Source organism: Rhynchophorus ferrugineus, unplaced genomic scaffold, assembly GCF_030347505.1.
Source record: "Rhynchophorus ferrugineus isolate W39M unplaced genomic scaffold, kcgeb_rfMv2 rfM3, whole genome shotgun sequence".
NCBI lineage: Eukaryota > Metazoa > Arthropoda > Insecta > Coleoptera > Curculionidae > Rhynchophorus > Rhynchophorus ferrugineus.
This window is the reverse complement of record NW_027472582.1, coordinates 37,204,294-37,348,472: the sequence shown is the minus strand read 5'-3', so window position 1 is coordinate 37,348,472 and position 144,179 is coordinate 37,204,294. Positions and strand designations below refer to the sequence as shown.

The following is a 144,179-nucleotide window of genomic DNA, read 5'->3' as shown; positions in this document are numbered from 1 at the left end:
GATTATAACGGATTGAGAATACCTGTGATTATATCTCATTATAATCAAGACTGCAGACGCAAGACTAGAGACAGACTATTTCCTACAAAATATTGGAAAAGGAAAACAAAACACCACGGATAATAATAGCAGATAGAGCAACAGTATTTACATCTGTAATGATACACATCTGTAAATTTACATCTGTAAATAACGAAGGAAAGAAATCCTTTGAATTCGATTATCTATCGGCTGTCGTCTTTGTTTGCTTCAATTTGGTTTGGATGAGGCTCGATCATCGGCAACATTGTGTACCTCGCAAGGACGCTTGCATTCGAACTTAAGAGTCGGCTGAGGCCCCAAAAAGATTTAACTTGATACGTTTCCCACATATTATTATATTGACCATACCAAATAAAAACTATGTTATCAAATGAACGATATGTGCTTAAAAAAATTATATAAAGGTTTCAGCTCTCGAGCATCATCTCTGTTGGCTTAAATGTTTACATTAATAACGAATGAAGCTTATTAAAACTTATTTTGTTTCTCTGTAGAATTCATTTATATTTAATAATTTAAATTTATTATGATGTTTTAATTGTTTCTATTTTAATTTGTTAGATATCTGATTAGTCTTGTAGCCCACATTTCCATATATTAGCAGGATGGCGGAAAGGATCATAAGAATATTAGCAAATTAATTTCGTAAAAATAAATTTGAATCGAAAATTAAGATTTGATAACTTAAATACAGATCTATGTTATTTAGAATACAGTAACGTGAAAAGTATATTCTGCACCGTCGTGCTAAATACTGACAAGCCCCTTTATTGAGCATAAAATATGATTATGTAAAATTTTAACGTCCGTTAAAATTTAACCCTCGTTATGTCTGTGTTGTTTTTTTTTACTTAATATTTTTAAAGTACTTATTTTGCCAAAAGGCTTCTTTATTATTGTCCAGCATGCTTGGACTTTCCTTCCGACACATTTGAGATGCTATCACTAAAGAACTAAAAAGTCTAATAAAGTTGTTTAATAAAATTCTTCTTATACTCCTGCTTAAAATGTTGCTCAAAGTATAAGTGAGGTGAAATTGATAAGTGATTTTCGTGTTGTAGCAGGTCATATAACTAAATTATTAATTAATTTCAAATTTACAGTAAAAGCAAAACAATTATTCTAGGAGTAGTGAAGAGGATTATATAGAATTAAAATTAGTTTTAAACTTTACTGTTATGGTGGCGAATGCCGGGTAGAATTAAATTAGTAAATAATTTTGTCTTATATTTTAACTAAGTTTTATCTTTGTAATCTCAAAATCTATTATATTCAATATAAATATATATTTGCTGCACAGTTGTCAAAGAAAACCGCTGTACATTTTGTCGGGTTTGTATTTTTTAGTTTAATATTTATAAGTATTTGACTTGACAAAAGGTTCCTATACTATTTTATTGCCCTCTGATTGCCCCGCCCAGAATTTATTTATAACATGTTTACAACATGATTACAACATATCTAAAAACTCTATAGTTCAGTTTCTCCACTTCTGCCTAAACAACAGTGTCAGGGTTTTGTGCAATTATTCTAACCAAGAATAATCATGAATTATAAAATTCAATTCAGAAGAATTCAGCAAAGTCATAGGGAAGTAAAATATATCCAGAGAATCAAAATTATAGTTCGTAGAAGATTGCAACCAACAGCGCATTCTACATTTGGTAACCAACAAAACAGTAGATTTGAAAAAAGATATAAAGTTAAGGCATCAATAATGTTGAATACCGACCAACATAAAGAAGGCGACATTACAGATACGGAACTAGAACTGGAACAATATTGTCAGGAATACCATGCTTTTAAAGTCCCGAAGGAATCATACCCAACATGTTCGGATGTTCTTTGTAACAAATTTGAATCACTTGACGATATGCACTTTAGTAATGAGCAAAAGCACGCGTGTAGAGGAAGCGAAGGCGATGTTAGTGTTGTTGGAAATGAATATATTATATGGAATGAGGTTTCCAGATTATGTAATGACCCTATTTGCACCCAATTTTTGAGTGTTGATGATGAAAGTGATGAAATATTATCATTATTAAAAAACTAAATATACTAATATAATGTCACAAATTGCACGAATATAATCAACATAATTTAAAATCATTCTTTCTATATTCCTGCTTAAAATATTGCTCTAAATATAAGTGAGATTAAAATCACAAGTGACCTACGGGTTATGTAGCATGTCAGCTAACAGAATTATTAATTAATTTCAAATATACAATAGAGCAAAAATTTTATGTTAGTATTAGTGAAGCTGAATATATAGAATTAAAATTAGATTTATTCTTTAGTGTTATGGTGGCGAAAGCCGGGTGGATTTAAGTGAGAAATTGATTTCAGCTTATATTTCAACTAAATTTCATCTTCGTAATCTCCAATTATATTATTTTTTCAATTCAAATATATAATTGCCGCACAGTAGTCATAAAATACGATTATACACAAAGTCGGTGTCGGTTTTTTTAAATTTAATATCTATAAAATATTTGTCTGATAGCCCCGCCCAGAATTTCTCTAATAATAGAGTATCTAATATTCTTTTTATACTCCTGCTTAAACCTTCCTCTAAATATAAGTGAGATGAAATTGACAAGTGACTTGCAGGTTGTAGTTCGTCCTCTATATAAATTATTAACTGAATTTAAATTTACATTAAGAACAAAATAATTATTTTACTATAAGTGAAGAGGAATATATAATTAGAATTACTTTTAGTCTTTACTGTTATGGTGGCGAAAGCTGGGTGGAATTAAATTAGAAACTAATTTCAGCTTAAATATTAACTAAATTTCATATTCGCTATCTCCAATTATATTATTTTTTCAATATAAATATATAATTGCCGCACAGTAGTCATAAAATACGATTATACACAAAGTCGGTGTCAGTATTTTTAATTTAATATCTATAAAGTATTTGTCGTGACAAGAGGCTCCTTTATTATTTTATTGCCTTCTGATAGCCCCGCCCAGAATTTCTCTATTAACACAGTATCTAATATTCTTTTTATACTCTTGCTTAAATGTTCCTCTAAATATAAGTGAGATAAAATTGACAAGTGAATTGCAGGTTGTACTTCGTCCTCTATATAAATTATTAACTGAATTTAATTTTGCAGTAAAAACAAAATAATTATTTTACTATAAGTGAAGAGGAATATATATAATTAAAATTAGTTTTAGTCTTTAGTGTTATGGTGGCGAAAGCCGGGTGGATTTAAGTGAGAAATTGATTTTATCTTATATTTCAACTAAATATCATCTTCGTAATCTCCAATTATATTATTTTTTCAATTCAAGTATATAATTGCCGCACAGTAGTCATAAAATACGATTATACACAAAGTCGGTGTCGGTTTTTTTAAATTTATATCTATAAAGAATTTGTCGTGACAAAAGGCTCCTTTATTATTTTATTGCCTTCTGATAGCCCCGCCCAGAATTTCTCTATTAATAGCATATCTGAAAATTTTGTAATTCAGTTTCCTCACTTCTGCATTAACAACAGTGTCAGAGTTCTGTGCAATTGTTCTAGCAAAGAATTATCATGAATTATAAAATTCAATTTAAACAAGAAGAAGAATTACTGAATAACAATTCTCCAATTCAGCAAAGTCATAGAGAAAAAGAATATATCCAGAGGAACAAAATTATAGCTCGTAGAAGATTGCAACCAACAGCACATAGTACATTTGGTTACCAACAAAATAGCCGACGTGAAAAAAGATACACCGTTAAGGCTTTAAGAAGGTTGCATACAGACAAACATCAGGAAGGAGCCATTACAGACATGGAAATGGAACTGGAACAATATTCGCAGAAATATCATAATATTAATGCCCCGAATCAAACATCTCCAGCATGCTTAGATGTTCTTTGCAACAAATTTGAAGCGCTATTACTTAACGATATGCAATCTAATAATGAGAAAAAATACGCGCCTGGAGAAAACAAACACGAAGTTAGTGTTGTTGGAGAGGAAGATATTATATGGAATGAAGTTTTCGGATTATGTGATGACCATATTAGCACAGAATTTCTGAGTGTTGATGACGAAGCTGATGCAATATTATCATTGTTAAATAACTAAAAATTCTAATGTTATATCACAAAATTAACGAATATAATCAACAATGCTGTTTAAAAATAATTCTTATTATTCTACTGCTTAAAATGTTCCTCTAAATATAAGTAAGATAAAATTGACAAGTGACTTACGGGTTGTAGTATGTCCTCTAAATAAATTATTAATTAAATTTAAAAGTGCAATAAAAACTAAATAATTATTCTACTATAAGTGAAGAGGAATATGTATATAATTAAAATTACTTTTAGTCTTTACTGTTATGGTGGCGAAAGCTGGGTGGAATTAAATTAGAAACTAATTTCAGCTTAAATATTAACTAAATTTCATATTCGAAATCTCCAATTATATTATTTTTTCAATTCAAATATATAATTGCCGCACAGTAGTCATAAAATACGATTATACACAAAGTCGGTGTCAGTTTTTTTAATTTAATGTCTATAAAGTATTTGTCGTGACAAGAGGCTCTTTTATTATTTTATTGCCTTCTGATAGCCCCGCCCAGAATTTCTCTATTAACACAGTATCTAATATACTTTTTATACTCTTGCTTAAATGTTGCTCTAAGTATAAGTGAGATAAAATTGACAAGTGACTTGCCGGTTGTAGTACGTCCTCTATATAAATTATTAACTCAATTTATATTTGCAATAAAAACAAAATAATCATTTTAGTGTAAGTGAAGAGGAATATATATAATTAAAATTAGTTTTATTCTTTACTGTTACGGTGGCGAAAGCCGGGCGGATTTAAGTGAGAAATTGATTTCAGCTTATATTTCAACTAAATTTCATCTTCGTAATCTCCAATTATATTATTTTTTCAATTCAAATATATAATTGCCGCAGATTAGTCATAAAATACGATTATACACAAAGTCGGTGTCGGTTTTTTTAAATTTATATCTATAAAGAATTTGTCGTGACAAAAGGCTCCTTTATTATTTTATTGCCTTCTGATAGCCCCGCCCAGAATTTCTCTATTAACACAGTATCTAATATTCTTTTTATACTCTTGCTTAAATGTTCCTCTAAATATAAGTGAGATGAAATTGACAAGTGAATTGCAGGTTGTAGTACGTCCTCTATATAAATTATTAACTGAATTTAAATTTGCAATAAAAACAAAATAATTATTTTACTATAAGTGAAGAGGAATATATATAATTAAAATTAGTTTTATTCTTTACTGTTATGGTGGCGAAAGCCGGGTGGATTTAAGTGAGAAATTGATTTCAGCTTATATTTCAACTAAATTTCATCTTCGTAATCTCCAATTATATTATTTTTTCAATTCAAATATATAATTGCCGCAGAGTAGTCATAAAATACGATTATACACAAAGTCGGTGTCGGTTTTTTTAAATTTATATCTATAAAGAATTTGTCGTGACAAAAGGCTCCTTTATTATTTTATTGCCTTCTGATAGCCCCGCCCAGAATTTCTCTATTAACACAGTATCTAATATTCTTTTTATACTCTTGCTTAAATGTTGCTCTAAATATAAGTGATATAAAATTGACAACTGGCTTGCAGGTTGTAGTACGTCCTCTATATAAATTACAAACTGAATTTAAATTTGCAATAAAAACAAAATAATTATTTTACTGTAAGTGAAGAGGAATAAATATAATTAAAATTAGTTTTAGTCTTTACTGTTATGGTAGCGAAAGCCGGGTGGATTTAAGTGAGAAATTGATTTCAGCTTATATTTCAACTAAATTTCATCTTCGTAATCTCCAATTATATTATTTTTTCAATTCAAATATATAATTGCCGCACAGTAGTCATAAAATACGATTATACACAAAGTCGGTGTCAGTTTTTTTAATTTAATGTCTATAAAGTAATTTGTCGTGACAAGAGGCTGCTTTATTATTTTATTGCCTTCTGATAGCCCCTCCCAGAATTTCCCTATTAATACAGTATCTAATATTCTTTTTATACTCTTGCTTAAATGTTGCTCTAAGTATAAGTGAGATAAAATTGACAAGTGACTTGCCGGTTGTAGTACGTCCTCTATATAAATTATTAACTCAATTTAAATTTGCAATAAAAACAAAATAATTATTTTACTATAAGTGAAGAGGAGTATATATAATTAAAATTAGTTTTATTCTTTACTGTTACGGCGGCGAAAGCCAGGGTGGATTTAAGTGAGAAATTGATTTCAGCTTATATTTCAACTAAATTTCATCTTCGTAATCTCCAATTATATTATTTTTTCAATTCAAATATATAATTGCCGCAGAGTAGTCATAAAATACGATTATACACAAAGTCGGTGTCGGTTTTTTTAAATTTATATCTATAAAGAATTTGTCGTGACAAAAGGCTCCTTTATTATTTTATTGCCTTCTAATAGCCCCACCCATAATTTCTCTATAAATAGCATATCTGAAAACTTTGTAATTCAGTTTCCCCACTTCTGCATTAACAACAGTGTCAGAGTTCTGTGCAATTGTTCTAGCAAAGAATTATCATGAATTATAAAATTCAATTTAAACAAGAAGAAGAATTACTGAATAACCATTATCCAATTCAGCAAAGTCATAGAGAAGAAGTATATATCCAGAGAAACAAAATTATAGCTCATAGAAGATTGCAACCAACAGCACAAAGTACATTTGGTTACCAACAAAATAGCCGACGTGAAAAAAGATACACAGTTAAGGCTTTAAGAAGGTTGCATACAGACAAACATCAGGACGGAGCCATTACAGACATGGAAATGGAACTGGAACACTATTCTCAGGATTATCATAATTTTAATGCCCCGAATCAATCATCCCCAGCATGCTTGGATGTTCTTTGCAACAAATTTGAAGCGCTATTAATTAACGATATGCACTCTAATAATGAGAAAAAATACGCGCGTGGAGAAAACAAACACGAAGTTAGTGTTGTTGGAGAGGAAGATATATGGAATGAAGTTTTCGGATTATATGATGACCATATTAGCACAGAATTTCTGAGTGTTGATGACGAAGCTGATGCAATATTATCATTGTTAAATAACTAAAAATTCTAATGTTATATCACAAAATTAATGAATATAATCAACAATGCTGTTTAAAAATAATTCTTATTATTCTTCTGCTTAAAATGTTCCTCTAAATATAAGTAAGATAAAATTGACAAGTGACTTACGGGTTGTAGTACGCCCTCTAAATAAATTATTAATTAAATTTAAAAGTGCAATAAAAACTAAAAAATTATTCTACTATAAGTGAAGAGGAATATGTATATAATTAAAAATACTTTTAGTCTTTACTGTTATGGTGGCGAAAGCTGGGTGGAATTAAATTAGAAACTAATTTCAGCTTAAATATTAACTAAATTTCATATTCGCAATCTCCAATTATATTATTTTTTCAATATAAATATATAATTGCCGCACAGTAGTCATAAAATACGATTATACACAAAGTCGGTGTCAGTTTTTTTTAATTTAATGTCTATAAAGTATTTGTCGTGACAAGAGGCTCCTTTATTATTTTATTGCCTTCTGATAGCCCAGCCCAGAATTTCTCTATTAACACAGTATCTAATATTTTTTTTATACTCTTGCTTAAATGTTGCTCTAAGTATAAGTGAGATAAAATTGACAAGTGACTTGCCGGTTGTAGTACGTCCTCTATATAAATTATTAACTCAATTTAAATTTGCAATAAAAACAAAATAATTATTTTACTATAAGTGAAGAGGAGTATATATAATTAAAATTAGTTTTATTCTTTACTGTTACGGCGGCGAAAGCCAGGGTGGATTTAAGTGAGAAATTGATTTCAGCTTATATTTCAACTAAATTTCATCTTCGTAATCTCCAATTATATTATTTTTTCAATTCAAATATATAATTGCCGCAGAGTAGTCATAAAATACGATTATACACAAAGTCGGTGTCGGTTTTTTTAAATTTATATCTATAAAGAATTTGTCGTGACAAAAGGCTCCTTTATTATTTTATTGCCTTCTAATAGCCCCACCCATAATTTCTCTATTAATAGCATATCTGAAAACTTTGTAATTCAGTTTCCCCACTTCTGCATTAACAACAGTGTCAGAGTTCTGTGCAATTGTTCTAGCAAAGAATTATCATGAATTATAAAATTCAATTTAAACAAGAAGAAGAATTACTGAATAACCATTATCCAATTCAGCAAAGTCATAGAGAAGAAGTATATATCCAGAGAAACAAAATTATAGCTCGTAGAAGATTGCAACCAACAGCACAAAGTACATTTGGTTACCAACAAAATAGCCGACGTGAAAAAAGATACACAGTTAAGGCTTTAAGAAGGTTGCATACAGACAAACATCAGGACGGAGCCATTACAGACATGGAAATGGAACTGGAACACTATTCTCAGGATTATCATAATTTTAATGCCCCGAATCAATCATCCCCAGCATGCTTGGATGTTCTTTGCAACAAATTTGAAGCGCTATTAATTAACGATATGCACTCTAATAATGAGAAAAAATACGCGCCTGGAGAAAACAAACACGAAGTTAGTGTTGTTGGAGAGGAAGATATATGGAATGAAGTTTTCGGATTATATGATGACCATATTAGCACAGAATTTCTGAGTGTTGATGACGAAGCTGATGCAATATTATCATTGTTAAATAACTAAAAATTCTAATGTTATATCACAAAATTAATGAATATAATCAACAATGCTGTTTAAAAATAATTCTTATTATTCTTCTGCTTAAAATGTTCCTCTAAATATAAGTAAGATAAAATTGACAAGTGACTTACGGGTTGTAGTACGCCCTCTAAATAAATTATTAATTAAATTTAAAAGTGCAATAAAAACTAAAAAATTATTCTACTATAAGTGAAGAGGAATATGTATATAATTAAAAATACTTTTAGTCTTTACTGTTATGGTGGCGAAAGCTGGGTGGAATTAAATTAGAAACTAATTTCAGCTTTAATATTAACTAAATTTCATATTCGCAATCTCCAATTATATTATTTTTTCAATATAAATATATAATTGCCGCACAGTAGTCATAGAATACGATTATACACAAAGTCGGTGTCAGTTTTTTTTAATTTAATGTCTATAAAGTAATTTGTCGTGACAAGAGGCTGCTTTATTATTTTATTGCCTTCTGATAGCCCCGTCCAGAATTTCTCTATTAACACAGTATCTAATATACTTTTTATACTCTTGCTTAAATGTTGCTCTAAGTATAAGTGAGATAACATTGACAAGTGACTTGCCGGTTGTAGTACGTCCTCTATATAAATTATTAACTCAACTTAAATTTGCAATAAAAACAAAATAATTATTTTACTATAAGTGAAGAGGAGTATATATAATTAAAATTAGTTTTAGTCTTTACTGTTATGGTAGCGAAAGCCGGGTGGATTTAAGTGAGAAATTGATTTCAGCTTATATTTCAACTAAATTTCATCTTCGTAATCTCCAATTATATTATTTTTTCAATTCAAATATATAATTGCCGCAGAGTAGTCATAAAATACGATTATACACAAAGTCGGTGTCGGTTTTTTTAAATTTGTATCTATAAAGTATTTGTCGTGACAAGAGGCTCCTTTATTATTTTATTGCCTTCTGATAGCCCCGTCCAGAATTTCTCTATTAACACAGTATCTAATATTCTTTTTATACTCTTGCTTAAATGTTGCTCTAAGTATAAGTGAGATAAAATTGACAAGTGACTTGCCGGTTGTAGTACGTCCTCTATATAAATTATTAACTCAATTTAAATTTGCAATAAAAACAAAATTATTATTTTACTATAAGTGAAGAGGAGTATATATAATTAAAATTAGTTTTATTCTTTACTGTTACGGCGGCGAAAGCCGGGTGGATTTAAGTGAGAAATTGATTTCAGCTTATATTTCAACTAAATTTCATCTTCGTAATCTCCAATTATATTATTTTTTCAATATAAATATATAATTGCCGCACAGTAGTCATAAAATACGATTATACACAAAGTCGGTGTCAGTTTTTTTAATTTAATGTCTATAAAGTAATTTGTCGTGACAAGAGGCTGCTTTATTATTTTATTGCCTTCTGATAGCCCCTCCCAGAATTTCCCTATTAATACAGTATCTAATATTCTTTTTATACTCTTGCTTAAATGTTGCTCTAAGTATAAGTGAGATAAAATTGACAAGTGACTTGCCGGTTGTAGTACGTCCTCTATATAAATTATTAACTCAATTTAAATTTGCAATAAAAACAAAATTATTATTTTACTATAAGTGAAGAGGAGTATATATAATTAAAATTAGTTTTATTCTTTACTGTTACGGCGGCGAAAGCCAGGGCGGATTTAAGTGAGAAATTGATTTCAGCTTATATTTCAACTAAATTTCATCTTCGTAATCTCCAATTATATCATTTTTTCAATTCAAATATATAATTGCCGCAGAGTAGTCATAAAATACGATTATACACAAAGTCGGTGTCGGTTTTTTTAAATTTATATCTATAAAGAATTTGTCGTGACAAAAGGCTCCTTTATTATTTTATTGCCTTCTGATAGCCCCGCCCAGAATTTCTCTATTAATAGCTTATCTGAAATCTTTATAGTTCAGTTTCCCCACTTCTGCATAAACAGCAGCGTCAGAGTTTTGTGCAATTGTTCTAGCAAAGAATTATCATGAATTATAAAATTCAATTTAAACAATAAGAAGAATTACTGAATGACAAAACTCCAATTCAGCAAAGTCATAGAGAAGAAGAATATATCCAGAGAAACAAAATTATAGCTCGTAGAAGATTGCAACCAACAGCACATAGTACATTTGGTTACCAACAAAATAGCCGACGTGAAAAAAGATACACAGTTAAGGCTTTAAGAAGGTTGCATACAGACAAACATCAGGAAGGAGCCATTACAGACATGGAAATGGAACTGGAACAATATTCTCAGGAATATCATAATTTTAATGCCCCGAATCAATCATCCCCAGCATGCTTGGATGTTCTTTGCAACAAATTTGAAGCGCTATTAATTAACGGTATGCACTCTAATAATGAGAAAAAATACGCGCGTAGAGAAAACAAACACGAAGTTACTGTTGTTGGAGAGGAAGATATATGGAATGAAGTTTTCGGATTATGTGATGACCATATTAGCACAGAATTTCTGAGTGTTGATGACGAAGCTGATGCAATATTATCATTGTTAAATAACTAAAAATTCGAGTTTTATATCACAAAATTAACGAATATAATCAACAATGCTGTTTAAAAATAATTCTTATTATTCTTCTGCTTAAAATGTTCCTCTAAATATAAGTAAGATAAAATTGACAAGTGACTTACGGGTTGTAGTACGTCCTCTTAATAAATTATTAATTAAACTTAAAAGTGCAATAAAAACTAAATAATTATTCTACTATAAGTGAAGAGGAATATGTATATAATTAAAATTAGTTTTAGTTTATACTCTTATGGTGGCGAAAGCTGGATGGAATTAAATTAGAAACTAAGTTCAGCTTAAATATTAACTTAATTTCATATTCGTAATCTCCAATCCTATTATTTTTTCAATATAACTATATAATTTCCGCACAGTAGTCATAAAATACCATTGTACACTATGTCGTTATAAACTTCTTTAATTGAATATCTATAAAGTATTTGTGTTGAAAAAAGGCTCCTTTATTATTTTATTGCCTTCTGATAGCCCCGCCCAGAATTTCTCTATTAACACAGTATCTAATATTCTTTTTATTATCTTACTTAAATGTTGCTCTGGGTATAAGTGAGATGAAATTGACAAGTGATTTGCAGGTGGTAGTACGTCCTCTATATAAATTATTAACTGAATTTAAATTTGCAATAAAAACAAAATAATTATTTTACTATAAGTGAAGAGGAATATATATAATTAAAATTAGTTTTATTCTTTACTGTTATGGTGGCGAGAGCCGGGTGGATTTAAGTGAGAAATTGATTTCAGCTTATATTTCAACTAAATTTCATTTTCGTAATCTCCAATTATATTATTTTTTCAATTCAAATATATAATTGCCGCACAGTAGTCATAAAATACGATTATACACAAAGTCGGTGTCGGTTTTTTTAAATTTATATCTATAAAGAATTTGTCGTGACAAAAGGCTCCTTTATTATTTTATTGCCTTCTGATAGCCCCACCCATAATTTCTCTATAAATAGCATATCTGAAAACTTTGTAATTCAGTTTCCCCACTTCTGCATTAACAAGAGTGTCAGAGTTCTGTGCAATTGTTCTAGCAAAGAATTATCATGAATTATAAAATTCAATTTAAACAAGAAGAAGAATTACTGAATAACCATTATCCAATTCAGCAAAGTCATAGAGAAGAAGTATATATCCAGAGAAACAAAATTATAGCTCGTAGAAGATTGCAACCAACAGCACAAAGTACATTTGGTTACCAACAAAATGGCCGACGTGAAAAAAGATACACAGTTAAGGCTTTAAGAAGGTTGCATACAGACCAACATCAAGAAGGGGCCATTACAGACATGGAAATTGAACTGGAACAATATTCTCAGGAATATCATAATTTTAATGACCGGAAGCAATCATCCCCAGTATGCTTGGATGTTTTTTGCAACAAATTTGAAGCACTATCACTTAACGATATGCACTCTAATAATGAGAAAAAATACGCATGCAGAGGAAACAAACGCGAAGTTAGTGTTGTTGGAGAGGAAGATATTATATGGAATGAAGTTTTCGGATTATGTGATGACCATATTAGCACAGAATTTCTGAGTATTGGTGATGAAGCTGATGCAATATTATCATTGTTAAATAACTAAAAATTCTAATGTTATATCACAGAATTAACGAATATAATCAACAATGCTGTTTAAAAATAATTCTTATTATTCTCCTGCTTAAAATGTTCCTCTAAATTAAGTAAGATAAAATTGACAAGTGACTTGCAGTTTGTAGTACGTCCTCTAAATTTATTATTAATTAATTTTAAAAGTGCAATAAAAACTAAATAATTATTTTACTATAAGTGAAGAGGAATATTGATAATTAAATTTAGTTTTAGTGTTTGCTGTTATGGTGGCGAAAGCCGGGTAGATTTAAGTTAAAAATTGATTTCAGCTTATATTTCAACTAAATTTCATCTTCGTAATCTCCAATTATATTATTTTTTCAATACAAATATATAATTGCCGCACGGTAGTCATAAAATACGATTAAAGACAAAGAAGAATTCACCAATTCAACAAAGTCAAAGAGGAAAAAACGTATCCAGGGATTCAAAATTATAACTCGCAGAAGACTACAACTAACAGCCCATACTACATTTGGTTACCAATAAAACAGCAGAGGTGAGAAAGATACAAAGTTAAGGATTTAAGAAGGTTGCATACAGACCAAGATCAGGAAAAATCCATTACAGACATGGAAGTGGAACTGGAACAACATTTTCAGGTATATCATACTTTTAAAGTTCCGAAGCAATCATCCCCAGCATGCTTGTACTTTCTTTGCAACGAATTTGACGCGCTATCACTTAGCGGTATGCTCTGTAGTAAGAAGCAAAAATAGGCGTGTAGAGAGAACGAACGGGAAGGTAATGTTGTTGGAGGTGAAGATCTTATTTGGAATGAGGTTTTCGGATTATGTGATGACTCTCTTCGCACCGAATTTCTGAGTGTTGGTGATGAAGCTGATGAAATAATATCGTTATTAATGAACTAAAAATTCTAATATCATATCACATATTGCAGGAATATATCCAACAAAATTGTATAAAAAGATTCTTTTTACACTACTGCTAAAAATGTATATATATATATATATATATATATATATATATATATATATATATATATATATATATATCTGCCGCACAGTGATCATAAAATACCATTATGCACTATGTCGGTGTCGGCATTTATAATTTAATATCTATAATGTATTTGTATTTACAAACGGCCCTTTTATATTTTATTGCCCACTGATTGCGTCGCCCAGAATTTTTCTATTAATAGCATATCTGAAAAGATTGATTGGCTGAAAATATTGCATGGCTACTTATCCGGAGAGTGCTATTACAGATATGAAACTGAAATTACTACAATTTTCTCTTAAATTACAGACTTTTAAAACCCCGAAGCAATCATCCCCGGTTTGCCTGAAATTTCTTTGCAACAAATTTGAGGCTCTATTTCTTGACAATATGCCCTGTTATAATGAGCAAGTATTCGCACATAGAGAAAACGAATACGAAGGTTGGAGCTTGAAGTTGTGCTGTTGGAGATGAAGATATTATATGGAATAAGGTTTTAGAATTATGTGATGACCCTATATGCATTGAATTTCTGAGTATTGATGATGAAGCTGATGAAATATTATCATTATTAAAGAACTAAAAATTCTAATATCGTATCTCTAATTTTACGAATTTTGTAAATTTTAATTAAAATTAGTTTGAAGCTTTACTGATAGTGATGAATATAGGGTGCAATTAAATTGGTAATTAATGTTAGCTTAGTTTTTTAACTAAATTACTACTTTGCAATCACTAATTCTATTATTTTCTGTTTAAATGTATATGTGTCGCACAGTTATTATAAGTAGCCGCTTTTCATTATGTTTGTGGCGGCTTTATTAATATAATATCTTTAAAACACTTGTTATGACATAAATTTTCTTTTCTTTTTTAATTTCTCTATTATTAGCAGAATTGAAATCGTTATTCTTCAGTTTGCCAGCTTCTGTTTATGCTACTGTATCAGTGCTTTGAGGAACTGTTTCAACAAAGAACTATCATTAATTACCAAAATCAGTTCAAACATGAGAAAGAATTTTTGAATGGCAACTCAGCTCAATAACAAAGAAGAAAAATGTTTCCATAGGACCAAAGTTATAGCTCGCAGGAGATTGGAAACAGTACTGCATTCTATATTTCGCTACCAATAATATAGCATAAATAAAAAAAGATAAGTTGTTAAGACTTTACGAAGATTGCATAGAGTTCAATATCATTGAGAAGCCATTAGAATATTCTCACGAATTTCAGAGTTTTAAGGCCCCGAGGCAATCATCGTCAGGCATGTATGAACTTTCTTTGCAACAAATTTGAAGCTCTATCAGTTAGAAACTCTATGCCCTGTATTAATGAGAAAGAATTTGCGGATGAAAAAATCGAACCAGAAGATAGTGTTGACGGAGAATATGACATTATATGGAATGAGCTTTTCGGATTATATGATGATCCAATTCCCGTTTTGAGTTTTGATGACGAAGCTGATGAATTGGTATCATTATTAAGGAACTGCATATTCCATTAAAATATCATTAATTAAGTGAATATAATTAATGAAACTGTTTAAAATTAATATTTTTGTTTTTTGTACACCAGCTTAAAATATTGCTTTAAATATAAATAAGAAGATTAAACTGTAACTAAATTATTATTTATTCTTAAATTTATTAGATAAACAAAAAATATGTTACTTGTGGTGAAGAAGATTGATTTGAATTAAATTTAACTTAAAGCTTTACTTATATGGTGAACTCAGGTGCAATTAAATTGATAATTATTTAATTAAGCTTAATTATTCTTAAACAAATTGCCTCTCTTTAATGTTCATTTTATGTTAAATTTAAATATATTTCTCCCACACTGTTGTTACATAAAACCACTGTTCACTGTATCACTTGACAATATGTATTATAATATTGAACAGTAATGCGCGGAGATGATGATAAATGTGATGTTTCTGTTTATGTGATAATCTGATTCCCACCGAACATTTCTACTTTAACTTATTTAACTGCTTGTTCTAATAAGATATCGATTGTAAAAACCTATGTAGGCACTAGATTGTAAAATTGTAATATATATAATCGCTTAAACTAAAATCGACAAAAAAATCAAATAATGGATTTTCGGGGTGGCGTATATTATCTACCTTTATGATGCATTAGTTTTAAATTTATAAAGAGGTAAATTAGCATTAGCAAAGAATAATATCTTAAATTATTTAATATTTAGCTATATATAATTTCGCTTTATGTAATCCAGATAAGTGTCTAACTTCCTATAAAATCAGTTTTTCTTTTTGCATCAATAGCCCGCCTGGTTTGTTTAAAGTTTCTGATTCTTATGTTTTACATTTACTTTTATATATGTAATGTAATTTATATCGTGTATGCACCTCTATTTCATAAATTCTAAAAAGGCAATTCTAACAATATTATCCATTTTAAAACAAGCAGAAGTGCCTACAGAGAATATGAGTTAAAATTAATGCTTATAAACACCAGCAGGAACATATGGTCAGAATATAATAAATTTTATCGCATAGAAGCAATTATCTTACTGAATCAAATCTTTACTGTATATAAACATAGTCCTTACTGTATCAAACCATGACATTGCATACGCATGGCTACATATATTGCTATTCTTGTTTCAGGAAATAAAAAAATTACCTGATTCTGGTTTTAAAGAATCAATTCCAGTACGATGCAAAAGCAAAACTTTTCATCCGGAAGTATCATTATTGTAAAGCCCTCAGCTTTTTATATAATTATATAATTAATGATCACCCTCTTACCTAAATCCGGCAACATTTAGTTACAATTTTTTTACACTTTACAATTTACGATTAAATTAGTAAAGTTGAGTAAAGAAAATAACTTAAAATTGATATGTTGCTATTATTTGTTTTCACAATACATTCAATCTAATATCAGAAATTTACTTGATATATAAGATCTATTATAATAATAAATGTATGTATATTAAAACATATTAAAATGACCATCTAAAGAACTAACACTCACTATCCCTTTCTAATTTCATTTAATGAAATGTAAGTTCCAAAAGGTTCTGGTGACAAAATCATTTCTAGAACGATGCAAAAGAAAAAAATATTCAACCGGACCATTGTACATCATTGTAAAGGTACGTCCTCGACTTTTTATATAATTTATATATCTAATGATCACTCTGTTGCCTAGATTCGGCAACAATTAGTAAATTTTAGTTAATATAATTAATTGATGATTAAATTAGTAAAGTTGAGTAAAGAAAATAACTTAAAACTGATATCTTACTATTATTTGTTTTCACAGTACATTTAATATAATACCAGAAATTTACTTGATATTATAAACATATTAAAATAACCATCTAAAGAACACTCACTATCCCTTTCTAATTTCATTTTATTAAATGTAAGTTCCAAAATGTTCTGGTGACAAAATCATTTCCAGAACGATGCAAAAGCAAAATCTATTCAACCGGACCATTGTACATCCTTGTAAAGGTACGTCCTCGACTTTTTATATAATTTATATATGTAATGATCACTCTGTTGCCTAGATTCGGCAACAATTAGTAAATTTTAGTTAATATAATTAATTGATGATTAAATTAGTAAAGTTGAGTAAAGAAAATAACTTAAAACTGATATCTTACTATTATTTGTTTTCACAGTACATTTAATATAATACCAGAAATTTACTTGATATTATAAACATATTAAAATAACCATCTAAAGAACACTCACTATCCCTTTCTAATTTCATTTTATTAAATGTAAGTTCCAAAAGGTTCTGGTGACAAAATCACTTCCAGAACAATGCAAAAGCAAAAACTATTCAACCGGACCATTGTACATCATTGTAAAGGTACGTCCTCGACTTTCTATATAATTTATATATGTAATGATCACTCTGTTGCCTAGATTCGGCAACAATTAGTAAATTTTAGTTAATATAATTAATTGATGATTAAATTAGTAAAGTTGAGTAAAGAAAATAACTTAAAACTGATATCTTACTATTATTTGTTTTCACAGTACATTTAATATAATACCAGAAATTTACTTGATATTATAAACATATTAAAATAACCATCTAAAGAACACTCACTATCCCTTTCTAATTTCATTTAATGAAATGTAAGTTCCAAAAGGTTCTGGTGACAAAATCATTTCCAGAACGATGCAAAAGAAAAAACTATTCAACCGGACCATTGTACATCATTGTAAAGGTACGTCCTCGACTTTTTATATAATTTATATATCTAATGATCACTCTGTTGCCTAAATTCGGCAACAATTAGTAAATTGTAGTTAAGATAATTAGTTGATGATTAAATTAGTAAAGTTGAGTAAAGGAAATAACTTAAAACTGATATCTTACTAATATTTGTTTTCACAGTACATTCAATATAATATCAGAAATTTATTTGATATATAAGATTTATTAAAATAATAAGTGTATGTATATCAAAACATATTAAATTAACTATCTGAAGAACTAACACTCACTATGGCTTTCTAAGTTCCAAAAAGATTCAATAAACAACAAAGTATCGAGAAGTTTACATTATTACACCACTGGACATTATAACAAAGTGTCATGATTAAGATATAAGTCGGTGCCGGGCCAAAACAATACAAAAATAATAATATAATTTTGTGACAAATACCCAAAATTAAATTATGAGCAAAACAAATCTAATTTGTTGCTCGTACCGACTTCAAAGTTATCAGTTGGTAGTAATTAAAATGATATTGTAAATAGATAATTAAGTTTAGGTAGGTGTCAAGCTAAGTAGTGCTTATATAGTAGAATATAAAATACGCGTACTAAATAGGTTGAATAAGGTTTATGTTTATTTTTATTTACTTATGACTATTATTATGTACATATTTCATTTTAAAAGTGTGTTTTGTATTAAAAGTTTAAGTTTGATTATTTTTTACCTTTTAATGAGTTCCTTATTTATTTTTTGATGTTGGTTCAATTTTTGTGTTTTCTTTTTATTTTATTCATCTATAAGTATGCGGTTCCTATCACCTTTTTAGACATATTCCTAGCTGTTCTTACAAATTTAGGAGGATTTATATAATCCGAAAGAAATAATAAATTACAAACATTATAAAATCCTATGTTATCACCACTTCCTATTCACCATTCACCTATTTATCACCACTTTCTATCAATTACATGTTATATTTACACTATCATCAAATTTCATGACACTTCATTTAAACATTTAGCTTTATTCATCTTTTGAAATATCTGTTAAATCAGGAAGAGATGAGTATGAGATCATCTATAATAATAAATAAACAAAATATGTATAGAAATCTGACCATTTTTTATCCTTATCTTTATTATAATCTTCAAATAATTTCTGTTTCCTATTATTTTCAAGAATATACCCTTTGTTCCATGGCAACGTACAAAATTAGTGTTATAAAATGGTAATATTTTACTAATAATTCATACCTTATATACTTGTTTTCACATTATCTGCAGCTAATTTTCTCTAAAATAACAAATAATTATATTAGCTTAACAAAATGTAAATATAAAATTAACCTAAAAATGACTTCTAACCACGGCTCTCGTAAATAACAAGGCGTATATAGAAAAGGATGCGTAGCTGTGAAATCTCTCAGGCTAGATTAGAACATATGTGCAGTTCTAGCTGATCAACACTGTTTGTGGAGTCTTTTTACTGTCGTCTATTTTCGAGCCCGAAAAGCGAGACAGACAGATAAAAAATGGCTATGTAGCTGCTGTAAAATATATCTGCGAGGCGCCTTCTTCTTGGTACGAGTCTCAAAAAGTAAATTCTCAAAATTTCAATCTACAAAAAACATAATGAGCATGATATTTTTTTTGTTAAATGAGGCAATGGTATCTAATATGTATCCGTATCTAAACAACAATATCTATAACCATAAATGTGTTTTTAACTCAATTGTTAGGTCGATACCGCTAGATTGATCTAATTTTAAAAGCATAATTTTACTATAATTATATCATATTAACTCCATTTTTGGATAGATCTTTCTTCCCACATTTCCTTACACACACTTACTAAAACGTCGCGTTCGTGTTTTATAGATACAGATAATTCGGTGGACTAAGTACAAGTACAATTGTTGTGATGATGGTAAAACTGATTGTATAATAAATATAATAGATGTTTTATTTACATTTAGTTTAGACAAGAAAAGATAGTAGTATAATATGCCCAAAATATGTAAAATATTTATTGCTTGCTCGGATATGTTTTACGTTTATATATTTTCTCCTTGCTACTTCCAAGGAGAATCTTAATTATTCATTGTTTTCAGTGAATCACAAAGATACCAACAACTTTATTTGCAATACAGATAACGTGTACTTATATGGAGAAAATGGGGGATTATTTATGATAATAGCAATGAGTTTGAGTACTAACAACGCATGATAGACTATTATTAATAAAATTATTTAGAAATGTCTTTGGTCTAGACAATAAACGTTTGTGGATCTCAAATTCTATTTATTGTTACTATTGAGACGGTCTGATAGAACAGCATTGCGATAAGGCTTATAAAAAGCTCAATACGAGATTTAGTAATAAACTTTATAAAATGCTATATAACTATGGAATTATACATCACTACATAGTATAAAACAAAGTCGCCTTTTCTGTCCCTATATCCCTATGTGCGCTTAAATCATTAAAACTACCCAACGGATTTTGATGCGGTTTTTTTCAATAGATAGAGGAAGGTTTATATGTATAATACATGCATAATATATTAAGGCAACATTGCTAATTTTAGAGGTTTCTAACGTGATGTCGTAAATTAACCTATTTTTTTAGGCTTATTTAGCAATTAGCAAAAACGCTGCCTAACCCAACGAGTTAGATCAAATTAATGTACTACAGTATTGTACACCATAAAAAGGTCTACAAAAAAGTCCGCGATGGTATATGTTTATCTTTTAGGGATAACTCACATTAACCATTTTTATTGTTTACTTTTTACGTGAGAAAATGGCTTATTTACGAAGCTATTTTAAGCAATACGGCATTAATCCTTATCGAATTAAGTACCTTAAATACAGTGTGCAATTAATATAGATCAATATGGTTCCTTACAGCATGTAAATTAAACAAATATTTTCGGAGATATTACAAATTTAAAATTTGCGTTTAAAAATGTGTAATGTAATAAAAATTGTATGAATTTAGATATTCCAAAGATAGCAGGAAATCTTCATAGTAAGTATAGGGGAAGAGGAATTGTTTTACTCCAAATTTAATGCGTGCAGGCCAAGGGCAGTAATGAATGAACCAAAAATACTGGATCGATTTTAATCATGTTTTCATTGAGTGACATAGGCATATATATTTTATGCCCGTGCAAAGTCGGAGCGGGCCGCTATGTTTTTATATACAACGTTCATATTTTTTCTGTAGTGTATTTAATTTAGTATCAGCATTGCACCCGTGCGAAGCCGGGGCGGGTCGCTAGTATTGAATAATTAAGTATAAAACTAAGATATTCTATTTTTCACTCCCGACATTCTACATGCTTCATTTGTTGTGAAAAGTTATTCGTTTTTGGGAAAAGTTCAGTAGAAATGAAAAAAAAAATGGAAAAGAAATAAATAATGCTTTATAAATATTCCAAGGGAATGAGAATGATATTCTTTCTTATATAAGGTATTTCTCCATATTTCACCAATTATTGGTAAAAAAATTGAAAAATTCATCTAATTTTAAAAGCACAACTTTACTACAACGATATCATATTAACTCCATTTTTGGATGAATGTCGACTAAGTAACAATTGTTGAGATGATGGTAAAACTGATTGTATAATAAATGTAATAGATGTTTTATTTACATTTAATTAAGCCAAGAGAAGAGAGTAGTATAATATGCACAAAATATGTAAAATACCCATTGCTTTCTTGGATATATTTTACGTCTATATATTTTCTCCTTCATACTTCCAAGGAGAAACTTAATTTTTCATTGTTTTCATTCAATCACAAAGATACCAACAACTTTATTGGAAATACAGATAACGTGTATTTATATGGAGAAAATGAGGGATTATTTATGATAATAGCAATTAGTTTGAATACCAACATCGCATAATAGAGTGTTATTAATAAAATTATTTATAAATGTCTTTTGGTCGTCTTTTGACCTTTATGGGTCTCTAATTGTATTTATTGTTACTATTGAGACGGTATGACAGAACAGGATTGCCATAAGGCTTACAAAACGTTCAATATGAGATTTAGTAATAAAGTTTATAATAAAATAGGTTTGTATTTTTGAAATTATACATAATAAATAATTAATTATAAAACTAGGATATTTTATTTTTCACTTCCGACATTCTACATGCTTCGTTTGTAAAAAAAAGGAAATGTTCAGTAGAAATGAAAGAAATTGGAGAAGAAATAAATAATGCTTAATAAATATTCCAAGGTAATGAGAATTATATGATTTCTTATATGAAGTATTTCTGCACATTTCACCAATTATTGGTAAAAAAATTGAAAAACTGATCTAATTTTAAAAGTATGACTTTACTACAACCATATCATATTAGCTCCATTTCTTGATGGATCTTCCTTCGTTTTCTTTGTGATGTAACATTCACCCACACATCGATTGAAATGTTATTTATGGTTGGAAGACGAGATCAAAACAGTGTTATGTATGATGAAGTGTTGCAATAATCTGAAACCATCTCGGGCTTTTATAATGAATGGTCTGCATTCGTCACGGATAGATTTTTAAACGAGATTTAAGAGATAAGAAAACTTCGAAATGAAATAATGGTTTAACGGAACACAACAAGCTGACGAACTATTATGCATAAAGATTACTTAAATTAACAAACTTTTGTAGAAAGTAGGATTATTATTCTACACGTTAAAATTTGGTTAGAATGTGGATGAGAGAAAAGGTGATAATTTATTTTATTAGTTTAGTGATTGTATGTACTTGAATGTTAATTTTTTGTAAAGAAGACGAAAATTATTATATCACAATAAATAGCAATTATATCTTGCAGAAACTGTTCAATAGGAATTAAACAAGAATCGAAATTAAATAAAAAAGTATACATTTTATTTTTTATTTATTGATACATACTGCTTAATAAAAATACACCAACATATTTTTTTATCACCTACTGTTTCCTATAGTCTATCGAAAGTAGCAGTGAACTCAAGTCATCTCAATTTAGGACATCAAAACGTCAAAGTTTTGGCAGGTTTAACTATGACTTGAATGAATAAAATTAAATATTAAATTGCGGCAATTTTATTGGAAACATTTTTAACGTATTCTAGCTCCACTTAATAATAATATAAGCACTGAGAGCGAGTGTTTGACGAAAACAATACTGTTATTTAGAGCATATAATAAATTAAGGAAGACTTATTATTTGAATTTCGTTTCTAGACGATGCATGCATGAATCGAGCACTCTATCAGGTTATATTAGTCGTAATATCTCTTAATAATGAGTCGAAACATTTTTTCATTGCAGATATATTATTGTTTATGGTGGAAACAGATATGGCTTTATACTTGATGCTGAGTTAGTGCTTAGTCACTCGGTAAATATATGTTAAATGATTGTGCTTTTCATAATTTATTTCTTTTTAGAAGCAAGCCTGAAAAAAGATTCAGTGTGGAAAGAAGCATTGTCTACAATAATACATTCGGTTTGTATAAACTCCATCAGACGGACAGAAGAAGAAATTAAAAAATGGTGGAATTATGAACAACTGTTCGGCAGATTAGAATTTTAGTTCTTTAAGTCCTTAGATAATATATGCATTATATAGTTATATACGTTAATACAGTGCTATAATGTTAAAACAAATTATATTCGATAACATTTTTGTTTCATTATTTTAATTTAATTACAATTTTGTTATAGGTCAAAGACATAATAAACTAAAATTCAGAGTTGATGCGGCAACATTGCAACGGTTTGACATCACAAATTGAGACGGCATATGACCACAGCATCTTTGGATAGACTATAGATGTTTTAATTGCCTTTAAATTATTCAAAAGAAGAGTGTAGTATAATATGCCCAAAATATGGAAAATACCCATTATTTTCGGGGACATATTATTTGTTTATACGTTTTTTTTTTCTTGACATTTCCAAGGAGAGACTTGATTTTTCATTATTTTCAGCTAATCACGATACATTATGAGCTTTAGTTATACATTTTATAAAATAGGTTAGTATTGGGAACTATGGACTGAAATCAACTATCGACTGTTTAGTAATAGACTACTTTTTACTATCGACTGTTTTACAGTCAGTTTTACTTACGACAGTCGCTATTTTTGGTTCGACTGATTTTACTGCTTTTTGCCAGTGACTGTTTCAGTCGCTATTTTCGGTCCGACTGATTTTTTTATTATTTACTATCGACTGTTTCAGTCGTGTACTTTTAGTTGCTATTTTTGGTTCTACTAGTTTCTTTTGATTGATTTTTAGCTTTCTGGCTCTGTTGTCCTAGCCGCAATCTTGACAAAAATGTAAACAATTTATGCTTACATAGATTTATATGTAATAAATATTTATATGTATATAGTTTTATGATCTTTTTGGTAGTTTCCTTTTAAATAACAATATATTGTATATTAATATAGCAGCATTTAGGAACGATATCTTTTAAGATTGTCAATGTAATAGGGTAAAAAGTTTAAAATTGTGAACGATAAATAGTAAAATACTTTTAACTGATTTTATGGCACTAATATTTTTATTGAAAAAATATTTCCATTCAATAATAAATTACGCATTTACTTTATTTAAAAAGGCTCCAGTAGTTATTGTGTGATCATTTTAAATTATGTTATGGATTAGTTTTTTTCTATGATTAGGTATATGTTTAATTTTTATTTAGTATTTATGGTTATTCTATGTAAGTTCTATTGTATTGTCTATGTTTATTAGAGTATATTTTTTAAAAATAGCAATTAACATATTAAAATACGATAAAACATTTATGGGGTATTTCCATTCGGTAGAAAAATTCCATTCCTTTTTACATATCCACAGAACATTAAAATATAAAAGTAATTCTACTTCGTTTAAAATTAAATTATTAGTTGCATTTTAATAGTTTTCAGTAATTATTTTTTTCCTTTTCTTTTTTAAAATTATTACGTGAAGAAATATATACATCTCGGCCTCGTTTATACTAAATATATGCACATATAAAATTAGCTGCTCCAAGCAATCATCTCCGTCCTTTCCTCCCTCACAATTTATACAGAGTTCGTACATCTTCGTCTGACATCACAAATTGAAAAAAAACAGTCGAATCGTGCATTTGACTGACAATAATAATTACTATTTTCAGTCGCTTGTTTTTTGACTATCGACTATTTCGACTGTTTTTCCACTATCGACTGTTTCGACAATTTTCAGTCACTCCCGACACTCTATTAACATTATTCGGATTTGGTAATGAATTACCATACTCTTGTACGACGCGATATGAAATTAATTTACGTTAGGGGCACAAAGAGCGTTTCGCCTTTTCATTACATATGCTAATAGCAGAAATCATTTGTTTAGAACCTGCCATCATTATATTTGTGAACTAAATACAAAGTGATATTTTTTTTTGTTTATTAGATTTTTGATGGTCATTTACAAGCCTACCTATGTGAGTAAAAATAACAGGTTTTGAGCCTAATAAGCGAAGTCTTTTTTTTCATTGTAAAAAAAATGCACCGAAAGGTACTGGAGTGTATTAACGACAGAGCATGCCGGAAATGGCTCCTGAGCTTTAGATCTGGTGATTTCCGTATGTAAGAAAAGTAATCTACCCGAACAGTAAAGAAGTTTAGCGAAGAATGTTACTGGAGACGAGTGAAGTAGATTAATTATGACCACGTTTATACAACCACGGTGAAATTCATGGCGCAAAGGATATGTTGTGTATATTTTAGAACCATTTTAGCGTGGTATACTAAGAAGTCACTAAAACCGATCAAAACAATTTTTGAATCACATTATCGAACTCAAATTATGAATCATAATTTCGTTAAAGCTGGATATTAAAAATTAGTCGTTTATTACAACAGGAGAGTAGACTTTTTACATGACAATACTCCATATATGACTCAAGAGAGAATTAGTCTTGTGACGTTAAAATAGGACACCCAATCTCACCGCCGTATTCTTTAGATATTGCTCCTTGAGGTATCTATTTCTGAAAATGTGAAGCATTAATATAATCAGCTGTCAAAAAAATCTAATTTCTACGTTTATTACATTAATTTTAACACATTTATATATACATTGAGAGTTCTATTCTCTCTATTTAGTATTATTAAGTTATTAGTATATACGGACGTTAATCATGTAACTTTGAAAATTGTATTTCTGAAATCTATATTTTTTGTTGTTTGATTTGAAGAAATCTGCTGCCGAATCCATTCAAACACCTCTAGAAAATTATGGTTATGCTTCACCGTTGAATCCCAAATGTGGATTTTGGTTTCAATGATTTCAAATTGGCGATATGGATGCCAATGACAAATAATCACAAAGCATTAAAGCCTCAAAATGACTTTCAGTTATCAGTTTAGTTTATCAGTTAATCGGTCAGTTATTTCCAAATGTTATTATATGATGGCAAAAATTCCAAAGAAGAAGAATTAACGCAAAATAATTTTTCGAATAATTTCAATATTTCCGATTTCATTGCTCGCCAGGAAAATGTATGTGAGGATTTGTTCGTGACATATTGTGACTGGCGATTAAAATTGTATCCACTACAATCTGAAGTCCAAAAAGTCATGGTTTAGTTCAGAACGATTTATTCATTACAACAGTCAGCTTCTTGCACGGCTTCTTTTTCGGTCACATGTTGTACAATACAAAATTATAAAGCCCTGTTACACCCAGCGTACTTACCAGATACACTTCCTTTCAAGTATCGCTTATCCATATCGATGGGGTATCCTTTCTAAAAGCTGTATAAGTGCGAAAATGGATCAATGGTTTTATCTTTGTCAAACCAACTTCAACAACAAAACAAGAAAAAATTTTCGACAAATTATCGCACGTGGATTATCTATTGTAACAATTTTACTTCATAAAGGTTTTTTAATGTGAAAACGTTAATTTTAGCTAATAGTTTTAATCGACCTTTGTTCAAAAACATGGTGAAGCATGCGTTACAATTAGAAGTAATTCATTGATATTGGCGATGAAAAAATGAAGGTCACTAAAACAATACGAAATAATTTACATTAAAAATATTCGTGGCTTATCCGACTGCTTGGTGTGCGAAATTATGCTTAAATGAATATAACATTGATAGTAAGAAGCATCATTTAACAGTCGTCCCCATTACATTGGAAAGTAAATTATTTCGGTTACATAATATGGATCCGATAGATGAAATATCGACAGGTTTATTTAATCCTATGATCTCTATAATACCATTATGGTATCTATATTAATTTATATGGCGAGAGTTATCTAAGAATTTAATTTACTATTTTATTGCTATATATTAGTTCTTTAATTACTGGGTACTATAACTATTATTAATGTGTATATGAAAAATGAATGATCGGTTTAATATATATTTCATTATTTCCTTATTTCATTTAATAAAAAAGAAGTAAATGCTATCAACAATATGATTAATTCAATTACAGACATGAAGTCCTTGTGCTTGTTGAAAACCAATAAAAAACTTTTTTGAAAGTACCATGGTTAACTAATTGTTTTTCTTATCTGCCTTGTACATTTTTCGATACTTGAAATTCTTAATACAATGGAAATGCTGTTCAGCAAAGGTATCTAAAATAGTTTGAAAATATTAGCTGATCCTACAAAATTTAGGAGAGAAGTCTGGAAAAATACTATATAGGAATTATAATATCTGAAATCTGTATATAGGTTAGAAAATATGAGGGGGTGTCAAACATTAAGTGTCTAATTTACTTTAAAATTTTTTTTTATTTTATGGGAAGAAAAGGCGATCCCTTGAACAGAGATACAAGGAGACTCTGAGGGTGAAAATTGTATTCTATGATGTATTTAACTCCATTCAGTATTGCCCACATTAGTGCTAACTATGATACTATTTAAAACTATTTTTCTACTCTGCGGTGAAAAAATATTTTCAGGTGTAAGTCTAGGACTACGGGTGTATAAATAAGTTTTCAGTTTTTATTGTAACGTTGAAGCTCTATTCAGATAAATTGGTAGGATGTATTTCATTTAAAATGTTGTCAGCTATTTTTAACCATACATATCAGTTATATTGTACTCAATTTAAATTTATAGCGATATCTCATGATTTCGTACTGTTTAAAGTTTCAAAACTCCAAGTTTTTGTAAGGAGTGCAACAAATTTTCTCCAACATTAACTAAAAACTCTAATAGAATTGATGAAAATAATGAAATATTTGGTGCTATTACACAATCTGTAACACTTCAGTGTTACGTTGTATTGTTTTGTTGTGTATTTTTTGTGATATGATTTTTTAATCAACTTATAATATTTTATTTCGCTGAATGTAAGAGGCTTGTTTGCTCACCTAATATATAATTGTGTTTAAAATATGACATTCTAGCTAATTAATTTTGACCATTAATAAGTTAAGAATATTAGCTTATTGGAAATACATTAACAATAAAAAAATATAAGTAAAGAAAACGAGGACAAAATATATAGTTCTAAATAATTAATCCATATGGATTAATCATATGTAATCAAATGATTGCTTCTGCATGAATATATTCTATATCGTGAATTTATTTTTAACATTCTCTCATAATAATTTATGTTTTTTTAAGATCCGCTATATTTTATTAGAGTAGACACTTGCTGTGACGCACAGCGTTCATTTCCACTGCTTGATTTCCACACCAATGGTTCCATTTTAATTTGAACGCAGCACGTTAACACTGTTGGTAAATGTCCCCTACCTTCTACAATTTGGTGGTGCTATGATAGTTAATACCTAGAGCCATTGCAACAGTCTAGATTTTGCTATTTGACTTATCAACTTCATCGCACTATTTGTTGATTTTTTTCCCAATTCCAGATAGTTTCTGAAAAGAGCTTTGAATTGCTTTGGCAGTGCTACGCAGTATCTACTATATCATTATAACACATAGTCAATCAGGTATAAGTTATCGGAAATCCAAATTTAAAAATTTAAAGTATTATCGATGGTAATCTGAAGCCTTGTTTAATTTGATTTTCTTTATAGCATTATATATTTTATTCTGTGTAAAAGTCGCGCTGATGGTGGGTGTGATTTTAATATTTTCCAATGCTTTTGAAATTTTGTATCTGTTGCTCGTTAATGTTCTTTTTCTAAAATTACTTTTCCCAAAATTGTTAAATAATACAAGAAATACCCAAATAGCATATTGTTTTGTATTAACATAAACTCATGTTTCTTGTTTCGGGTAGAGTTTTCAAGTTTTTCCTGAGGAATGTAAGAGTTCTCTATAATTTTCATCCCAACCTGGTAATCCTGGCATGAACTTTTGCTACTAATTTAACGGCTCCCTCTCCCATACACTGGTATTCGTGGTAATGGCAGCATACACAAAACATACTAAAACATCATCGGCCAAGAGGAATAATGGGTGAAAGTTAACTGACAGAGATCGAGGAACATTAAAGCTGAATATTGTCAGACAATATAAAACTACCACGCCAAACGCAAGAGCAAGACTCAGCTTTTAATTGAGTAATACTTTTTCGACAGAAATAGTACGACGCGAGCCCAAAGTCAACATTTACGGAGGGACTGCAATTTCAAGGCCCTTTATGACAGAAGCCAACGCTATTATGCGAAAGAAGTGGTGCAACGATTATAGCACTTAAACGCTTGACTGGAATAATGTCGTATGACCTGGTGAATTTTCGTTTGATAGTTAATAACTTTTATTGATTAATTGATTGTTAAAAAAATTTACGAAAAATGAGTGTCAAATTACTTCAGTTTTGGGGATCCAGATGGCCATACATTTTTTTTAAGGAGATGTTAATATATTTTACCTACGGATTGAAATGGATCCCCGGGTGCCCGGTCATTGTGCGGACGGTTAAAGAGAAAATGATGGCTCAACCACTTAATAAATAAATATTTTGCATATTTAAGGTGTTAGTATTATTTTGTCAATCACATATATTTTTGCTTTTTTTATCTTTATCTGTTTTTCATCTTAGATCTACGATGTATAATAACATACAAACTACATTCTTGGCAGATTCGATCAATATAGCTATTTTCTGGTTCCACTTTGGTTGTTACATCGACTAATGTTGGGTATAAGAGAAGTCGTCGAGAACACGTCGTGACATTATCCTTCTATTTTTATGTAAAATATCGATATTATACTCAAGTGAAGGGTATAGTCCTGAAAATTTTACTAACCTAAAATTCTGTTCCTTTTGTAAAAATATTTTTACAATTAATTTTATATTATAATATATTTTTAAATTGATATATAATTTTTTAATAGTTTCTTGTTTATAGAATGCCAGTTTCTGGTTTATTGTGACTAGATACTGATTTAACTCATAAACTATAAAATTTAATAATTTCTGCTTTTAATAGTTCACATCATAGTCCTATGTTATAATGAATTAAAAGTGTTCATTGAGATTATTCTCTCATGCTGGTGCATTATACATTTTTGGTAATGTTTTGTTTCGTAATAATATTCCTGTATTGTGTGCCAGTTAATAAACTCATTCCTTCACTAGACGTTGTCGAACATGAGATCCATGTTAAATATGCACTTACTTCAGAGCTGATATATTATAATTGGCGGCGAGGTTTCCGGCTCTTTTGTACATCATTGAACACTGCGGACCATAGAATATATGAAATAGGAATGCTATGAGTCCGCCGCATTCATTCGATTATAAAGACTTTAGTTTGAAGAAATAGAACGCAAAAACACCAGCCTAGTTTTAGACTAATAGCAGAAAACTAGAGGGTAATTTTTAGCTTAATTAAAGAGAAAAAGTTAGTCAAGGCTTATATTAAATTAATTATTTATATTAAATCATGTCAAAACAACAATACGTTTTCATTTGTAGCATAATGCTGGTTATTGTATTTATTTATTTATTATCGAGTTACAATATATTTTTATAAAGTATATATAAATGACATTCAAAAATAATATACTATACAAATTACAATAGGGAAGAATTACAAAAGCTGTATCAATCTAGCGGCCGTTAAATAGTTTAAAAGCATATCCAAATGCTTAGGTAGCACCTTGGTTGTTTTAATGGCCTTGGCATTCCGAGCTGCTGTCTCAGTACCTCAAACTTTTCACACTCCAGACAGATGTTCTTGACGCTTTGTTGTGGTTGGCATTCGTCACATTGTGGAGGGTCTCTTCCTTTTAATAGATGTTCATGCGTTAGTCTCCTATGCCCTATTTGCAGCCGAGCAAGGACGTTCAGTTAGACACTGTTGAGATTATTAATATTCGGAGATTGGTGGAAAACCCCCGTGATTTTCCACAACTTATTATTTTCCATATGGATATCCCAATTTAGTTGATCCAATTTTTTGTATAGAGTTTTTATATGTATTTTATGGTCTTCCTTACTGAATAGAACGCTCAGTTTGATTGACTATAACAATCCAAGAAATGTATGTTCCGGTTTATTTATTAAACTCTTACCATCCATCGTCAATGCACCCATCCGTGGGCAATTCCTTCGTCTGCAAAAATGAACCTTTACAAACTTTTCGACAGAGAATTTTAGTCTGTTTTGATTGGATCAATTTGGTATTTTATTGAGGCAATTCTGTAGAAGATGTTGGCTATATTTGTGATCCGAGTGCTTATGATAAATAATCACATCGTCTACATAAATCCGAGCATTGATGTGTGGTGAGATAACCTGATTAATCGAGTTAATAGCGATAATGAACAATAGTGACGATAAGATGATGATGTCACCCCACTCACTCTAACCCGATAATATCTGTCGGCCAAGAAGGATGTAATTAATTTATATATATTTCCTCCTATTTTCCATTTCAAAAGTTGTTTTTGGATACTGGAGATTTTTGTGGTGTCAAAAACTTTTTCTAAATCGAGAAAGACGGCGGTCACATGTTGTCCCGAATTGAATGCTTCACATAGATCATCCTGGAATTCGACCAGATGGTCAAGTGTGGAGTATCCTCCTAGGAATTACAATTAACGATCATTCAGTAATTTCTGATTTTTAATTTCTTCTGTCCTTTATAACTCTGAAGTTCATGTTCCACCATGGTACTGGTAATCCATTTGTTCCTGTAGTAATGGCGAGAGTGGGCTCCTTGGCCGCTTTTATGATAGAGGGTGTAAATTCCTCCACACGAGTATCCACGTCCTCGGAAATATTTTCGATTTTCAATTGCGATCTAAATTTATCCCAGTTTATGCCTCTAATGCTTAGCCTTGTTGTTGTAGGTGATGTTTTTATTAAATCTGTAAGTTCTATCAAAACAGGAAATGATCGCTCGAAAGAGGTCGATACAAATGTGGGTGACCCATCATTCATTATTTGTAGATTATTTTTCTCAATTTCCTCCATCAGCCATCGGCCTCTTTGATTGTAAAATAACGATCACCACTCAGGTGAATGTGCATTGAGGTCTCCCATTATGATTTTGGGGTTTGGTAATTGAGTTATAATATCATCAAAATTCGTTATGTCGACATTCGCTGATGGAGACAGATATAGGTTGCATAGTGTCATGTTTCTTCCTGCTAGATGTGTTATGATTGCCATCGCTTCAAGTTCCGTTACTATTTACCGTTACTCAGTTCTTCTGCATATATGTCGTTATGGATTAAGATTGAAACAACTCCAGAAGAACGTGCACAATTGTTTCTGTCTCTTCTTATCATTTTATAGCCACGCACCTGAATGGGATCAGTAGGGGATAAGTTCGTCTCTTGGAGAAAGACTATCGTTGGTTTGTATAGGGCCAAGATTAGTCGAAGCTCTTCCTGCTTCCTTTTTAATCCGTTAATGTTCCACTGAATAATGATGGACATTTTGGAGGTTGTTATAATTTTTCTATGTCCATATCACTCCATCTATTTTTTGTGCTTAATTTTGAGTAATCATTTTTGTGGTATGTGCTTTTCTTGCTTGGTGGCGGGAAGCCACGCGAGGATCCAAGCGTGGGGTTCTGACTGTTTTCGGAGGGAGTCTGTATTTCTTTACCCTTGTTTGGTTGCTAAGAATGGATGTCCCCTCTCCGTTGGAATGAAGATCGGGACGAATGAGAGTGGGGGATGGTAGTAGGATGAGAAAGGGATCGATCCCCCCCACCCGAATTTACCCGGGCCGGGGAACACCTTCGGTGTCTTGGAAGAGGGGCTCCCTGATGTGTTGCCAATGTGCTTTCAATAGGGGTTTTATCCTTAGTTGTGAGAGCCTCATGAGTGGAGGTGGATGATATCAATGTAGGTGTTACCTTAAGATCTTTTTTGTCCATATCACATTGGGTGGCTATGGTAACATAAGTCTTTTTGACAGCATTGGCAAAGTTTATCTGTGTTTTTCCTTGTTGCTGCTTAGCTAAATTTCTGGCCATAAAATATGAGATTTTTCCTGTATCTTAATTCTATGAATAAAAATATATTTTTATAACCCGGGTATCCCCCGTATCTTGGAGAGTGCTCCTGTCTATCTATAATTTACACAATGAGGCAGTGGGGAACATTTATTTTCACCATGCGCATTTTTCCCACAGGATGGACAAGTAGGTGCGTACGTGCAGCTAATAGATACATGTCCAAATCTCTGATACTGATAACATCTCATTGGATTCGGAATATATACTAAGATATCCCACTTTGATCCCATCGGGGATACGATCTTTTCTGAAGGTAAGGATAAAACTGTTGCTTTCTATGTTATCTCCATTCATTCTCGAAACAATCTGCTTAACCCAAGTTACTCCCTGCGATGTTAGGGCCCTGCAAAATTTCTTCATCCGTACACACAGACAAGTCCCTACTTGATATCACGCCTTTACAGAAGTTCTGTGTGGTATGTGGGGCAACAGTTACTTCTATATTATGCAGCTTTTTAAGTTTTAAAACTTACTCTGATTGCCTAGAATTAACTACCATTATTATTATAGTTCAATTTCTTAACTTTATCACAGACTTCAATACGCCCACTGCAGATAATAATTCTCTACGTATAATAAACGGAGATAGACCTTTCAATAGATCACTTTCTGAAATTATTACAAAGTATCTATCATAGTCTTCCTGTGAATATCTAACGGTTCCGGCTAACGGTCGAGCGGGGCCTGCTCAACCACCCACGGTCTCGACCGGTACTGGGGTTCCGAATCCCTGCACCGTAATTTCATGTTCTATTTTACGTTCTTCCACAATTTATAGAAAAGAACATAGAACATGCAGGGGACGTCACAAAATCACCACACAAGTGAAATATTTTTTGGAAGTGTTTTTAAAATTTTAAGAATCATGGAAATAGTGTATGAGATCAAATTGAAGCTCAACACTTTAGTTCAATTGATCGTGTCAAAAATAAAATATATAACTCTTTATTTGATTAAAAATGCAATATATTGACTTTACAATATTACGCCGCATTTACAAAATCCGTAAATACCTATATGTCTACCCTAACAAATTATAAATATATTATATAATTATAAATATCACATTTAACTAGATTTAACATATTGATAATTTGATTCTTACTTATTTCAATCGATGACGTTTAAGCAATGCTTCACGTGATATAAAGCTATCAAAAATTGAGTGGCTTAACAAAGCATCCCCGAAAGATAATGCGAACTAATTTCTATTACCCTTGAACATTAATTCGTTTGTAGTTATTAAGGAAATTTAGGGGGAAATTTTATACAAGTATGTTAAAGAAATGCAACGTGTTTTTATCGATACAAATGTCTGTTGTATGGCGACGATATGCCTCCACCAAGTTATTTCAACAGGAGAAAGTAATTTCAAGTGGAAACATTAAGTACTCACACAGAGCGTCAGTGTACTGTATGCTATTAATAACGATATAATTAAATATCTTTTAAATATAATATTATTAGTAAAAAAAATTAATTCTCTTATATAATATATATGATATTTTCTTAACAATATGTATTTTTTTTAATTGAAATAGAAATTAACTATAAAATGCAATTAACACCATATCTAAATGAATTAATGAGTTTAGTTTTTTTAATTAAAACAATCTTTATTGTGTGATTCTTTAATTGCCTCTTACCGAGAATATGAAACATAAAGAATGTCCTGTTACTAAAACTTCTCTAGTGACCTTTCTATATTTTTTTATATTTTAAGCGAGATCGTAATTTATGACAGAAGAATATAGGTTAAATTTAATTATTTCATATTTACCTTGATATAATCGATGTGTATAGCTTTAAGCAATAGCAGACATAGATTCTCTGAAGGGATCTTGTAAAAAATAATTGCAAACAGGATATTTTTTAGCAAATTTATGATTTCCTTTCATGCAATAAAATTAATATTCAAATGCCTTCAATTCAAATTATAATTCTGACAAATTAATCACTGTACGTTACATGTGTTATGTAAGATAAATTATTAATCGTTACTAACAAAAAGTATATTGTGACAAAGGATAAAGATCAGTTCTGTCTAAATAGTTGGCAATATATGTCAGATTAATTTAATGAGATTATTTAATAACAATTAATGATACACAATAGGAAATAACACAAAAGATGTTTTTATTTAATGTAATATTTGTTGTATAGTTGCTAATTAATTTTGCTTTTAAAACCGTATCGATCGTAATAAACGTATACTAGGGGATTTATTATTGAAGTTCCTTCGTTAGTTAAAACCGATTTAAGAGTACACGGCAGCCTTTCCTTCTCAATATTTTTACTTATAATTCTATGATATTCCTCCAATTTCATTAATATAAGCTTAAAAGTGAAATAAACGTATTTAAATCAAAATTTTTTTATCAATTATTGTTTCATTAGGAGATCGTTGAAACATTATTACTATTGTAAGCAATACTTTTTATTATGTATGGAAATTATATTTAGGTTAATCAGAAAATGTATTGTATATGGTGAAAATACATACATTTGCTGAGACAATTTCGAATATTAATGAGAAAAAATTGTCACTGATATCGCAATTAAAACAAAACATCAAGTCATAATGGTTGCAGTTGCATTTGCCAAGATCAATATGGAGAGGTGTATTATAAGCAAATTAAATGAAGTTATCACTGTCGAGGATTTTCAACCAATTGCTCCATCAAATATTCCAAGATCTGTGAAGTATATACTACTTTAGGTATTTTGTAAATCGTTCGTCCGATGTAGCTAATTAATCAAAATAATAAAGATATTATGAGAAACTTGAGGAAAAGGTGTAGAGAATTATGAAAAATATTTTGCATTCAACCATTTCTTATATTCTATTTCTTTATAAAAGTATTTTAATAATCAATTTCCTGACTAGTAGATTGAGCGTCTGATTAAGCGAATTGAGCGATTGAGCATATATGTTGTGTAATGAGCACTAATTAAGAACTCTGCGTGGCGGAACACCTAAATATATAGTATGAATTAATCTTCGTCAGCCTATTTCACCGTAAAATATTAATCTTTAGTAGCTGGAAGTGCAGAAGGGGAGAAGCTCATTCAATTTTAATTCCAATGTGCTACAACTTATTAAACGCTTGAGATATATCGAGAAATGCAGCTGAGCAATATTTTTTTATCGTTTAAGTTTCGATTGATTTGGTTGACTAGTCTGTCAACTTGCTCTATTGTCCCTTTATTCTTGCGGTATTATCTCGTTGAATTTGATGAAAATTAATTTGAACGGAAAAATATTAGCATTATTAGATATCAGTTCGTGACAGAAATTTACCGATAAGATTAGCTTGTTGGAATAACAAGTGTTCGTCAATCAAGTTCGATTATTCAGCAATTAAAAAAAACCCTTGGTTACAGCGTAATGTTAACTAAAATAATATTATATCTTCAACATTTTGTGTATACAAGATGCTATAAAAATAAAAAGGTTACATATATATCAATTGGATCTTAAAACAATTACCAAGTCACGTAATATTTCTTTTTATTGTCATCCTCTGGTTGGTTTTTTAATTAATTGTATTTGCAATCGAACATAATATTACACCAGGATTATTTTTATATCCGTAAAACCTTGTCCCGTATTTATTTGAAATGTTTCAGCATTTTAAGCACGATTTCAATTTCTACGCATATTGCTGTGACCAAATGTACGAATGCCATTTAACCAGCAAATAATTTTAAAATAGAGGTTATTATACTCCTTTTAGGGAATACATATAACATTTTATATGTTCATTATCCCTACACTCAACAAAATAAGTGGTTCCGTATAATTTTTAAATTTCTCTAATAGAAATCAAGTCAAGCATCAAAAAAATTTTCGCGTAGGCACTCAAATAATCCTTATTTACATAAATGGTTAACAAAATATAAAAACGGCAATTAGGTTACGTTGCATCAGAAATTAATGAAATTGGTCAACAACAATCAAAAGAGAAAGATGAAATTTAATGCTACCGTTACAGCGTTTAAAATTGAAGCGTATATGGAGAAAGATGAAAACGGGTGATTTGAAGGCTGTTAACCAATATATGAGTCAATGCCATTCAAATCAGTTAAAAGAATGTTAAACGACAAATTTGCAAAATTTCAACATGCATATCTAGCTCTATTCGCGAAAATATTCAATTATCATATGTTATGATGACAATGGGGTTGCAAAATACTGTCGTGTGTTGGTTATTATGTGTCGATCGTCAATCAATTGAAGGTTCTTTCGAATCATCAATACCAACAACAGATACACCATCAGAAAATGTATTTTTTTCTTCTCTTTTAATACATCAAGACAGATGTCCGACAGGTTGTTTGGTTATTGTTATTTATAGCGTTTGTATTCTAAAAACATGGGATACTTCTTCTGTACAACACAATAAAATAAAGTTCAAGGAACTTAGAGGCTGTTCTGAATATTGTTATTAGACTTCTAGTAATATTTTAGAATATGTTTTGAGAAAAATGAAATTATATATTGTTTATTTATATAATAATTATATATTATTCTAACCAGCACTTTGAATATATACATAAATAATGTTAAGCTAATAACATGATAACAAGTAATATTATTTTTGCTAGAAAAAGAAACATTGTGAGGAGTAAGGAGATCTTGCTTCATTATATCACAGTGGATGAAGTATGGATTGATATAAAACATTGAAATTAAAATGACGTTTGCTCCCAAATCTTTCAGTAGAATATAGATTAACTGAAAAGATAATAACTTTTGTATTTTGGGATTCACAATAATGTACTATTAATAGGATATTTTTTTTATTATACAATTACTGAGTTAGAAACAAAACCCTAGAAAAAATCGGCAGCATAAAGCGATATATATTCAGGACTAAGAAAACTGGTAGTTGCTTTTGAGAAGATGAATTATGTTGGGAACTTTTATGTATTTGGATTATGAATATCTATTGGTAAATATGTGAACTATCATTGGAAAAAACTGTTAAATGTGCTGCGCCATTTTTCTGTATAAAATAAAACTTTTCCATTAAGTACGTTATTACGGTGTTGTTGCTCTGTCATATCTTAATTTTTGCGATTGGTTTCAGTGATTTAAGTAGTGATTTTAATGCCGATGACAAAGAACGACTGAAAGGAATTGTAAGATTCTTTGGGCGAAAACACAGCATAAACTTTTGAAAAATGTCCAAATAACTTAGCAGTTAATGAATATAAAATTCATATCTTCCGTGATTTGTCAGTGGGCTTAGTCAATGTAAATTATAGTTGGGAAAAATAATAAAACAAAATTAAAAAGGAACATAACCTAAATAACTCGAACTATGAAATATTTAATGGCATTTTAAAAATCTTCATAACAAAAGTATCATACTACATTATATAGAATATGAGAGAAACAACAGGATTTATTTTTAAATCTTATAATCAGAATAAAACATAATTCGTCTTACGTAATAGTCATTAAAATTCTAATGTAAAACTTGAAAAGTAAATCGATTCCATATATAGGCAAATCATCAAAAATATTAGTGCTGGGCTGTTTCAGCTGGTGTTAAGACAAACGCCGGTAAGGCTGTCATTGTTATTTATAACTTTTATGTAAAAAAAAACTTGAGAAATCTGTTTAGTGACAAAAATAAAGTTCAAAGAACTTATATTAGAATATTTTACCTATTTTAATTGCTGGATTTTAGAAGTTTTTTTTAATTCACATATTATTTTAAACATATACTTATTTCGTTATGACAATCCTATAGGAATTCTTTCTTGATGACAATTTTTCTTTCTATTATAAAATGTGTAGAAACTGTCAATAATATGAGATATTTGTTTCTATATACTTCTTTCTTTAGCTTAATTTATTTTAATATTTATACAAAATATATTTCCTGATGTAAACTGAAATATTATTTTAATGAATTATGTCTTCATAAGCATAATACCCGTTCAATATTTCAACAACTTAATATCGAGAAAATGAGACTAATATTTTTATGTTTAATGTCTCAGATAAAAAATTACTCGTTACATTTTTTTCATCGAGATGTATATGATTACTACATTAGATTCATCAGATACTGCAGATTCCAATATTGACGCTCAACTTCATTATATTTGATAAGATTCAAACTGTTTTCAAGCTCAGATTAACATTGCCTGTAAGTGTTTCAGTTTTTTGAGACCCCAAATTAATCTTAAAATATAAAGTCGTAGAAAGCTCCAGACTAAAAAAATCTTGGATATGACATTAGGGATTAATTTGGACCTAAAAAATACCATAAATGGTATACTCAACTGTTATCATACTCTTAGAGTAGTTAGGCTCCTTTACTAACTTATGTAAAAAAAGGTAATTTTTAAATGATTGTATTTCGAATTTAAAATTGTTTTAAAAATGGTCTCTGTAATTTCTATGAAGTTTTTATTGACACATTTAAAAAAAGTCTCGCTCCATAGAAGTTTGGAATTCAAGAATTCTTTTTTAAGTAAATTTTTTAAAATGATGCTACACTATAACGCGTCTTGAGAGGTAGTAGTCCATTATTCGTTTATTCACTGAAACTTCATTTCGCTTTGAAGCTAGATTTTCGACATATTTTGCTTCTTTACTTAAAAATTGTAGAGAAAAATTCCATTTAGGCTCTTTTATAAATAGTGTGGTGTTTATAGTAATGTGTTATTAAATGAACATTTCTCTTTAAGTATAAACCTTGACTGGTCAGAAAATGGTTGAAAGGTCGATAAAATTCTTAAAGATATCTCTCATCTCTCCACAGAACCAAACCTCGACCATAAAATAGTATTGATAGATTTACATACCGGATACAAAAAAGATAAAATTAATCGACGAAAGTTTTCATTTTTGAATTGTTGTTGAAACGAAACAAAATCGGTACACATTTGAAACGAATTGAAATATTTGAATTTGAAAATATTGTATATTATATATTATATATTATATATTATATATTATATATTATATATTATATATTATATATTATATATTATATATTATATATTATATATTATATATTATATATTATATATTATATATTATATATTATATATTATATATTATATATTATATATTATATATTATATATTATATATTATATATTATATATTATATATTATATATTATATATTATATATTATATATTATATATTATATATTATATATTATATATTATATATTATATATTATATATTATATATTATAGTTAGTATTAGTTATATATTATATAACTGTCATTTAATAATTCGGCATCTAATGATAGTATATTCTGGCTACTGAATTATCCTATAGAATACATCAAAGTAATAAAATCATTTACTGAACTGATTGTATGACTTATATCATTACTAGTAATTATAACGTAATATGGTTTGGAATGATACAATTCTACAATACGTGCCGAATTGCTAGTCATTTAAATGAGTAAGCCATCTAATCATCTGCCTGAAACAGACGCTTTGATTGAAATGCCATAAAGCAAAGGTCGTGAACATATTGATTGTGTAACCTGGCTTATCGGAAAGCTATACTCGCCCCAAGGTTGAAACCTTTTTTATTGTTATAATGAATTAAATGCGATCATATTTGATCCCAAGTGATTAATTTCAAACATATTTAGAATTATAACGAAAAGAAATAAAACGAACATGTAAAGTATTTTATTGAATATATTTTAACTTATATGAGTTTTATTGAAAAAAAAACATATTTTAACATTTTAAAAAACATGCTTAGAGAGTGTTAATAACCAGTAATATCTTCGATTTAAATATTGCGAAGGATAAAAAAAGCAAAGGGAAGGGATTTTTGATAAAAGAACAAAAAGACAGAAAAAATAGAGGCACAAATAACAGATATAAAATTTTTCTGCTTTATCGCTTCTAATATATACATGATTATTGATGTGAGAAATAATCTGGCTCTCCATCAATAACACAGAATTAGGAAAATTGGTTATATGTTTGAAGAGAGTAGAGTCTCCAACACTAGTTGTATTAATGACGCGTTCAGCTGCACCTTCTAAATGAACGTATTTCTCAAATTGGAGCTTGGTTTTATTGAAAAATATAACTGGTCAAAAATTTGTCTATGAGTTAGGACTTCGGTAGACCTTTGGTTAATATGAGTAACCATTTTGCATTGTATGTTTATTTAGGTTAGATCCTCTATAATGCAAATTCTGTTAAAAATGTGGTATACATTTTGGAAAAATCGATGAAGAAATTAGGGATTTTTTTACAAATTGACATCCATATTTCAATTATTACAAATAATAACATATTTTAATAGTAACTTATTTATAAGTTATATAAAGTTTTGATATATATCTCAGTGAAATTCCCATGAAAAAAACACTCTCAACAAAATTTAACAAATAATAATGAGCGAAATTGAGCATAAAAGGCTGCTCTTTATGATTTGGGAACTTACTACTTACTTTGCTTACTTACTTACTGTTGGATCTTCCTGAAAATTTGGCATATTATAGCCAATGAGACAAACTCTACTCATGTTACCTTTACTTTGCCTAGAAGAGCATGGCCAACTGTGATCATTAATATCTGCTAACGCTCCTAGGCGCAGGATACTAAATATCTTGGCATATATTTAGATTGACGGCTTGTAAGAAGTATATACTTGCTAAAATAAAACAACTTAAATTGAATTGAAGCATCTCAGCGAAATTACATGCATTTTATTTCTTCGTTGGAATCTTAATTATACACTGGATATATGAAGATATAAATAGATCGAACCACGAAATGAATTTGAATAAGGTAGGTTCATGTATAAAACTATTTGTAGTTGTTCTAGAGATGTGTACGTGAATATATTGAATGTTATTCGCGTTAACTAGTCTAAACTTGGAGTAGTTCCTAATATAATAAGAGTATGGCTAATGAACCTGGAGAGAAAATTTAACCTCAAAATGTCTATTAAGACTATTGAAAGAATATAGATTGGGGAAAGGGTTGACGCTCAGTGTCCCAGTCTCACTTAAAGCTATATATAACTTGGTCTTCTCTTCATTTATTCCCGATTCAGATGGTCCTGCAAAGTTAATTATATCGTAAAGGAATTTAGAAGTTTCATTATATATACCGGCGCATATAACAAGTTTATCAGCAAAGAATCTTTCTCTATTTAAATATTTTCTCCATTATTACTTTTATGGCATATTGTGTCCAAAGCTATTATTAGATTGAAACAAGAAGGTTTGACTTCTGATATAAGAGATTATCCATTCTGACAAAAAAAAAACTAAAAAAATTTAATATTAACATCTAATCCTTTGTTCTGTTATTTAATTATAAGGCAAAATTTTCAGTTAGTCCTACGTTTGCGACAGTTGTTGGTTCGAATTCCGTGGAACGTGGATGTACTTTATGTTTATGATTATAAATATAAATATCCCTAGGCGACAACCCGACAAGCAATAAATATTCCAGTCACGTCAGTGACTAGGCTAGGTAAGATCGGATGTCTTCTGGGACTGTTTCTAAGTTGACCACTGGCCACTCGGTATGATTATTCTGGAGGAGCGTGATTCTGAGCCCTCATTAAGCAGTAGAACCAGTTGGTATAAAGAATACTAAATTATAATTCAAATAAATATTTTCATAGCTGCATTAACTACGCCAATAAATGTTTATTAGAATTTTATAATTAATTTTTGCAAAACTAATTCTTATTAATTATTGTTTTTATGTAATAATCTTATAATACAATATTTTGTGGCTTTAAAGATACGATTAACGTAACACCATAAAATAATGTAACAAAATAAATTGTTATTATATTTTTTCATGTCATAAAATATTACTCAATTACAACATTAAAAAAGCAAAAGTAGTGAAATATTTTCAAGTAAATCATTTAGGTATTATATAATTACATCTTCTTTAAAGTCTATTTCGTTTGGCAAGATCTTGATCCTCATAACACGAAAACATATATCTTAAAATTATCGAGATGCCATGTCGAACAATGCGCAGAAGGTGATTTGCTCATTATATAATAACGTTTACGATTTACAGTTGCTAATTATAGAGAAACGTTCAACATAAAATATTGTTTTTTTAAATGTATTTCAATAGATATAATTGAATTTAAAATTAATATGCTGCAATATAATATACTGAAATATATATTAATAATTTGCCTATAAGTTTTGATGTTTAATAGAAGATAGGTAGTACAGAATTCTTTGTTATGTAATACGTAACTAATAACTTAATTTGACTTTTCGATTAGCTAACAAGGGTTTGAGTCCGTGATGTAGGGTCATCAGAGAGCCGGAGGTGTGAAAGCAAGAACAAATGACAATTTTTTTAACGCTTTGGTCTTAAATTTTTTAGAACATCTTAGGATTTATTTGTTTGATTCTATTTCTATTTTACGGCAAAAATAATCTATTTAAATTTAAAAACAAAACGATGACGCGAAGGTTCAAATAGAGAACACTGTTCTTCAGAAGGTCTTAGTCTGTGCCAGAATAAGTTTAAAACAAGTAAACAATGAAAAAATTAAGGGAAGGCTTATAGCTCCTGTACAAGTACAAAAAGGTGTGTTCGTTGTATTTCAAAGCAAATAATTAATTTACATGGAAGATGCAATTCCTTATTGCAATTTAAATATTTTTTATTCTTTTTAATACCTAACAAGTCAATTGAAAAGTCTCCGGCATGTCACATAGATGGCGCTAGTACTATTAAATGCATATGTTAGTTAGCCCTAACCCTCAAAAGATGCGTGTATAAATTTGACAGCTGTCGGATAATTAGTTTAGGAATTATAACATTTTGAGTAAAGCTACTTTTGTTATTGTAAAAAAATGGATAAAAAGGAATCTCGTTTGTTGATACAATATTGTTTTTTGAAGGTAATAATTACAGTTGAAGCAAACACTTGCCTAGATACCGAGTTTCCGGGCACTGCCCCTGTAATATTAACCCTCAAGGATTGGTATGCTAAGTTTAGACGTGGTGAAATGAGCACCGAAGATGGTGAACGCAGTGGACACCCAAAAGAGACACTAAAAACACACCCCGACGAAGACATTAAAAAAATCCATAAAAGGATTTTGAATGACCGTAAATTGAAATTGAATGAATTAACAGACAGTCTAGAGATATCGACTGAACGTGAACATCATATCATTCACGAATAATAGTTCAATTGAAAAATCCCCGGCCTATCATAGTAAAACACATTTTTTGGCAAAATTAGATTTTTTTATTCAACATAATTCCCTACAAGGGTGATACACCGATTATAGCGACCGTCCAACTTTTCAGTTTAAGTGATCACCTCTTCATTCGACGAAAATTTCTTCCCAGCGAGCATTCTGTTGAGAGCTTAGAAGAGGAAATAGCCGCTGGTGGCCAGATTTGGAGAATACGGTGGATAAGGAAGCAATTCGAAGCACAATTCATGGATTTTTGCCATCGTTTTCACTCACTTGTGACACAGTATATTGTCTTGGTGAAGCAGCACTTTCGTTTTCCTCAAATGTGGCCGTTTTTCGGCGATTTCGTCCTTCAAACGGTCCAATAACGCTATGTAATAGTCGTTGTTGGTGGTCCTTCCATTTTTAAGGTAGCCAAAGAAAATTATTCCGCGCGAATCCCAAAATACAGACGCCATAACTTTACCAGCCGGCTTTTGCGTTTTCCCACGCTTTGGGGCGGATTCATCGTGTGCAGTTCTTTGATGACTGCCGAGTGGATTTCGGAGTGAAATGATGGAGCCATGCATACGTTGTCACATATCGATGAAAAACTCGGGTTTATTACGCTTGATCATGTTCTAAAACTGCTCCGAATCATCAACTCGTCGTTGTTTTTGGTCAACAGTGAGCTCGCGTGGCACTCACTTTACACATAGCTTTCTCATATGCAACTAACATAAAAAATTCAATTAAAACTGAAAAAGATTACATAAAATTAAACGTATATCCCGATTTGTTAAGTTGGAGGGTTGAGAGAATTAATAGCTAACAATAATTAATCAATACACAAATAAATAGCCTGTAATGTTTAATACTTGATAGATTAATTTCATTATGCATTCTGGTATTTCTGAGGGCGTCATACATATTTGTCATAAACTGCCGATATCTTGATGGTATTAGAAACTGTGTCGAATATTTAACACACACTAAGGAATTCCCAATACGATGAAGAAATGCATTTATCACAGAAATTAATATCAGTCAAGGCTATTGCGACGGCAGATCATAATTTCTTTTTGGGCGCCTCGTTTTGTGAATAAGCGGTGGTGCCGCACAGTTTCCAATGTGACGTAATATCTCCATTAAAAGAATTTTTAGTATTTTAGATCGTCATCTAAAATAATACGAGAGACATCCTAAAGTATTCTATCCGCACTAACTACAGGAAATTATTAAAATTGAAAAGTGAGAATTATTTTATCAAATTTTTTTTAATGTTTCTACCGAGATTTAGATACATTTTTGCAAAATGTTGATAAAATGAGAGAAGGATGGCAAGAATCAAACTCAATGAAATTAAGTTAGATTTTCAGATTAATTCGGATTTACTACTTTGTTTTATTAATTAATATAGTTGCGTGTTTTTATTAATGTCATTAGAAATGACAATGAATAGCATCGAAGACCTAAAAAGGTCGAAAGGAATTAATTGTAAGACTCTTTGGACCTATTGGACAAGAATGCATCTCAAACTCTAAAAGAACTTTCATCCAGTTCAAGAGTTGCTGAATTAACTGGATCCAGATACTTACATGCGATGGTAAAGAATCAAAATATATAAGCATAACAAAACAAAGATTACAGATCTCAAAGGAGAGAATATATTATATACCTTAGGAATTGTCTGAGAATTCTAACCATTGTGTCCCTTCATGTGAATGTGAATTATTTCTGTTTCGCTTGTTCATTGATTTCCATACCAAAAAACAATAGTTCGCTGTCAATCTGTAACGATAATCCTAAATATTATAAAATTATAGATTAGTTCAGAAGAGCCGTACACATAACAAGTCAATTGAAAAGTCCCCGGCCTGACATATAGATGACGCTACTAGAATTAAATCCATATGTTTTTTAGTTGTACCTACCCCTGAATAGAACCTTTGTTATTGTGAACAAAATGGATAAAAATAAATTTCGGGTCTTGATAAAATATTGCTTTTTGAATCGAAAATACAGTTGAAGCAAATGGCTTGATGCTGAGTTTCCGGACACTGCCCCAGGAAAATCAAACATCAAGGATTGGCATGCTAAGTATAGATGTGTTGAAATGAGCACCGAATATGGTGAACGCAGTGAATGCCCAAAGGAGGTTGTTACCGACGAAAACATTTAAAAAATCCACAAAATTATTTTGAATTACCGTAAATTAAAACACTCTAAACACGTTCAAAATTAATGTTTTTTATTCAACATAATTCCCTTCAAAGGTGAAACACTCATTATAGCGACCCTGCAACTTGTCGATACAATTTTTGTAGTACAATTTATCCTTTGCTTCAAAATAGGGCTCAGTTTCGGCGATCACCTTTTCACTTGACGAAATTTCTTCCCGGCGAGCATTCTTTTGAGATCTGAGAATATGAAATAGTTGCTAGGAGCTAGATCTGGAGAATACGATGAATGAGGAAGCAATTCGAAGCCCATTTTATGGATTTTTTCCATCTTGTGACACGATGCAATTTCTTGGTGAAGCAGCACTTCCTTTTTCTTCATATGCGGCCGTTTTTTGTCGATTTCGTCCTTCAAACAGTCCAATAACGCTATATAATAGTGGCTGTTAATGGTCCTTCCTTTTCAAGGTACAAAATGAAAATGATTCCATGTTCATCCCAAAATGCATACGCTATAGTCTTGCCAGTTGCGTTTTCCCACGCTTTGGAGCGGGTTCATCGTGTGCAGTCCACTCGGATGAATGGTCAAAAGTGAGCTCGCGCGGCACCAACATTGCACAGAGCATACCCAAATACATACCATATCTCATACCCAAATATTCGTCAATGATATGATGTATACGTTCAGTTGAAATCTTTAGAATGTCTGCTATTTCATTAAATTACGGTCATTCAAAATTATTTTGTGGATTTTTTAAATGTTTTTGTCGGTAACAATCTCTTTTGGGCGTCCACTGCGTTCACCATCTTCGGTGCTCATTTCACCACATCTAAACTTAGCATACCATTCCTTGAGGGTTAATATTACAGGGGCAGTGCCCGGAAACTCGGTATCTAGGCAAGTATTTGCTTCAACTGTAATTATTACCTTCAAAAAACAAAATTGTATCAACAAACGAAATTACTTTTTATCCATTTTTTTACAATAACAAAAGTAGCTTTACTCAAAATGTTATAATTCCTAAACTAATAGCTGTCAAATTTATACACGCATCTTTTGAGAGTTAGGACTAACTAAAAAACCTATGGAATTTATTCTACTAGCGCCATCTATGTGTCTGGCCGGGAACTTTTCAATTGACCTTTTAATCAGCGTATCACCCTTGAAGGGAATTATTTTGTATAAAAAAACTAATTTTGCCAAAAAAATGCGTTTTACCATAGTGGATCGGAGACTTATCAAATGACTAGTTAATATTATGCTCCAAAGATATATTTTTCTAATTTACGTAATTGATGCCAACAAAGTAAGTATTTGAGATAAAGCATCAATATATTTGAGAGAATAAGTTACTGTCAAGCCAGTCATGATGATTATTGAGTTCAAATATTTTCTAAAAAGTATTACAAGATTTACTTTATTGAAGCAACACTTACATACAATATTCGGAACAGAGACAACAGTAATAAAAATAATATGGTCTGCCCTATATATAAAATAAGGCAACAGCTTCAAACTGGAACTCAAATCGTTAATAATACAACGAACCAAAATTGAATATTAGCTTTCAATAACCGATTTGTGACTAAGCAATAATTGGTATTTCGACGCAGCTCTGTAATATAATGTTTTAAAAATTTTCCTTACGTTGTATAATTTATATTGTAACAACTAGTATCAGGTGTCTTCATATTATTATTTCGAATATTTTTGACCTTCCTGTATGGAAAGCGAATCATCAATAGGCGCGCCATTACCGTCTGGTTCTTCTACTTTCGTGATTACGCGTTCTTGACCTTTTTCAACGATTTTGCCTCATTTGAATAACTAATTAAAATACGAAATGTGTATAATTTAAAATTCATTAGAACATATCCACATGCCTGATTTATAGTAGCAGTCCTATAAAGATTTTTAGAAATATCAAAGTATTTTCTAAAAAAATAATATTCTTATTCAACGGTTAAAAAGAACGTTATGTATGTTGGTTCTGGTCCACTCTAGCGCAGCCGGACTGTTTATTGCTAGCTGACCTGGTATTAAGCGTATAGCAGGCCGACAGAGGTCAAGTTAAGCAACACTTCGATTTTGTGAATCGTCTTCTCTTGTAGGTTCTTTACTTTTATATATTGGCGACCTAGTGACTTTAGAATCAGTCATCTTCTTCAGAAGGAAGTCTTTTGTTAGCTTATTGGAATCTATTTAGAAATATATAGCTTTCTTTTACACACGCAATGTTTTGTTCGATTTAGAAGAAGATTATTCACGAAACTATTAGATAAACTATAACAGTTTTATAGTTTATGATAATTTAATGTTGCTTTCAAATTTATTTAATATTTATAATAACTAAAATCTATTTTTAAAAGTTTTTTTTATAATAATATGGTTTTTGAGAAAAATTTAATTAAATTTCAGCTTCGCGATGCCAAAAAAATATCCGTTAATTGATGTATCCATATTTTTCGCCGATATTTTTAGAAAACTATCGACAGTTGTAAATGAGGGCATCGAACTTTGAGTTATGAATTATAATATCGACATTAAAAAGCTAGGGTATTTTGAGAGTATATAACATTTTTGTTTTAAGATCTCTTTCGGTCATCAAGTGAATTTTCTGTGGATGTAGATTTGTGGTAGAGATATACCTATAAATAGATATCGTTAAAATTAAGTATCGATATTATTTGTTCGTCGATATATTGATATTTCTTTAAAAATATTAAAGTCAATATATTAATATTTTTCAATATATTGTAGCGATATTAAATACAGATAGGGATCGGATATTAAAAAAACCTAGCAGTATGTCGATATTTTACATCGCGGCCGATATCCCTACTTTTTTTAATTTACAGTTTACAATATACTACATTTTAAGAGATGGAGTATATCTGTTACAGGTTTTAACAGCAACCAGTGGCTTTCAGCGATCATTTTCCTTAAAATAACACACAAATGAAATACTCTACTAAATTTGATTTGTTGTGTTTGTAACTTCTCGTCAGCGAAGCTGAACAAATATAGGTTTATTATGTATATAGAGATAAATACACTAATAAAGTCAATATAGAGAGAGAGACATCTTTCAAAATTAAATTAAATCTCCAGCATTAGTATTAAAATATGAGTAGAGGGAATGAAAATTAGTAATATTACACACAACAGTAATGTTACTTTTCTGATACTAAATATTTTTAATTATTCGGTCAGCCTAATCAGATGATCACTAACCACTAAATAGCACTAACCACAGAATAGTTGGTTCAATATAATATAATAAAATCTCTAAGATTTGTTTGTGTTTGTGAAGCTGAATAACGTTAGATATCTGATGTACCAATACGAACTTATGAATCAATAGAAGTTCCCAAGTGACAAACAATAGTAATTAAACTACTTATAAATTACAAATTATATCAACGTAAACAACTGTTAAGTTGATACCTAGTCATATACTAGTTGCCGTTATCGGTTTCAAAGACTTAAAAATGGCGGTTCTGGTGTCAATGATAGAGGGGCAGTTCTGGAGTGCCAAAAAAGCTCACAGACATTGAACTACTGAATGAAACCACAGCTCAAGTACTTAGTAAACTTACAGACAGCTTAATATTTCAAATATTTTTATACATATATATGTTACAGGAAACGGCCAAAATTAATTTTCACCTGTTATAACGTCGCGGTTTCATAACTTTTATACAAAATAGAAAAGAAAAGTGGAACAATACGACACTGCTAAGCGCAAAAAGTATGGAGATAGTAGCGGAGGCCCATCCATATCGACACAGAAGCGAAAACTAATTAGCAAACTATAGTTATCTGGCGATTTTAACTCAATGACTTTTCTACCAAACTAGCATAACTCTTTAGACTATCACTATTTGGTCAGGAAATTAGGTAAAATATGTAGAACGTTATGAAGTATTCTCTACTTGCATTTGCACTCTAAATATTTTTTTGTATGTCCTAATGCTAATATAGCATGAGGCCTTATAGAGCTCCAAAGTAGACGATTTTTTTACTTATGTTACTTCAAAGGTTAGAGACAATTTCTTCCAGGATGATGAGTTCACAATCAAAATCAACGTTGTAATTTTCTTGTCTCTTCTATATAACGTAGATAGACTACTTCATAATTCAGTAGACTAGATGATTATTTTTGAAAAACTATTTCATAATAATTCTGAATATTTACTTTACATGGAAGAAAAGGTACCTCTGTAAAAAATATGGGTATGAAAGAAAAATTGACGTTTGAAATAATGTAAAGACGCGCTAAAACTCTCCAAATCTGACGTAGTTACACGTAGCACGTGACGTAGTGGTTTTGGTCGCACTGAACAGTTTTCTATGGGTACAAACATTATTTATAAATTATTTTAATAATTTTGTATTATAATTAGACATTTTAATGTGTATAACTTTAAGCAAGTTGTGTAATTTCTTTCCAAGGCATAAAAATTGTTGGCGAAATAACCACATTTCTTTTTCTAATCTAGCCTGAAGGCCTGAACCAGCCAGTATAGGTTGAACCTCGATAATCTATTAACAGCAATGGGACCATTCTAGTGTATTTACTATTTTATGTACATTTAGTTGTGTTTAAAATGTAATTAACGTAATATCGAGGTAAATCACACTTTTGATAACATATAAGGTTAGGCTTGTACATATATTATTTTTATTTTTTTAACTAACAATTTTATTCATTATTCAGTTATCAAATGTTTTCAATACCAAATCAAATACCATCATTATAAAATAAAAATTGTGGTTGGATTACAAAAAAAAATATCTGGTTTTTTGTACATCAAAAAGTTTTATGCAATATATTTTATTATATCAGATTAAGGGCAACTAATACATATTTGATTGAACAATGTGATTTTATAAAAATTGTACAGCATGGTATGTGTGTGTTATGAAGAACAGAAGTTTCAAATATTTCCAACAATACTTTCTTACAGACGATGTTGAGATTTAAGTCAAGTAAAGTAAAATAAACTAAGCAGAGACCTAGTTTAAGTATTTGATACATGTTAAAGTTTAATACAATCAAACATCCATCACTGAAAGCATGCCATTTAAAACTTTTTCGTGTTTTAGTTACTATCAACTATGTGAAATGAATATTTGGTAGCCCTGTCAAATACATTTGCATATACATCTTCGAATTATCGTCTTAACATTTTTCAGTAGGTTTGCCGTCAATAAAATTAGGATACATCTAAACAAATATAGGGCACGTAATTTCAATAATACTATTCTCATAGTTCCCAACTGGCGATTATACTATTCTTTGGTAATCATTAGAGTTATTACTTTTATTTATTAATTTTCATGCCAATTACTATATTGAGTGTATTTTTTCCTAATCTTAATGTTCTTCATTATTCTGTTATATTTCATGATTACTGTGTTTGAAATACGCACTCACTACGAACCACCAGAAAGGTACCCCAGCTTTTCGAAAATATTAATTAAATATAAATTTGGGAAGGGAGATTTGAATAAACAGGAGAACAAGGATATATCAAAATTTTATAAAAATTATTAGGTTTAATTTTTAAAAACAAATCAAAATCACTGAGCAAACGACTCTGATTCAACTGAATATATATAAAAATAGTTCTGAATTTATAGAAAGGAGGCTAAAATCTAAATACATTATACCTTTCATATCCTAGAATATATTGAAGCAAATCATTTAGGTCAGTGGAGCATATTTACATGATATTAATAATATAAAATTGCCGGCTTGGTGACGCAGTAGTAAAGGCGATGGGACGGTCCTCCTACTGTGATAGCCGCGGCTTCGAATCCTGCTGGGGGCATTGTCGTAAATTTATGTTTGTGATTGTTTAAAATTTGTGAATGTTCTAGGTAAGACTGTAAAAGCCGACAAGGAAAATGATCCCAGTTACGCCAATAACCAGGCTGGGTAAGACCGGATGTCTTCTAAAGTTGGTCACAGGCCAATCGGTAAGCTTAATGCTGAGAACCGTGGTTCGGAACCCACGTTAAACTTTAGGCCCAGTCCAGATAAACCCATTGTTGGTAAAAGGAGACTTTAAAATATATATTAAAAAAAATATATAATTTCCTACTAAAATTAACTTTTTGATGTTTACTGTTATTGTATATGTATATATATATATATATATATATATATATATATATATATATATATATATATATATATATATATATATATATAGTAGTATATATATATATATATTATTATTATTATTATTATTATTAATTCCATTTATGGAAATATATTTTCGGATTTCTTACGATTGTGACAGTTGATTATATAACCCAAGAAATTTTTAAAAAATCGTTTTATTTTTTTTATTATAATCCTAAATTATGCGTTGTTCGGCCCACTTAAAATTTTTATTTGCCAAAACACCTACAACTAATTAATATTCAACAAAACTTTGGACTGTGATGTTCCTCAAATGAGTAACACACGTTTTTATTGACGGGATATGTGATTTTGATTATTTTCAGCAATATTACTACATAAGCTTAAAAGGAAATATAAAACCACCTCTATCACTTGTAGACCCATTATATTTATTATTAGCTTTAGATTTATTTAGTCAGCCAAATATTATTAACTTATTTACGTACTTTAAAAACTAGACTTAAAAATTAATATTTACTTTATTAAAATACAGTGGTAAAAAATAAGTAAGTTAATATATTAGTTATCAGCAAATTTATCAATAGCATCGTCATTTTAACGCTGATGTACAAATATTGAAATTATATTCATGTGCTCCTGTCAGTTAGTTAGTTCTCAGTTATAAATAACCTGTAAAATGAACCGGCTTATTTTTACTAAAATTATCATCAATTCCTCAAGATGTATGAATATAAAATAAAGAGAAATAGAACCATAACCATATTAGAACCATGAAGAATTCTTACACTTTGGCCTTGTGTTTCAAAATGACAGGGTATTCGCATATTTTGTCAATACAAGTACGATTTATTTCCAGAATTGTGAGCGAAATACGTTTGACATTTCTGAGCACTAGCACGTGCCTAAATCCATAGCCTACTTAGCGTGATATATCTTTAGGAAGTCTATGACTACAACAGGCATTTGATATAAGATACATATGAATTTAAATTTAACTAGAGTGAATCTAACGCTGAATAAAGTATTCGAAGATGTAATATCGGATTAGACCGATTACAATTATTAAACTGAACGAAACCATCATCGAAGTTCACTGTCTATTGCAGTTCATGCATTTAAGTTGTAAAGTGAAATAAATATTCAATTTCCATACATAGTAATTTTACAATATGATAACAACATACATTGAAACGTTTAAATGGTAGTCCAGTATTCTCTATTCACCGAGCAATATCCCCTCTGATTATAAGTGCGCTAAAAAGTATTTTCTTTCACACTAAAATCTCAATTTTTGATGAAATTGGACCGAACAAATATGCAATACCAATATTTGCTGTTATTTAAGAAAATTTCAAAATAAGTATTTGAGAAAAGCTCTCGAACTTTAACTCGACCTACCTTATATATATATCTAAGCATATTAAAATTCATAACACATTATAAAAAACCAATAAGGAACACATGTTAGCTCTATGTTATATAATTTAACACGGGAATTTTTAACATAATTTTTGTTAAGTTATTAAAATGTTTACTAGAGAACAGTTATAACTTATAAATAAAATTATATTTAAATAACTGATCAAACTATTTCTATATTAAATAATTGTATAATATACCTGTCATCGAAATAAATACTACGGTATAATATCTTAAGTTGATTCACTCTGTTCTAGCAGGATTATGAGTTTCTAGCCGATCTGGTACTAAGTCTGTAGTTGTCGATAGAGGTCAAGTGAAGTAACACTTTCGATTTTTAATACTCCTTCAATAGCAAAATCTTACTTTTCTGTATTTGCAACCCAGTAACATTAAAATCAGTTACATTCGAACTATATTGTCGAATTTGTAGGAAGCAATCGGTTTAACTTTCTTTTACATAGACAAGAATGTTTAATTCATGTCTAATTTCGGCTTAATGATGTAAATATTTATCTTTCTATTTAATTCCTATCAAAACAATGTTATAAACTACTTTCAAAATGTATGTTGTTTCACGACAATGCATTTACATAACTTTATTATTAGCAATTCTAAACTAAATGATATTTTAATTAAGCTGTACATTGTCGTATGATCTGATATCTATCTGATTTTACTATTATCTTTAATTTTTATAGTATTTTTTTCGACTTGAATATTTCTGGACTTATAGCTTAAACTAGGCTCTGTCTTACGCCTCTCGTCACCGATTCTACCGACTGGCAAATGCCTATTGCGGACATCCGGTCTAACACGTTTTGATTACTGTTATGAGTAGAACTGTGAAATTTTATATATTTTTACAGCCATAAAATTAAAACACACACTGAATGGGGCCTAACCATGCCGTCCTTTTGATCTCACGTTTTATTACGTTTTTTCTTAGCCTATTATTCTTAACTTATGTTAACACAAAAAAATGTTAAGTTCAGTTATTTGTTATTTGAACAAACAGTGAAATTTTGTTAAAAATATTCGCAATGCCTTAGAGTTAAATTTTGTATGTATCAATTATGTGTGTATTTGTATTTTGTATGTATTGTCTATAGTATTATGTTTGTGATTGTAATTTTAAATGTCTCTAAAACAACAAATTCCATAAGGAATAATGCTAGGGTCTCAGAAGCATTGTCATCGGTATTAAGCCTATCGACTGCTTAGTGACCCATTTGGAGATCATTGACGAAAAGAGTTTCTACAGTTATCCTCTATTAACTATTTACTCAGTTTAAATTACTTGGTATTCTACTACTCAATATTGGATTATGATATCACATTCTGAAGAATTAATTTGGTACCTGTCACTTTCGCCGAGTCACAATTGATTTCAATAATTAACTGTTAATTTTCAATCTATCTAACATTTATTCATGATTCTGTCATTTATTAGCTTATTTCTTTATGCGTCTAATGGACCCCATTACCATCCAGATTGAAGGCTCTATTGTAGACAATGATTTTTCCACATATCCAAACAAATCGTATCAATTTTAACTAAACCCTATATACATTTTATTGGATTAAATATGCTTTAACGAATATATCTTCAAAACCTAATAAGTCTTGCAAGCCAAAATTCCATCCTGATGTTCTAACAATAGCGAAAACAGTTATGGGTTTTTTCTCCATGGTAGACGTGTTTGTACCTGGAAAACACTAATTCTGCTCCAGTATTAAGACCACTCCTGTTTCGAAGATAAAGATGTTATCTGCAACGAATTGTTAAAACTATTAGGACCAACCACACCTAATCAGTTGTTATTCTAACTTCCTTTATCCATCAAATGTTGTTGTCTTTGAACTCCTTTAATACCGTCTTACCAAGAGTGGACCAATGTTACAATTTGAAATATCCATACCTCGTCTAGATAAACAAACGGAAATAAAAAATGTTCCTTAATTAATTAACAGAAATTGAAATTTATATTCTTTTTCAGCTGCATGTTCCGATCGATCAAACAACATTATATCTCTTTTTAATTGAGGGACTGTAACATATAAAATAAGAAGAAATCTCTGCGAACTTAAAACTAATTTTACATTTTTACAAACTGCCTGTAGAGGTATATTCGACGTCATCTAACACATGAGACCCTAAAATATAACAAAAAATAATGAGTTTTTATAGTGTGTAAGTGGTATGTGACCTATAGTGATGATAATACGCGAATAATAATTACTTATACGTCTTTAACATACAAGTCCAATAACAACACAATTTTAAAAACTTACAAACTATTAAACATTTAATCGACTATTCAATGTACTTCATATAACTTTTCATAAATATTTCGGGAAAATTTAATCTTTCACTGTGATATTTTCTTCAGGTTTAAGCTGAAGGTAACTTACAATGTCATCGCCAGATGATGGCTTAGGACCTAAAATCAAAAAATTAATGTGTAAGAAATGGTTTAAGTTAATAAAAACAATGTAACCTCTAATAGAGCAAGGATTCTCTCTAATAAAAATTAATAATTAAGTAAATTTGTAAAACCAATAAGGAGCTTCAAGAAAAATGAAGGATAGAAAAGGTTTAAGCTTTAATTATCAAAATATTAATTTATTTAAGTTAATCATAATAATGAAATTAATTAAAATGTTTAGAATATTTATAATCAAAATTGCTAATTGTAATTCAAGGAATATTAAAAATATATTTGGGTATAAAAATTTAATTTTTTGAGTTACATAACTTGAAAAATACATTTTTAATTTTCGAGGATTGTATATTACGTGGAAAATTTTAAAATAACATTAAAATTAATACGAAATCTGAAATTTAAGAAATACCTTATTATTGTAGTACAGTATTACACAAAACCGTGTTGTAACAATAAATAGATCTCTGGGTGTATCTTGTGGCCCTCCATTGCATAATAAGCATAAAATTAATTTTATTCAGCATAAATTGTTTACAAAATTAAAATATACAATAAATTTACAAATATTTTTAAAATATTTCTTCATCAAAGCAATATTAATGTTGAAAGCAATAATGTCTCTTCGTATTTCCCTCCCTCCCTTTCTCTCAGATTCAACATATACTTACCACACTTACACAATTACAAACATACTTACAAAAACTTCAAGATAAATCAAGATTGATTTTTATTTTAATAGTAAAAATGTAATGAATATTATACATTATATCGGACTGAACACAGGAAAAGTATAGAAGAAATTATAAAAAAACACTTTATCTATTGTATGCTATGTGAACTTCATTTAAATATCGCAAGTACTATATAACCAAAATAAAAAAAAAACTTTTTAATTTAAATATTAATTAAAGGCCCGGTAAAGTAGAATAACAAAAGTGAACTTGCATAAGGAATGTTATGTTACATGGCTTATTTTCCGGTGGACGTTGTTTTGACAACATCTAATTAAAATTTAAGTGTTTTAAAATATTGCACAAATTATTGCATAAAAAATATTATATAAATGTTAAGGTTAATGTATAAATTATATAGGAGTTCGATTATAAGAATGTTAAAATTTTAATATACTTTAAATGGAAATAATGTTAATGATTTTGTAATATTAATATAAAACAATGAATTTTTTAAAAGTAAATGAGGTTCAATATTCTATACAATATTAAGTCTGATCAATGGTTTATTATGATTTAAAATAATACATGAATGATGCAAATTTTAATAGTTTGTTTCCTATTTTTTCTGAAATAAATCAATCGATGCCCTGTCAAATTGTGCTGTATCTGTCTGAATAGAAGTTAGAAGGTGCCAGAATATTGGGATATAATATAGTTGCGAAAAACAACTCCTTGGAGATTTTCAAATTATATATTAAGAATCTGATAATGATGTATACTCAGATGTACATCACGAGCATGAATTAGAACGATAAAAAATTGCCTTAAACCAAAAATATATCATGCATCATTTTAATATAATATCTGTATAATTTTATTCTGAAAACCATTATGTGTTAAACTTATAAGTGAACTGAATTAATGAATTTGAAATGTACGCTTATTGTTAAAACGTTACGTTACTGACACTGCAGAATCTAAGAATGAAATAACTAATATCGGTTAAAGTCCTGCACAAGGGCTAAAAAGTACCGGGCGTAATGAGGTTTTTTCTTGTTTATAATTTTCTTTATTCATCAATGTAATCTCCTTCAAGAGCCACATAATCACTTTTGTAGAATGATTTACCTCTTGCCTCAAAATGGACCTCAGTTTCAGTGATTACCTCTTCATTTGAGCGAAATTTCTTACGGGTGAACATATTTTGAGGTCTGCGAACAGCCAGTAGTTGCTAATACTGTGGATGTGGGAGCAATTCGAAGTTCATTTCATGTAGTTTTGCCATAGTTTTGATTGACTTGCGACACGGTGCATTGTCTTGATGAAACAAAAATTATTTCTTTGTCCAATGTGGTTTTTTCTTCGCAATTTCGACCTTCAAAAGCCCCAATAACGCAATATAGTGTTCAGTGTTGATGACATTTCCCTTCTAAAAATAGTGGACTAATACTACACCACACCCATCTCAAAATACCGAGGCCATACATTTTCCAGCCAATAATTGTGTTTTGGACGAGGTTCACCAGTTGCTGTCCACTCAGATGACGATCGTTTTGATTTCGGAGCTAAGTGATGGATTCATATTTCATTCATTGTCATATATCGATACAACCATTCTGGTTTGTTACGTTTAAACATGGCCAAATACTACTCAGAATGACGTGCTTGTTTTTGGTCAGCAGTGAGCAAACTCTGCACCCACTTTGAACAGCATCTTCTTATAGTCAATATGCTCATCAATATAAAATCAACACGTTCTTTTAATATCTTTGCGATTTAAATTAATTCACTCAACATCACTTTTCGATAATTCAAAACGATTTTATGGATTTTTTAAAATATTTCCTGGTGTTACTACTACTCGCTCTACAAGCTCGTTTGACGTCAGCAAACTAAGATTTTATTGTTGTTTCTAATAGACCGAAGTCCTTACGTTAGTTTTGAAGCCACTGCTTCGATTTAACGGTATTTTTCCATCAAAAAGCAGTGTAACATTAAAATACGAAATTGTTTTTGATTCATTGATTTGAAAATAAAAAAAGCAGTGTTATCCTTAGCAAAATAACTTACAAACTTATGAATAGAATATCATGACATTTTAACAGCTTTCTTTTTAGGATTAGTGCTAACTAAAAAAGTGGTGAAATCAATAAAACTAGCGCCATCTATGTATTAGGGCCGGGACTTTTCAGTCCATATGTAAAAACAGTCTGGACGGAGTTGCGGAGTGGGGCATAATGTACTCCCATATCTCTATAAATTTAATCTTATCTTGATGGTCTGCGGAGTTAGCGTGAAGTGGTTGTAAACAAAAATTTTATTTAATTACCTTTTTCATAACATTGAGAGATTTATCTTTTTAAATCCATGCTAATAGAATCTCCAATAAATTTAAAAATTAATTTGTTAAGTAGCTTTAAGCCATAACATGTTGATCTCGAGCCTTGGATATACCAGTTAAGATAAGATGCCAAAATATATTCCTTTAAATAAACTAACACCTTAAAAAAGTTACGCTATTTCTAGAACCATCTTTTTAAATGTAAATGTTGTTTAAATGTTATTTATTCAAATGTTAATTGACTTTGGGATAAAAGAGTCCTTTTAGTGTAGTCCACACATTGTTCCTTTTGAACATATTTTGGCGTGTAGTCTGACCAACACTTTTCCAACCATAACCCACTTGTTTCTAACAAGCTGAAAAGTACGTTAACTTTCTCAAAAAAAAGATATATATGCTATATATATAACGCTCTATGAATATAATTGTATACATACCAGGTAAAGACATTGCTGTGTTACAGCTGAACATGATCTAGCTATATTTTAAATAAAATCGAATATTTTTTGTGTGAAAAACGGCGTGCCATCTTTACTTTCTGTACACTCAGTTATACAATAACTCTTAGAACGAATATGCATAATAATGAACTAATTTTTATTATTAATTTAATCATAAAAACGTAGAAAGGCGTTAAACACACACTTCTTATGTCCCGCACAAAATAAACAACAAAGGAGCAATATAAACGAAATGAATTTCCGACGAATTTATTGTAGCATTTAGATAGTGGGACTTTGCTGAACATTTTTCAAAGTTAAATAATAATAAGAACCTACAAAGTTTAAACTTGCAAATTTAAATCTCCATTTACTCTGTGGTGTTGACGTAGAGCTCTTGATTTATGTCCATGACATTGACAAACTGGCATGGTATACAACTTTGGTTGTTGTGGAATTATATTTTGTGTCAAGTCTCTCTTAGTAGCCTTATATAAAAATGAAGTATATAGGGTTTGAAATAAGTACTTTGAATCTGCTTAAAAACTATTTTATTTCAACGAATATAAGTGACGACTTGTTAGAAAGACTGTACAACTCTAATAACGTAAACATTTGCCATATCAGATCTCATCATTTTGTTTCGAACAATCACGGCCTCTTCAGTCGCACTATATAACACCTTCCCCTTGAATAAACGACAAAAGAAAAGCAGGTGGTTTTGGATAACTACGAAATGATTGCCGTTTTGTTGAAAAGTAAGTTGATTCTGGTAAATTGGGGGTATTTGAAAATTATAATCTCCACATAATCATATCAATTGCGCCCGTTATGAACAATGTAGGGTTTAATACACAATTATAAATTTTATTTTAAAACCGTTTTATTTTCACAAAAAAACATAACGATTTTTTGAAGTGGCTTTACAGACCAATCGGCCGATTCAATCCTATTTTAATATAATGGAAATTTTTTAACCCAAATACTTCATTCATTGAATTCTGAAGATACGACTATTTGTTATTGAATTCAAAAAGGTGCCGATAAAAATCCTAAAGTCGGATAGTTGTCATATGAGCCGAAGAGCACTTTCATGTAGATTATATTCACTTATACCTCAAAATAAGTTATGCCAACAAGCTATAACAAAGATGGTAATAAGTGATGGCTAACAAATAACGAAAAAAATAATGTCTAGTAATTTGTAATAATGTCAAGAGTTTTATTTTGTATTGTAAAATAATCGTTTTTATTTTATTGATACAATACATTGCCTTGCTAAAAGTATAATTTCGTACAATCATCTTCACAGTTTGGTTCAGTAATATTTGGGACGGTGAAAGCCTTTTGTTTATTGGTTCCAAATGTATATACACACACAGACACACACACATACACACACACACACATATATATATATATATATATATATATATATATATATATATATATATATATATATATATATATATATATATATTTGAAACTAATAAACGAAAAGCATGAACGAATGTTATAAATATGTTTACCATTAATTTTAAAAAATGCCAAGGAGATTTGATTTTTTTTCAATGGGATTCACATTCTAACCAGCAGGAGTAACGAGTAATGCACATACAATTTTGACATTTAAGGCACTAATTATCTTCAAATTTAATTAGTTCCTTATTTGCTGTAGAAAGGATGACTAAGTATCCTTGGAACTTTCAAGGTACTCGTACCAATTTTGTCAGGATTACTTATGAATGGTAACACAATAGAGAACCGTTATATCATCATATATCAAATGTGTGTTCAAGCTTGACATCATCATGAATTAAACTCTTAGAGAGACCAAATCAATACATATGGTTCAATATATATTCAAAGTTGGGGGAATGGCAATGTTGCCGCATCAACTCCGCATGCCGCAAAAATTTTATCAAATAAAATTTATTTTAGCATTATAGTACATCTAATACATATATTATCGAAGGCTTTAAAACTACAATTATGAACACAGGTATAATAGTTTGTAGGTTAGATTTGTTTTGTTTATATTGAACTCTTTTCCACACCATCCATGCAGTAAAGTTTCTAGACGCGTTTTTTATGTAGTGGTATCTCCCTGGAGGCCTAATCCATCTAATGAACAATTGTATATTTGAGAAACGTATTTTACTTTCATTCGAGAGCATATTTACCTTTTTACGTTTAGTTCTGGTTTCCTTCGATGGCGTGTTTACTTGTCAAGTCATCTTGGTGTCACTGTATATTTTATTTTTTCTTCTACTATCTGTATACACCATTCTTCATAAAATTAGTCAGTTAAATCCGTCTAATGCATTTACCATATCTAGAAAACAGTTAGTATTCATTCTCTCCTCATACGTTCTAACCTAACGCATATGTTTAATTTTGAACAGTTACAAACATATCTGTGCACACAAATCTTTCACGCCCTACAAGAGATTTTCTGCAGTTATATTCAATTAATTATGTGCATATATTTAGTTGTTTCCACTCTCATCGCTCTGTCTCAGGAATATCTAGCATTGCACAGCATTATCACATATTCTGAAAGTTTGTTTCAGTCATTTTCATTTTCCGACCCATTGTCCAATTCCATCACTAAACTGTTAATTTCTAATCTATCTAAAACATGTTCACGATTCCACCATTTATCAATTACTTCCTATGTATGCCTTATCGAGTTCATCTAAACCGAAGGTGTTATGGTTGACAATGCTTCCTTCCACATATCCAAACAGTTTTTGATGGAATATTCCTCTCGACTAGCAATATATCTGCAATTAATTATTATTAAATATAGTGATCAACAAAACCTAATTGAATGTTATGGTAACCTTTACCTTTTTCCATAAATGTTTGTTGTCTTTGCACTTTCTCTGTTACTAACTTGCCAAGAGTGCCACAATGAATCATTTTGAAATATTCAAATTTCATCATGATAAGCAGATCCAAATGGTTTATCTTCCTTGGTCCTATTTTATGCCTTTAAAAATGGAATTATTTTCAAGATAATGTCTGGAAGTTCCGTTTAATCCGTCTCTGAGGGTTATATCCCTAATTCTTGTATGTACACTTTCCAGCCAGACAATTTTCTCTGTTTCGGCATTTTCAAACAAATTAATATGATATATTACGGAGCGACTTAAAATTTATTAAAATAATCAAAGGGCTAAAACAATGTTTGTCGGTTTATATCCTGTAGTAATTGTAGCTAATATTCTGAGTAATTTAGGATACATATGACAACCCGACGGCGACCAGCTGTGAGATGTTTGCAAAATTCTTGTAAGCAATAGTTATAAGAAGTTTTAACTCTTACCTATACGTTATAGTGACTGTATAATTAACTGTAGTTTTTATATATACTATAATGTTAAAATAAATTATATTTGATAACATTTTTGTTCAATTATTTTATTTAGATTGGATTTTTTGTCGAAGCTAAACTGAACTAAAACTCAGAATTAATGCGGCAACACTGCAATGTTTCGACGTCACAAATATCCGTGACGCCTTACTAAAAAAACTTTGAATAGACTATACATATTTATCTATCGGTATATATAAAAGCATTGTTTATAAGTTGTGCTTATTACTGAACTTTGCATTTCATAGTATTTTTGTTTTTAATGGATGTCTAAAATCTTGTTTTTGAGTGTTTCAAAGAGTAAACTTTTACAACAAAATTCGAAAATAACTTTATCATTTCAAGGAATGACGTCAGCAAATTGGTTAAATTTGTGATAGAATAACGTTTTAAAAATAATATTCAATCCGCTATTTGACCTGTTTCATATACAGAGAATTTATCAGTTCCTACTTCATTCTAGATGTATGAGTTGGAAGTAGATAATGGAGACATTGTGAAATATGTCTTCTTCTGATTTAATAGATCACTAGATATATTGGATTAATTAAAGTTGAATGATTTCAACAACTTATAAACCAAGTATTAGTATGTATAATTTATATTTATCCATTCCTTAATGAAAAACTTTAATCTTTTAAACTTTCGTCATATTCAATCTCCTTAATACAAAACTAAAATCGACTGATGAACTGTAAGAAATTTTGGTTGAATTTTTTACTAGGCTGCATATTTCATTCGGCTGTCTGCAAAACTTCTGGTGTAGGTCTGGCTTCAAAGGAGGGTTGTAAAAATCGTTTTTATCAGTTATGTATCTACAGTATTACCGTAATAGTGGGAAAAGGTCACATATATCATTGATTAGTCTTATTTCTCATTGTTAAAATTTTATGTATACTTCAATTTTTTTCAGTAATTTTGGGCCGATCGAATATCACTAAGATATGAGTGTTACGGGTTAATTTAGAAGAAAACTTGTAAAGACATATTATAGATTACCAACAATTAATGAGGCATTTTGCATAAACCGTTCCCAATAGGAAATTTAAATAATCGATATTTTCTCATTTTTAAAGCTTAAAACTTTAAGAACAACATCTTACGTGCACGTATACGTAAGCCGTGCATCTAAATTTATTTAGCCGGAATGGAAAATTTAAAGGCGTTTTACTCCAAATTGTTATTTTAGAGATGGTTGACATGGTATTAAGTTCTACTGAACCGATTTACTTGAAATTTGGTGTTAGCATTCTCTGCTAACTGCTATGGTGTACAGTTAAGCTATCATAATTTCACGGCAACAGGACGGTCCTCCTATTGTTGCCGCAGTGACGGCTTCGAATCCTGCTGATGCATTGGTTATAAATTTAAGTTTATATTTATAATTATGATTTCCCATAAGGCCGAAGTGAAAAATCCTACGAGAAGAATGATCGGAGCTACGCCAGTAACCAAGCTGGGTAAGACCGGTCTTCTGGGATGATGTCTAAGTTAGTCACTCGCCAGTCGGTAGGCTTGGTACCGAGGATCGTGGGTTAACGTTGGCTTTGTTAAACAATAGCTCCAGTCGAGATAAACCCTAGTCGGTAAAAATTAGACTCCAATTTATTATAAGAAAAACAATAACCATTAATTTTTAAATTTTAAAAATTCCGAAATGCAAAAAGATGGTTAAAAATTCTCGTTTTTCCGACAGAACAGAATTTAAAAAGATATGTGTTTGAGATGTATAGATTCAGAATTTTTTTCTTCTTGGTTTTTTGGTTTCAAATTATAAAAAGGTTGTAATAATGTCAACTTGTCTTTATCAGCATCTAACGTAATTTTTAATCATTTTATACATTATTCAAATAAAAACTTATTTCTTCTTTCAATAATGCCTTTCTTCGTAATATTTACCTTTCTATATATTCCGATAAATATTCCGATTATATGATATACACTAATTGAATTTATATAATATGTGGAATAAATTATTTAACATTTCTACATTATGCGAAGTGCAGTAATTTTATAGATATGTATAGATAATACAGTTAAAACCAACTATTTGCTAATGTGCAGGCTTTCCATCTACTTAGGATTAGCATGCGTCCAGGATGCTGTATATCTATTATTAATACGTATATTTTGGTTTTGCATTGTGTATTTTAAATAGCTTAACCTCGCATCATCTAACCTCCCAGAAAAAGGCCATTTAAGGTTACATAATTGGTATTTTCGTATATTTAAGCTATTGTTTTATGCTTCACCTTTACTGTGGACTTAAAAGGGATATATTTTATAATATGATGTTGCGTTCCGTCTTTTAAAAATAATGTAAAAGGTCTGTCTGCCTTTCACAAATTAGTTATAAATTATTTAAATTGTATTTTTGTTGTTTTTATACGTATAGTTTTACATATTTGTTAGGACATATAAAGATGATTTAGTGTTATAGTTTTTAAACAGTGGTTATTTGGTAACTATATATTAAATAAAAAATTAAATAAACAATTCGACGGCGTGTGGATATTTTGTGAAATTTATATTATTCTTTTATGTTAGTATTCAGTCTTGTACGATAATACATTGTTAAAGCTTATGTATGATACAAAAGGGGCAAGTAGATGTTCGCAACACCCGTAGAGGCAATATTTATTCCACTTTTATATTAAAGGGTTTCGATACTAAATTCTTATGGGAAGTTAGACGATATCTACATAAAGAACTTGAGAGCATGTTTACCAAATATCGGGGGATTTGACCCTGCTAGACTTCTTCTTGTGCAGTTTTCGCAAGTCAATAAACCGCAGTCAACTTATCAGTTAAGGTTAACTTATAATTAGGCTATTGCTCTAATTAAGTCAGAGTTATGCGGTATCGTAATTAAATATTGATTCACTAATATCCGTGACATCGTGAGAGGTACCTATGAAAAATTTCGTTAATACCTCAATCACAGCACATTTCACTCCATTTCACATTAATCCGCTGTTGTTAAAAGTTTGTATTTATATTATTGTTTTGTTTGGTTTCATTCGACAAAATCAGATACTAACTACATTCTGTTTGTTACTATTCTATAAAATATAAGTTTTTGGTTCAATTTTAATTTAATTATATTTTGGCACTGTTTTCTGTTGTATAATAAATTCGATATATTATAGAGCTGAATAAACTTTGAAGGATTTACACTAGCAGATAACTTATCTCTTATGTATGGTTTACACTAGTTAAAATTGCAATTTTAATCATTAAAATCATAATTTGTATATTTTGCTGAACATTCACTTACATCCGAAATAATTTTTTTAAAATTAATCTAGTTTTTATCAATTAATCACAAGCAAATAATAAATAATTACTGAAGGAGATTTAAATACACAAAGTTTGGCCGCAGTGGAGTCAACTGCATATATTTTAGTTGTTTAGGCTTTTTTAATAGGCAAATATTTTCGTATTAAACGTGAAAAGTTGGTAAAACATATATTAACAAAATTATTTTTGTAATTTTCTACAAATTTCTCCACTATTTCTGACAACATGATAAAACCCTGTCGAAACAGCGATATTGATTTGGCAGTGATCAAATCATAGATTCAGTTTCGCATGTTTTCAACATTTCTGAACTATGTCAAACAATGCTATGTTTGGGCGGAATGCTGATTACAGCGAAACTGCCCGTTCCAGTTGCAACATATCTTTTGCAGCAATCTTTCACATCCCTTGCAAAGCTCGGCTACGTTCATCGTCATGCAAGAATGTTCGACCTTCCGTCGGTTACTCTATATTGATAGTTTTTCTTGCAACAATACGCCGCTCAATTTGTTTAACTGACATCGGTAGACATTTTCGGTAAAAGTTTCATTCGGTTTTAGTACCTAATAATACATTGTACCTTGGTGATCTGGCCATATGTACAGCATATATGGACTTTATGGACATAAAAATTCCTCTTGCTTGTCCATAAGCATAGCTCTCCCGAACTAACCCATGACTAGTGAATCACTTTTTGCTTTTATAAGTCATGCCACGACGATATTGAAATACTTCAAAATATTATTTATTGACCGTTCTTGCGGTGGCCATTTTCTCTCCTTTTCCATTTCCCATTCGTTTGTATAAGAATATAGTTGATTAATCAACTTATAATTTGTCTGAAAGTTCGATTCATTGATTTCGAACCTTGGCACTGGAGGTTTTTCTTTGCCAATAACACGAAAATCACTAGTATTAAATCGATAAAACCACAACTGACATTTGGAATAAAATGCAGCAGCTTCTAAATGTGTTTGGTGGGCTTCGGCGGCAGATTTTTTAAATCAAACAACAAATATAATGAAAATCAAAAATGCAATTTTGAGCATTCCATGAGTACCATGTCTATAGGCTGGACAACTCGATAGCACTAAATAAAAAATCATGTATGTACAAAAACGTTAAAGCCATCGATTTAACAATTAGGTTAGGTTGGCTAACAGTTGTTTACATCGATAATTCGTGTTTTCATCATTATTTATTAACAGAATTCAAATTGTTACCATAATAAAGTTAAAGTAGCTAATATATTATTTTATATATCTTACTTTTATTACAATTTATCGGCACATGTTTTATTAAAATTTCTACATTTTATATTTATTGCACATAAGTTGTAAATACTTTTTGTTATACTGAATTATTTATCACTGTTAGTAATATTTACTTGAAGATTAGTTATTTATTGGTTATATTGTTATATATACATATATATATATATATATATATATATATATATATATATATATATATATTATATATTCTACCAAATCTATGTTCATTCTAGGACAAGACTGGATACTATAAATAATGTTAAATACATTATGTTGAATAACTTTCGATTAAAAAATTAAGCGTGCTTACTTTGATAGCTGACAGTGTACTAGATAATACTTTTTTTTCTAAATATAAATTAATAATAATAAGGAAACAAGAAGTAATATTGGCTATAAACTATAGAGATTCATATAGCATATAACACGACTCTTTAATAATGTCAAACAAGTTAGTGTATATTTTAACAAGACAAAAAATCATTTACTCCGTAATCAAATACAACAATACACATGCTTCCTACAAAATAACAAGATGGTGATTCGAACAGGTGATAATAAATAAATTAAACCCGACAAGCTTTACACTATTATATTTAAATCCAATTCAACCTTGATTGTCCTTTCAGATAAAAGTAACGAATTTCCCTCGCATATTGATTAACATTGAGGTGCTACCGTAATAAATTTTCCCTTGCAATTCAGGTTTCTATTTAAAGGATTTAAATATTATTACTGTTTATAAGAGGGCCATGATACTCGGTATTCTACGACTGTTGCAATCTGCATACGTCATTCTTGGTCATTTAATGATATATCATGGCTATACATAAATCCGTGATGGTAAAATTTCCAACAATTATTGTAGAAAGGGATCTTATCCCGGATTTGGTAATATAAATGTATCTTCACGATATAACATAGTGTATGGGTGATATAGTCTCCGAATATTCATATTATATTATATAATATGATGGTTGCCTGAGAAGTACATTGTATTGATGTGCAATAAAGGTTTTATGCGAACTTATTTATAAAATGTATTTTATATTTAAGGTTTTTATATTATTAGGGTTTCGATTCACAAAAAAATACAAATCGCAAGGATGACAGTAACAATTTAGACAATGATTTTGCGGAACTATTTTTTCTATATCCGAAATAAAGATTTCAGGAGCAAATTGTTTACATATATATGGTAAGTATTTTCAATAATGTACGCAACACGAACTTGAATAATAAAAACATTTTTTAAAATACATATTGTCGTTTGTAACTGAATTTGCAGTTGGTTATTCAATATTTTATTATATAAAGCCTTGATATACTATATTTTAATATTTCTGTCTTTTTGCATATTCTTTCTAATATCACAAAATTTACTTTTACACGTGGCAATGACTTACAAAATAACACACGCACATACTTGGGAGTATTTTTGTAGACAGCCATTTTTTCAATATGACTCTCTTGAAAGTGGATTTATCAGTAAATTTTCTCGCCATTTCATAATTAAATTGCATTTCAGAGCAACAAATTTCCTGAGCTAGATCATGTATTACCGCTCGGTACTATATGCGATTTATATTTGATAGAAGAACTATATTCCGACCACTTTTTCTCTCTTATCACAAAAATATGACTATCCATTTGACGGCTGCTACCTTTATACTTACTGCCTTCGACACAAAATATATGTCCATAAGTTTACTTAAGTTCTCATAATCTGAAAATAATTGATGGGTTGCAACTTTTCTAGTTCTAAGTAATAATTTGGAAAACTTTAGGTATGAATTAATTATTGATCAAATGTCCTTTTTCAACTTCCAATATTCAACAATCGTTTTTGGAAATATTCAGTGAATATATCATTCTGTATTTATATTCACATGACGGTTTTATCTGTTTTTAAAGCCGATTTCTGTACATTAAATGTAATTGCATTTGCTCTACGTTCTTTGAGTTTGATTTTTTAATAGTTGACATTATAAATGATGCATACTTGGTTCAAAATTGTAATGGAGAAAGGGAAGGAAGATGTGGTGCTGGAAATTATACCTTACATATCGGGTGGTTTCTACTTTTATTGATTGCAAAAATAAATATTTTGCATAGTTAATAATAGAAATTGGTTGGACATAGTTTTTCCAATCTTTATAATTTTTAATTTTTATTATACAATCTACTAAAATTTCTAATATGGTTTTAAATAAATACTACAGATAAGGTATTTGTTATAACTATATTAAAATACTAGGTTGCTTATACATGAATAAGTATAGATTTTTAAAATAATATTTGCTGAAATTAGAAAAAGTATAAGAATAGTTTCTGTTTTTTTAATATTAGTATTTTTAATCTTGTTTTGGAAAATTAGATTACTATAATATTTAATTGGTTTGTTCGGCAGCCATACAGGCTTCCTTCTACTCGCGGTACTGGCTCTAAATATCTATTTACAAATATAGATATATATATATATATATATATATATATATATATAATTAATTAATAATATGTAATAAGTGTTATTATAATTAACCAAAGGAATCTGAAATGAATATTTCTTTAAATAATTTTGTCAATGTTAGTGTCAACAATTAAAAAATCAATCTCAAAGAACGTAGAAGAAATGCAATTAAATTGAATGTACAGAAATCGGCTTTAAAAATAGATAAAACCTTCATGTGTATAGAAATACATAATGATATATTCACTGAATGTTTCCAAAACAAATGTTGAATATTGGAACTTAGAAAAGGACATTTGATAAATAATTAATTGATATCTAAAGTTTTCCACATTATTACCTAGATCCAGAAAATTTGCGAGTGGACGTGTTATAGCAGTAACTGAATATATTGATACTAATGCTATCAATTGCACCATAAAACATAATATAATACGAGAAAATAACCTACGTGCATAAGGTTATCAATACTGTAATGAATCAAGACAAAGTTGAAAATTCAAATTCTTAAAGTTACTGGGTTTGACAGGCAGGTTCAATTCACCATAACTTTGCAACTGTATCCGACTTTCACTGAATCGGAGGTACAATTTTAGAAAGAAAATTTTAAGATGCTCTATTGTTACGAATCCCAATGATACCTACAGATATGCGAGTCAAGGTCAAACACTTACATTTTCCGATGTGACTCGCCTTAGTAATGACCAACTAACAAGTCCCAGAAATAAAAATTACTAATATACGATAACCTATTAGGAAAATACGTACTTATTTATATGGTGAACCATATGATGTCGTTTAATCACACTTCGGGAAACCATCTGACTTATTCGTATACTCACCAAATGTAAAACTCAAAAATATTGTTTGCAAAAGGACACAGGTCTGTAAAAGGATTCTAAGCGCTGTTTAAGTTTTCCTACATAATCCTTATATTGTTGGGTTTTCAGAATTCCAAAATCACTTAATTTTTGTGACATGACATGTTTCTTGGTAATTTGAATAACTATTAATCTACCAAACCACACATAATTATTGCATCTAATATATACGTTCACTAGCAGAAACTAAAATGTTCTTTTTCGCGATGAGACTCGTCTTTGTACATTTTAGCTTGTGGGGAATATCCGCAAGGTCTCTCTAAACAGTAGTCTGACAGCACTAAGACGTACCATTTTCCTCGGTATTTCTTCCTTCATATGTTGTTGAAATCGTTCATCTTGTTCTTCATTCATATTTCCCAAAATTTCTAGAATAATCAAGATGGGAATGAAGAAAATATACTTTTAGACTCATTGGGTAAGCCTTTAAGCCTGAAGTTTTAGCTGTAGAAGCCGTAGCTTGTAGTCTGTGCCGTTTCGCTGAAGTGTAAACCGAAATTTTTGTTAGTGCATTGAAAATATTGAGTTTTGCACCGAGTAAATGACATTTGTGAGAAGTTTTACTTTTTCACTTCAATTCGAAGAATGAGGCGGAAAAGTTGTTGAAAGAATTTAAGAATTGAAGTTTATATTTACCATGCTCTATCGATTTTAGTATGTAAATACTGGTTTAGATGTGGTTAAAACACGTGGATTTGAAGGCACTACTCAATAATACCATTTATTGGGTTTACTATCGACTTCAGTTGATATGTTTAACCCGAGCAGTGCGCGAAAAATGGCCGTAATATAAGTAAAGACACAACAATGTTATTATTCAACTATACAAAGCTCGAATTCACGTTGCAAAACCGGTGAAAACATATTTGCAAGGCATTAAAACAGGAATTGCCACCACACCCGGTGTATTCACAGACCTTGTTCCTATTGTTTATTATTTATCCTGACCTATGGGTCGTAACCTGTCTGAGCAGCACTTTATTTCCTATAAATACAGAAAGATGTATCTCCTTTGGTATACTAATAATATTTTGAATTAAATATATTGAACCGATTTTTCACAATAAAGCTTCTCATTCAGAATACTTTAAGATTTATTTATAGGCCTAATAATATAATATTTATTTTATCCGACAAGAAAAACTATCCCAGTCAAGCCAATAAGCAGGCTGGGTAAGACTGGATATCTTCTAGAATGTAAGTTGGTCGTTAAGCAACAGGTCCAACCACTGAAAAACTCAAGGAGTTGCCGTGGCTAAAATTTACAAATATAAATACATACGTAACAGGTTTAATATAGAAATGAAATTGTCATTTTCTCATTTCAAAAGTTCATTTTATTAATTAAAAAAAAATAACTACAACTTTTAGAAATTTGAATAATTTTTGGTCCATTGTGTATAATTATTACATACTTATATTAATTTGACAGCTTTATTGGTTTCATATAACTAGCGAAAATATTTTTTAGTGATTAAAACAAAAGATAATTGTGATATATAAAAAATCATATTTCTGTATCAAGACACGCAACGCAAAATCATGTTAACGAAAGAAGCGGATCGTACCGTCCAGGATGCGTCGACCAAGGCGAAACGATCGCGACCGTCAAGGAATCCCGCCGACGATCGGAGGTGGGCATCGCCGTACCATGACTCAAAATGTAAAAGATGAACCGCGTATAAAAACGAACATCCTAATTCGCCAGATTCAGTACCCATACTCAATCAAGTGAGAGTGTTCCGAGATCGAGGTGTGCAACAGGTTCAACATTTTTTCTCTTTTCATTGTAAGTACGAGATCACACGTACTTGGACTGGACTATCATCATCCTGCGCGGTGCCCTTCGTGCTGTTATTGTGTTGACAACGGTGGTGGTGGTGGGGGGTGAAACAGTGACAAAGGGGGGTTAAAATTAGTGCCCAAAATGGATGCTGTATTGAAACTTCTAAAAATTATTGTGATTAGAATATATACCTAAACCAGAAACTACATAATTAAATATCGAACGAATATATTGTAAAATTCAAAAATAAACAGTTTGTAAAAAGGGTGTTTATTATTTTGATACAATACCACGAAACCTTAATAAATTATTTCCCATGTTTCAGTAAAAACATTTATTCCACTACTATTATCTCACATTTTTTAGAAGTTTCAAACAGTATATTTAAGTAAATTACATTAAAATTACGCATATTTTGAAAGGGCTACATTTTAGATTTTCTAAATTTTCAGTTAAACCAAAAACATTCATCTAGCATTAATATTACATGTCTAGTTTCAATGTTCACGTTGTGTAACAGTAATAAAATTTAAACGACATAGAGTATTAAACATTTGTCATAGCCGTAAACAATTCTACTCAAGAGTCGTTATACAAGAAATATTAACGCTTTGTTCAAAGTAACAATACTTAAAATGAAATATTAAGAAAGCTATGATAAAACATAATGAAACATAGTTCCTGAACAAAAACTAACGTTTTACCCTCTTGTCACTGTTTCTAACCATAAAATTAAATCATTTAACTAAACTGATGTAACAATATCAAGTTAGTAATTTTGCTTATTTGTATGGAACATTTTATTTAATATTTTTAATTTAATTGTTGCATTTAATTAAAGCATTTCTAACATTGTTCTTATTAAGTAGGATAAATTACAAGATTATTTTCGGCATCGCTTTCAAATATTGCGTATTAAAAAGAAAGTAGCAGATAGTAGTGATCAAAATAAAATCCTATAAGAAATTAATTTATAGGACCATGAATAGGCTCACACCAATTATATATCAGCTAGTACCATATAATCAAAATAACATTACAAGCGTTCCAAATGAGTGAATTATGTCTGCTTCCATTCATGTGGTCGACATCTTTTGCATCATACAACTACTATAAAGTTAATATTAATGATTATACGGCAATTTTTTATATATATAAATATAATTAATGATACAATAAAATTGTACTGTTTATGTTTCGAAATGTTCACATAGGTTGCAAAAAAAAACATCAAACGTACACATCTGTTCGAAAACAATTTAACGGTGGGTTAATGGTTGAATTATATGCTGCAATTCGCAGGCCATTACCAAACTAAGCATAGATTGGTTCAGGCGATAGTACTCAAAGGCGAGAAACGTACATCGTAATGTTTTACTATCATTGTTTCACTTGTTTTAGAGTGGGTTTGATGGTGAACAAAACGGAAATTAGATTATATCATTAAATTATATTTATATATGGGTTCAATAACGGTTATAAAAATACAAAGGGTGTTATTATGATTTAAATAGTTGTCAGAAGGATCTTAGCAAAAATATATTTGAAATGAAACTATTATACTAACTATTGAACTAACATTATTATGTTTAATAAGAGTTGTGAGCTTTGTTTTAGATAATTGTTTATATTATTATATTTTGAAGTATTGTAAGGATTAGTATTGTAAGTATCATTTATTTCAATGAACACTGAAAGCGACTGGTGCGATAAAGCTTCTCATTGTTGATTATAGAAACAATCTTCCTGATTTTATATTGATGACGAGTCCACTTTTTAACTTTTTTATTCGAAAATTATTTTTCTGTCAAGTGTATTATAATAACTTCATATAATATATTGAACCCAGTATTAACACGCTTTTATTAATGAAACATATTAGCCGTAGATTTTCAATGAAGACACGTATAAATTTTATTGTATTATAATATAGTGCTATAAAAATATCATCTTCATCAAAAATATCTAAACTTAATAAAAAGTAACACTTAATGATCTTTGATATAAATGTAGTTAGAGAATATCTCAAAAATAATATATAATTATCTTTCGTCGAATCGTCAACATTTTTTAGTGCACATTTTCCTTTGTTGGTGAAAATTTTTCGTAATTATTATTAGTGTCGTATTTTACGTAACATATTTAACTCTTAGTTGGGCAAGATGTTTAATATTTCGAAGTGAAAATGTTAAGGACAGTTTATACTAGCGTCTGTAGTATTTTTTAATAAGATAATAGTTGGGTTTTGACCATTGTTTAATTTCAATTAATTCTCTGAGATGAAGATACTTTCATGAATAACATGACATTTACTACTAACTTTGCTGATTAAAATTTTACTGTTTAATTGTCATTTCCACATCTACATGTTTAGTAACAGGTAATTATAACCAAGGTACTCCCTAGCAGGAACCATATATGCCTAGACCTAAATTAAATTCTGTCAGATTTTTTATATTAAACTTGAAGTTTTTCATGTATATTAGGATTCACATTCTCTCTATATGCTGGATATATTTCTTTAATGAAATATATTTACTGAAGAGCTATTTGATACCCGATTAAGAATTACAGGATTTTCTCCAAATCTCCTAATATAATCTCTTTCAATTTTAATTTAATGTAAATTTATTGAAGAACATTATATTTAGCATAAATTATCGTTATGGTAATGTCTCACATCTTATGTAAGCTATTATAAATATTCATCCTTAAAACGAGCTGATACAAAACTAGTTTCTAGATTCAAAGATATTTTAATACAGATGCTTGGATTCCAGAGGTTGTAGTGTATTAATATTTTAGTGCAAAACATAAAACCAACTTTCGACTACATGTTGTATAATATGTGTATATGATCTGAAAGAATAAGGTACTGAAAGGCGTTGGCGTTTTGTTTCGCCAGATTTATTAGCTGATTGTTTTATGAGCTGTTAAAATCTGTTGAAAATATTACAGTCGATTGTTATACAAAAAAAAAACAATTAAACGTATGAAATTGATATGACAATACATATTAAATAATTGTCTTAAAAATATTTTTCTACGATTGCTTCATCGATCCATCTTTGGTAACGTTAATCTATCACAAAAAAATAATAAAGTGAAAATAATCAGTAGCATTATTAAACTTATGTAAAATAAGTAATTAACTTTATCAGATTTGATGTAGCACATTCAAATGTTATCCTGTCTAAAAAACTAGCCTTTAATCACATGACTCGTCTAATTCGACAATGGCAAAAAGGAAAAGTTGAATTTTATTATTTAATTATAATGGTTTGGTGCTACTACAACGAGTGTGCTGTTTTTTTTATTTCTTGATAGACTTCCATTTCTCCGGGCGCTCCGAAGAAAAAAAAAACTGGAGATAAAAAGCGGCATGTCTACTTTCGCCTATCGGTCGAAAAGAACCTCGATTCTAATTAAGATAGTACGATTTATTTTGGCAAATAAATCAAACCGAGGTACGAAATGTAATCGCTCTAGTCATTGGAGATGATTGATTTGCAGTTTAACAGCTGAAACGATTGCAATTTTAACCAGTCCGTTTCCATTAATATAATATTTTCATTATATATGAGATTCATATCAACGTAAAAATCAACAGTCGACAATTTGTCGAATAATTGATTTGAAAATTATTTAAAATTTACTCAACTCATTGACTGTTGATGTCTCCCAGCAAAACGTTTAGAGCTTTATGAATAATAATTTTTAAACAAATAATTGTATTAATATCCTTAAGTTTATAACCGTAAGTATTCAGTATAATACTAAGTTCGTTTCTGTCTGCTATGGCAACGATATGTCATGAATTATTTTCAGTTTAAATATGTTAGATTCCTGATATATTGCAAAAGGTGATTAACTCACAAGCAGTAAAAGTTTGCCTTCATATTGTTGCATTATATTTGCTTAGCGGAATTCGTACTAAACAAGTACGATGGCATTTGGTATTAACATAAAATATTCCACTAAGTGCATACACACTTCTTGAGTAACATTATTTTAAACAAATTTACGCTATATATATATATATATATATATATATATATATATATATATATATATATATATATTTTAATGTTTGTTGTTTATAAATGAAGTAAGTATAATTCTGATTTTGATTACCTATTACGCCTTAGTAGTTGTAATAAATGCTAATTACATTAATATATTTTATATGCATTTAAACCTAAGAGATTTGCATGTTTACATTTTATAAATAACTAAAGTATGTTACTATATATTTCTGCACTGAATTTAATTTCTGATAGAAATCAACTAAATACAAGTTTGTTTAACTCTTTGTTAGAAACTATAGGATTGATTATTATATAATGAAATATTAAATTTATTCAATAAGCAGTAAATGAATAGGAATAAATGAGCTAATCATTTGCTAGTAGAGAATTTTAGTGGTAATCATTTTTGAAAGCAATCATTAAAATATATTTATTCAAGTAGTTTATTTTCTGCTAAGAATGATTAAATTCAGTTAATTTTGAAATCCTAGCGCTAAGGGATGCGACGATACTTCCAATGCGACAGACATGGGATCTCGAATTTAACTTAGGGTGTAATTATTTTTTGCATAATTTCCCATTATCTACGTAACCCAGTAACAATGCTGGATAGTACCTAATTTATTCTGAGTTGGTTCCTAAATAGATTACTTGCCAGTCTGTAAATTTAATATTGAAAAACTTGTTTTGAAACTATCGTACTTTTTAAGATAATATTCAAAAAAAAACTCTGGAATATATTTCAACACATACATGCTTGTATTATTTAAATTACAGTTATAGTTAAGGTGATTGCTCTTTTGTTGGACCAATTTTCCACATCATCATATACAATGTTTTGTATACTTTTAATAAATAAAATAAAATAAGAGTAGTAATACTAGAGTTTACCTCTATTTTTAAGCTAAATAATACAGTTGGTTGCCTTTTATTTTCTCCTGCAATTTAAAGACCCAGGTGTAATGTTTTCAGTCATATCAATGGAGTACATCAAATATACTCTTTATAGTTTATTTATTGAAAATTATTACTGTATTTGTGATTTCGTTTGACTTTTCATTTGGGCTCCTTTTTTATTTAACTTTTTTCTTTCCTTCACTTATTGATAAATTTGTCTATTTTACAATTATTTGGGCTATATAGCCCAAAGTAGCAGTGAACGAAATATTAGATTAAAATAAATGATATTTTTAAACATTTCTGTTCAATATTTTATTTGCTTTAGAATGCTGTAACATATTAAAGCTAAATTATTAAATTAATAATAAATAATTAAAAGCTAAAGCTTAAATGCGGTAATATTGCGAAGTTATGGCGTCTTATTTTGGAATAACTTGAGATCACTTTTACTTTAAATGTCTATAGTAAATAATTAAATATATAGACTATATATTGTGATTCGAGTTATTTGAAATTATTATCTCGAATATTCTTACTTTCTTTTTCTGGCACTAAGTCTGTACAAATATTTTTGAGAATGTTTTATATTCTATACTGTAGATAGTTACGCAAATAATGATATTCACAAGGCTTATATAATTTATAATATAGCGATTTTCATCTATAATGTAATATTTGATTAAAGTTCGCACTGACTCTTAAAATATCTTGTGAACTAAAATATATGCAAACATATGTTTTTGTAAAATAATAAAAAAGTCAATAAGAGTAAAAAGTAAATATAAGTAAACATGCAAGCCCTTGAAATTTTAATAAATTTCAATGTTCTCACCAATCAAATATTACTAAATAACTATCTAAATTGACGCAAAAATTTTAACGCTAAGCTAGAATCAACCTTTGTCAAAAATATTTACCATCGCACAGAATCAGATATAAATCAGCTTCATCTAGAATTAGTTTGCTTATGATCGCGACTGTATATGTGATAAAATTATTCGAAATTTGTCTGGTCCCCAAACGTTCGCAGCCTTGAGAACCCTTTCAAAGGCGAAATGTCAAAAATTAACAGGTGTTTCAATATGATACTTAGTAACAGAAGATGATATTCAACAATACTTAAATAACCAGTTTGTTTGTATAATCGCCGTTAAAAGGTTGGTAGATATGTTTTGAAATGGTAGGTTTTTTTTTCGATTACAATGAGTCTTACTGAAAATTAATTAGAGAGTTTGAATAAAAATTGCAAAATGCCTCTCAATGATTGATGAACGGAAATTACAAACAAAAGATTAAGAAACAATTTAACCTTAGTTTAATGCTAAGATAGTAAAATTATTCTGAATTATTTTACTTACATTTGGCTTCGAAAATATTTGGCATCTCTAATAACAAACGCGTATATTTTAAGTTATAGTTGAATTAACTTAACATGTTCCACAATTATATTTTTTTCAATCCAAAAACCAATATAAATAGTGTCTTAAAGAATCCATTTTGTTGGCATAAAATAGGCTATTTAACACACTAAGTATGATCTGATTTAATTCAAATTTGTGACGCTTTGTTGGAGAACTTTTTTTCTTTTGAAGGATGTTATATTTTGTTATCCTTATAGAAGCCCTTTTGCTTATTGTCAAAAACCTGAAACAGTCGATTTTAACAAGCCATTACTGTGATTTTTTAAACAAGTTAGTTCACTATTGAACAGATGATGTCAGCTATTTCTATAATGTTCTGACGAGTCGCTATTGATGTGGTTTCGCGGTATTCAATTGAAAATTGAAAATTATTGGGAATTGAAACCAATAGTTCACAATACATGCTCGTTCGAGTTTAGCCATTGGGAAGCTGCTCATAGCATACGATTTCTTGTTTATTTCACTAAAGGGCTAGCAAAACCTTTTTGTCGTAAGTGACACACCTTTGATCGACAGTCGCCATCCGTTTTAGAAATGGTTCGATTTTGTTAAGAATCAGCAGCGAGCTACACCTGGGAATTTAATGCACGACGTATTTTGGTTTAACTCATGTGGCGTCCATATATCCAACTTATTTTTTTATCCAACTATTTCCCAAAGATTTTATTTTCACGATTTAATTCACACTTCATCCAAATCAAAACTTATTCACCATGTCCAGGTATCATATCATTTTGATTGAAATGTTAGTAAATGTATGTAGTTGAAATCTTTTTTTGGTAATTTTAGGGGTATGAAAAAATATTTTTTATTAAGAAAATAGCAGTACAAGCAAAGATAAGTATTTATTAGCATATTCGTAGCAAGATGCAATTATATTGAAAATCTATAATAAACTTACTTTAAATAGCTAATAGCAATATATACCACCAGATATCCTAATTGTAACTACGGAATGTTCATCCATTTTTTATATTTTATTATACCCGAAATCCGAATACAAATAGTTATGTTATTAACTTTTTTATCGAGCTATTAAAGACGTTATGTAGCTAATAAAGCTTCATGACTACATTATGATAATTGAGAAAAATTTAATTATTATTAATTAGTGCAACAGTTAAATATAAAATGTTTAATATTTCATTCTTGTCGCTGGTATATAACTAATTACATATGTACAGCATTAACGTTATTAAATATGTATGTATTTCTACATAATGATTAACATAGACATAATAATTTTTCATTTTACATCCATTACATTGCAACACGCATTAAGAATTAAGAAAAACCGCATTACTTTCTTGAATGGTGGGTGAAATGTAAAACTGTCGAAAATTTTACCAAAACTTTCACCAGTCGATTAAAACGTTAGGGGTACTTATTTGTTCATTTAACTTCCTACTATGTAAATGCTGAACGTATTCGAAATTGGAGTGATATAAATTTAGAACACGTACTTATGAAGGTCGTTCTATTGTAAATAACTTGTGAAGGCATCATCGCGTAACCTCAATAAATTGTTTCTTCTGCGCGAACAAGTTTTCTTCTGTGGTTCGGTTTATGTTGATAGTATAGAACATGGGAATTGAACCACGATTAAATGTTGATTAATAAATTATGTCTACATTTTACCTGAAGAAATTGATTTGTCGTCATGATTTTGATCGTTTTACTATTTCAACAAATTCCGAAACACTTTTTAGAAACATGACAATGACGAAAAGCTGATTTTGGGAAATAAGTTGAATTAATTCGTAAGTTGATTCACTAATTTTATCGAAATCGTCATCAAGAATTACCTATAATAAAACTATTAAATAATTTGTTTAATTTTCTAGGACAATTGAGTAAAGAGATGTCCACCTAAAGGTCTTAATTAGTCTTGACTTGTTTAATCATGCCCAAATACATTCCACGATCGTTTCGAAAAAATAAAAGGCATCAACGTATTTATGGATATAATTGAAATTAATTAGCCCATATATGGTTCAAACTCATTTATAGACATATTTGTCCTTACAGTTTAGTTTTTGTTTTAGATTTATTCCCTTTTAATCTATATGTATAACTTGAAGTACGACACTTAGATTATTTTTCTTGGAATCGATATCCGCAATCCTATATTTTACTATGTGCAAATTATAATTGCCAAATTGTAATTCCCCTACATCGCTTTGATGTTATTTGATGAAGAGTCATTGAAGAACTTCTTGAATAGTGAATTTTGTTGCTTGGAAATGTGAGTTTTGTTATTAACTGGAACATTAAGTTAACTCGGTTGCCATTTACGCATACTGGCTATATAATAACCTGAACTAGTAGAATATTAGTACGACAATTTTCTAATTGTGCTTTAAATTTATTGAAAAAATTGCTTAGGGGGCACCCGGGTTTGAACCGGGGACCTCTCAATCTCCAGTCGAATGGTCTACCACTGAGTTATACCACCATGCCAGCAAATTCGGCACTATACATAAGAAAAAAATATATTAGCAACATGTACTTGATAATAAATTGACCTTAGCTGTTTATATATAGTAAAGCAATATGTCCAGGCACAAGTTGTTTTCTGTATGTATAAGTAATTACATATAAAAATTAACTCATTCGTCATATATTATATTAACTCTTTTTTGAATCATATATGCTATTCATTAGTTAATCTATTATCATAATGAATAACAACTTGGTTAAATATTGACATCACACACCAGTTATTTTTTAAGCACCATTCAAATATACCGAAATGTCAACTAAAATTTGGAACGTTCATCAAGGATGTTATTATAGACATTTCTATTTAAATAGTTGCTTTGCTATGTTACATAATAGTTAAAAATGTTGTGATTTGCCATTTTAGTAGAATAATCTGATCTGCATATTAAAAATATGTTTTAACAAATTTTATTTATATGATATATTATTGTATTTGCATTTCTTTAACTGTTTCAAGATCTCCATTACTGAAATAATTTATGTTATTCTATATGCTATTGATGTTTCGATTAAGAATTCTTAAAATTGTTATATTCTATCTGAACATTCGAACGCAACTCTTAAAATACTAATAAGAAAGAATTAAAACACAGTTAACTGACTGAAATAGTTAAAAGTCGTTAGCAACCTTATATAACCATTAATATACTGAAAATGTTTGTTATGAACTATATGACAGAATATATATCACTTTTAATGCCATAATTTTGGAGTAAACTGGAGTAAGTTTCTAAAACTGGAATGCAATAATTTATAAGGCGCATAATCTCCCCATTAACATATGTTATATTTTGGATGTCAAATTTGAAATGAGGAATAGTAACATGTTAGGTAGTTTTTAATTATACAACACATTCTAGGTTAACAGTTAAGATGACGGAAGATCCGCATACCATCATTTCTGTACAAAGCAAATAGTAGCTTACCAAATACCGATCTTGACAAGGTCGTAAATAAATAATTGCATTAGAATTAGTCATTATTATTGAAGGTGTGAAAAAGTAATTAATAATTTCTGTGGTCTCACTTGTTAAAATTATTTTACAGTTTTTTTTTTTCAAACAAATTATTAAAGTTTACATTGATTACATAAAATTTCTTTATTCAGTTTTATTTTTCACGTAAAACCCGTACGGTTGGTTTACTATAAATTTTAATATTTGTGACAGATCTAAAATTTTACTTCAAATTATTATTATATAGCTGGCATATTGTTAGGCAATTAATATATTCAAGTTTTTATTCTAATAATATTCACATCTCTTATTCGCTATTTAACACATGTATGATATTTCGATTTCGGATTTTCCATACGTACTAACCTTCGGAATATATCTGGTAAATAATATAGCAATGTGACGTGTTAAGTAATGGCTAGTTCTGATGTAAATAGAAAATAACTTTGACTTGACAGTTATGGTAACCCTGCTTGAACTGTGTTAAAATATAGAAAATATATAGCTGGTGCTTATACGCTTGGCTCTGCACAATCTTGACTTTATTTTCAATATATAATATAACTGTTACGATATTATATAAAAACGAATGAAGTTTGGATTAATTATTACATAACATATTCATGGTACTTTTTTTTAGATTTAAAATATAATCGTTAACTTAGTTGGCTTGAAAAAAGTTAAACATAATGATATAGCCTTGTATAAATATATTAGAGATACTCTAAACTGATAAAATCTTTCTTGAAGAAAATCACATCCAAAAGTTTTATCAAAATACAGAATTATTATTTATCCATTGTTTTACAAACAAAGATGATATTTCACTTAATATATTTTCAATTATATAACATTACTAATAGGATATAAAAGTTATTACTATCAAAAATCATGTGGCTCTGTCAAAATTGCTGTCATCTGTACCAAACCGGAGAACTTATTGAGTAATGTGTTATTACTTATATTTATTTTGCATAATATAAATAGAAATAGGAATAAGCAATTCAACAAAACTAAACATAAAATTCTGATACATTTCAAGGAGTACATGATCATAGCCTATCATAGTTTTATAATGTCACATGCCTACATGGCATTTAGAATTTTAATTACTTACGTTTAACCTTTAATATTTCATGAAGTATTTGCAGAACAATGTCTACTTATTAACGGTGGTTAAATAATGTTACCAAAGATGGTATTTATGTAAGATTACTGCAGCACATATATAAACATATGAAACGAATGTGTTTTTTTTTAACCCAATGAATTTCTTTGCATGATATTATCGCCAGTATTTTTGTTAACTTTAAAGTAATGGTTAAAATTATATACGTATAATTCATGTCTCCTAATTGGCTGATATTACTTACATATTAAAATAACCGATTGAGTAAAATTGATATTTTATTTTTGTCATATAAAGTTTGAGGCCAATTCCGTTTTAAATTACGCAGATTGCCAAATCGATTTCTTTCGGTCGCTTGGAAAGTGAAAGCCACGTACGTCTTCGTCTATAGTCCCATCAAGATGCATAAATATTTATAGCGAAGATCTGGTCTGAGGTATTTTGCCATTGTCTGTCGCTCATTGTTTCTAGATTTGCGGTAAATATTGACACCTTTTTAATGGTACTGTGTGTAATGTGATGTAATCCATAGGATGGAAGAAATTTAAGAAGCAGAAAGAAAGATTAATTATATGAGATTTATCAGATTTCAATGTTTACCTTGCATACAAAATAGTTGTTTAATTTGCTTTATTTTTTCTAATAATAATTGTATGTAGCAATAATTGTTTATTATCAAATACAGCTGCGTAAGCAAAGTACAAGTGCCTCATGATTATATGATATATGAATTTAATTGTTCCAGATAATGTTGATAATAATGTTGAAAATATATATTTCCGCAGGTTCGATGAAATGTATAACTTCAATACAATGATTCGATTATCCAATCAAATTACAGTTCTATAATCTATTAATCATTATTCCCGTTTTGATTTTTGGTTGACACTGGAATATATTATTCGGATTTCTTATTTAAGAATATGATAAATTTGATAAACATTTACACTTACCCTGTATACTAATTATATATAGATTTATATTTCCGAGTTTAATCCTAAAATTTTAAATTAAAACAGCGGTCACCAAAAAAATCAATATTTGATTTATTATAAATAATAAAATGAATCTTATAACACCAAAAACGCTTTTTAATAAGCAGATCAAATGATTTAGTTATTATTGTGCTAATATAAAAAGTACTGTTACTAAAATAATAGAAGTTTTATTGAAGTATAGTTGTAAATGTGGGCAATATGCTACTATAATAATAATTTTATTAATTAAAAATTAATTTATCCTTGTAAATATATATTAAAACATATAAATAATCTATTATATATATTGGATGGAACTTAATGATGTAGTATTGCAGATATTGTTAACTTTAACTTTTTATATACATAAGACATTTATTTATGTTGATTAGAATTGATGTTGGCATCTAGTTAATTACGAATTAGGAGTCAAACTTTCACTTTTGTTGCTGAATACTGCTGAATATTTTGGAGACGCTGCATCACATTAGTATTTTTAAATTCTAATTCTGATTCAAAACAACATCTATATTTAGCAATTATTCAACGCAAAATACAAATAAATATTGAGAAATTTCTAATAGGAAATGAAGGCTTTTTATTACAAGTTCATGTATCATTCATGGGTAGTAGAAATTCCAATGGATTGCATTTTAAATATATAACACGTTAGATTTGGCATGTATTTATTAGATACTTGCTTGTTGTTTGATAATCGTTTTACTTAAAATTATTCATTGAGAAATTTTGATAAAATATATTGATCAAAGTGTTTTCCATAAGCGACCCAATCAACCAATTTCCCATTCTTCAGAATTTAAAAACCGTGTGCCAACCAATCCACGTTGCATCCCTCTGAACAAATTGTAGTCAGAAGGAACTATACCTGGCGCGTACGCTGGATGTGCATAACTTCCTTTCGAGCTACAACAAGGTATCCTTTACAAGTTTGCAACATATGGTCGAGCGTTGTCATGCAAGAGGGTAACTTTACGGGTGCTATTGAGTTATTGCTGACTTTTTTTACAACAATATGCTTAATTTTGTACGTTGTTTCTGTTAATTACAATGCGAATTACATGAAATTATCCGGATAAGCGTTAGATTTGCCTTGACTTCTCTTTTTATATACTTAAATGTCAGCAGTAAATGTTTTTCTTAAAGGCGGATATACTTGTCTTCAGCGACTAACCATCGAAATATGTGAAAAATAAATATGACCGTCCTTGAATGACACACGACTGTATTGGCAATAAAACTATTTTAAGTATTGCCTACGTAACTCATAGTTCAGTCTATCTTTCAAACCAAAAAAAATCTTTTAATACATAATTAATTAAAATTTACAAGCTGTCGTTTTCTCCAAGAAAGCCGAATTATACAGGTTTCCAAGAATATTTACGAACAAGTCAGTATATACATGTGGTCATTAATATTCTTTTAGCTTGTAGGAAAGGTAAGGTCTAAACAAATATCGTTCAATATTTAAATTTTCGAAGTATATTAATTTTACTTATATGATTTTTAACAAAACTTTGAGCGTAAAATGGATTTTTATTTTACAATTAATTATGAATGTGGGTATGAGATCGCTTTAATTTTATTTTGAAACTGACAAGATAATTGAAAAACTGGAAACTGTTAAAACGTATGCCTCTTCTAACATGACGTTATTGGTTATTTGCCAGAAGATAGGCTCCATCAACTTCATTTTTAGTACCCTTACAAGGTCTTAATAGGAAATATTTATGAGGTCGCACCTTCCAATAAATAGTTCAGTCACTAAATATACCGAAAGGTTTACGTGATTCAAATCCATATAACAGATCAATAGAAAAGTCCCCGGCCTACCATAGTAAAACACATTTTTTTGGAAAAATTAGTTTTTTATTCAACATTTCACATTCAACATTCAACATTCAATATTTCGATACCATTTTTATAGAACGATTTGTCCTTTGCTTCAAAATTGGCCTCAGTTTCGTCGATCATTCCTTCATTTGACGAATATTTCTTCCCAGTCAGCATTTTTTTTGAGACCTGAGAGCAGTTTTGGTCGCCGGGGGCCAGATCTGGAAAATACGGTGGGTGAGGCAGCAATTCGAAGCCCAATTGATGGATCCATGGATTGGAATTCGGAGTGAAATGATGGAGCTATGTTTCATTCATTGTCACATATAGACGCAAAAACTCGTGTTTATTACGCTTGATCATCTCAAACACTGCTCCAAATCATCAACTCGTTGTTGTTTTTGGTCAAAAGTGAGCTTACGCGGCACCCACTTTGTACAGAGCTTTCTCAAACCCAAATATTCGTGACTAATATGAGGTACACGTTGAGTTGATATCTTTAGAGTGTTTGCTATTTCATTCAATTTCGATTTAAGGTCATTCAAAATGATTTTGCGGACCTTTTTAATGTTTTCGTCGGTAACAACCTCTTTTGAGCGTACACTGCGTTCATCGTCTTCGGTGCTCATTTCATCACGTCTAAACTTAGCATACCAATCCATGATGGTTGATTTTCCTGGGGCAGTGTCCGGAAACTCGGCATCAAGCCAAGCTTTTAATTCAACTGTATTTTTTTCCTTCAAAAGGCAAACCTTTATCAATATGCAAAATTCCTTTTTATCCATTTTTTCACAATAACAAAAGTTGCTTCACTCGAAATGCCATAATTCACAAACTAATGATCCGACAGCTATCAAATTTATACACGCATCTTTTGAAGGTTAGAGCTAATTAAAAAATATATGGATTTAAAAAATTTACCTGTTACACAAATATTATATTGCGCAACTGATAATGGCCCTGATACAGTACTGTGTCTTTACGTTTCACTTAATTGTGCGATTAGTGAGGCGTTTTGTGAAGTGGTTTATATTAGAACGGGTTGACTCGGCAAGATCTTATTATAGTGCCGTTCAATAAGTCGCCAATACTTTCTAAAAAAAAATAGTCGTTTAAAGTGAAATAAAATTTTTTGTGTCTTAAATCTTTCACTTTTCATAACTTATATACGTATGTTACTCTATGTGAATGTCGCATGTCGATGTAGTACCATTATAAAATATACTATACGTGGACTTCAATGACGTTATTGTCATCTTATAATAATCAAAATGCCAAAATTTCGAAACCTATTCGTACATTAGTACGTACTGAAAAATGAGAAATATAAACATAACCGTCCTTCGAAACTGCCTTTACATTCGAACTTGTTGATATTATCATTCGCTAATACTTTTCAACTATACACGTTATTTATAACACTGTTTGTTTTTAACATTTCGTAATAATGATAGCTTTGAAAGGTCATTGTCAGTAACGGGTATCTATTTCTACTTAGGTTTTTTCCTTTTACTAATTTTTTCTATCGACAACTGGACATTGGGCTATGTATATGGGCGATGTAATGATGTTTGAGTACCTGTATGACAATGGTTTTCATTATTTAGTTAATTATTGATATAGGTGAGGCATGTGTAAATTCTTGTCTCTAATGACAGCCTACTTTCCAATTTTGATTGATTGCTACCATTTCTTGTTCTTGTTTATATGGATGAGATTATAGGATAGTGAAACTGTGAGTTACTGGACAACAAATAAGATATAGATATTGTTCTTCATTTTCTTTTCTTCATTTTTTAGTCTGTGATATTTTGGTAAATTTTTTTCTAATATTATTATCTGCATTTCAATTTAGTTATATAAAAGTGATTCTGCAATGTATAACATTATATATATATTGATTCTATATGTGAAAAGTGATTCTAAATATATATATATATATATATATATATATATATATATATATATATATATATATATATAGAATCACTTTTTACAATAATAATAACTAAGGTAAATTAGTTTTTTATCAATTATAAACAAAAGGAATCATTCGTTTAAAGCAAAACCATTAATATCTAGAGTAAAATATAAAATGTAGTATTAGTTATGATACTGAATATGTTCTGCTGACTCCAATAAATTTATTTAGTATTATATAACTTGTCCAATTTCCTCTTACTTAAATGCAGTAAATTGTATAATTTATATCGAAATACTTGTTATGGTTAATTGAGATTTGTACATCGAAACTATCGGATACTTACATGTAAAATGATTTAGTCAATATTTTATATAAAGTGGCTTTCACAGAGATAGTAAATTTACTTCTTGATATAAATAGGTATAATTCAGATAAACTTAATTTCCTCACAAATACATGCTGCATGCAGAATCTGACTGGATCAATGGGATATTTTTGAAGGCACACTATAGAAGTACATACGTGACTGAAATTGTATGTACAATGAATCAGCAAACTATTATTAAATTTATCCAACAGCTTCGCTCGTGTTACTGAGATGTTGTATTTTACATGTGAATAAGGAAAGCCCATGAAATATCATAGCAGTAAAGGGGTTTATTTTTAATTAAGTGTTAGTACATATTTCATTTAAAATATTGAAATTTTAACTCTTTTGTACTAATGCTGGAGAGATATTCCATTATCAGCTCGAACTAGATTTACTTAATTGTTTTCTGCTGCATTTTTTAAAATAATGATTTAACAACTTTTACATATTTTAAGAATTATATCTAGTATTTTTATTATATCTTGTGCAAATATAATGAAAACAATTACACATAAACACATTATATAGCCAAGAATAGCAATTTATTGCCGCAACAGACCGTTGATGATGATGAACTTGGAGAAAAACTAATTAATGCCATAGACCTTTCACTACAAAATGTATATAATTTGGATGATATATGTGCTTTTTTGATGATATATTTACTTAGCCATTCTAACCATTAAAAAGTGAAGCAGTTCAGTTTACGGTATTTTAATTAAACTTGTAGGGTATCATTTCGAAATTATAAAGATCACCACTTTCAATTTCTTAGATTATGATGGCATCATTAATGAGGCAACCGTTACTGAATTCGATAGGAATCACCGGCTAACGTGTTTTCTTCTGTTATTTGTCGGAATTTCCCACTATCTACGCACTATTCGCACGTATAATAGACAGTTGCGTCACTCAAGAACGTCGCTCGACTAAAATTATACGCGATATACCGACGATTACAAATCACCTTAATTAAACGGAACACAATATTATCACGACCCTGGTACTAATTACCAATTAAGGCAACATTTCTGTGTCAGTTTTACTAAAACTGGACCGAAGTTAATATTAAAAATTTCCCTATGCAATTATATAGTGCCGCTTCTAAATTTAGAGTCCTTTAAATAACATAATTTTGTGTTGCCAAATTCAGCGTAGATTCCCTTATAGATTAATGGGCAGAATAATTAATATTAGAACAACAAAAAATATGTTTGAATTATAATATTGGCCTATATATTAGTTTTAAGTGTTTTTTTTTTAATTTGAAGCTTTAATGTGAGAATCCGGTAAAATGCATTTTATTTAAAATTTTATCAATAGATATCCGATACTCTTTCCTATCTTAGAGCTTATTTATGAATTTCATCTCGAAAGAAACAAATACCTTTGAAGCTATTCACGAATCGACACAGTTTTTGGTATCTCCACAAGATATGAAACGCTATTCAAGAAGGTCACGACTCATATGTTGAAACAATTGGCAATAGGAAGAAGCAGAATCTGGAGAAAACGGCGGGTGGGTGGTGGTATAGCACTTTCAAGTATATTTTTCCCTCATTCGCACCATATTATCTAACTTTGCCATGCTCAAGACTAGCATTGTTGTATTTTTGCTCGTATTCCGGCCTTTTTTCGCAACGTGATCAGTTGAAATTTACCAGATGTGTTATTGATGGGTTTATCGAGTAGTGCCTCCAAACACTGGTCTTCAAATATTTTTGTCTGTCCAAAATGCTCTTGTCTTCGGTGTCCAAATCCGCACATTTAAAATATCGAAATTTTAGAATTCCCGTATTGAAATCTATGAAGCATGGTTGTCATATGCTTCACATAGTATTCCATGACCCCTAGCCGCTCTTTTTTAAATTGAAGTAAAAAGTAAAGCTTCCCGCAAATTTGATTTCCTCGGCAAATCGAATTCGAACATTTCTGCTCGAATACTAAATACTGCACACTGATTATAGCGACCCTCCAACTTTTCGATACCATTTTTGTCGTACGATTTGTCCTTTGCTTTAAAATAGGCCTCAATTTTGGCGATCACCTCTTCATTCGACGAAAATTTCTTCCCATCGAGCACTCTTTTGAGATATGAGAACAGGGCATAATCGCTGGGTGCCAGATCTGGAGAATACGGTGGATGAGGAAGCAATTCTAAGCCAAATTCATGGATTTTTGCCAGTGTTTTCATTGACTTGTGACACTGTATATTATCTTGGTGAAGCAGCACTTTCTTTTTATTCAAATGCGGCAGCTATGTAATAATAGTCGCTGTTGATGATCCATCCTTCCTTTTTCAAGGTAGTCAATGAAAATTATTCCATGCGCAGCCCAAAATACAGACCCCACAAATTTGCCAGCCGACTATTGTGTTTTCCCACGCTTTGGACCGGGTTCATCGTATGCAGTCCACTCGGATGACTGTCGATTGGATTTCGGAGTGAAACGATGGAGTCATGTTTCATTCATTGTTACATATCGACGCAAAAACTCGGGTTTATTACGCTTGATCATCTTCAAACACTGCTCTGAATAATCAACTCGCCGTTTTTTTTTTGACCAAAAGTGAGCTTCCGCATGACCTACTTTGCACAGAGCTTTCTCATACATAATATTCGTGAATGGTATGATGTACATGTTCAGTTGATATCTTTGGAGTGTCTGCTATTTCATTCAATTTAAATTTACGGTCATTCAAACTCATTTTCTGGATTTTTTAAATGTTTTCGTCGGTAACAACCTCTTTTGGGTGTCCACTGTGTTCACCGTCGTCGGTGCTCATTTCACCACATCTAAACTTAGCATACTAATCCTTGATGGTTGATTTTCCTAGGGCAGCATCCGGAAACTCGGCATCAAGCCAAGTTTTTGTTTCAAGTAAGTTTTTTCCATTCAAAAAGCAATATATATATATACACGCGAAACTCCTTTTTATCCATTTTTTTTTCACAATAACAAAAGTTGCTTCACCCAAAATGCTATAATTCACAAACTAATGATCCGACAGCTGTCAAATTTATACACGCATCTTTTGAGGGTTAGGGCTAACTAAAAAACATATGGATTTAATTTTAGTAGCGCCGTCCATGTGTCAGGCTGGGGACTTTCCAATTGACCTGTGACTAATATTATTTTTCATGTGATCATAACTGGAGAAACATTAGGATTCAAAACTAAAATATAATTGAATATTTAATTTTTCTCTATTTCAACTCGACATTTCTCGACAAATCTTGCGAAATTAAAACCGCCTTTAACTCAAGAAGGCCTCATAAATTATTCGAATAACTTTCTTGTCACAAGTCACTTCTGGTGACAAACCACAAAACTTAATTGTAATGATGACTTGACTCAAATCTAATGAATATTATGTCTAACAACTTATGATATGTAGACATATGTTATGAAGATAAATATCTTAGTATATTAAGTTAGTTATTAAGATGTCAAAAGTTCAATAATCTCTCAAATAATCAAAACATTAAAGTGCTACATCTGCATAGTGCTGTTACACTGTGTAGAAATTTGGATATTAACAATAACCATTAAAAAGCTTCAAAGTTTTGAAATGAGATTATATTGGCAGATATTATGAATTTCTTGGATAAATAGACTAACCAATATCTCAGTTCTGAATGATTTGCACATAGGCCAATAATCACTAAAAGTAATAATTGATTAAATGGAAATAAATAGAAAATGATTAAATGGATTAGAAAAAGTTAATTCTTACGTAGGACATGACGACAAATATTACTTGTTACGAACTAACTCAGAATGATATGAGTCGATTATGAGTTCTTGTAGAAATAGAATATATATAGATAACATGATAATCATAGCTGCCTTAATCTGATAATAACAAAAATTATACACAGTACAAGATACGTAGTATTTCTAAATTGGGATATTGTGATATATTTTTAATTTTTTCAAAAACTTTTTTTTACTGCAAGAAAAGCAACCGTTATCCATAATTGTGTTACCTATATCTTTAAAAATAGATTTTGTAAATTTTAACAAAGCTGGTCATCTTCTTTTGTGAAACAAAATGTTTGGTGAATGATATATTAGCATATAATTAATCTTACATTCACCTTAAGATGATTCAATAATTTTTAAATATATTTTCTGTTTTTTTACGCCAACACCTGACAAAAGCAATTTCTTAACTGAATATCATTTGAATAGTTTTTCAACGGCGAGTTAAGATATATAAAAATCATCCATATTTAAACAACACAATTATTTCAAATAAAGCTTTTATTTATTTAGTAATTTGATTACATGACATCATACTACAAGAATTTCAACAGTAATATAGTGTATAATATAAGTCTACTATTTGTGACAAAATGGAAATTTCCATTTATGCGTTCCAATATATTTTTGTTCTTGAGTATAAATGTTATTGTAAAAAACTGCCTTGGCTTCTATTATAGCGTTCTTGTATATATACAACTAAGGAATTTCAGTGTATGCTAAATCTAAGAGTAATAATCTAAATTAGTAGGTTCATCATATATAACCAGATTACTCAGAAATTCTTTGTGCTACCTCACTAGAATCTATAATAAAAACAAAAGTATTCCCACACATATTTTTCTTATTTTTCCTGACTGAAAATATCGTTAACACCCATATAAATTAACCAAGAATAGTCATATTGAAGCCTAAGATAGATCTTCAAGGTTGTTACATGTGTTTGCGAAGATTTCTGTCATTTTTCAATACCATAAATAAAGTTTCTACGATTTTGTTTTGATCAAATTTAGAGGCCATCTGCTATTTAGGAATATCTATATTCTATAATATGATTTTAATTAAAATGTTACAACAGGGTTAATAGTTACCCTATAGTAACAGAAATTATAGAAGATAACAATAGAAGTTAATTAGAAAAAATAGTAATAAATGCGAGAATTTGAATATGCATAATAGTTATTTCAATGTTGATAGTAAATCAGAGTTTTATAAATTAAAATAGGAAACCTAGCAGTGGTTTAGTTGAGAATAATAGAATAGAAGCTCAAAGGAAATGAATAAGAAATGTTCGTAGTAATATACAACTCTGAAATATTTAGGAAAATTATCACTTTTGATTTATTTATAAACATTATAATTAGTATGAAATAATAAAATATCCCATTGTTTATATCAAAATTAACGAATACTGCACTGGGTCTCCTCAGAATAGCATTTATGTTTATGTACACCTATTAGTGCATTTATTCATTATTTTTTTTAGAACTGTTCCTAATTTAAAATAAGAACAACTTATGTATATAACTATATAACGTATGATTCTTTCATGTATAGGCTATTATATTTGGATAAACTTTATTTATCATTATATTCTTTCCGGACCCTGTTTAAAATATATATTCCTTTGGTTTCAGGTTAGATTAAGGCAAAATGTCTCCACTAATTTTAGTGGGGATAACACTCCTCACGATAGTACTTGGTGACGTGAGCCACGTCATACAAGACGATGCACACCCACCATCCGACCCACTAGAAGCCAGCGAATCAAAGAAGGCTGAAGATTTCTGGTGGATGCAGGACGACAGTCCTTTTAAGAGCTCATACAAAGCTTTTAAGAAATGCTCTACAACTGGTGAGTATTATATAATATAATAATTTTAAATAACCATCGATTTATTATATAAAATGCAGCTGTATATTAAGCCGGTGTACGTACTTTACTGAAATATTCACCATTTGTTTCAAATATTAATAGCTCTTCAAATATGATTAGATTTAAAGGGGTTCGATGTTTTATTTCAGATATTGTATATAATTCGGTAGAATGTTTGTGCTTCTTAAATAAACCCGATTTTCTGTATGAAACAAATATTGTTGCTATTAAACTATAGTAAAATTTTTGTAATAAAATTATTTTATCCAAATATGTCTGGACCCCCTCAAAACAATCTACCTAAAGAAAAGAGACGGGTGTCTAATGGTGCTAAAATATATGTGTATGGTAATTATGGAACGAGTATGGATACGATTTTTAATTCTTTATTGGAAAAGTCGCAGAGATCCAAAATTATATACTCCAGAAGTTTCACGATGCATAATACTCAAATATGTTCTCTGTTTATAGTTTGGGAAATCTCTACAATTCACCATAAACAGCAACACGAATTTTAGATTTGACACTGTGTAGAATTCTGAATTCTGAAAACTGCTTCCTTTTTTTGTTTTGAGACAAATAATGTTTCGGTTTAAACGAAAAGGCCCAAAAAGTAAACGCGACAAAGAAGACAAATTTAGTTCCAGTGGTTCTGATGCATTTTTCGTATAGAAAGTTCATTTTAAAAAACCAATACCTAAAATATACCTCACTTTTCATATCTCAGAACTAGACTAAATATATAGTTTTTCAAAAATGATACCTTCTTCTTGAAGAGATGAATATACATAATCATTGACTTGCCTGGACTGCTTATTGTTGAAGTAAAATTATTTCTGAATATCCGCTCTGTCGCCTTCTTTGGTGATCGTATGCTCCGGACTGCAAGCTTTTGTTAACTAAGTTAATTCATGGCGATTTCGATCCAACTTTGGTGGCCGTATACCTTGAACTATAATACAATGAATCCACATTCTAATAATTCATACCTAGGAAACTGTTCCGTTCTTGATCATTTTCAATACAATTTTGATGAGATTATATTTTGAAATATATGGGAGAAGAAATACCTAATTTTTTACAAATACCACGAAAAATATCGATATTTAACAAAATATATATCTATATTTAAAAAAATTGATATATTGGTCCAAAAGACATTGTTGTTCTCTTATTTTGAACGGTATCGTTTATCGGAAATAATTAATGCACCATTAAAATTAAGTACCATTCATAACGGTTTATTCAATATCATTAAAAGGTCTTTAAAATGTTTAAGAAATGACTTTATTTTTTTTTAATTATCGAAAAATATCGGCAAACAAAAAAATCAATATATCAGTCAAATAAATATCGTCCAAATATATGGATATTTTTAGAGAACATTGATAGATCGATATATTTTCACCATCCCGAGACATCACTAAAACTTTTCAAGGAGTTAGGACCATATTAATCCTACACTATATAATAATGTTGATGCAGATATATCTTTAAATATATTTTATATTTCCTTTTTTTTGTTTTGAGACAAATAATGTTTCTGTTTAAAGGAAAATGCCCAACAAGTAAAAGCGACAAAGAAGACAAATTCAGTTCCAGTGGGGCTGATGCATTTTTCGGACCAATTGATCTGAAGAAAAATATTTTCTTTAACCAAGCATCAAATAGTCAGGGGGCATCATATGCATCATTTTCCAGTTCGAACAGTGAATCTGGAAGTTCCTCAGTTAACGCTCAAACATTCCACAGTGGAGTAAAACTTGACCTCAGCGAAAATCCCTTTTTGAAAGGATCCTTTGCTCATGCTGGTAAGTTAAATAAAACACAGCTGTTTTAGTTGTAGTCTTTAGGGTAACTGTTAACACCAAAATCACCTGTACATTGAATAAAACTTTTTGTTTCAATAAGGAATCTCGTTGGTAAAATACTCTAATGACGATTCTAAAAAAGACCGGAATTTTAAAATCGGTTTAAGTAAAAACCCATTTTTGAATGATCAACTATTGATCTCCGGTGAGTCATTCAAGAATGAGTAATTTATTTGACAATGTTAAACGATATTGTTTATTCAACAGAATCTTCTTCGTCACCTGGTAGAATTCAATATTCTAGTAAACCGAAAATAGACTTGAGTAAAAATATATTTTTAAATGGGCATACATTTGTGCCTGGTGAGTAAAATTATTTCAATATTGCCTGTTTACTGTGCCAATAGTTTGTGCTTTTGTTGCATGCTTATATTTTCTTATTTCCTAATTGTCGAATCAAAATTATTATCAAGTATATAAGAACAGGTAGAAATTCGCTGAAATTGTCTTGTTAAGTTATTGTGTTAAGTGAATGAAAATTTATTACTAAAACTAGGTTTAGTAAAACTTTTTTAAATTCTTTTTATATCTGCTGCACTCCTTTCATACTATTTTCAACTAGCTCTCTATTATATCTATATAACGGTGTAGAAAAATACTATGTTTATATTGCTATACAATTCTTTTAGTTTTAAATTTGGAATAGAAAGTCTGCGTGATCAACTTTGAATAATAAATTATTTTGCCTTTCTTGATAAATTCTTATTTGAAAAGCGGTTTTATATATTTTTTAAATTCTTATTTGAAAAGCGGTTTTATATATTTTTTTTCTTTGATAACTATTCATAAAGGATTTATTTATTTTTGAAATTTAAATTACAATTCCCGAAAATGTAATTTTAAAATATTAAAAAGTCTTAAGTCTTATGTTTTGTGGATGTTCTCAGATGCTGATCTATTAAAAACATAATTCTTGATAAAAAGCAAAAATACATTTAAATAGTTGGATGAAGTTGGAGAACGATAAGTCCACGAATAAATAAAAGTCAACGATACGTGAGATATGTGTGCCAAATCATCTTTTACTGAAGACTGGATAAATAATGGCCACAACATTCAGTGTAATAATGTCAAATTCTTAGCCACTTCACATCAGTATTTTAAAGGCAAATATTGAGTGATTTTTGACTCTGTTATCTGTAATAATTGTCAAACTTCGACTAGTTTTAATAAGTCAAAGTAACTCCAATCCGAATGCCAACAATTCAAAATTGACCAACTGCATAATTCTCAGACCCAGAAAAGTTTTCGCATTGTTAGATAGTTACGTATATTTTCATCAGCGATACCTATCAGTGACGATCCGAAGTATCAATGCAATACATATCAATGCCGCTATAAAATTACTGTTAAATTACTGAAGTGTTAAACCTAATTATTAAATCTGAAGATTTTTACATTTCTCTACATGAAGTAACAGAAAAAAAACATTTTTCACATTCATTACTTTTGTTATATTTGAAGAAATCTGATATGTTTCATAGATACTTATGAGGATGTTTTTTTATTATATCCCAATTATCCGTTCTGGTTCTAATTATCTAGAAGTGGCGATTCTGTTATCAATCGCAAAGGGTCTGAAGTCCAAAGGCCCAAAAGGAAACAATTCATTGCCATGCTTATTGGATGAAAACACAAATTAAATTGTAAACAGCTCTCTATCTCTGTAACTAGCTAAACTATCTACATACATGTCAGTGCATTGCTAAGTTAAATATGCAAAAGAAGGCAAAATTGCTATTTCACGAATATATTGAAAATACCATTTCGAACCGTTCTATGCTAAATGTCGCAGGTTAGTCCAAGACGGTCGTCCACATCGACATCGGAGTAGATTATTTATGAGCTAGGTGTAATGTATTGCTAGCCGTTAAATCCAAATTAAACTATTATTATATTAATTGAAGATTTTTAACGGCATATTGTAGCAAAAAGAGCAGTTAAGGGTTGGTAACAGATTGCAATAGCAAAGTCATCCATGGAAGTTATTTTGAGACAATATTGAGATATACCAGAAAGATTAGATCATGCACATTAATGTAAGATTTTAATTCTGTTCGTGTTCAGCAGTCGGTTCAAAAACTTCAATAAAAATATTTTATTACATTCAATATTTTATGTAATTTAGGATAATCCTATAACATCTTATACAAATGCTTTTATCAAGGAATCATTGAATAACATACAATATATTATTGAGCTTATAAATGCATGGTTATTTTTATCTTGGTTAATTTTCTCTTGGCTTAAATTTATTTTAATTAACAATATGAATTTGGTCGACCGAAATTATAATGTGGCATCTATAGCAATCTTGGAATTTTCATAATTTCTTCCCGCTATCTCCTGCCTGCTAGCTATTTAATGGACGTCTTCACATCTGCCAGCACCGACACGGCACCGAAACGTCACCGTATTTTGTTTTTATCATTTTCATTAGTTCTTTTCGCATATAGAAGACTTTGATTCTACTAATTCAATTAGTGTTACAACATCAAATTTAAAGCTAGGCATTTTCCGCTTTTAACCTTAAAAATATCTCCGTACACAATAAAAATCGGCGCCGACACGAGTGGACTGATTTCTGCTCGCCAACATGTCCGTGCCGGCATGTTGTTCATGGGGTTCCATTTGTTTACGTGAGATTACGCGTTCACCGATATTGGTGTCCTGTCGGTGCCGTATCGGTGCCGACAGATGTGAAAACGCCCAATGTTAGCTAAGAAAATCTAGTTTTGAAATGTATTTGTTAAAAGGATCATTCCCACCGTTATCTTTTCCACCTAAAGAATCCAGACAAAACATTAACAAAAATGTGAAAATAGATTTGAGCAAAAATCCGTTTCTGAGTAACCAATTTTCAAACTCTGGTGAGTAATTTATTACAAGAAATATTATGACTTCCAATATTTTTATGTTTGACAGAATTCTCATCTTTTATCAATACGCAACCCAAGAGGAATAACATTGATCTAAGTAAAAATATATTTTTGAATGGGCAAATAATTTTGCCTGGTGAGTAAAATATAACTTATATAATACTATTTTCTTCAAACTACTTTAACTAATACTGTAAATAGGATTTTATTATGGTTGAAACCGTAACTGTAACATTGGTATTTTCTTTAACTACTCCTTCTATTTCAACCATTTCGTTTCTGTCAACACAAAATTTTAATTGTATGAACATATGAACATGAATATATTTATTCAATTAAGGTTCGTTGCCGTTATCTCCATCTGACCATTCAAGAAAGCACATTAACACAAATGTGAATATAGATATTAGTAGAAATCCATTTTTTAATAAACAAATTTTATGCTCTGGTGAGTAGTTAAATTATAAGTTAAATTATAATATATTAAATTATAGTGACTTTAAAAATGTGTTTATGTGCATTAACAGAGTATCCATCTCTTATCAATAAATCACCTAAGGAGTCCAACATTGATATAAGTAAAAATGTATTTTTGAATGGGCAAAAAATCGTGCCTGGTGAGTAAGTTTTAATTTGAATAACGCTGTTTTAGGTACTAGATTGTTCTTTTTATTTAATTTCTTATTTAATCATATTCAGGTTATATAGTTTCTATTTGTAAAAATGTTATAAAATATTTTTATTTTTATTTAATTCTAAAAGGACTAAATTTTTATGAAAACTTCAATTTGTTAATTTTTTAAAATTACTTCAAAGGGTTTATATTAAAATTATAGTATATTTCCTTGATTATGGTTTTCTGTCTGAATTACATTTGCCTAACAGTAGAAACGATAGCAACAGAAATTTCAAGTTTCAAGTGGGTAGAAGTCCGTTTTTCACGAAACAATTCTCAAGCTCTGGCGAGTGACTAAAAAAAAATCATGATTATCAACATTTCTATATATTTAACAGAATTTTCAGCATTCGTATATTCATCTCCAAAGAAGGCAATTGATTTAAGTAAGAAAATATTTTTAAATGAGAAAAAGATTGGGCCTAGTGAGCAAAGCTTTACTTTGAATAATACTGTCCTCTGTATTAGATTACAGTTATTATTTTCGCTTAGAAACCGATACCTATCTTCTCTATTCTCTACTTGTTAATCGATACTTTATTATTATGAATTCTTATGACTAAATTTAAGCTTGGTAATTTTTAAAATTAGTTTATATAATTTACATTAAAAATATTGCATATTTTCTTTTATTGAGGTTCGTTGACTGAGTTACATTCCCCTAACAGAAGAAACGATAATAACAAAAACGTTAATATAGATTTGGACAAAAATCCATTCTTCAACAAACAATTCTCAAGCTCTGGTGAGTGACTCTATTATAGGTATTCCATGATTTTCAATATATCTATATATTTAACAGCATTTTCAACAATTGTCAATTCATCTCCAAAGAAAAAGGTTGCGCCTGGTAAGCAAAGATTTACTTTGAATAATACTGCCCTCTGTATTAGATTACAGTTACTATTTTCGCTTAGAAACTAATACCTATCTTCTCTATTTTCTATTTGTTAATCGATACTTTATTACTATGAATTTTTGTGACTAAATTTATGCTTGGAAATTTTTAAAATTACTTTATATAATTTAAATTAAAAATTTTGCATATTTTTTTATTGAGGTTCGTTGGCTGAGTTACATTCGCCTAACACAAGAAACGATAATAACAAAAACGTTAATATAGATTTGGATAAAAATCCGTTCTTCAACAAACATTTCTCAAGCTCTGGTGAGTGACTCTATTATAGGTATTTCATTATTTTCAATATTTCTATATATTTAACAGCATTTTCAACAATTGTCAATTCATCTCCAAAGAAGGCCATTGATTTAAGTAAGAATGTATTTTTAAATGGGCAAAAGATTGTGCCTGGTGAGTAACGTTTTAATTTGAATAATATTAGTTTCCCTATTGGATTATAGTTATTCCTTCATTGTTATTGTTTATATTATTATTGTTAGAAATCGAGATCTGTCTTCTCTACTTCTTCTAGTTGCTAATTTTGGTTTTAATATAGATTTCGACAAAAATTCGTTTTTCAACAAAGAATTTTCAAGCTCTGATGAATGACCATGTTAAAAGCATTTTATCCTTTTCAATACCCCAAGAAAACTATTGAGTTTAACAAAAATGTATCTTTGAATGAGTAAAAAATATTGCCTAGGGAGTAAAGCTTAATTTGAATTATAATGTTTTCTGTACTAGATAATACATATTATTTAACTTTAGGATATTCATGTCCACCTTCTTTATTTTCCGGTTATTAAGAATAACACCTATAATTCGTGATTAATGATAATATTGTACTCGACATATAAATATAACATAATCCATGAAGTTTATAATGGTTTCAAATTAAAATAAATAAAAATATTATTACTCTTACTACACAATAGATTATTCAATAAATATTGCGTTCAATAAGATTGATCTCTTATGTTAATCATTCTATTTTTTGATTGATTATTGTATTCTCGATTAATTCTGAGCGATTTAGTAAGCACTCTAAATATCTCATTAGTCAATGAAGGCAAATATTTTTGCACCATGGCCCTAAATAAAAATAAACTATATAATTATATGGTACTCCAACGTCGAAGTTGAAAGAATTCAAGAATTGACCAAGGAGTAGATATGAATTATTTCTAAACTAGGAAATCAATTATAACTAATAGAACTTACACGAAGGAATACACATCAAGTATAACATAGTACAATAAATGAAATTAAGCGTATGCTGTTGTTAGGCTTTGGTATACGGAGTGGTAACAGTAATCACAGAAATATGTTCCACAATTATGTTCGTGCTTCAGATTTTTATTTTTGGGATATAAAATTCCAAAAATTCTCTATGAAGATCATATGTCGTTAAGTTAAGTAACGTGTGTAGTTACGGAAAATTATATTAAGTAATAAAATTAATTTTTAATGTTCTTGGAGTATTTAGCCAAGTAAGATTTCAAACCATAATATTATATTATTGTCATCGAATGACAAAACTTATTGAACAACCAATTATATATTTAAAAGGAAATTATATATATCTAACTATAAGTTTTAATATAACATTTACTGGTGACCTAGTATATTTTAAATAAAATTCTAATAAAATTTAATTCTAATATAATTTTCAAATTTATTTTCTAAAAGTTTTAATTGCTTTATTTTCTTTGATAATTCATATTGAAATCATAATGGAAAAGTCATATTTAAATTATTTTTGGGGATAATAGAAGAAACAAAGCTACCTAAAATTATAATAATTCGGTCGTTTTTAATATATGCTAAGACGCAAGATAAAGTTAACTGTAATAAGGTTAAATGTTAAAAAGTAAATAAGGGGACATATTATATCTTTAAGAGTTGATTTAATTTAAAATAAAAATGAGGATTCACAATTTATTTTTTAAAAATTGTATCAACGTTCTTAAGGTACCCAACAACGTTCTTTTCAACGATACTGAGGCTCTAGACAAGTCCAGACTACAGGATGTCATCCAGCGCCAACTTTTTTAGAAATTATTTTATCAGGAAATATTTCTTGTACATATAGTATAGTGATGTAACAGATAACTTTGATAAATCTTCAGAGATGAGTTAGATTTTTCTGCATACCATATACAGTTCTCGCAACTTTAAACGCTTAGGAGTTGAATATAATATTCTAAAAAGATTTTTTTTACGATAAAGATTGTATATATGTATTGTTTTGTATTTTAATACAATATTTGTCTATCTTATTGTAACTTGTTTTAATTATAATAGTAATTGTGTTTTGTACCGATTTTGAGAAATTTAATATAAACCTTTGAATACGTTTTATTAATATTATTGAATCGAATTTAAATTCTTTATGAAAACAGATTCCAAATTACTCATATATTTAGGCCGCTGTATTTCTTATTTAACTGTATAATCTTGTAATATTTTCTATATGCCTTCGGTTGCATCACATCTGTTCGAAAATATAGGATGTTTCTATAATACATATTTTCTTAGGTAACAATTCCATATTATTCTTGATGTCTGTTCTATTCTATTAATTGCTTTAGCATTCTATTGAAATTATTGTAGCGGCATGTTGAAATATAGCACATTTAATTTATTAGGGCCTTTGTTCGAGTCAGTTTCATCTGATAATACAGGATATAAGAGCAGCACAAATGTTAACAATCAATTTTTCAATAAACGAATTTCAGATATTGGTGAGTAGTCATATATCGGATAAATTATTTCTCTAAAATTTTTATTTATTATTAGAATCGTCATCATTCGATAAACCAAAAATCGATTTGAGTAATAATCTATTTTTGAATGGGCCAAAATTAGCCCCCGGTGAGTAAAATATTTAGTCGTTTTGTATTTTCCTTCCCACGCATGCTGGCATTTTCCGTTCGGAAAAGATATTTTTCTGTGGAATTTTGAAACTCAAAATTTGCATGAAAATGATGGATTAGGCAGAAAAAACGCCTAATTTCTTTTGGAATTTCTCTTATATATATATATGCTTTATCGATTTGTGATCTATTCGCCATTCATATTTATTAGTTCTATATTATTAGCTCTACTAGTCTGTTTAGTAATTTCGAGGAAATTTAACAGAAAAGTTGTTACTGACAGTTCGGAAAATAACTTTATCTATTATTATAATTTCTTGTAACGTTATATTTTTGATTTAATTTAATCAACTCTATTAATCCCATTAATCTTATAAAGTAATTTTCTTATATATGATTTTAGAGCTACTTTTTTAGCCGTAAGAGTTAGTAGGTTAATTTTTTTTTGTAATCCCGATTTTCTTCCTCACCTTTTTCCGTTTAGATAGTCCAAAATGTTGCATTAATAATTTAGTTCTCACCACACTTTAACCTGTTGGTTTGATTTTGGATAAACTCAAATCACCCAAATTCTTTTAATAATTTTTAAAATCACTGGTATATGCATTCGTTTCATTATTTCTATTAGATTATTTCTTACTGTTCTATTATTTAAGCCATTGTTATAATCAACTGAATTTAAATTTTTTTTAATTTGTAACATTTTGGTTAATATTCTTATTCAAGGTAACATATTGCAATAGCTTGAATGCTCAGTTTTATTATTGACTAATTGATGATCGTCCTCGAAATTATTGAACAGTCTAGTATCATGTTCTTCTCTATTTAAGTACATACGTATATAGCAGACGATATATTTTCCCCATATTTTCGACTACAGATTCTTCAATTTCTATTATGAACTTTTTTTTAATAAACAAGGTCCATCGGTTTCTTTTGAAACCAATTCTGGAGCCCCTCCCCCTTCTTTCCACGTTTCCAATATAAATTTGGGCAAGAACCCATTCCTTAAAGCAGGAGTTGAGCATAATGGTAAGTGACTAAATGCTCAACTGACGGATTCGCTTGATTATTATTCTAACCAAAGCATGAAGTTATGATACAACCTAAAATGATCCTCATTCATTCTGTAAATTACTAACAGAAACATAATATAATATCTATTGAAAGACTTTATATAATTAAAGAGTGAAATTAAATTAAATACTACTTTTATGCAAGCACCAACATCAATATATTTTATATCTACTATCTGTAAATAATTAATATTATTCAAAATACGATAATGTTTATATTGTAAATAATTCGGTTGCATAATAACTGTTTCATTTCTCATTCGATAATGTGTTTTCTGATATATTTTGTAAAAACTCGTTGATGCCATCTGTTCTTGTTACTCATTTTGTTATACCATCTGTTTTGCCAAATATTACTGAAATTTAATTACTCCCTCATCTGCATGGTAGCATTTAATATATATACAAACATTTTACGAATTAATCATCTACTAGTTCTTTAATAGGCTGCCTTCTCTTCAGTCTTAACGTAGGTAAATAACAATATAACTTTATATCTGCCAAATTATATATATATATATATATATTTGTGTAGCCTAAACTTCTTTCTGATTCTTTTCTTGTTGTCGACATCATCCTTATGCATGTGATATGCATGGCTACTAGCAATTGTATTATTCAACATATTAAAAGATCCTTTATTTATTTTCAATAAGGCAAAACAAGATTGAACAAAGTTTCATCTGAACACACTGGTAATGAAGATATCTATAGGGGTTTCCACATTGGTAAAGACTTTGTTGATCTTTTCAACTCCTACCTAATTGAAAAAGAGTTTCATGTTGGTAAGTTGAAATAATGGATCACAATGTGCTAATTATTTATTAATAACAAGGAACACCTAAATAAAGTCCGTTTGACTGTTAAAAATAGCCCATAGAGAAGTTGCAACATTCTCGTCTTAACTGGTCTGTTTTTTAACAGCCAATGGTGACAAAATCCGGAACGCCAACGGATTTTTAGGCGTTCAGCCATCTCTGCCGTTTTGGGAGCTTAGGAGGAAAGGATATCATGGTTCGGTCACTGTTTCAGGGCATGATGGTTCCAAATGTGTCGGATTCGAGCGTGTCTGCGTGCCAAAGGACGTTTGCGTGAATGGAGTAGTGACAAATGAAAGAGATGCAATTGACGTAAGCCTTAAGGTAAGTTCAATATCTTAAAATAACTTTTAATAATTTAATATAATAACTTTTTAATATTATTAGAGCTTTGAGAGTTTGTACTGTGGAATCTTTATGATTTATTCAGAAAATAGTAACTTGACATGGTAACATTGATCATGTTTGATGATAATTTAATAATACTTTATGGGTTAAAAAATATCTATGTCCGCTAAAATAATTCTATTTATATTTTATATTATTATAGTTAATTAATTAACTATAATAGAGTTAATTTATATGAATTTATATATTTTGCTTTGAATTCATAAAAAATTAACTAAACTAACTAAAGCCTTTAAAATATTTTAATATAACATTTAATTTTTTAACTATTTGTTTAATTTCATTCGAATTTGTGGTTCTCATTTGTGCATAATATCTCCCTATGAGTTATTTTTACATGTATAGTTGGAATAGAAATAATTGCAAAAAACCATATCCATCAAGTATTTATGCAAAGCTAATACATTGTACTACTTTTATCTCCATAAAATGCTAGTATTTCTTTTAATTAGTTTAATAATATTTTGGTCTTCTCCTAAGATTCTAAGAGTCCAAGAGATTCTAATTAAGATTCTAACGCCCAATGAACCTACTGGAAGCAGGTATGGGTTTGATTATTGATTTTGTTCTAACGTAGGTTCTTAGCGTGTTGTTCAAATTACATCAAGCGCACCTTCAAAGTTCGATTTTAATGCATTTAATAACTGCTTTATGTAACCATGACAGTGTGCTAATAAATTTGTGACTAACTTACCATGCCTACCATAACACATGGGCTGAAAAACCCCGGGCCTATCACTTAGATGACGCTAGTTTTATTTCATTCGCAACTTTTTCGCTTCTAAAGTTCTAACCTTCGAAAGAAAGCTGTTAAATTTCATGAAAGATACTCAAAAGTTTCTCAGTTACTGTATAGACACCACTTTTGTTATTTTCAAAACAATGGATTAAAACCAGTTTCGTATTTTCATTTTATACTGCTTCGTGATGAGAAAAAATACCGTTCAAAGGAAGCAATAGCATAAAAAGTGTTATAAGGGCTCCGCTCCACCAGAAACTGTTTGCTGACTTCAAATGTGGTCGTAAAGTCACCGATGATGCAAAACGCAGTGGACTTCCAAATGACATGGTAACACCATCAAATATCAAAAATATCCACAAAATCATCATAAAGTGGGTGCTTGTTGCTTACTCTTGACCGAAAACAACAACGTGTTGATCTGTTCTGGGCAGTGTTTGGCCATGTTTAAACGTAAAAACGGAATTTTTGCATCGATATGTGACAATCGATGAAACATGGATCCACCACTTCACTCCAGAATCAAAACGATCGTCATCTGATTCGCCAGCAACTGGTGAACCTCGTTCAAAGCGGCCGAAGGCACAACAATCGGTTGAAAACGTTTTAGCCTCGGTATTTTGGGATGTGACCGGTGTAATATTCATCGATTATCTTGAGAATAGAAATCAAATCAATAGTGAATATTACATAGTGTTATTGGAGCGTTTGAAGGCCCAAGCAAGAAACGTGCGCATATGGCAAAGAAAATAAAAATGTTTCATCAAAACAAGGCACCGTATCACAAATCAACCAAAACAATGGCAAAACTATATGAATTGCTCCCACATCCACCGTATTCGCCAGATTTGCCTCCCAGCGACTACTGACTGTTTGCCGGCCTCAAAAAATGCTCACTAATAAGAAATTTCGCTCGATTGAAGAGGTTATCGCTGAAACTAAGGCCTATTTTGAGGCAAAAAATAAATCGTTTTACAAAAGTGTTATTGAAATGTTAGAGCCGTGCTAGAATTAATGTGTCGCTCTTGGTGGATATTACGTTGGGGAATAAAGCTAATTTGGAACAAAAAAAAAAACGCGTTATCTTTGTTACACCCGGGACTTTTCAGCCCATGTGTTATAAACTGCTATCAAATTAAAACATGGCCCTTGGCCTTTAGTACTGCATTCACTTTCGTTATGCACATTTTTATTAAATATGTCTATTTGACCACAATGTAATTTAGATTGATGGAATGCTAATACTTGATCACCATTTAGTCGCTTCAACAAATCTTAAAGCAATAATTCACTTTTTGCTTTTAACAAAATTATTTTGTACTAACAAATACTTACTAAATTCTTTAAAAAAGTAAAATTAAGCACAAACAAATTACTTAAAATTAAACGTTTGTTACTAGATGATGGTAACAACAACTACAATTTCAAGGAAATCTCATAATATTTTATAACCATATATTTTCTAAAATGGCTATTTTTAACATGAATATTTAATGTAACTAATAAAAATACATAATATACATAAATAGTCTATTATATATCACTAACGTGTTATTGTATTTATTGTATTTTCTTACAAATAACGCCCACCGTATTTTTAACGAATTCGAGTTAATGTATATTGAAATTTTTCACAAAAAATGTGCGTATTTATTAAATGAATATTTATTAAAAGTTATATTTAAGGAAATTTGCATGACACGTTATTCAATTATGATGCAGACACGAGAAGAAAGCAGAAGTAGGCGTTCTTCATACGAAGTGAAGATTAAAAACGTTTTATATTTATATGATGGTTACGTAAGCGAAAATGACCGCCAGCATGAATATGTTAATGCCAACTAATGAGGTTTAATCCAACGAACTATCTAACGTACGTGTCCGTACTGCTCCATTGACAAAATATTTATTATATATTAATAATGATTATAACAAGTACACTAATTCAGAATATCACTTAAAAATATGCAACTTAATATTTAGAAAATGCCTTTTTTTCCCTTTTAGTCTCATATGTATGAATTTTTTTTTATTAGGCTTATTCCATTTTAACATTTTGGTTTTTATTATTTACTAGGTATTCGCATGTATTCTGAAAAGTATTTCAGTTTAAAAATATTTAAATACTCTCGTTTCCTAATTGTTTTTAAAATCTTTCTGGCAACATTGCCTATGGCAGATCTGCAAGAACGATCGATTTTTTTTCTCCAGAATTTCAAAACCGTATGTCAGCCAAGCCATGCTCGAACTAAATTAGTGACAATCGCAAGCTACTATATCTGGTGAGTGTGTTGTATGCGTCAAAGCTGCAACAATGTATAATCCTTCACAACTTTAACAATATGTGTCTAAGCGTTATCTTGCAAGATTACGGCTTTCTATCTATTACTCGCTATTGCTATTCTTTTTTGCAACAATACGACATTCCACTTGTTCAAGTGACATCGATAGACATCTGCAGTTACAGGCTCATTCGGTTTTGGTAGCTGGTAACACACCACTACATCTTACTCGTACGACCATATGTACAACAAAACTTTATGACACTCTTCTTGAACCAACTCTACGGCAATTCAGATTATTGTAGGGGTTCTCTTTTGATTGTTATTTACAATACGCCAGAGAATACTTTTCTTATTTGATTGACAGCCAATGAAACCGCGATGTTGAAACACTTCGAATCTTTAGTCACATTCTCTTCGCATGTGAATGTCCAAAAGTATCCACAAACTGCTAAGCAATTATAATACGCTTTGAGAGTTTCAATTGGGTTGCTGTTCAATAAGTCTTGCAATTCATTATCCTTGAACTTGTTAGACTTTCAGGCTGTTTTTTATACCATCAAAATCAACTTATTAAGTTTTAAAAGCATTTGATGAGAAAACAACAAGAAACAAATGCCGAAAATGTGCTTTCGATAGTTCATTTATTCGCATCTATAACAAGTCAATTGAAAAGTCCCCGGCCTACCATAGTAAAACACATTTTATTAGCAAAATTAGTAATTTCCATTCGACATAATTTCCTTCAAGGGTGATATACTGCGACCCTCCAACTTTTCAATACCATTTTTGTACTACGATTTATCCCTTGCTTCAAAATAGGCCTCAATTTCGTTAATCACCTCTTCATTCGACGAAAACTTAGCTCTGAAAAGTAGGAAATAGTCGCTGGGAGCCATATCAGTAGAACACGATGAATGATGAAGCAATTCGAAGCTCAATTCATGGATTTCTAATACGGTGCATTGTCTTGTTGAAGTAGCACTCTCTTTTTCTTCAAATGCGCTTTTCGGAGATTTCGTCTTTCAAATGGTCCAATAATGCTATGTAGTAGTCGCTGTTGATGATCCTGCCTTTTTCAAGATAGCCAATGAAAATGATTCCATGCGCATCCCAAAATACAGACGTCATAAACTTGCCAGCGGACTGTTGCATTTTCTCAAGCTTTGGCGCGGGTTTATCGTATGCAGTCCACTCGGATGACTGTCGATTGGACTTCAGAGTGAAATGCTGGAGCCATGTTTCATACACTGTCACATATCGGCGCAAGAACTCGGGATTATTACGCTTGATCATCTTAAAACACTGCTCAGAATCATCAACTGGTCGTTGTTTTTGTTCAAAAGTAAGCTCGCAAAATGATATATGTGAATGATATGATATATACGTTCAGTTCATATCTTTAGAGTGTCTGCTATTTCATTCAGTTTTAATTTAGGGTCATTTTGTGTCATGTATCATTTTGTGTCATTTTCAAATCATTTTGTTAATTTTTTAAATGTTTTCCACGGTAACAACCTCTTTTGGGCGTCCACTGCGTTCACCGTCTTCGATGCTCGTTTCAATACGTATAAACTTAGCATACCAATCCTTTGATATTCCTGGGGCAGTGTCCGGAAACTCGGCATCACGCCAAGTTTTTGCTTCAAATGTATTTTTTCCCTTTAAAAAGCAATATTTTATCTATACGCAAAATTCCTTTTTATCAATTTTTTTCACAATAACAAAAGGTGCTTCACTCAATATGCTATTATTTACAAACTAATGATCCGACAGCTGTCAAATTTATACACGGATCTTTTGAGGGTTATGGCTAACTAAGAAACATATGGATTCTAGTAGCGCAATCTATGTGTCAGGCCGAGGACTTTTTAATTGACAAGTTATATATATACACTGAATCACTCAATATTACTAAAAGCTGCTACTAAATGAATAAGAAATACTTGATCGGGATTAACTTGCTTTAATGTATCTTATAGCAATATTTCACTTTTTGTTTTAGGAATATCAATTTGTACTATCATATATTTACTAAATTGTTAAGAATGTAAAATAACCACATGTAAATTACTTAAAATTATTGAACATTAATCTTATGTTCCTAAATGATGGGAACAATAGCTACCATTTCTCGAAAGGAAATCTCGAAATTTCTTAGTCCTTCAGGCTGTTTTTATATCCTCAAAACTTTAAGTTTCTGAAAACGTTTGATGTGTTTCCGTAGCAGATGTGTTCTAATCAAGAAAGAAATGTAATAAATGTTGAGAATGCACTTTTGATCGTTCTTTTATTAGGGCCCATGTATACAATGAATGACTCAGGGGTTGCTACTAAATAAGTTTAAAATGATGCTTTGAATTTTCACCAATATATATCGCTGACCATAATAGATGCAAGCACTGTTCTTGTTAAGTGTTTTTATTCTATTGCTTCAAAATGTAAAACATCCGGTCAATGTCCATTCTTCTTTCGCTTATATTTAATGTGTTTTAGTGCATAGTCGAATATGATCTGAAGGGTTAAGGGTTAAAAAATATTGAAGAGTAACAAAGGTATGGAACTATTGAGATATAATTTATTGCTATAATATATATATATATATATATATATATATATATATATATATATATATATATATATATATATATATATATATATATATAGTTTTACTTTCCTTAAGCTAACTTAAACTAGTTGCTTATTTATTATTTTGATTACGTTATACATAATTTATAATTTAATATTTCTAAACTTTTTTTAAATTTATTTTTAAATTATTTTAGTAATAATATATATATATATATATATATATATATATATATATATATATATGCAAATGTTAAGAAACATAATTAATAAATATTTAATCATATACCAAAATAAACTATAGACCAATTAGGATGTAGATGAAAAATATCACCTTCGTTGTTGTTTAGTGCAACCATCTCGATCTTTATTTTCTGTTTTGAAAGACGTTTATATAAGCAGCACATAATAATTATAAGGTCATTTGTGCCATTTAAACAAACACTACCTCAGTTAGTCAAACAATATATTCTTATTCAATTTGACACATAAAAAAACATACGATCGAAATCCAGCATACAACTGAAATATCATGCGCTTATATTTGTGCTTAACAATTTCTTCGACAGGTTATTAGATGTGACTGATAGAGAACAGGTTTCAAAATAAATATTGTTAAAATGCATTAATAATGCATGTAACAGTAATAATAAGAAACAAAATTTACATATTAAACATCTGAATAAAATTGTGTGTAATTTTTTTCATATGTGAAATATATTGTATGTTACTTTTTTAAGTGACAATACTTGGAAAAGTCCTTGACTATAATTTTTTAAATATTTTAATTTCTTGAGATCTGAATATTAAACATATACATTATTTTTTAGTAATTTGATATTAGAAATTAGTATATAAATGCTGTCACTTGTTTAACATAAATTCATAAAATTCTTATATAAGTGATAATTAAAAAGTGTTATTTGAGTCTGACCCTAATAACTTTTGTCTTTAGTGTTTTATTAATATTATTTTCAGTATTTTAAGTGGGTTTTAATATAATTAATAAAACCACATTCTGTACCACTATTTAATGTGGGTGTCTTGGCCATGTAAAAATTTCGTCCATTTCCGTGCTCAGTCTTCTTACTTAGGTTTAATGTTATGTTGTCTGGTACATGATATTTATACCATATATTTACTGAATTAATCCGTTTATTTCATTAGTTACCTTTTCTTATTTTAATATGATCTATAGTATTTCTTTTCTTACTCTTTCAAATACAATTAAAAAAAAAAAAAATTCAAATCAAAGATTTTAATTAATTGTGATATTAAGAAATATACAACATATTAGGTTAATAGTTTGGCATTTCAATTAAACGTACTTAAACGTATGTAGATTACACACACACAGATTGACACCTGTTCAAGATAATTACATATAATTGACCTGTCGGAAGTGGCATCCAAAAACTTTCGCCTTAGTAAAAAAATACCAGACCCTTTTAAGCTTTCCATCGTGTGCTTCTGTTGCGTTCCAATCTTCGTTGCCATAAATATTGTCACTGCGAGAGATACGGATTTCTTCTTCTTTTTTCTTTACCTCGCGGGCAGATTGAGGTCGAGCAGTGAAACAGGCGGATTTAATAAATGGGTAAAGTCAGCATCATATGAGGTGTTGGCGTGGGACAACTTGTAACTTATCGTTTATTGATTCGGCTGATAGTGCCATGTAAAAACGTAATATTTTACCTCTGATTGTAGGGGTCCACTGATGTTTCAGTAGTGAGAAATTATTTATATATATATATATATATATATATATATATATATATATATATATATATATATATATGTTTATATATATATATTCATCAATACAGAAGATAGTTCCATTCCAGTACTATTAATTAAAACACAATACTATAATACTATAATACTATTACTAACCATAATACTATTAATATAAATGAAACATTTATTTGGAAACATCTAATTTATCAACTACAACTAAAATATTAGGGTTATATCAGTCGTGCGATATAACACATACTGTATGATATTCATGTAGTCAATTAAAATGAAGTCAAGAGACTCAGTTTAAGAATATGTAAAATCGTACATAACACAAAACAAAAATTTGACATTAAGTCATTGAAATGATGATTTTACTATATCGTCGGCATACAAGGACTGTTCGTTAGAAAGTTTGAGAAATAGTGAACTAGAGGGTCTGTTCAACTACATAATTATACTTATATATTCATATAAGCGTTTCTTCGACTACTTAAGTCATTTAATAAGTAAACTTCCAGTGGTCAACTGCTGGCGTGAGAGATTTGACTAGTTTAAAATGCTATTTTAAATCTACGAGTATAAAAAAATATTTTGTTGTGAAGCCATTTGATTGGTTCTAAATTTCATTCAGTGCTTCATAATCTAGCTGTAATATCACGTCCATAACCTCTGACGTCACATTTTGCTAGCCAATACAATTCAAATAATATAAACATTTTAAATAATTAAATTATTTACATATTTAAATTTTAATATGAAAACTAAATTTAATTTCTGAAGAAAATGTTTTAAATAATCTATATATTTATATAATATATATATATATATATATATAAATATATACAAATATATACAAAAAGTAAAATATACAAAAATATAATAATGAATATAAAACATATAAATAAATGTAAATAAATAAGTGTATACCATACAGAAAAAGTTAGCTATAGCCTAATTGAGATCTTCAACAAATCTCTTGGTAAATATGATCATAATGTTCTATAGCGCCTTAATTCTTTGTGGCATCAATTTGATAGGATCTATAATCTAATATGTCTTAATATGTTATATGTATTTATTTTTTGAAAAATTGAAAACAAACTTTAAGTCCTTTTACATTTTTTACCCAAAGTTATATTGAACAAAATTATTTTCAAAACTGTATATTGAACATTATTATGGCATATGATAACTCTTCTTATTTTAACAGATCTAAAAAAAATCCTATTCTCTTGATTGATTATATAGCCTTAAGTAATTATATAACATAGATTTAGTTACTTAGCAAAATAATTTTCTTTAAATAAATGACCCCTTAAAATTATTATTGATATATAAAAATAATGCTGGGTCATATTCATCTACTTTTAATCAAAATAATTTTATCAATAATTCATAATTTTTCAGCTTGACCTATACATTTATGAAATAGAACAAAGCATTTCTTATAGCGAAAACGGTTCCCAATTTTTGTTTTTTTTTGGTTTCTGTGCATTTGGAGTCATCACATCTTTTAGATCGAAAATATACTATAATCAGCTAATATTAATTATAATTTAGTCAAACGCAAGATAGGCAAAAAACTCTATAGAGATTGATATAAAGTGATTTCGATCACTGTGTACACTGTCATGAAGCTTACTATAAATAAAATATTATTTATGCTGAGTGCCATCTCTTAGAATTTCTCAGAAGTTATCATACTACCCAGATATATCTTGTTAATTAACTCAATTGAAATGCTAAATTACAACACTTTCTTTTGCGTGGTGTTCTCATATATAATCTTAAAATGTGTGTCGAATTTGGAGACTTTATCTGATGGCTATTATTAACAGTTTATTTTTTTCTTATTGTATCATAGTGAAATTTATTATTATCCGCATTATGTTTGTCGGAATTTATATGAGCACTATTACGAAACCTTTAAACCATGACCATCCGTTTGTTCACGACATTTGGCCACTTTAAAATTACTAAATGTGTTGTAACATCTCAAATTTCATCCATGGCATATTACTGAATCGTTGTTTTTTGTTTCAAACCGATTTATACATTCATAATTTTTCATAGTCGTAATGCCAATCAAGCACAGCTTGGCATTTACGTCTAAGATACTGTTCAAGTTAATTTGCATCGATACAAGACGATCATATGGTGTAAAAGACACTTTTACTCTCTATAATAACACTGACCTAATAAACATGATTTGATTTATTATCGACAACTTTTATATCTCATTTAGAGATTATTTTCTTGTAAAATTTAATCAAAACATCGAATCATCCACCGATTTCAAAAACACGAGAAAGTTTGTTAATAGAATAATAATTTTTTTTGATGTATCGATGGATATTTTAAATTCTAGAATGTGGTTTATTATATATATTATCTTAATATGTTTTATAATCATTCTTAAGGGGTTCGTAATATATAAGATTTCTTCATTAAGGAAGTGTCGATGTTGGAATATAATCAAAAAGGATGTGAAATGAAAAAACAAGGAAAGGTTTTTATTTAAAGGAAATTAATTATATCGTATTGTTATGAGAGACAATATGATGATATATGACAAATATATGACGACTTGAGATCATAGGTAGTTATGAGAGACAGAGACGAGGATTTGAAGGCATTACTGGATAATGAACCATTTAAAACACAAGAAGAATATGCAGTATTGTTGGAGTAACACAAGAAACCATTTTTAATCGCTTTAAAAAAACCTTTTAATTACTTTTAATAAACCTTTAAAATTGGTAGTTAAGATTAAGGGTTTCTCAAAAAATCGCTACTTTTTAAGATGTTTAGAGAATATCGATATATTTTTGGGCTGATATATCAATATTCTTATAAATATATATATATATATATATATATATATATATATATATATATATTCAACGGCAATATATATATTATATCGAATATATATATGCCGGATATAGCAAAGACACAACAGACACAATGTTATTCTTCAGCATAACATTGCTCTACCACATGTTGCAAAACCGGTAAAAACATACTTTTCAACATTAAAATGGGAAGTGCTGTGCCTCACCCGCAGTATTCTTCAGTTCTTTCGAGATGGAATCCATAAGAGGCCTGAAATGGGAAAAAGTAGCGACTATCGATGGACCATACTTACTTTGTACCGATTTTTTGCTATAAAGCTTCAAATTAGAAAATAAAAAAATCTTATAAATATTTGACTAGTATTAAATTCCGTTAAGTTAAGAAAATATTTCAAAATTTAAAATTAATATAAATAAAATTAATTATTAAATTAAATTAAACTATAATAATATATTCTTAAATAATGTTTTTTTTTCTTAATAATTAACAACTCAATATATAATCTACTTTATTTGACTTTTGCCCGTCGATACCTAGACGTCGACGAAATAACTTGATTCTTGACTTCACAAACAAATATTTTATTTGTATTTTATTCTCAATACAAATTAACATTCATTAGCATCGTCGACCTTCAAATTCTCGTCCCAACTTCCTAGTTGCCGATAAAACGAAATTTTATGACAATTTGGAATGACGTCAATGACGTTGGCGACAAACGCTTGAAGCTTAGTACACGGTCAAGTTCTATGATTTTGCTCATAGGTAGTTAGGGTATGTTAATAACGAAAATATAATAACTGTACAAAAGAAGACACTTAGCGAACAAAAAACTTTAATTTCAAGAATTTCTTAGGTTTAACATTTATATATTAATATATACGTTAATGCAAAATTAAATAAACATTTTTGATATTTTAGTAGGTATACAAAGTTGATACACATCATCCGTTATCTGAAATTTGAACCTACATCGACCTTTTAGATAAGTTTCTCTTCAAACAGCATTTCAGAGATTTTTTTGTTGGCTTTTAATTTCATTTTTTTTTATTATCATTCGATTGTTTTCATTCTCAACTGTATTTTTTAAATATAATATTGAGTCATATTTAGCGGCAGTTTCTCTAGTGATAGATAGTTTATTATCAACTGATGCTTCCAAACTTCACGTTAAATAAGATTTTTGGTGTATTGTCATTCTCTTCCACCGAACTAGGCGTCATTGCCGTTGTGTTGAAATCATCGAAACTACTTTCCCTAATTAATTTGTTTTGAATTAAAATAATATAATAGAATGTTAAAATAACAAACTTATTTCCCCTTAAGGATAGTTGAATAACTGGGAGAAAATCAATTTTTCACAAGCTTTGAATGTTTGGCAAGATCAACGAGTTTTCAATCTTAAAAACAAATATCTGTTCGAGTCTAAAATAAATAAATAAATAAAATGTAATATGGTAAGTATGAAAAGTTATTAATACAGTTCCTTGTTATTATTTTAGCAACTTAATTTCAAATTTTAATGATGCTTTAGCGATAATATTATTCTAAAACTAATTGTCAATAAATTATCTGTGCCGAAACCCGGGATCGAACGAGGGACCTTTAGATCTTCAGTCTAATGCTCTCCCGACTGAGCTACTTCGGCCATTGAAGATTTTAATAAAAGCATCAGAGTTACTCTACGAAACACAATTTTATATAAGTTAATATTTTTATAAGTTATAAAGAAATAATTATATACAGTCGCAGAGACTATTGAAGTGAGTGAGAATCAGTTCAGATTCCAAGCTATACTATATAATTAATAAATTTTACTATTACCATTAATAACATTTGCTATAATCATCCCTTGCATATTATAGAAATTATTATACTTTTTGGTGAAATATTCACTTGCCAATGCAATCAGTCGATTGTTTATTATTTAGGATTATTAGTAATTGACCTTTGTGTTATCAACATAATGCTGCCGTGTGAGTAGTCTGAACATAGTGATTTTTCTGAGCCTATTATATAAGCTTGCACTGTCGAAAAGTTAGGCTTTTTTAAATTGGTTTATCCATCTATTAAAAACTTTTTAATAGCTTTCATTTACTTTGATTAGTGATGTATATTGGTAAAAGTGTGAAGTATCATAATTAAGTTAAATTTGTTAAATGGTGTAGTTTTGACATATCTCTACATAATATAACAGCACGTTATTCAATGTATAGAGATGCTCATCATGGAATGTGACGGAAATCTGCTGCCAAAAAAACCATCGAATACTTTTAGAAACATACGAGTACGAGATATGTATTTAGAACATATGAGTGGTTTCGATGTCAATAATAAAGAACAGTCAGGAGAACAAAAAATATTTGAATACAGTGAATTACAAGATTTATACGATGAAAGCTCAAACCATTAAATACTTTCATACAGCGAAAATTCAAAGTCGTGGGTCGTCTCCACTTCGTCACTGAAGCGGAATATTCATGGCCATAAAATCTTGTTGTTATGCATATGTTGGAAGCAGCAAGGTATAGTGTATCACTACTTGTCAAAATCAAATGAAATTGTTATAGCAGATATCTACGGAGCTTAAGTGAAAAAATCGAAAAACGTATTGTTGCAAAAAAGACAAGCAATAGCAAGTAACAAACATAAAGTCATCATCTTGCTGTCATGCAGGGATGTCCCCTTGGCCACATATTACAAGAGTTACTTGCAGAATATACTGTTACAGTTTTAAGGGCAAGTACTGCCGCACACAGCGTACTCAAGAAGTATAGTCTTGACATATTGACCATTTGGCGAGATCACTGTAACATGACTTTGCTGGCGTGGTTTCAACACGGGTTTGAAATGGTGAAGTTATGATGACAGAAAGAAAAGTATGTAAAAAATTATGAACATATTTTGATTAATATATATTGTACCAATTTTTCTCAATAAATACCTTCTAAAGTAAAAATATGGTCAGAGTACATAGTACACGTAATATTTAAGCTATAATATAGACTATTGTTGCTAAAATGTTTTTTATTGGTTGAATACAAGATTATATATAAATAATTTATTACCCATACATTTAAGTGACGAAAAAATTATCAAATTGTCTATTATAATTTATCTAACATTATATATCATTATAAAATTATTTATTTTGCAGGAAAAGAAATGTAAAGAAAACGAAGTATGCTGCCAGTTGCCATCATACGATTCCATCACATCTGGCAAATCTAGTGTACCTGGATCACAAATCAAATTGACAGATATTGATGTAGACCAAGTTCATGTAAGCTTATATTATGTCTGTAATATTTTTGTACTATTATATTTTATGTTCAGGTGCTTTCCTCTTCACAAGAAGGTATTCGCCCACAATTGAACTTCATAGGCGCTTCCGGATCATCTACTATTAAACCTATCAGAGATTTGTCTGGTGCTGCAAGCGAAACATTCTTTTCTAGTACGCCAGATTATTCGAATGTTCATTTTGGAGATGATGCCCGTTTCTCCAATTTGGACGGTCTTGATTATTTGCCACCAGTACCACCAACAAGAAGTATGTATTATATCTTTAATTTTCAATGTTTATTTGTTTATATTTCTTATATTTAACTAATTGCTGGAGTGAAAAATTGTATACGCCCAATGCACCCTGAAATATTATGGGTCTTCATTCCAAGTAGTTCTTGGTGTAAACAATTTTGATTTGGCATGGTCAAATTTTATTTGCAGTACAAATAATGCTTTCTCCTCTTTTTCTCCGCTTAATAGGACTTCTTACCTCAGTTTTTTTTCCGCAACGTGCCTTTTATTGCCTTTTAATATGTTTTCTTAATAATCATCCTTAATAGTTTTGATAGACTGAAAGCTTATTTTAAAATATATGTATATTATCAATATTTGATACTGAATGAACTATAAGGGTTTTCAAAGGATTCATTGATGCTATATACGGAATGCACTAATGAAATTATTGGGTCATAAATTAGCTTTAAATGATTTTTTATAATTTGCAGTTTGTCAGGAAAAACCGTCCAATGTATTTTATTTAAAGTATTATTTTAATAAAATATGAAGCGCTGTTCCGATAGGTTACAACTCATATACCGGCACAAGTAGCATTCAGAGGGAGAAATGTCTGAAAAATATGGCGCACTGGATTAGCACTTCCAATTTTAATCTTTCGAAATATGTTTTTACCGGCTTTTTAATATATGGTCGAGCCTTGTTATGCTTTAGAACAATATTGTTGAAGAATAATAAAAATTACTGTAATATAAGCAAAGAGTCGCTCGTATTACGACCATTTTTCGCTCAATGTTCGGTTCAAATGCATCAATTGTAGTCGATAGATTCAGCATCTCATCGAGTAATCCTTGTCTTATCCGTCGGAGTTTTTTTGGCTGTTCAGGACGTTCTTTGACTTCTATGTCAAAATCATTACTTTTAATACATCCAAACCAGTATTCGCATGTTGAAAGCGAAGGAACGTGCCGCTCTTTTCTTCTGATAGAAGTAAATTGTAAAACTTTGGGCAAATGCGATCTACTCGGTACAGATTAAAACATTTTCAACTAACTGAAAAATTTTTCGTTTACACTTCGACGACACATAATAACAAGTTCCAAAAATTTACCCGATATTTAATACACAGTAACACCAACTGCTGTAAATCCTTTAAAATTAATTTATAGGCCTATGTTAAATCTGAAGAGATCTTGGTAACCGGTTCTTAAAGTGTTTTAATTTGTTTATCTTTTTACAGCTGAAGCTCCCACGCCATCCACATACAGACCAACTCCACCATCTTGTCCTCCAGGTCAATATTTAACATCATCAGGAAGTTGCGAACTTATTCATAAGGACTGTCCACCTGGAACACGTCCAACTCCATCCGGAGGATGCGAAAAACTAAGAGTTACTTGTGGTCCAGGTATATTTTAAATTTAATTATTTACAAACAGTAATTTATTATTTATAATGACTATAGGTGAACAATTAGGACCATATGGACGTTGTGTGCCAATACCAACACCTCCTCAGATTGTATGTGGACCAGGTATTAATTTTGTAATATCTATATTATTAATTAGAAGTACAGCCAAATCCTTAATTAGAAATAAATAAATAGTGTTAATAAAGTACACTAAAATAAATAACCTCTTAAAACAAATATTTATGTTAGTGACCAAAGTTGTTATTGCAATAACAGATCCATATTTCTTTCTATTTTATTGTATGTCACTCTATTTGTAATTCAGGTCAACGACTTGGACCTAATGGCGCATGTAATGCAATCCCTACCACACCCAGACCAACACCACCACCGTCATGTTTACCAGGTAAATATTTAGTGTGTTACTACAATTTTTATTATTAAAAAATCAACGTAATATGAAGTACAGCACTTCTCTTAAAACTGTGTGTTACAAAATTATTTTGAACTACTCCCTAATCTAGTATTCATCAATGTAGTTAATGTTAATAATATTCTAATAGAAACTTTTTTTTCCAAAGGTCAAAAACTTGGACCATATGGTCAATGTATTGCAGTTCCTACTACTCCCAGACCAACACCACCTCCATCATGTTTACCAGGTTAGTATTTGAATAACCATTAATGCATTAACTATATCAAATATGAATTACAGTTTTCTTAATATTGCATAACCAAATTATATTCAGCTATTCTCCAATCTAACATTCATCAATGTAGTTAATAATATTGTAACAGAAATTATATTTTTAAAGGTCAAAAACTGGGACCTTATGGACAATGTATTGCAATTCCTACTCCTGTAAGACCTACACCACCTCCCTATTGCCTCCCAGGTAATTTTCTACAAATATTCAATTTTAAGCCTGAGTATTCTAAGTCTATAATTCAAAGTGATTGAGAATAGCATATCTTTAATTAATAATATAATATATTAATTTAATATATTTATTTAATATATTATTTTAAATTAATTTGAAAATCAAAAAATAAAAATAAAATACTAATAAATGAATAAAAAACGATATTTCGTAATTAGGACAACGATTGGGACCTAACGGACAATGTATTGACATTTCTGTTACACCAAGACCAACACCACCAGCGCCCTCTTGCTTCCCAGGTAAATTATATTTTTTTTATTAATCTCTTAGAACTTCAAAAATCTGCCCATGGGCAATAAGTATTATCATATTCTGTTATATAATATAACTATCCTGAAATGTAGAAGATCGCTTCAGTAAGTGATCTGCTGTACAACTTATAATCCAAATCTTATTACAGATACTATTCTAACTTATTTGATAGTCTATCTTAACTTATTCTAAAGACTATTCTAACTTATTCTATTTATTAAATCTCATTCTATGTGCCTAATAAACAGTTCGTATGGTAGTTTGCGTTTGAACCTATGCACTACACTGTCATCGCGCACATTTAACTGTTTGGCGAGTACAGTGGGATGCAAAATAGTCTTTCAGAATACTTCACGCTAACACTTCGAATCACATTCGTTGTGGCTTCTAAGGGGATATTGCCATGAATCAGTTTATTGGAGACGTAATATGGGGTAATGACGATGACTCGCAACATTTTATTCTGGAACTTCTTGAAGATGGCTATGTCAAATTTGCTAGTTATACCCCCCAGTTCTATACCATAGGTCCAAATGGGCCTAAGTATTGACTTATATAGCAAAAGCTAATTATGTAATGATAATTTAGATTTACGCCCAGCAGCCTATACATTTGGTTTAGTTTAAGCCCAAGCTGTTTGCGTTTTGTCACTATATGTTTTTTTCCATGTCAAAACGTCGATCAAAATGAATTCCCAAATATTTAACGTTGTCCGCTTGCGGAAGTTCATGATCATCCAACTTTACTGAAGGCCTAGTTCTTCTAAAAAGGGTGAATGTTACGTGGGTAGATTTTGTCTCGCTAATTTTATTATGTATTTGACATTCTTATTCTCTACCACTTCTTATTTATAATTTTTGAGTCATTTAGCTTCTCGGTCGATACCTCTAGTATGCATAGTAATAGGAGCGTTAAAAAAACAAAAAATCCCAAGATAACTAGGAAGTGAACTAAACATTTACTGAATATATTAAAAATCTGTTTGTTCACTTTTATGTAATAACTCTCGGTTGCCTGTTAAAAATAAGTTATAGCATTTTGTGAAATTTTAACGTCGATATTGATATTACTATTATAGATATTTCTAATATCACTTAAATATTAAATAAATATTAAAATATTCTTGGAGTATTACATTTTTTTAACGTATATTAACGTAATGTAAGTTAAGCCAATAAAGAAAACCAATTTTTTTGTAATAATAGCTAATAAAACCTCATTATAAAAATACATATATTTTCAGGTCAGCATCTCAATCCGCAAGGAGTATGCGTTCCCATACCAACACAGCCTCCATCACCACCACGTGTAACATGTGCACCAGGTCAAACTTTAGGACCTTATGGACAGTGCATTACCTCAACCTACATCCCTCCTGTTGTTTGTGGACACGGACAAAGACTTGGTCCTCATGGAGAATGTATTGATATAACTACACAACGAGTCACATATCCACCCGTAACAACGCCATCGCCAGCCATTTGCGGTCCTGGAGAGAGAGTAGACCGTTACGGCCAATGCAAACCTGCAACTACGGCCCGTCCAGCCTGTCCACCAGGATCCTTCCCAACTGCATACGGGGGCTGTCAACGTCCTACACCGACATCACCATCGCCGACTACCCCTTGTCCTCCTGGAACCATTAAATCTCCTTATGGAAGATGCGAAAATCCTCCAACTCCTCCAAGACCAGTCACTTGTCCTTCTGGTAGCTTCTTGGGCCCCTCTGGCAATTGCGTCAGACCCACACCGTCTACAACCACAAGAACTTATCTCCCACCGAAAACGTATGTACCCACCAAACCATCCACTCAATTCACTCACCCTTCGCCAGCACCATTTACTACCACACAATTACCATTTCCTAGCACGAGTAGAACACTAACCACCCCCAGTGGTACAAGGTCGACGCCTGGTGGATTTACCACATCGGCAAAACCATGTCCTCCTGGGTCAGTATTGAGTCAAGATGGTAGAAGTTGTCAGTTTATAAACACCACACCTAAGCCTACTAGACCTACATTCCCCACATCCAAAGCATGTCCTTTTGGTACTAATTTCAATTCAAATACTAACCGGTGTGAATCCATTTATTCAACGACAGCTAGAACACCAATATCGTGTGCTGATGGGTCACGTTTAAATGTTTTTACAAACAAATGTGAAGTTATAACAAGAAAAACTTGCGAACCAGGTAGTACTTTTAATTATGTGACGGGATTATGCGAACGTGTTACTCCGTCATACAGTACCACCACACCCAGACATCAAACGACACGACTAACTTGTTCCTTTGGGTTCCGATTAAACGTTAGAACAGGAAAATGTGAAGCTATCACTGTTGCAACAACTCCAAAACCGGCAGTTACGTACCCTACTCCCAAATCATGCCCATTTGGTACCAAACTTAATACCGTTAGTAATACTTGTGACACGATATACCAAACAACCACTTCAAAACCAATAACGTGCACTTTTGGTACTAAATATAATACTTTAACTGGACAATGTGATCGAGTTACAACACCAGCACCTCATACGACTCGACGCACTTGTAATTTCGGTTTTAGACTAAATGTTAGAACCGGACAATGTGAGGCTATAGCAACAACACCAAGGCCAACTGCATCACCCCACACCGATCAATCCACTGGATATGTATACACAACTCCAAAAGTACCCTTTACAGATAAACCAAGAGACCACAAAGTATGTACGTTTGGACAACAATTAAACGTTATTACTGGACTATGCGAAACAGTGGTTACTCCAACTCCACCAACCGTAATTTGTGGTTTAAATAAACAATTCAATATCTACACGAAAAGATGTGAAAGTGTTACTGTAAGACCTATTCCGTCCACAACAACTAAAAGGTCGTGCGGATTCGGTCAAACATATAATACATTTTCTGGCAGGTGTGAAGGGATTACAACAAAGACTCCTCCTAATACAGGTTACACATATCCTGAACCTTCAGTACCATTCAGGGAGCCAACTACAACTCCTGCCCCGAGGAAGACATGCAGTTTTGGTTCAAGATTCAATGTTCACACTAATCGCTGTGAAATAGTTTCTACACCACGACCATCCCAACCAACTCAAATAGTATGCGGATTTGGCGAAAGGTTCAATAGCATAACCGGTACATGTGAATTGGTCGTTACACCGAAACCGGAGAAAGCATGTGTCTTTGGTGAAGTTTTGAACAGAAATACAGGCCGATGTGAAAGCGTACCGACAACATCTAAACCAACAACACATCGAGTAGTATTATGTGGTTCTGGAGAGCGATTAAACGTATTTACAAATAGATGTGAAATTATTCCTACTACATCTCGACCAACTGTTACTCCCTCAAAAACATGTGGATTTGGAGAACGATTAAATATATACAGCAATCGTTGTGAATTAATTCCTACTCCAAAGCCAGGATGCGGCGCCGGTGAGAGATTAAATAGTAGAACCGGTAAATGTGAACCAATTACAAGTAGACCATCAGTGCCAACTTGCGGCTATAATGAACGGTTTAATTCAATTACACAAAGGTGTGAAGCAATAGCAACACAAACACCTCCAGCACATTCTACGCCAGGATACACTTACCCAAAACCTTCGGTACCTTTTGAAGAACATCCGACTACACCTAAATCAGTGAGTTGTGCTTTTGGCCAAAAGCTAAATAGTTTTACTAACCGTTGTGAATTGATTCCTACTCAAAAGCCGGGATGCGGCGCCGGTGAGAGATTAAATAGTAGAACCGGTAAATGTGAACCAATTACAAGTAGACCATCAGTGCCAACTTGCGGCTACAATGAACGGTTTAATTCAATTACACAAAGGTGTGAAGCAATAGCAACACAAACACCTCCAGCACATTCTACGCCAGGATATACTTACCCAAAACCTTCAGTGCCTTTTGAAGAACATACTACACCTAAGCCAGCGAGTTGTGCTTTTGGTCAAAAAGTAAATACTGTCACAAACCGTTGTGAGGCAGTGTCAACACCTAGGCCTACAGTAGTTACTCCTAAAATATGTAATTTTGGCGAAAGACTCAATTCGCGAACAGGAAAATGCGAACAACTTAAAACACCTCAATCTTGTGGGTTTGGACAATATTTAAATGTAGTTACTGGTAGATGTGAAACCATCACTACTACATCACGACCAACAACTCATCACACAGTGATATGCGGTTCGGGAGAACGACTAAATCTTTTTACCAATCGTTGTGAAAATATTTCAACTCGTCGACCTACACCATCTTGTGGTTATGATGAATATTTTAATACATTAACCCAAAGATGTGAATCGACATCAACACCAAAAATACCCACAACATCAAGACCAACATGTAGATTTGGTGAAACTTTCAATTCAATATCGGGTAGGTGTGAAGGCAATCCTACCAGGCCTAGTACAGGATACACATATCCAAAACCATCTACACCATTTGAGGAGCGTCCAACTACTCAACAGCCAATAAGTTGTTCATTCGGAGAGAAATTCAACCAATTTACAAATCACTGCGAAAAAGTATCCTCACCTAGACCAACAGTTACGCCAAAAGTATGTGGATTTGGAGAACACTTTAATTCATTTATAGGCAGATGTGAACTTACCCCCACTACAGCTAAACCTACAACACCACAGCGCGTCATTAATTGTGGTACTGGAGAAAAGCTGAATGTATTTGCTAATCGTTGTGAATTAATTCCAAGTCCAAGACCTACAACCCCATCATATTCCTGTGGTAATAATGAACGCTTTAATGCATTTACTCAACGGTGTGAAATAATATCATCTCCAAAACCTCCAACAACTGTAAGACCAACCCCTAGTACGCAAAGAGAAGTTATTTGTAGTTTTGGTGAAAAATTTAACTCATTTACTCAAAGATGTGAATCACTTTCGACACCACGGACTCCAACTTCAAGACCATCATGTGCATTTGGAGAAACATTCAATACTTTATCGCAAAAATGTGAAAAAGTACCTACGACAAAACAACCAAGTACGGGCTACACTTACCCTAAACCATCTACTCCATTTGAGGAAGGGAAAACTACCGAGCGACCTATAACTTGTACTTTTGGCCAAAAATTAAATGTGTTTACAAATCGCTGTGAAGCAGTACAAACTCCTAAGCCAAGTACAATTGCTCCTAAAGTATGTAGTTCTGGAGAACGATTTAACCCATTTACTCAAAGATGTGAATTAGTATCGAAACCAAAACCGTCAGTTACTGTAAGACCATCATGCGGATTCGGCGAAATATTCAATGCGTTATCGGAAAAATGTGAAAGTATATCTACCACAAAACGACCAACTACTGGATATACATATCCTAAACCATCTACTCCATTTGAGGATGGAAAAACTACAGAACGATCTATAAGCTGTGCTTTTGGTCAAAAATTGAACGTGTTTACAAATCGCTGTGAAACACTATCAACACCAACAACTCCACAAAAAGTATGTGATTTTGGGGAACGGTTTAACTCATTTACTCAAAGATGCGAATTAGTATCGACACCTAAACCTCCAGTAACATCAAGACCATCATGCGGATTTGGCCAAACATTTAACGTTGCCGTAGGTAGATGTGAATCAGTTACAACTGAAAGACCTAGCAGTGGTTACACTTATCCTAAACCTTCCGTTCCATTTGAAGAACATCCTACAACCCAAAAAACAATTAGTTGTGACTTTGGGAAGAGGCTGAATAAATTTACTAATCGTTGTGAAGCTATACCAACACCCAAACCACCTGTTGTCACATCCACACCAAGACCAGCCTGTGGCTTTGGAGAAAAGTTAAATAGTATAACTGGTAACTGCGAACCAATTACTAGTCAACCACCGACACCACCAAAAGTTACATGCGGTTATAATGAACGTTTTAATGTATTTGCACAGAGATGTGAAATAATACCAACGCAAAAGCCTTCAACGACAGTAAGACCAACCTGTAAATTTGGCGAAACCTTTAACATTTTATCAGGAAGGTGTGAAGGTGCTTCAACGACTAAACAACCTACTACTGGTTACACTTACTCAAAACCATCTACTCCTTTCGAAGAACGGCCAACCACCCAACGGGGTATTAGTTGCGGTTTTGGTCAAAAGTTTAATTCATTTACCAATAAATGTGAAACCATTTCAACGCCTCATCCCCCTGTAACTGCACATACATGTGGATTTGGTCAATATTTCAATATTGTATCAGATCGTTGTGACGCTATTCCTACGACACCTAAACCAACCACTCATCGTATAGTAATATGTGGGTCTGGCGAACGACTAAATGTTTTTACCAACCAATGTGAATTTGTGCCAAAACCAACAACAGTTCGACCTATAACAATACCGAAGCCTTCCTGTGGTTTTAACGAGCGTTTTAATACATACACACAAAAATGTGAAGCAGTGTCAACTCCTAAGCCACCCACAGTATGTGGAAGAGGAGAAATATTTAATGTAATATCAAGTAGATGTGAACCAGCTACCACAGATAGACCATCTACTGGATACACCTACCCAAAACCATCTATTCCATTCGAGGAATACTCAACAACCCAACGAACAATAACATGCAGATTTGGCGAAAAATTAAATAAATTTACTAATAGATGTGAAGCGGTATCAACACCTAAACCTCCTGTTACTACCAAAATATGCGGTTTTGGAGAACGTCTTAACCCAACTAGTGGACAATGCGAATCAATTTCCACACAAAAACCTTCTTGCGGATTTGGTCAAACACTTAATGTTGCAACAAGTCAATGTGAAGTTTCTCCAAGACCTACAACTCATCGTCCAGTTATATGTGGCTTTGGAGAGCGACTGAATGTCTTTACCAATCGATGTGAATTAATATCAAGTCCAAAGCCAACAAAACCAGCTTGTGGAATTGGCGAAAAAGTAAATAGCCTAACAGGTAATTGTGAACAAATCACAACTCGACCACCACCATTGCCAAAGCCTTCATGTGCTTTTAGTGAACGATACAACACGTTTACTCAAAGATGTGAAGGAGTATCAACACCAACACCGCCAACTTCAAGACCGACATGCGGATTTGGAGAAACATTTAACGTTATATCAGGTAGATGTGAGTCAGGTCCCACTACTAAACGGCCCTCTACTGGTTATACCTATCCAAAACCATCCATTCCATTTGAAGAGCATTCAACTACTCAAAGGACGGTTACTTGTGGTCTTGGACAAAAATTAAATACATATACTAATAGATGTGAAACAGTATCAACTCCTCGGCCTTCTATAGTTACTCCCAAAGTTTGTGGTTTTGGTGAACGATTGAATTCGCGAACAGGAAAATGCGAATTAATTAGAACCACTCCTGCTCAGGTCACTTGTGGTTTTGGACAGAGTTTTAATGTAGCAACTGGTAGATGTGAAATTATTTCAACTACATCTCGACCCACAACACATCGCACAATAAGCTGTGGTTATGGAGAAAGGCTGAATATTTATAATAACCGCTGTGAATCCATAGCAACTCCAAAACCCATCAAACCATCTTGTGGGGTGGGAGAAAAACTGAATAGTATAACTGGAAATTGTGAACGAATTCCAACACGACCACCGCCATCCCCCAAGCCTTCTTGTGGATTTAATGAACGTTTCAACGTATTTACACAAAGTTGCGAAACAGTAACGACTCCAAGACCGTCATCGCAATCAAGACCAACATGCGGTTTTGGAGAAATTTATGACGCTACATCTGGCAAATGTAAAATTGCCTCGACGACTAAACGTCCTGCTACGGGCTATACTTATCCGAAACCCTCAATTCCGTTTGAAGAACATCCTACTACTCAAAGAACCATAAGTTGTGGTTTTGGACAAAAGTTAAACATATTCACAAATAGATGTGAAGCAATATCAACTCCACGGCCTCCCGTAGTTACTCCTAAGGTATGTGGATTTGGCGAACGACTGAATTCTCCTACAGGAAAATGCGAATCAATTAGACCTCCTCCCGAATCACAAGTTACCTGCGGATTTGGTCAAATCTTTAACGGAGCAACTGGTAGATGTGAAATTATTTCAACAACATCTCGACCCACCACACATCGCACAATAATTTGTGGTTCTGGAGAAAGGTTGAATGTTTATAATAATCGTTGTGAACCAATACCAACTCCTAAACCCATAAAACCATCTTGCGGTGTGGGAGAAAAACTAAATAGTATTACAGGAAATTGTGAACAAGTTCCAACACGACCACCACCGTCACCCAAACCTTCTTGTGGATTTAATGAGCGTTTCAATGTACTTACACAAAGTTGCGAAATAGTATCAACTCCAAGACCACCATCACCACCATCAAGGCCAGCGTGCGGTTTTGGAGAAACTTATGACATTATATCTGGTAGATGTGAATCAGCTTCAACAACTAGACGTCCCGCTACGGGCTATACTTATCCTAAACCTTCCATTCCATTTGAAGAACATCCTACTACTCAGCGAACCGTTAGTTGCGGATTTGGTCAAAAGCTAAACACGTTCACTAATAAATGTGAAGCAATATCAACTCCTAGACCTCCCGTGGTTACTCCTAAGGTATGTGGCTTCGGTGAACGTTTAAATTCACGTACAGGAAAATGCGAATTGATTAGAATTCCTCCTGAATCCCATGTTACCTGTGCATTTGGACAGAGCTTTAACGCAGCAACTGGTAGATGTGAATTTGTTCCTACTACAGTTAGACCAACAACGGTGTCAGTATCCAAACCTTCTTGTGGTTTTAACGAACGGTTTAATCCATTTACCCAAAGTTGTGAAATAATACCAACTTCAAGACCCCCAACACCAACAAAGATAACTTGTAATTTTGGAGAAACTTTTAATTCTATATTAGGTAGATGCGAATTAGTAGGTACAACTAAACGACCGGCTACAGGTTATACTTATCCAAAACCATCTACCCCATTTGAAGAACATCCAACTACTCCACAATCTATCAAATGTGGCTTTGGAGAAAAGCTTAATATTTATACTAACCGATGTGAAGCAGTTACAACACCAAGGCCACCAGTAGTTACACCGAAAATTTGTGGATTTGGAGAACGATTAAATTCAGTAACCGGCAGATGCGAATCGATTCCAACTGAAAAACCACCAACATCTAAACCTTCCTGCGGATTTGGACAAATATTTAATGCCGCCTCTGGAAAATGTGATATTATTCCAACTACTTCTCGACCTACTACCCAACGCAAAGTAATTTGCGGTTCTAGTGAGCGGTTGAATGTTTTTACTAATCAATGTGAACCAGTTCCAAGTCCGAAACCAAAGCCATCTTGCGGTGTTGGGCAAATATTAAATAGTGTTACCGGAAATTGTGAAACAATAACTGTACGTCCACCGTCACCATCAAAACCTTCGTGCAGTTTTAACGAACGCTTTAACGCATTCACTCAAAGATGTGAAGCTATATCGACACCTACCCCTAGGCCAAACTGCGGATTTGGCGAAGTATTTAACACGATATCTGGTAAGTGTGAATCAACTTCTACCACTAAACGACCGGCTACAGGTTATACATATCCGAAACCGTCTATTCCATTTGAGGAACATCCAACTACACAGCGAACCGTTAGTTGCGATTTTGGACAAAAACTAAATACATTTACAAATAGATGTGAAGCAGTATCAACTCCTCGGCCTCCCGTAGTTACTTCTAAAGTTTGCGCCTTTGGTGAACGATTGAATTCTCGAACAGGAAAATGTGAAATAATCAGAACCACTCCTGTTCCCCAAGTAACTTGTGGATTTGGACAGAGCTTTAATGTAGCAACTGGTAGATGTGAATTTATTCCTACTACAGCTCGACCAACCAGTGTACCTGTTTCTTGCGGTCCTAATGAGCATTTTAATATTTATACAAACCGATGCGAACCACTGTCAACACCAACGCCAAGACCAAGACCTACACCAAGTCCCCGACCAACCTGTGGCTTTGGAGAAAAATTTAATGCAGCGTTAGGAATATGTGAGCGTACTTCCACAACAAAACGTCCCAGCACTGGATACACTTATCCAACACCTTCAGTTCCTTTTGAAGAAACACCTAGCACGTATAGACCCACGACTCAGAAAATCGTGTGCGGGTTTGGTGAACGATATAATGCCCGGAACAACAGGTGTGAGAAGGTAGTAACGCCAACTCCCCCTACGGTCATTTGCGATTTTGGAGAAGAATTCAATTTCGTAACAAAGAGATGCGAAACAGTCACTACTCCAAGAACACCCACTAGGCCTCCATCTAAGTCCTGTAACTTCGGCGAACGATTCAATACTATAACTGGACGCTGCGAAAGTATTCCAAGCTATACAACTACGATTGATTGTGGAGCGAATAGACAGTTTAATGCTTTTTCACAAAAATGCGAACAAATTACAACACCTAGACCACATGGACCACAATGTGGAGTCGGCGAATATTTTGATACAAGCATAGGCCGATGCGTCGTTAGGTCGACAACTGAACATCCTCGAACTGGATACACTTATCCTAAACCATCAATTCCCTTCGACGAAACACCTACAAAACCACCTACACAACAAAAGCGCTGCCCATCTGGCACTAAGCGTAATTTTGTGACTGGCGAATGTGAGATCGAATCCTTTACCCCGTCCCCCGTGCCGACCACAGTCAAACCGAAAACTTGTTCATACGGATTCAGATATAATCCCATTACTCGACAATGTGAATCAACCCCTACGACAAGAAAACCAGTAACGTGCGGTTCGGGAAGTCGTTTTAACCCTCAAACACAAAAATGTGAAACTCAATACACGGTAACACCACCTAGTACTACCAAATTTACCGGTTATACTTATCCAAAACCAGATATCCCATTTGAAATACCTACCACGTCAAGACCTTGTCCACGTGGACAAGTCAAATCTGCGTCAGGTAAATGCGAATTCGTTCGAGTACCTCCTCCCAAGCCCGACTATCCCTTAAACCCTACCACATGTCCACCAGGATCAGTACCAACCCCATCTGGAGGATGTCAAAGACGACGGTGCCCTCCAGGTTTCCTCGCTGGGCCGTCGGGTAGTTGTGAACGATCCAATTCCCCATCTCCTAAAACGTGTCCTTTTGGTCAAGTATACTCACCAATAACCAATGCATGCGAGTTTCCACGCACACCATCTGAAACATCCTCATCATCCACTATAAGACCATTTGTAACTCCTAAAAATCCTAATTTTAGCGATAGAACCACACCATCCTATACTACAGGCAGCACGATCGATTCAGATTTCAGAGTAACTGGTGAGTAAAGAAATATATTTAAAGTTGCTAAAAGTTTACCGAAATATTGTTTTCGCTTTTAGATAAAATTCCATCTCCAGGAAACAATATTCCTATTCATGTCCGCCCACCCGGCTATAATGAGACTACGAATATTAACTTAATTCCTGTTGGATGTGCTGCAGCTTTAAAATGCGTACAGGAAATTTATTGTACAGCAGAAGGTTTTGTTAGTGCTGTACCCGTGGTATTAACAAAACAACAAGAACTTTTAAGAGCTCCAACAACGGTAGGTCCACATTACTTGAAATAATTTTTCACGTTAATTGAGCTTTTGTTACAAAAGAGCTTTGAATGTTCCGAACGACTCATTATTCATTATTGAGAAAAGTTTACCAACAATAACAATAAAATAACAATCTGAATAAAACGAAGTGCCTCTTGAGATGCACTAGTTGATTATTTCCTAATCAGAAAACAAAAGAAAATGAGATGCGAACTTAACACTGAAACATATTTTGTATAAAATCAAATTAAGTGTTATGATTCATTTTAAAATAGCATTAATAGAAAAGGAGTTGATGCTTACCTAGATTCTTTTTTAAAATGTGCATTTAATCGAATGTCCCATATATCTTGAAATTTTTGAAATTCCGTTTGTGCAAGTGCCTTCCATCAATCAATTCCATCAATTTAAACGTTCAATTTTTTATCACCATCCAAATTTATATTCCTTGATATTTAAACTTTTTCTAATTTTAATGCATTGAATCAGAATCACCACTTTTGGAACATAGAGACAACCCAGCAAACATAGAGGTATATGTTTTGTATAAGTGCTAACATCTATAATTTGTTAGGGGATCATTCATTGCCAGTTTTTAGCAACACTTAAAGACCAGTATTTTTTTTTTGAATTATGTAAGAAAAATTATAACCGCAACTAACTGATTGAGCACATTCTGAGCTGATTTAAAATACATGAACACTTCAATAAATATTTAGTTGATACTTTTACACTTAAATTAGATGTTTAATAAATACGTTTAAGTATAAACGTAGAAAATTGAAGTCATGAGGGCTTTTTCGTGAAATAAGGGGTTAGTTGGGTTTCTAAATTAAACTAAAAACAAAAAGCATATCTTTACTAATTGTTTATATATATATATATATATATATATATATATATAATAAAATATTTACTTACTTCATATATAATGAAATATTTACTTCACACAATTTAATAAATCAAAGATACATATTTAACAAATACCTTGTAGAGTGTTTGTTAAGTTAAAAATTCGGCCATTGAGACCTCACCTCCCTTGACCTCTTAAAACAGAGTTCGTTCGGCGTGGTCATAAATCGAGACTGGTCCATCTGAAATTAAAAAGTGGAATATCCTTTTTGTGGATATACAAAGCTCGTAAGGAAAAAATGTAAATCAGTATTTTTAGTGACGTTGTGAACAAAAACTCTCATAAAAATTCAATATAAAATGCAAGCACTCGAAAATATAATTTTAAACAAATGTGCAAAATTTAATTTGAAACGATTCATAACTTTTTGAGAATTTATATACAGCGACTTTAAAAACAGAGTTTGGAGGAAAACGCTACTGAAGTTTTAAGTTGATATAACATACATACAATCATCTGCATCACAGATTAAATAACCTAGTGGCTAAACTTCTCGGTATATGCATATGATTCTCATCCTCTTTTTCAAAATACTAATGGCTCTTTCTACCAAATTTCAATTTCCTATCGTGCATAAAAAGCAACAAAGCTAATATTTCTTCGCTGAAGGTGCCAACAGCAACAAATGCAGGAATTTTTCAACACGCAAGAAGTATTTTTGGAGTAATTTACCAAATTAACTGGTTAAAACTTTCATTATTATTTTGCTTAAAGCCACCAACATACCGCTCTAAAAGTTCTTCCTTGTAGAGTTTTTCTTAAATTGGCTTGATGAACCTAGATATAGAAATTAGATCTACTAATTTTACTCATTTCAGTCCAAATCTCGGAAATATTTGAAACCTCAAAGAAACCTCGTGGCTGACGAAGCAGCAGTTAAATAAGATATTTAAAACTATTTGCCGTTTAAAAGTGAAAGCAAGCGAGTAAGATAATAAACAGTAGCTAAGCAGCTACTTTAAAATATAGCAGAGACGCTTTAGGTTAAAGTGGCTTGATGGGCGGAATTTCCGAAGAGTCTGCCTCCAATTATACCCCTCTAATTCATTTAAAATATTCGGAGAATATTCTAGATATATTGTATTATTTAATAAGAACAAAATAGAGCTTTTTGAAAATTTCAAAGCCACCCAACCATTAAATCTTAAAATAGAAATAATAATATAATTTATATCCTGAAAACCTTTATTTCCTGCAGAAATAATATATGATATTCATCTTCTTTATCTTCTTGGTCTTTTTCAAAGAAATGCTACTTGAACAAAATTATCATTTATAAAATATACATTGTTTTAGGACTGCCGAATTCCTGAATCTGGAACGCTTGGCAAATGCTGTAGAGATGCCGACTATAAAGATCCATGGCCATCAGCGAATTTAGTAAATGGAGTGGATGACGGACAATATGCTGAAGATGACTCGATTGGACAATACAAAGGTATAGGAAAGTAGACAGTGTTGATGTAGTAATCATTGTATATAGCTAGGTATACTAATATATGTTTTGTATGAGTGTGTATCACAATATTTGGAAATGTTTCAATAAAATTGTTGTATAAGAGGAGTGTGTACTATTTGCAGTATATTTAGTATTTTTGCATCATTTGTAGTACGTCTGAGCTTCATCTGTATAAAAATTGAAATGCTTTTATTTCCAAATAAAAAATAGTTATTTCCGGAATTTGTATAATTGGGTTGGTGCAGGGTATGCAACGGTAAATTAAAAAGTTTAGAAATTTACACTATCACCATCTCAAAAAAAACATGTAAATTGTTACTTATTTATACTAAGTGCCATCATACAGTTTTCAAAAAGTACTAAACCTAACCTTAGATTTTAGCAACAAAATTTGACTTGCCAGTTTAATGAAAGAAAATATGTTATAGGCAAAATTAAATTAGATACTAAACTAATATAAGAAACGTATATCGAGTGATAATAAACATTGAATTTTTTTTTCAAAAAACTCAGTATTATATACTTACTATGGTAAGACTTTTTTCTGCTTATTTGCCAATATAATATTTGACATATATTATCACTCAATATATACTAAATTAGTTAATTAATATTATGTACATATGACTGTAAATTACCTTTTACAACTGTAAATTAAAAGGAATATTTTGTATTATAAAACATGTTTTGTATGTCTTAAACTAAATCAACATAAAATCGCATTATATTTTTTAATATATTAATAAAAACAACCTAACTGGTATTCATTTACGCCCATTATTATAATTTTTATGTAACTAAGGTAAAATGATACAAAAAATAGAATTATAGAATGATCTAAGGCATAATGAATAATATAACCTTGAAAAATAAGTGACAAGTAGCCCTGACGACTAAATGGCCTTGAAAATATAGTAGGTTTTCACTATATATCAAACTATGCATGCCCATGTTTTAATAATCATATATTTCCCAGGCCTTTAAATGTTAATGTATGACTTATATGTGATGCATCTTAAGCAGTTATTGTAAATAGTTAGGCTTAGTATTCATATTTATGCGTAGGTGTAACCAAAGAGTATTTCGCCTACAGATGGCAGAATGAACAACATGAACGTCTTTTGTTCAATGTTTTCTTTTATAGTTTTTATTACGTGTAAAACTGAGCAGTGATTTATTGTTGTTGATATATTTTTAACTCTCATATTTTTATATACGCAATATAATAAATATTATTTTGTAACAACACTATTGTATTGTATTGTATGTGTCTTTATTTGTAAAATTTTTAAATTATTTTGTATTTTATTTATACCCTTATTTTATTTATTTTATAGTTGAATATCAACGTTTTTCAAGATCAAGCAACAGTCGTCGAAGAAGCGGCAGATCTAAAAGACAAGCTGGTGAAATTTGTGGAGTTAGAAATTTGGTAAATTATTGTCATCTAGTTAATCATATTTGCCAGACTTGTTTCACAGTTTAATCCTCTATAATTTTTTATAGAATAGTAACCCACCAGGTCCAGGACCAATTGATGCTGATTTTGCTGAAATACCATGGCAAGCTATGATATTAAGAGATTCGAATCGCAGTCTCTTGTGTGGTGGTACTATAATTCGTCCAAATGCTGTGCTGACTTCTGCTGCTTGTATCGAAGGGTAAGTAATGTTGTGATAAATATTGGAAACTGTTTATGCCTTGAATTAATTTACAGATTAGACACATCAGACATCTTGATTAAAGGAGGCGAATGGAAACTTGGAATCGACGAAGAACCATTACCATTCCAAATAGTGAAAGTAGCAGCTATTGCACGTCATCCCGATTTCGCTGACGGATCGTTGCTTAATAATCTGGCTGTTTTAGTGTTGGAAGAAAATTTACGTCTTACCAAAAATATTGGAACCTTGTGCCTTCCAGCGCCAAATCTTATTCCAACACAAAATTGTATTTCAACAGGATGGGGGAAGAGAATACTACAGCGTAAGTTCACTATATGTATAATATAGTCTTATTCTATACAATGTATGTTTTAATTTTTAGTTCATGCTAAGGGAGCTATAATGCATAAACTTGATATAGATATCATGAATGTCGAACAATGCCAACAGGTGTTGACTGAACATTTTCCAAATTCCGCTCCAAACTACAATACAAATACGTTGTGTGGATTTGCTAAAATCGATCAATGCCGGGTAAGAACTTGTATTTATTTTTAAAATGTTATTATTGTCTTTTGAAGATTTATACCACTTTATTTTTCTAAATATGAGTGATTATAAATCAACCAAGACTTAACCATTCCTAACAATATTGCATTATTAATAACACCAACATTGAATGAGAAACTATACCTGTTAAACAAAAGCATATTGTTATTCATCACTATATTTTTTTGTTTTCTTCTGTATCAAACCTTATGGAACCTTTGTTATAGCTTTCTTAAAAATCTTACTTCTTCATTTATCTAGAATTTTCAATCTAGAAATTTCATCTTATCCTGATTGTATTTGTATGTATGCTTATTTTTATTAAGCAAAATTTTTTAAACTGTTATAGTATGCTTTTATATTTTGCTTTTGAAGTTGAAAGATTTTAGAACTAGATTTTATTATGGTCAATACTTTAGGTTTTGCTTCATCTACGTCATTAATTTATTTCTTCGTTTTATATTTTCATTTTCAAACATACTTTCTCTTACTATTTTCTCTCTTTACGTTATTATAGGGAAGTAGATAGAGGGAAAGTTAATATAATTGCTAACTTATTACAAATATGAATAAAATAAAGATTTTCTCATCAGATTCTCCAATTACAATAACTTGATTATACTAATATTAACCACTACACTATTGCTAAGCTCTTACTTTGCACTAAAATTATACTACATCAGCTCAAAAGGTTCAATCCTCTATGAGTTGTATTTAGATCTGTGTTTTCAAGAAGCAGAATTGCTTCGATCATGACTCATACTCACGACTCTTGGTAAATTTTATAATGGTCTGGTTAGTGGTGCCCATTTTCACTATGGGAGATATTGTTTTTGAAGTACTACGGGACGCTAACAAAAGTCTTCAGATGTATTGTCTGAAATTGCTAAATTATGTCCAGATTGCTTTTCTGGCTACAACACATATTTTCATTCCAAATGGACTTAAGGATTTGTTAATACGAACATATTTTCTTATATATCGATAGGGTAACATAATTTTTCCAACTAAAGGTTACTAACTATAATATACAGTTCTTCTATTCTTTAATCAGTTTTCCCATGGATCATCTCGCCATGGACAGATTTAGCCTAATTCAATTTGCTTCGCTATTACTCGCTCGAACTACAGATTTGGTTTATTGACGTTTAAAATTTTATTGCTGATTTTTCCTATTTTTTAACCTACTTCAAAATAAGGAGGAGGTTCTATACTCGATTGTATATTTTTTATGTATGTTCACAGATTTCTCTGTCTATTGTGAACCTATTCTCAAAATCCTATTTTTATTCAAAAGAGTACATTTCTGAGGTGGAAGTATCTAGCCAAGTTTGAAAACGGTGCCGAGCCCAATGAATAGAAAAATAATATAGAATTTTTTGCCACATACACAAAATTAAATTACGAACATAACAAATCTAATTTAATATAACTTTTTCGGTTCGGCACCGACATTAAAGCCATCAGTTGGCAGTAGTTAAAATAATAATGTAAATAGATTAATGGGTTACGGTTTTTATTAAACTAAATTGTGTGTATATAGTAAAACATAAAATACGTGTAATCGATAGGTTAGATAAGGTTTTTGTTTAATTTTATTTAGTTACTACAACGATTATTAACAGATCAATAGAAAAGCCCCCAACCTGACACATAGATGGCGCTACTAGAATTAAATCCATACATTTTTAGTTAGCCCTAACCCTCAAAAGTTGCGAGTATAAATTTGACAGCTGTCGGATCATTAGTTAGTGAATTATAGCATTTTGTGTGAAGCAACTTTTGTTATTGTGAAAGGAATTTCTCGTGTTGATAAAATATTGCAAAATACAGTTGAAGCAAAAAATTAACTTGATGCCGCGTACCGGACACCGCCCCAGGAATATCAACCATCAGGGATTGGTATGGTAAGTTTAGACGTGGTGAAATGAGCACCGATACCGGTGAACGCAGTGGACGCCCAATAGAGGTTGTTACCGATGAAAACATTAAACAAATCCACAAATTGATTTTGAATGTTCATATCGTACGTGTACGTCATATCATTCACAAATATTTGGGTATGTGAAAGCTCTGTGCAAAGCGGGTGCCGCTCAAGCTTACTTTTGATCTAAAACAACGACGAGTTAATGATTCGGAGTAGGGTTTCAAGATGATTAAGCATAATAAACCCGAGTTTTTACATCGATATATCATAGTGGACTAAACATGACTTCATCATTTCACTCCGAAGTCCAATCTACAGTCATCCGAGGGGACTGCACTCGATGAACCCGCTCCAAAGCGTGTGAAAATGCAACATTCGGCTGGCAAGGTTTTGGCGTCTGTATTTTGGGATGCGTATGGAATAATTTTCCTTCAATACCTTGAGAAAGGAAGGACCATCAACAGCGACTATTACATAGTGTTATTGGACCGTTTGAAGGATGAAATCGGCGAAAAACGGCCGCATGTTAAGAAAAATAAAGTGCTGCTTCAACAAGACAATGCACCGTGTCAATGAAGGATAGGGATTCGAATTGATTCCTAATCCACCGTATTCTCCCGATCTGGCTCTAGCGACTGTTTCCTGTTCTCATAACCTCAAAACAATGCTCACTGGGAAGAAATTTTCGTCGAATGAAGAGGTGATCGCCGAAACTGAGGCCTATTTTGAAGCAAAGGACAAATCGTACTACACACATGGTATCGTATCGGTAAAGTTGGAAGGTCGCTACAATCAGTGTATCATTGGGGAAGGGAATTATGTTGAATAAAAAAAAACTAATTTTGCCAAAAATATGTGTTTTACTATGGTAGGTCGGGGACTATTCAATAGACCTCTTATGTACATATTTTATTTTAAAACTTTTTTTTTGTTAAAAATCTAAGTTTTATTTTTTTACTTTTCAGTGAACTCCTTATTTATTTTTTGAAATATTTTCAATTTTTATTAAATTATTTTATTCTCGGTTATATTTCTGAGTATTCATTAACACAGTAGGTCGAATGAATAAATCCTTGAAGTAAATAGATATGATTTACAATTATTTTAATATTTTTGTTAACATACTAAGCTTTAGGACAATCTAATATAATGTTGATTCCTTATATTAATATAATATTATATTACAGATTGATTATGGCAGTGCCCTCGCGTGTGCTGATGAAAGCGGCCGTTATACATTAAGTGGTATATATTCGTGGGACACTGGATGCAAACAAAGAGGACAAATCGGTGGATACGTAGCACCAGATATAGATTGGATCGAAACTATCTTATCTACATCACTGAAACAATTAAAAAGACTTGATAGAGCCTACAATACTGCAAGGCTCCAGAGACTGGCGGCAAATCAGTATTAATAAGGAATTAATAAATATTGGAGTTTAGAGAAGCCAGTATATTTATTTTAAAGCAGTGTTCTCATACGTAGGGCTGTTATTTATTATTGAACAAATTTATTTAAATATAAAGATATTCGCAAAATTTAACTGGTTTGTATGTAATTTAAGTAAAATTAATTTAATCGAAAACATGTTACAATTTTTGGAGACGTAAGCGTATATACAATCTAAACCTGTAAAATGTGCAAAGTAATTTAGTTGTAATATAATTGTAAAAACAACGTTTTAGAGAAATGTGGATAATAATAAATTTTGTAAATAATAAAAGGTTTATTTATTATTAATCTATTTTATTGAATAAGTTTTAGTCATTTCGCTATCAACTAATTAGAATTAAGTTGCATTAGTAATAAACCTCCCTGATATTATTGCATTGTGATATATTAATAGATGTAGTTAAAACAACGAAATGACTCAGTTCTGGATGAAATCTGATGGAGCTCGCATAGTTCATGAGAAGGAGCTCTCGTCGTGATCCAAGTGATGGAATTTCTGCCTCACATTGAAGGCTCTCAAACGGACTGGTGTGATATGCTCCCAGTATAATTCTCAAGGCGGCATTCTGAACTGGGTTAAGTCTCCTAATATAGGAAGGAGCTGCAGTGATGTGATATTGCGATCCGTAATTTAGTTTATTTATAATTAATGTCTTGTATATATTACTCAGTGAGATTCTGTGAGTACCCCAATAGTGATTAGAGAGAATCTTCATTAATCAAATATCTGTTAAGTACTTTCCCTTTATGTAATTCATTTGAGGGATCCAGTTTAGTTTGTGGTCAAATAACAATCTAAGAAATCTGTGTTCCGGTTTATTTATTTCTTACCATCCATCGTCACTGCAGACATCCGTGGGCAATTCCTTCGTCTGCAAAAATCTACGTTTACAGAGTTTTCGACAGAGAATTTTTGGTCCGTTTTGATTTGTACAATTTGGTAATTTATTGGGGCAATTCTATACAAGATGTTGGTTATACTTGTGATCCGACTACTTATGATAAATAATCACATCGTCTGCATAAATCCGAGCATTGATGTGTGGTGGGATAACCAGATCAATCGAGTTAATAGCGATAATGAACAACAGTGGGCTGATACAGGAACCCTGTGGAACCCTACTGGTCTAACGATAAGATGATGATGTCACCCCATTCACTCTAACCCAATAATATCTGTCGGCCAAGAAGGATGTAATGAATGTATATATATTTGCTCCTATTTTCCATTTCAAAAGTTGTTTTTGAATTGTGGAAATTTTTATGGTGTCAAAAGCTTTTTCGAAATCGAGAAAGACGGCAGTCACATGTTGTCCCGAATTGAATGCTTCACATAGATCCTCCTGGAATCTGACCAGATGGCCAAGTCTGAAGTATCCTCCTAGGAAATTATTATTATATTCTATATATTATATTCCTAGGAATCCCAATTGACGATAATTCAGTAATTTCTGATTTTTAATTAGATATATGAGTCTACTGCAGACCATACGCTCTAGTCTTTTGCACAAATGGCTATAGCTTTTAACTGAATATTTCG

At 30.6% G+C, this 144,179-nt stretch overlaps 1 protein-coding gene and 1 non-coding gene across 2 annotated transcripts; one reads left to right on the top strand and one right to left on the bottom strand.

Annotated features, from left to right (window-relative positions):
• Nucleotides 1-73,414: 73,414 nt before the first annotated feature.
• On the top strand, nt 73,415-142,910 carry LOC143193683 (uncharacterized). The gene is made up of 34 exons (XM_076400004.1): nt 73,415-73,553; nt 95,011-95,228; nt 96,803-97,060; nt 97,161-97,265; nt 97,328-97,423; nt 99,877-99,990; nt 100,046-100,135; nt 100,340-100,447; nt 100,527-100,616; nt 101,313-101,420; nt 101,478-101,525; nt 101,736-101,843; nt 101,901-101,987; nt 104,225-104,320; nt 104,376-104,450; nt 105,374-105,484; nt 106,185-106,313; nt 106,453-106,670; nt 120,118-120,243; nt 120,297-120,513; nt 121,723-121,890; nt 121,948-122,016; nt 122,219-122,299; nt 122,475-122,555; nt 122,709-122,789; nt 122,993-123,076; nt 124,333-134,406; nt 134,469-134,674; nt 136,881-137,022; nt 138,381-138,475; nt 138,550-138,704; nt 138,761-139,029; nt 139,090-139,241; nt 142,371-142,910. Exons 2-34 carry the CDS (start codon nt 95,027-95,029, stop codon nt 142,599-142,601), a joined length of 14,274 nt encoding a protein of 4,757 aa, XP_076256119.1. The 5' UTR covers nt 73,415-73,553; nt 95,011-95,026; the 3' UTR covers nt 142,602-142,910.
• On the bottom strand, nt 118,536-118,608 carry TRNAF-GAA (transfer RNA phenylalanine (anticodon GAA)). Its single transcript has one exon. It is a non-coding gene; the product is annotated as a tRNA-Phe (tRNA).
• Nucleotides 142,911-144,179: the final 1,269 nt, after the last annotated feature.

Excerpts from the sequence above, each read along its gene's own strand:
- LOC143193683 (XM_076400004.1), top strand. The coding sequence starts at position 95,027 with ATGTCTCCACTAATTTTAGTGGGGATAACACTCCTCACGATAGTACTT. Across the intron at positions 121,891-121,947 it reads AAGAGTTACTTGTGGTCCAG|GTGAACAATTAGGACCATAT; the intron begins GTATATTTTAAA and ends TAATGACTATAG. Across the intron at positions 138,705-138,760 it reads TCTGCTGCTTGTATCGAAGG|ATTAGACACATCAGACATCT; the intron begins GTAAGTAATGTT and ends ATTAATTTACAG.